Source organism: Pelecanus crispus, chromosome 3 (genome assembly GCF_030463565.1).
Source record: "Pelecanus crispus isolate bPelCri1 chromosome 3, bPelCri1.pri, whole genome shotgun sequence".
NCBI lineage: Eukaryota > Metazoa > Chordata > Aves > Pelecaniformes > Pelecanidae > Pelecanus > Pelecanus crispus.
The window spans coordinates 105,217,469-105,339,364 of record NC_134645.1 but is presented as its reverse complement, the minus strand read 5'-3'; the positions used below and the strand labels follow the sequence as shown (position 1 = coordinate 105,339,364).

General features: G+C 39.8%; 1 protein-coding gene across 1 annotated transcript; it reads left to right on the top strand.

Annotated features, from left to right (window-relative positions):
• Positions 1–357: 357 nt before the first annotated feature.
• Positions 358–49,656, top strand: TINAG (tubulointerstitial nephritis antigen). Its single transcript, XM_075708322.1, has 11 exons — positions 358–727; positions 5,048–5,111; positions 6,147–6,236; positions 7,853–7,967; positions 14,888–15,011; positions 17,210–17,360; positions 24,154–24,334; positions 24,796–24,841; positions 33,865–33,970; positions 48,403–48,448; positions 49,540–49,656. Exons 1-11 carry the CDS (start codon positions 358–360, stop codon positions 49,654–49,656), a joined length of 1,410 nt encoding a protein of 469 aa, XP_075564437.1.
• The last annotated feature ends 72,240 nt before the right edge of the window (positions 49,657–121,896 follow it).

The following is a 121,896-nucleotide window of genomic DNA, read 5'->3' as shown; positions in this document are numbered from 1 at the left end:
ATTTCAGAAGTTAAAACTACAGAACTGAAATATTGAACCATGTATATTCTGTATATTCTGAAACCTTTACTATGAACTTTCACACTTGCAAAAGAATGCACCCAATGTTTCATAATGATGAATACATAGTTGTGGCTCTGTTTCAAGTATCTCTGTATCTTGGGCAAATAAATCAGCTTACAGCATGTCTGACTAATAATTAACACATACAGAGCCTTCCTAGAAAACCATGGTCTGCAGCTTTCTGTTCAGATTTCTTTCTGAATATTAACTGAAGGTACTACATCTACAGTAAATGGACGTTTACCAATAAGTGAAGCACAAAGAGCCTTAAAAAAGGCTGCTAGAGGCAGAATAATGTGGCTCAAAAGTCAGATTTTGCTCCTATATTGCATTGTAAGTGAAGTTTGGATGACAAAGCAGCTTGACTCTAGAAGAAATTTCCCCCGAGGACTTTACTCTGTCGAAGACGGCGGTTCTGCGAAGTGGAACAGGCTAAAAAGGAGTCTGTATCAGGGAAAGTCCTGCAGGTTACGAGGCTGCTGCACAGGGAGAGATGATACCTGCAGCTTTAACATCGTCTCCAAAGCAGCCATATGTTACTGTGACCAGTTCTGTGCCTCAGGTTCTCCTGGCCCTGTAGACTGCTGTGCTGACTACTGGGAAGTCTGTGACAACCCTGTTGAGCCCACCAGGTCAGACAAGCGTTGGCCACCTCCAGCATCGGGTACGTATAGAGAAAATGCTCAGTTGGCATCACAATGAAAATATACTTGGAAGTAAAATTACTCATTAATCAGTATACACAGTGTATACATCCTAAAAATGTGATTAAGACATAGTGGATAAAGACACCAAGTATGAAACTGGAGTAAGAATTATGCTTGCTGTTATTTTTTTGTCTGTAGGGACAGACTTTTAGCATTGTTTAGATCATATTTGTGCTGGATGGAACCTCTGTTTTACCTGCAACTTCTCAGAGATAACCTCATTGGATCAAAATGAGTGTAATCTCATCAGTATTAATAGATCTTCACAGACTAACATAAGATGAACAGCAACCTCTAAATTTTTGTATCCATCAGGGCTAACAAATCACCAAGAAAATTGGGGGTTATCCTGAATGGTACTGCTGTGAGGTATTCTGCAATGGTTTTGATCCAGCATAGCTTTCTTGTGGGACACCATTTTTCCTGCAACAGCTCAGGTGCAGGGGTAGGTGAAGGGATGTGGTTAGAACAAGGATTTCTGGCATATTCTAGTTTCTTACTAGTTAGTTTTTTAGGACTAGAGATTGCAAAGAGAATTATCTGCAAACAGCTGGTCCTCCCTTGGTTCCTGCATGGGCCAAATCTCTGTTGGTGAGAGAAGTTCAGAATAGTGGATTTTAAGACTATGTAGCTTCTTGCTATTGGTAGACCACATCTGGCTGAAAACGTGGAGACTGTACCAAATTTTCAAAAGCCTAAAATCAACAAAAATACCACCATAACTTTTTAAAATTAACTATTTCTTTGCAATAACCCTGCTGCTTGCATTCCGACACTCAGACTGGGAGCTCTTTGGGAGACTGTGCTCTTAAGCCAGGCATGCAGCCAAATTCTGATAAATGGTAGTGACAGAAATGCTGTAAAACAAATTTGATTTTCCAAAGTGTTTCTAATCATCTAAAAGAATGTTCTATGATTTATGTAAATAAAGACATTTGTTTCATATTTATTTGGTGCAGTGGTGTATATTATTTCCAACAGATCAGGGGGTTGTTGTCGTCAGCTCTACATAAACATTTAGCAGCATTTCTGCTCCAGAGCTGACAGCCTGTGGGTCTAGTTTGGCAAACTGTATCATGGAAACGAATCACTACAAAACCTGCAGCAGTTTGCCATGTGAGCCTTGCCATAGGTCTACCTCTAAAAAGTAAAAGTGTAACTGAAGGTTTAGATAAGGGAATAGGTGAGGGGTAATATTTTTACTGCCTTTCTTAATCCAATTTTTTGCATGGGTGTTCACTGTTTTGTAACTCCTGGACTGACCATGCCTGCCAGAGGAAGCAATTATATTTACTTTATTCAAGCACCTTTATTTGTCCTATAGGTGAGCTTGTATATATTTTTTTTTTTTAATATCTCATCTCAAAACAAGATCCTGTTTTTCTGATCCTTGAAGTGCTTCATTGTAGGAAAGTCTGCATCATTTTTTTAATCTATTTATTGGAGATTTGTTATACAAGTAATTTAAAGGGTAAAAGGAGAATAACAAAGCAGTCAAAATACAGCAGGAAGAAAACTATAACTCTAAAGGAACTTTCTAGAACTGAAAGGTCTGAGGAACAGGGAAGAGAGAATGAAATCAGAAGGAAAAAATGGAGAAAAGGAAAAGACTGAATGTCTGAAGATTAGGCAAATTATGAAGCATTTTTAGAAATGACATAAGTATATTAGCTGACTTTTAGTAACTGAGACTACACTTCTGCCTTTGGCTGGGAATTATTTAAGCACTAGAAGACCACGTACGCCAAAGTACTTTTCACCTGGAAGATTCTGATCTTTTGGTTGCCTGTGGTTTTGCTCTCAGTGCTTCCTGAGTCATATTGCTTTAAATAAACCAATGAACTGAAGTGCTTTACATGGGCTGGAATGAACAACAATAAAACTGCTCAGCGCTTTATTTCTGGATCCCTGTCTCTTCAGTGACTTGGTGCACAGCAGCAGTAAGCTACGCTATGACTTCTTCCATGGGTGTGCACCATGCTGAAGGCCAGTCTTGATTTAACTATGTGGAACTGCTTTGACTTTGCCTTTATGAACCCAGCATTCAGTATGTTTTGATGGCTTTCCTGCGTAGTTTCAGAAGAGACTCCGCACATTCCTGCCTTAGATACCAAATAGAAATTCTGGAATTTTTTAAATTATTATTATAATTTTTGTTATTAGAAGAACTGTTGCAGTTTTATTTGTTGACTATATTTTTTTTTCTTTTTGTTTCAATTACTCTGACTGTACAAAAAACCCTGTCAGAGCCAACACACTGGATCTCACCCTGGTGGTGGTATAAAATTGACATCCAGAGAGTTTGCTAATTGCTTTTACACTACAGAGTCAGGATCTGGCCTACAAGTGAGTAAACCTGGAGACATTTCACTGACAGAGGTACTTTCCTCTGTACTGGGGGGCAAATGAAGTAAGACCTGTAAGGGCATAGGAACGCTGGACTGGGTGGGAAGTCCTCATTTGTCAAATACTCTTCCTTCCAATTATGATTTTCACATCATATAATCCCATTCATAAGGTCATCAGGCTGCATCTTCAAATTAATTAATTTCCCACTTAATATATTAATATTCCAACCTAATATATTCACGGCCAGACAACCTCACTGTGTTCTCATGCAAACGGCATCTTTTATCTTGGATATCTCCGCTCTCTGCCACTAATGCCTCCAGCAGCACTCGTGGCCCTCTAAGTCTTAGTTTGGCTAGACTAAAGAAATTGTATGGTTCAAATTTTCTATCCCCTAAGCATACATTATTAGAGAACTTCTTCTGCACTTGTCCAGGTTTGCATTTTTTCTCGGGCACGGGCTGTGAGGCCTGCCAGCAGAGCTCCAGAGAGGCTCTGTGCTGTCGCTCAGATGCTGCATCAACACTTCCTTCCCTCAATGTATTTGAAATATCTTGCTTGGTGCCTCCTTCCAGCTACTCTCTGACGCTGACTTTGTGGCAGACTGTGACAAACTGCGACATTTAAGTAATTTGCTTTGGGTATTCTCTGAAAAATGTCTCAGATCTTAGCAGAAGCTGAATTAGAGCAGACTCTTTGGGCCTCAGACTGCTTAGGTGGGATATATCTCACCTACGTCCGCGCTAGCTGACGTAGCCTGCTGTATGACTAACAGGGGAAGATAAGCACTTGTAATTAATTCATCAGCTCTAGTCTACTTCTGCACTTTGGTATGAAATTAGCTATGGATTAGAAGTGCGTATTTCCCTCCAGCCAATAAAGGAGGTCTAGGCAGCTGAGGCATACGTCTGTATGTCTGGGCAGACAAACTCCAGCCCTTGCCATGAGAGGGGGATAACCGTATGGTGGGAAAAAAGCGTGATGTAATGGAAATGCAAGTCAACACTATATTAATATGAAATATGGTGTCTATTGGAATGGTTTCCATTCTTGAAAATGGACGAGAAAGGACAACTTGGGGGTCTGGCTCCAAACCCTTTCAGTGGGGGAAGGAACATGATCTCTGCCTGTAGGCTCACCAGTGGAGGAACCGTGAGAACAGGCTGGAATACAAAGATCCTTGTGATGAATGTGCAATGTTTGTTATAGACTTGATCCGAAGTCCTGTGCAGGCATTCTGGATCTTTCTTTTACTGAAGGTTTGACAATCAAGAGCACTGAAGAAACAGTTTATGTGGAAGATCTTAAAACACATACAAAGTCTTTTCTCAGTGAAGTGTTATCAAAGAAAAACATTAGAAGACATGTATTTGTTTGGAAAAATCATCACTCAATTTAGGTTTTATCCTGGGTTCTGGAGAGTAAATGAAACATAAATTTGCCTTGAAACATAATAGATCTGTCTGGTTTTCAAAGAGGAATTAAACTGGTGGAGAAAAGGAATATATTACAGTAGGTTTGGAATAGTTATTAGTTTTTAAAATTCTATAACTGGAAAAACTTATTTCTATTTTAATTGCCAATTAGAAAATGATTTTTATTAGAAATTTATTCTTTTTGATTTTATTAGCAGAAAATTACTTTAGTTGAAGAAATATTTTTATTTGCATGTATGATAATAATTTTTCAGTGGGTGTTTTCAATCTGTTGCTGATTTTATTTGCTATGAATGATAATGTACCTGGTAAAAAATTAAAATACATGAAACTGCCTTCATTACTTGGAAGAAACTGGAAATAGAAATTGTCAACTTTCAACTAAATTTATGCATACTGCATACAACGAATTAATTCAATCGTAGCAAGAGTTTTGAGTTAATTCACTTCAAAAATGATTTTTTTTCACACATCTATATGTTATGTTGGCAGGTTGTTATAAAGATGGCCGATACTACGGAGAAGGAACAATAATTAAAGACAACTGCAATTCCTGGTAATGTTTCAGAAAACAGCAAATTTAATTTTATTTAGCATATGTCATGAAACAGGAATTAAGGTAGTGAGTATCCTTAAATTCGTATTAAACATGTAATCAAATCAAAGTGGCTGGAAGAATAGTGCTGTATTAAGGTATTGTAGAACTAGATTACAACCAATTTAAAAGACTGGCAAGAGGTCAATGGGTTTCTACTTGAGATATGAAAATAAGAGTATTAAAATCTCCTCTTTACTGGCCTAATTCTGTTCCAGCTCAGTCAACCTGCTGGCTCTGACCTGAGTCAAAATGGTTTCAGCCTAGACCTGGGCATTGACCTGAATGCAGACAAAACAAGTATCATTAAAGTTTAGGGGATTATTTTCGAACATCTTCCTCTGTTTCTTTGGCATTAGTGATTAGACCTTACATTATTTCATACGGGAAGAATATATATCTGCACATTTATGTAGGAAAGGGATGAACTGTTTGAGCATCCCTTTCTCTGCCTTGGGACAGGAACAGACAGCACAGGCAGGGGAGCTCTGCTGCCAGCCCTGGCAGTCGGCTGCCTGAGCCGCCTCCCTGCTTTGCCTCTCCGAAAACCAGCCCTACACCTCCAGCCCCAGGGCAGCCCGGGGGGCTCCAACAGCACCCGAACAGGGCTGGGGCCCCCACTGCCCTGACTTTAGCCCAGGGTCCTTGGAGCAAGGTGTCTATGGGCACATGGTCCCTTCCTGGGTTTCCAGAGTGAAACTTCCTCAAAACATCTCATTTACAGGACATTGCCTTTTTTCCCTGATTTGGTCTCACAAAGATGGAAGCAAAATTTTTCAAATACGACCTTTCCCACAAGCTGTAAACCTTCCTACCTTGTTCCAGTTAGGATTCATTAGGTAGTGAAATAGCGAGAAGTAGCATTGTGTCTTCATAAATACTATGTGACGTTAATATTGTTTTTGCTTTTTTCCCTCCATCTTCCTTCTGCTGTTAAAGTGCATATTTTTCCTTTGACAATTCATCTTCTGCTCAGTGATATTCTTGCCCTTTCAGCAAATGCTTCCAAAGTCTCTGGAAGTGTTCAAAAGAGGTATGCCTTGTTCGCCAAGACTTAATTCAGAACATCAATTCTGGAGATCATGGGTGAGAACACTTTTAAGGTTTTCTTGTAAACCACTGTATTGCTCATTGTATGTATGTACAAATTATAAGTTATGCAGTCCTCCCCACCCCTTCCTTCCCCAAACACATTACAGCAATTTGACAGTAAATGTACATCTGTGAAACTTTCCTAAATCTGTGGCAGTTATAGTGTTTTAAATGGAAAGATACTGAAAGTTGCATGCTGGTAAGAGTTGACATTGTAAACATCTTTCTAAAACATTTTCCAAATTTAGTACAATTTTTTCTTCTCACAGAACACTATTTAGATCATCTTCCCTTATTCTTCACTTTATTTATTACTTGGGTTAGATATTTGAAGTAATTTTTTCTCCTCCCTCAAGAGCATTGTGCCACATAACAGGACTATAGGTAGTGTTGGAAGAGGAGAGGATGGGCCAAATGGGGACCAAGATATCAGAACTTTGTGGGGCTCGGTGTTGTTCATGCTATCAGTTCTCCTTTCCACCAGGTAGTGCAGAGGGATTAGGGACACCCCAGTAAGGGAGCTGTGCCTTGGGAGCCTGCTGGCCATTTACAGACAGAGATACAGGGGTTGCTTCCCTAGGAGCTGAGGTCCTACATTCACCAATGAAGCCTGCCCAGGTTTTAAGCTGTGACTTAGTGCTGAAATATTTTGTACTTCATAGGAGACAATCAAACCAACTGAGTTAGGATAGACAATTAAGCTAGGCACCTGGAGCCCTTCACCTCTCTCCTGTCAGTGGTAAGCAGTAAAGTTTGCCACAGGGTGGTTAAGTCCACCTGAGATATGACTCAACTTCTGCAGGTGCTTGCACTCTTCACTGACTACAGGCAGACCAAGAGCAATGAGGCTTCTCATTTGGGCAGTATGAATCCTACCTCCTTGTTCCTCATACACAAGCAAGAAAGAAACAGGTAAAGAGAATGCTCTCCCCTGTGGCTCAGATCTTCTACAGTAATAATAAATTTCAGTGTGTTCCAAATGTGTATGGCTGCAAGGTATTTTTTTTTTCTGTTGTGCATACAGTTTGCAGGGTAGATGCTACAATCTGAGTCTAGTCCACTAGAGAGTAGGGAGGGCATAATTAAAGAGCCATGGGGAGCCCTTTCTCTCAGTCTGGCTATTGGTGTAAAACTCAGGCAGAAAATGTCAGGTGGGCTTTCTGCTGGATTCAACAGTGTCTCACTGCTGGTGCACCTAGAGCTTGAAGGCAATGTAACTCACTACATGAAGCTGTTAGTTCTCTGTGGGCATCTAGTCTGAAGCATAATTTAAGCATAACTTCAAGACAACAGTAATTGGTATGACTGAGCATCTTGTTTTCCAGTACTTCTCTGAAGCTTTGCATGCTCATCTCCTGCAGGCTGACATGATGCTGACCTCAAATCACCACTTTTAATCTACTGCTGTGTTTCTCCATCCTACACTCATTTGCAGTGGAAGTGCCTGTACTAAATATTTTCTCATGCATATTGAATACAAGGTTTTGAAATGCAATTTGAAAGATTTATTTCTGGAGGTTATTGTTAGTGGTGCCCTTACAAAGGAGCAAGATATTAAGGTGAGTGGTATCTCTAACCTGGATTTTATTTGTTTTCTGCCTGCGAGGAAGATGGAAAGCAGACAACTACAGTCAGTTCTGGGGAATGACAGTGGAAGAAGGTTTCAAAAAGCGCCTTGGCACCTTCCCTCCATCTCATTCCTTGCTGAATATGAGAGAAGTTCCAGTAAGTGTCATGTACAATTGTTAAATTTTTTAATAAGTTTATCACATGGAAAAATAAATGTGGATGTGGACAATTATAAAATTATGATTCAGGGATTTAACATTAAATGCTTCCATGTTGAGTAGAAAGCTCCCAGAGTAGTTCTCCAAGCCACAGAGTGTGGTCCTGTTGATGGAAATCAAACAAGGAGGAGTAAAAGCAAATGCTAAGCATTGGAAAGCTGTGCACCAATATTAACTTATCACTGTAGATCACTGGTGTTCAAAATTTTTGCTTCTTTAGGATGGTTCCATACTACCCTCTCCATTTGCTAATCATTGCACACATAGCTGTAACCATAAAAAAAAAAAAATCTGGGCATAGTTCATTAAGGCTATCAGCTGAGACTAAACACCAATCTTTGAAAGAAGCTCTGAAAGCCCATAGGATAAAGCAATGTAAAGATGCAGTAGGAAGCTGGGGTTTTGGCCAAATGGAAAGAAAAATGATGGGAAGCATGGGAGAATGAGATGATTCTCTACTACCAGCTTTCTAAGCCTCTTGGCCATGGCCATTTTCATGACAGCTAAATTAACTTTCCTATCATATATTTAAGCTCAAATTAGTTCTGCTGCAAAGCAAATATACTTTAAGCTATGTATGTAGGTTAAGAAATTAAAGAAGAAATGCATAGTTATTGAATCCAGAGTAGATTTTTCCAGTGCTTTGGATCAGTTACTTAGCTTCTTTCTTAGAAGACCCAAAATTATGGAAATCATAGACTGAAAAAACTACCTACCTCACTATAATGAAATCAGAAAAATTGCAAGAACAAGTAGATAGATCCAAGGTTTGCAAATGGCATTAAATATGACAGGTTTTTATCTTTGGCTTCTATATAGTTCAGGCAAGTGATGCCATTTTATTATCCAATTGAAGTCAATCATTGATGCTTGTTGTATATGTCTATGGCAGAAGGCTTCCACATCATGGAAGGCCTTGTGGGGACAACAGTGCAGAGCTACCATTTGACAGGGAATTTGGGAAAGAGGGGGAGGACCATGTGCCTCTGCAACATTTTTAACAATTCTAACCCTTTTTCTTGGTGCAGACTGGTTCTTTGTCCCACAAAAAGTCAGCTCGCTGCACCAGCATGGCGAGGCATTGGGTTTTGGTTGCCAGAGCAAGAAGTTGACAGAAGTTAAGCTTTGGAGTTTTGCCATGTATGATTTGCTAGACTACTCTTCTCAGCCAAAGAAGGATCCATTTCAGTTGAAAATGGCAAGTCAAAATAAGACAATGGCATAAAAGTGTTTAGTGTAATATTAGTAGGTATCTGCCACAAATTACCAGTGCACTGCATTGAGGGTCAAGAAAGTTGGGGTTGATTTGTTGCTGTTGTTGCCTTTTTCCTTGAGGAATACAGTGTGATGCTTATATAAGCAGAAGCAAAAAGTGGGTATCAGAGAATGATAGAATGCTTTGGGTTGGAAGGGACCGGTAGAGGTCATCTAGCCCAATGGATATCATGTACCTGGATCACAGATTGACATCTATATTACTAGGTATCTAGCTAGGTGAGACAAATCCCACCTCAGAAAACAAGAAAGGGAAGGTTACAAGAAATTCTTTATGATATTTCCTCTTTTCCATTCAGTTTGGGGTAGCTGGTCGCTCAGTGGTCCTGCATTATGTCTAGCCTATTGAATCATTGTTATTAAGCTTCCTGTAGCTTCTTTGACTGCTACACTACTTATGGCCTTTGTTCCACTGATACATTTCTCAGGCATATTTTCTCTATCTGCTATCTTTTTACAAAATCTGTGAGACACGACCCAATTACCTTTGGCTCTGCCAGACAGCCAAGGAGCTTCAACGCATTCATTTAGCCCTCAGGAAGTCCTACATGTTGCTGGAAGCACAAGCCTTGCACAGGATTTTAAGAAATCTTTCTCTCTACTTACAAAAGCTAAAAATATAAAATAATAATGTCTGTATGACTTTCTCAGCTTCCGGAGAATTCTTTGGGCTTGCAACAAATGGCTCGGAATTGTCCATGAGCCCATCTCCTACCTATGGCTTCTCTTCAGAATTATTAGAACTTTCTTGCTCTTACCCCAGTGTTTTCTGTCTTAGCTAGTCTTGATGTAAAAATATTTTTTCTCTGAGGCTTCCTGCAAAGCTCCAAATCTCCCTGATCCTGTCCTCTTCTACAGTTTTCTAGAAGAACATAATCTCTTTAGTGTCCTTGTTCTGCCTTGGGAAATTTCCTGTCTGCCACTTTTTAATACTTCACAAAAATGTTCAAAAAAAAAAAAAAAGGTTTTCTTCACTCACAGCTAGCTCCATATCTACCATCTCTGCATGATCCAGCAATTTCATAGCATGGATTGGGCTCACCAGGGGCACATCGACAGATTCTTCCAATTGGCAAAACAACAGCAGCCATGGAGTTAAATTCCAGGCACTTTTTAAGATAAGTATCTTACCAGATTTTCAGAGACATTTGCCCCTGCTTCACATTTCATGAGTAATTTCCTGTCACTGATATTTTGGGAAGCATACTAACACATTTACAAAATCCTAAGTGATAAAAAACAAGTGAGTTTTCATGACAGTGTTTCCATTAAGCTTCACCTGTAACTAGGTGACAGCTCAGAAGAGAGTAAAAAGATATGAATGATGAAACTCAGAAATAAGGACTTTTTAATATTTTTCAGAGACATTCTCCAAACCTTAATGGTTTGACCTTTAAGTGACTTTGTTGAGTATTAATTCATCTGCAGGCCAAGGTAGTAGTTACTTACTGTGGATAAATTGGCACTAATTAAATATTCATGCATTCTCTGGGATTATTACTGCTTTTCCCATTTTGCAAGCGAGAAAACTGCAAGTCACTTGCCCAAAGTCATAACTTTAGTTGATAAAAATGCTACAATTATTGTTCAGGAGTTTTTGGCTCTATCTTGTGCTGACCGGATTAAAACCTGGTAGCTTTGTTAATGTAGAAAGAAAACCATAGGTACCCATTCATTAAATACAACTTTTTTTTTTTTTTCCATTTAAATAAATCTCATTTCTTCAGCATGCTACTGGTCTACTATTTAGGGAAGAAATTACAGTTTCTGGTACCTAAGGGACAGCTGTTATGATTATTTTCTAATGCCTTTTGGGGATGCTCGAGAAAAACATTTTTGTGCAGAAGGTGCTCTTTATTCAATTGCATGGAAAAAGAAGAGTCAAGAGTGTAAAGCCCTTCTGTGTTAACCACTTTACATGTACAGCAGAGTCTTAGTTCTCAGCAGTATTGAAAAGTTTGGTTGTGGAGTAGAGGCTTTTGCGTTGTTTCTTTGACTGACATATCCAACTACAAATATAGCTTCATAACATTACCTCAGATTAAAAGGTGTGATAGAGCTACATTTCATCTATGAAGTTTCACTACCATCTATGTAGTTTCACCACTAAAACTGTTGTGACCCTGACAAAGCTGAAGCTCTCAATAGCGTCATGTATGTTTTCTGAGAAGGCGTTTTGAAAGAGTTTACTCACTGCAGGAGGTAGTGTAATCATTCTTGAATTTCTATGTAGCACAAAAATAATGGCCATGCCTTTAAAACACATAGTGATACACGTTTGATGTTATTCTGTTAGTACATGTTCTGGCAAGAGGTACATAGCAATGGTGGGGTCTCCACTTGCCAGCAACAAGGTGCTCACCTAAGTGCCATCTTACAAGAAAATGTCATACATAGTTTAGTAATAAGGCACCATTTTGGATTAAGTATCAAAGAACAGGCAAAGACAATTTGAAGGTGTAAAAAGTACACCAGCTGTTCCTCAGATATATGGCTTTTCATAGTAGAAAACTCAGCAGTTGTAGATCTGCCTCTTGCAAACTGAAGGTCATGCACACTCATTTTGTCTTCACAAAGCAAGTGATGTCCAGAACCTTTTTCTTACATTAAAAAAACCTATTGATTTCCCTCAGAAAAACTATTTCCACATTTGCAAATTCAGTAATCTTCAGCCTTTTTTCTCTGATTGGCCATCTAACTTTTCTGAAGAAGTCATAGCTGAAGTATGAGTGGTCTTTTATATCCACTTAACTTCTGCTTTGGCCAGACTGCTAGTTTCACTGCAGAGAATACATATGAAGGTTTAAAAACAGTTTGCCAGTTATTTTGCTGATTGCATTGTGCTGTCTGATGCTGGTCCATGGAGCATACATTGAGAAACAATTGTCTAGACTTACTATTTGTCACAGAACAGCAGTGCTTCTCAGTATCAGGGTAGCAACTTCTCAGACAAAAAGCTAACGTTTCTGGCTAAGGGTAAATCCTGCATTTTTAAATGACAAGGCTGAGGGTTAATGAGGGATTTGCTCTGGGATTTACAATATGAGGCTATTAAATACACTGGCAGTAGTTTAGGAATACATAAAGTTACACATTGTCTCACACGAAAAATCTATTTAGAATTTTGCTTTTCTCAACTGCCTCATTTGTAGCTTTGTTACGCAGTCATTGCCCACATAAGTGTGCTAAACAACCTTTGTGGAATTTTGCTTGTTTACTGGTTGATAGTGAGCAGTCTTATAATGTGAAAGAAACGCTATGTGTCTGGGACTTCACCTGTACTGATTAATTTTCAAATTAAATCTTGTGCTTGCTCATTAATAATGAACATAATGATAATTTAGCAAGATATTCTTTAAATTAGCTGTTGCTTTCTGTGTGTCATTTGAGGTTGCAAGTCCCATGTATCTAACAAGCTTTTGAAAAAGTAGACTTGTGAAAGTGATTAATAGAAATATTGAGATTAATATTTTAGCAAGATTTAAAAGATTACTGGTTTGTTATGGGTGGAGGTAAAACTTTCAAAAGCACTTAAGTGACTTAACAGCTTGCAGTATACTTGTCCTGGTTTCAGCTGGGATAGAGTTAATTTTCTTCCTGGTAGCAGGCATAGTGCTGTGTTTTGGATTTACTAGGAGAAGAATGCAGATAACACACTGATGGTTTAGTTGTTGCTAAGTACTGCTTATGCTAGTCAAGGACTTTTCAGCTTCCCATGCTCTGCCAGGTGCACAAGAAACTGGGAGGGGGCACAACCAGGACAGCTGACCCAAACTGGCCAAAGGGCTCTTCCATACCATATGACGTCATGCTCAGTATATAAACTGGGGGGGTTGGCTGGGGGCAGCGATCGCTGCTCGGGAACTGCCTGGGCATTGGTCGGTGGGTGGTGAGCAGTTGCATCACTTGTTTACCCCCCACCTCCCTGGGTTTTGTTTCTCTCTCTCTCACTGTGCTCCTTTTCATTACAATTGTTATTACTATTATTATTATTATTTTGTTTCAATTATTAAACTGTTCTTATCTCAACCCCTGAGTTTTCTTACTTTTGCCCTTCCAATTGTCTCCCCATCCCACCGGAGGGGAGGGTCAGTGAGCAGCTGTGATACTTGGTTGCTGACAGGGGCTAAACCACAAGAATACTTTAATAGTATTTAGGACTCACAGCCTGCATCTAATGTAGTGAACCTAGAAGCACTTGAGAATTGCTGGGTTTGGGCATATGCACAGATCAACCCGTCTGTTGGGGCTGTATCCCAATCTAATGTCAGATACAGACCTGAGGTACAAGCTTCTTTTTTCCTTACCCTTTTCTTCTAAACTGTGGGTTTTCTGTGGGACGTCCAGGTGTACAAGCTGGATGGTGGTGCGGCTGTTTCCCAGTGTATGCACCAAAGTGATCTGGATACAGCCAAAGTGGTAAAGTTCGGTTCACCAAAGAGTCCTGAAATAGTTTGGAAGAATTAGCCTCAAATGTTTAAATCATCTTAGGAAAAGGCATGTAGTCTTATAGGTTACAAAAGCAATTTAGAAAAATGGTGCAGTAAGGACACCTAGAATTAGAAGACTAAGTAAATCGAAGTAAAATAAAGGAATTTGAACAGGATAGAAGTCATTGTGCTTCAGGGTATGAGCCTGCTTATAAGAAAGAAGCATCAGGGAATGTTTTGCTTAGGAACAGATTATCATATTTTCTATATCATATTTTTCTCTGGAACAGATGTTATCAACAATTGTTCGAGACAAAATGATGGACTGAATGGACTAATATTGTAATTCTGTGTGGCCATTCGTATTTCCCTGTGCAGCATAAGCAATCATTCCATAAAGTTCAACAGTAAAAAAAAAAAAATGGGTCAATGGTTTTGGTATGTTGAACACAGAGCAGCTTATTAACAGTTGTACCAGATGGTTCTTTCATACACAGATATTTGTGTAAAGCTTGGAGGACATAAATTAAGGCTGAGAGATGAAGATGCCAAAAATGGCTGTCCAAATGGCTTTAGTGAGCAGACCATGAATTCTCACCAACCTAGCATCAGATTGCAAAGCAGAAGGAAAATCACTGATTTTCATTCTGGAATGAGAATAAGTGCTGGAGATTGAAAAACCTCTGTGTAAAAGACAAATCAATGATACACTGTACTGATGCCTCCCCCATGGTAACTAAAATTTCCTACCTACAGCCAAATGTCAAAGAGAATATGGTAACAGGTACCTAACTTAACTGTTACTTGTAGCAGAAAGGTTTTCTTTCCAAAAATGCCAGCTGGATCATAATTAACATGTTTAATAGGGAACTGGTGTGTGACATAAAAAATCAGAGAGAAACTGGACAGGTTATTCAGGTTGACAATTGTGGAGCTCAGCTTTCCAGCTCAGCTAGTGGCATGCCAGAACTCCCCTTCTCTCAGGGGTTCCAGCCACAGGGTAACCACCACGGTGATGCTTGGGAAGCCACAGGTACCAATGCTTTAGGTTTCCTCAATTTAAAAATTAAGAACTTTAAAACCAAAATTAGGGTAAAATTTAAGACAAAATTAAGAATAGAAACATATACAGATCTCCTACATTTTGTTTTAGGGAAACTCACTTCCAGAAGAAAAATTTCCTGCATTTTTTGCAGCCACTTATGCATGGCCTGAGTGGATTCATGATCCTCTGGATCAACGAAACTGTGGAGCATCCTGGGCTTTTTCAACCGCAAGTAATATTTTTTTTTTTCTCCTTTTAAAAATATCATTAATGTTAGATATGTGGTGAAAAATTGTAGTGATTAGTAATTAAGCAATTTCAGCTTGCTGTTCACTTTTTATCAGCAAATAGGAACATTTAAAAACACTGCAGCTTTCCCTCTAAGTTGTCCCAAAGTCTTAAAAAGTCAATCTAAGCTGTAGAGCTTTGTTTGTTTTTCATGAGTTTGTGTAACATAGGGAGATTTTTTTGGTGACAGAAAGTAGAAAATTAACTTACTAGTGCACTTTATTGAAACTAGTAGAGTAACTTTTAAAAAATCTGCAGCTCTTTCTTGCACAACTACATGCTTGACTTGAAAGCTTAAAACAGGTAGGCTTTATTTTGTTTATATGTATTTATATATTTGTGCATTTGCCATTGTCCATCCCTTCCTAATCAAATAAATTAAGTATAATCTTTTCAATAATTTTATAAGAAGTAACCCCTGAAACTGCTCAGATACTTGTGGAAGAAACTATTTTCAAATTCAGTAAGCAAAGGAATGTCAGTAATGAAATTCAACCTCATGTGCTATAGCCTCTGGTTTTATGAAAAATGGACACAACTGTTTGTGTCACTTTCTCCAAAGAAGCTACAGTGATCAGTACGTTCATTTTTCTTATGCTGCAATAAATCTCAGTACATATTGGGATATATAAAGATAGAGAAAAAAATTATGCAATCAATCTTTATGGCTTGATCCAGCCAGTGGGTCCTCGTGACTGCAGGTTTCTGCAACTGCTTCTTTAAATCACAGCAGTACGAGAAGGAAAGGAGCATTTAGGTCAGTTAATCCCAGCTCCCTGCCAAAGGCAGACTAAACACACTCTGTTACAAATGTGTCTTGTCCAGTGTAGTTTTAAAAGAGAAAACCAAGAGAGCTTCTAACAGCTCTCCTGACAGATTACTGCAAAGATGAACAGAGCTCACTGAGGGAAAGACTTTTCACATATTCAGTCTAAATTTTCCCTTTCATGATTGAATCTTTTGATTTTGATTCACATAATTATTTTCAGTGCTAAATATTATGAGATGCCTTCCCATGTTTTTTAGGTGCATCTAACATTTTAAATCTGAATTTTCAATCCTTCTTTGTAAGATTAATTGTTGCCCAATGAATAGACAAGCACTGCTGTATCATTTTTTTTCTTATCATGAGTAATTCCTATAAACTCTTCAGTAAAAAGCTTTTATACCTATGAAAATAAATTCATTATCATGTGACACCTCACAAAAGCACATAACGCAGTCGTCGTCAGCTGCCATCAGCAGATTCACTCTTCTGAAGTCTTGTCCAAAGTTCACTGAAGTTAGTGTAGATTTTGATGGGACTTTAGATTTCAAGGGATTTTTAAAATTTCTTTTCAGGTTCAAAAATGAAGGGCTAACAATAATGAAAATATAATTTAAGCACAGTTAATGACTGGAATTGGGATTTAATAATTGTTTCATTATCACTTGTTAAAGAAAGAAGTGGCTTAATTTCACCTACAACTTAGTTAACCTAGTCTACCTTTAAATCAGTGCATAAATATATTAGAACTTGGAATTATGACTGTCTGAGTTCAGACATCTAAGGTGTCTTGCAGAAGAATAGTTTTGTGTGATAAGGGAAGGAGGCCAATGAATCCCACATTTCACACATTAATATGAGCATTTCCAAATATTTTTTCCAGTAAAACCAGTATGTATACTTTTAGTCTTGAATTTTCTTCTTCATAGGACTGTTCATTTTTGCTTTTATTTTTGCTCAAATAAAGGAAGGAAAGGTAGAAAAGAAAGAAAAGAGATTTGGAGATTCAGCTGCAGAAGCGTGGGGAAGTATTTGCATCTTCTGCTGAAGTCAACCAGAGATGAATATGCATTTACAAACACAGTAGAGACTATCAGACTAAATTATGTAAATGCTTCATCTGATGTTTAGAATATGGGACTTTATGATAACCAGTAAATCTATGGATTTATAATACAACAAAGTTGCTCATGATGCTTTGCAGTTTCACAATCCTCTCTCTTGAAAGTCTATAGATTATATTTGTATTGTTTTGTAAAGATATCTACACAGACAGAAAATACTGAGGTTGTATCTCAGTCCCTCTTTCACAATAACCAGCGTGAAGTTGTGAGTAATTATTTGTTTTTGATAACACAAAATTTATTTCAAAACAGGTGTTGCAGCAGATAGAATAGCAATTCATTCTGAGGGTCAGATCACAGACAACCTTTCTGCTCAGAATTTGATCTCTTGTGATACCAAGAATCAACATGGATGTAATGGTGGAAGTATTGATGGTGCTTGGAGATATCTGAAAACACATGGGTAAATATTTTGTATAACTGTTTAGATTATTTTAACTTGAACCCGTTGCTTAAGTTACAAAGTTGCTTGTGTTACAATGATGACTTCTGACTTTTCAAAAAAGAGGCATTTAGCTCTGTCCTGGGTCAGATTAACTGTATTACTTCATCAAGACTATCACTCTCCCCCATTTACACCTTCTTTAAATCATCTTCATGAAGCCCAGGAACTACAAAGCATTTCCAAAGAAATAAGTGAAGTCTATTTTAAATGAGGGCTCTCAGTGAAAAAACTGCAACCACCTAGCTCCCATTTAAGCCTCATAACATCTAGATGTTGTCATTAACTGTAATAAAACTGGGCAAAATGGTAGCCTAACAGGAAGACAAACAAGAAAGGATATTTTTGTGTCAAAGACAATACCATAAGTGGACTCAAAACTTCTGTGGTTCCTGGGATACAGGCTCTTCATGTTAAACAACCTTCAGTAAGCAGCCGGTTGCATGAGACAATATTTTGAATATTCAAAAGGATCAAACATTGTCTTTTGATAAAGCAAATTGTAATCATCCCATCCCAAGCTTGTGCCAGAATGCAACACTGTAGCAAGGAGTATATCTAGATCCTTCTTCCTTCAGGTCAGACTAAGGAAACTTGACAGCTCTCAAACTCCACATAAACAGCTAGAAGGTTTTTAAGATGACACATAATAATTTATAGAATTGCAGAATGGTTTAGGTTGGAATGAACCTTTGGAGGTCACCTAGTCCAATGCTCTGCTCAAAGCATGACTAGCACTGAAATTAGATCAGGCCATGGCCCCGGCCATATTTTGTGTATCTCCAAGGATGGAAGTTCCACGACTTTTCTTGCAGCAGGTCACTTTTTTTGACCACTCTTGTCAAACATTTTTTTCTTATATTTAATCAACATTTCCCTTGGTACAACTTGTGACTGGTACCTTTCAGCTTTTCACTGTGCATCTCCAAAAAGAGTCTTGTTCTGTCTCCTCTGTGAGCTCTCCTTATGTAATTGAAGAGAGTAATTAGATCCCCTTTTAGCTTTCTCTTCTCTGGGCTGAACAATTTCAGCTGTCTCAGCCCCTCCTTGCATATCATGTGCTTCAGCCCCCTAAATGCCTTCCACTGGACTTGCTCAGTTTGTCAGTGTCTTTACTGGGGATCCCATAACTGAATACAGTACCCCAGATGTAACCTCGCAAGTGACAATTTGAAGGGAATAATAACTTTTCACAATGTCTTGGCTATGTTCTTGTTAACACAACCCAGTATTGATTGTCCATGTTTGCTGAGAGGGCCCATTTCTGACCCACATTCAACTTTCTGCTCCCCAGGACCCCAGGTCCTTCTCTGTGAAATAGCTTTCTACACAGGCAGTGCTCTGCCAGTACTGCTGCATGGGCGGTTCTGGCTCAGAGGCAGGATTTGGATTCTGCCTTTGTTGAACATCATGAGGTTTCTGTCAGCTCATTTCTCTAGCCTGTTAACCTTGCTCTGAATAGCAGCCCTGCATACTAACCACTCCCCACCAATTTGGCATCCTGCACAGATTTACTGAGGGTGCCTTATGTCCCACTGTCCAGATTGTTAATGGAGATGCAAAACAGTGTTGCTGTGATGTTGACTCCTGAGGAATGCCACTAGTAAACAGACACCAGTCACTTTGGTCTGTCAGCCTTTCAGCATGCCAGTTACTAACTGTGTAAGCAACTTATCTAGTCCAATAAACTAGAAGAATACCATGGGAGACCATGCAGAAAACATTGCTAAACTCAAGGTAAATTATATCCACTGCTTTTCTTCTCCATGGAGCGAGTCATTTCATCATGGTCAGATCATCTCATCATGGTGAGGCATAATTTGCCATGGTAAATCTTCGCTCCCTGTTCCCAGTCAAGTCCTTGAACTTCATGTGCCTGTAAATAGCTTCCAGGAGAATTTGCAGTAACCAGATTTTATATACTGTATAATTACATCCTGCTGTTTCTCACATTATCAGAAAATTTTTTGTACTTCCTGTTCCATACCAGAATCTATTTCCTCTCTCACTTTCATACAATCTCATCCCTTACTCTGCCTTTAATATACCTGGTACTGAGAGACAGAGAAATCTTAGGTGTGCTGTCTGTCAACTTTTAATTTTAGTTAAAAACCAAACAAACAAACCATGGAAAGAGCAAAAGAATGTCAGACATGATGCATCAGACGTCAGAGCTGACATAGCAGCCTGGGGATCCAGGTGAAGACCAAAGTGCTGTCATTCACATGGACACAGTATATGAAGTGATCATTCTGCTTTCTTCAAGTGTACCAACTATTTCTGATCTGACAAGGATTTTGTATTGTTATGGGGAGAGTTTGCGTAGAGTGTTCCTCTGTCTTTCTGTCTCAGGGTTTAAACACTAGTTTTGATCTAGGTTTTGAGTGGCAGACCCTTTAGGTGAGTGATTACAGTGAGCAGTAATGGTTCCACCCAGCAAAGGCCCCCTCAGCACCTCATGGGGGTAAAGGCAAAAGCTTCATTCATGAAGAAATGAAAATTATACCTTAACATTTAAAGCAACACTTTTCTGTAACTAGAAGAACCGGCTCCTTTTAATCAGTACCTCATGCTCTTAACAGAGTAATTACAACTTTTTCTCGCTGGACTATTTGCTTGTCTATCATGTTAAGGACAGGAGCACAAGAATTGCCGGTGTAGATAAGATAAGAGATCCATTTTAATGAGTATTATCTCCACAACAGTTGGAGCAAGCTATTTTTAGAGGAAAAGACCTAAAGAAAGTAGCAATAGGAAAACCTCCTAGTCTTCTGTTCCCTCTGACTGTTATCCCTGTATGGGCATAACCACCATGAGCCCATAATAATAAGATTCTTCCTATATCAGAAAGCTGTATTTTTTTTACCTGAAGCAGTCTGGTTAGTGACACAGCCTGTTCTGCAGAGGAAGTTTAAGTATCAAGAGTTAGCTTATTTCTATAAGGAAAGCAAGGCAGGCTGAAGCTGTACGAGGCACTTTCTTATCAACCTAGCTGTACCCACAGAGGACTTCTGCTGGTGTAAACACAGGAGTGAGAAGATTGCTCCCTGACTGGCCACAGAGTACCAGTGTGAAAGTGGTGTGCAGAGCAGGCTTTCTGACTGATGTAAGCCTGGAAGCATACCGACAGGGCACCTCACACCTGTGAACTGTCTTTTCACCTCCAAAGTCCCAAGTACTTGCATTATTGCTCAGTCACCTGAGATGCCTCATGGTATTCACCAGCCTCTTGCAGCTCAATGAGTAAAGCATCTGCAGGGCAGTTGTGAGAACCATCTGTCCTGGTTTCGGCTGGGATAGAGTTAATTTTCTTCCTAGTAGCAGGCATAGTGCTGTGGTTTGGATTTAGTAGGAGAAGAATGTTGATAACACACTGATGTTTTTAGTTGTTGCTGAGTACTGCTTATGCTAGTCAAGGACTTTTCAGCTTCCCATGCTCTGCCAGGTGCACAAGAAACTGGGAGGGGGCACAGCCATTATAGTTGATCCAAACTGACCAAAGGGCTATTCCATACCATGTGACGTCATGCTCAGTATATAAACTGGGGGGGGGGGTGGCCAGGGAGCAGCGATCGCTGCTTGGGAACTGCCTGGGTATCAGTCGGCAGGTGGTGAGCAATTGCATTGTGCATCACTTGCTTCGTATATTATTATTATTATTATTATCATTATTATACTGTTACTATTATCATTACTATTTTACTTTATTTCAATTATTAAACTGTTGTTATCTCAACCCAGGAGTGTTTCTCACTCTTACTCCTCTGATTCTCTCCCCCATCCCATCGGGGTAGGGGGAGTGAGCGAGCAGCTGCGTGGTGCTTAGTTGCTGGCTGGGGCTAAACCACGACACCATCACAAATTTTTGGAGACTATCTAGGTTTCCAATAAATCTCCACAGTCCAAGACTATTAGTCATTCATCCAGCTTTCTTGTCCCCATGGGGCTGGCTCCAACATGCACAACATCACTGTGCTCTTACAGACCTTTGCCTGCTACCCGTTCTTATCCCTGATCATTGATTCGCCATCAAAGTACCACACATGAAAATATTTCTACTTACCTATTTTTATAAACAACATTTGTAAATCATGATTTTCTTTCCTCAAGATCAAATGATATTTCAAATCCTCTTCCAGCAGTTCCAGACACAAATAAACACCTTAAGGAAAATATGCAAATATCTGTGAGGACACATACTGGAAGAACACAATGGCTACGCTGGGTCTGAGCAAGGGTCCATCTAGCCAAATATTTTGTCTCAGACAGTGGCCAAGAGCAAACAGTATAAAAAAAAAAAAAACCAACCATTTTTGGTTCACTGGACTGATAATTGATCATTTTTGTAGCTGAAACCCCATAATCCATAACCCTTCACCTTTGACAATGAAAAAATGGAAATTTATGGCATAAAAGTCTGAAGTGTCTTTTGAATGAGCCCTGATAAATAGTGCTTGCTTCCTCACACTTTCAGGTGACTTTTACTTTATGAGCCAGTATAGTGCAATCATTTTTTTCATTATCTCCATACCCTGCAATAGGGAGAAAGCACATTGATTTTCTGTGTGGGCTTGTAAATTTTCACAGCAGGTGTTCAATGCTCTTTTAAAGCTTCTGGTTTTCTGATTTCTGAAGTGTGTTTATCTCAAGTTTTTGATAGATTTTCAGGAAAATTGAGTGCTTGCCTAAACTATCCCCAGTGAAGTCAATGGAAGACTGCCATAAAGCTCAATGAGGTTAGGCCAGTGCTGAGACCTGACTTTTCAGAATCACTGAGCACCCAATTAACAGTGAAATCTGCTATAAATGGAGCTGAATTGCTGTTTAACTCTCCCCCTCCCCCCCCTCCCCCCAATTAATTAAAGAATAAATCTGTATTCTATTTCTAACTATTATTATTTTTAGGCATTTCAGTTACAAGCCACAATTTGGGAGGAATCAATATGGTTTGAAAACATCGATTTTATCTGCTAAGGGAAATTAAAAGCTTACAGTCTTTAAGAATAAGGAAGAAACATTTCATTCTCAGGTAGTAAAAAGGTTACACACTTGAATGCAAATACTGCTTCTAATCAGGGCTTGATCTGATTTGCACCTTGGGCTTTTGGCAGTTGCAGGGTATGATAAGGAAATTATTGTTATTAGTTTTGGCCAGCTTGCTGATAACATAATCTAATATTTTAGATTATATTCTCATCTCATAATTCAAACATATAAATTCAATAAAACCACAAAAATTTTCATTAGAGTGAACACATAAACATGACTTCAGATGAATTCTGCCAAGAATGTATGAATACACAGCAGACTTTAGCTGCTTCTTCCTGGCTGAGCTTGCTCCTAGTAGTATTTTTGTATATGCGTGTGTATTTGTGCACACAAACACATTCACTTTTATTTCTGTTTTACTTCTATGACTCTTCTAGCAAGGTCTTCTCCTTGAAATGTTTTTAATGTTTACTGTTGTGCTGGCGCTTCAGCATGTACAAACTCGTGTTTCAGCAGAGCTGTTTAATTATGTTAATCGTGACTGCAGAAATGATGGTTAGTGAAAAGATTCAAAAGTGACTGTTAGTTCAGAATGAGTCATCATATCTGGATTACCACACAGCTCCAGTGTGCCAGTGCGTCATTTGGCGCTTCAGTGAGACCCGTCCATGCAGAACCTGTGATAATGCCAGCGGGACAATCCAACTGAAAGGCGGGGAAAAATATCCCTGCCCCAGGAATGGGTTTCTGCTCTGTTGCCTCCCTCTGAGGTGTTTCTAAGCACACCTGAGGAACAGTTGTCATACCATTCCTTACACTGGGTTGCAATCGCCTACTCCTGAGCTGCTTATCCTAGAACATGCTCTGAGGGCTGTATTTGCTCACCTTACCTGCCTTGCAGGCCTGATTGCACTCAGCAGCAATCCCTTATTTCTTTTGGAAACCTGTGGTTGGTGGTGACTAGAAAGGTTATGTATATAGAGATAGATACATTTTATAAACACTATATATGTATACATATATAAACCAAAGGTTTCCTTCTACCCAGCAACAGAAACAAAGCATAATAAATTTTAGAATGAGTAATAACAACCCGTGTATATTTGGCCTAAATACTTTTACACCACATTTACTCATATGCCAACCAAACACCAATTATTTGTGCCCAAACCTGTAGAAAAGTAATATAGGACCTTTTATCTCAACAAATATTCACAAAAATGTGAGCAAATGTTCCCTTTATATTGTCAGAAAAATGGAAGGTCAGAGACCTGTCAGCTTTTCACCAGCATTCCTACAGAAAATGTAGGTAAAACTAGAAAACGGTTCATTTCCCTTAAAAAATTTCTGCTGTAAATATGGCCATGTCACAAGTCATTTTTGCTAAATGGATCCTGTTGACAACATTGGTAATTTATTGATCTTATCCAGTGTGAACTTTCATGCATCATTAACGAGATGGATGTACTAGGTGACAAGGGCTGAAACACGTTTTCTACTCTACCTCTCTTTGGAGAAGGGTGTGTAGAGGACTACTGCAACGGAAACTTAATCAGAAACATCATGCATATGAATTGAAGAAAATGTTTTCCAGTTGAAGATATGAGACATTCACACTTTTGAAGAATGAGGGACTCTGTAAATTTACTTGAAATACAACAGTTGTAAAATAGTTAAAATCTTGAAATAACACTGCAAAAAATGTTTAAGCAAGCTTCTTATCAAGTTGTTTGGTGTTTTTTTTCTTCCACTAATATCTGAACAGGGTTGTATCCTATGCTTGTTATCCATCATTTTGGAACAATCAACTGGAGCCAACAGGTGAAAATCACTGTTATGTGTCAAGTGAATATGGAAAAAACTATACAAACGGGCCATGTCCTAATGCTTTAGAAGAATCCAATCGGTTATACCGGTGTGCCTCTCACTACAGGGTCTCCTCAAATGTAAGTTCATGCTGTTCACCCATCATCTCACCCATTTTTCTCCTTTGGGGCTTGATAATTATCTAGCATATGGAAATAACGTTCACTTCACTTAAAGACTAGAGCTATGAGTCTTCCATTATATTGCCTTTGCATTTGCAGAAGAGTTTAAATTCTTCATAGTTTCTCAGTTTTACATCATCTCTTTAAGACTTCTGCTTTGTGGTCATATAGAAATTAGAGACAAAACCAGAAAGTATGCAGTCATAACTGTGCATTAGTGCTTCTTAAACATATTTCTGAGGATTTTGTTCATTTGGTGAACGAAATATTCTCTAGCAGAAATACAAGTACAATGGTACATATATGCCATATATAGGTATATATGTACACAACAATAAATTAGTATGAGTCTTAATTTTATTTAATAGAATGTATTATCTTCCCTTGCCCTCTCTGCTGTTGCTCTCACCTCCCCTCAGGAAACCGATATAATGAAAGAAATCATGGACAAAGGACCAGTGCAAGGTATGGTAAGTTTGGAAGATGATAATATTATTATTGAAATAATTCAAGTGTGCAATGTCCTTGTATCAAAATATTAGAAAACACAAATTGCATTCCACAGTGAATAAAAGTCATATCCACTGTAGTTCATCCATGGACGTTTGGTGAGCAAGTAGTGCCTCTAAAGGCAGTTGTACTGCATCAGAGTCCATAATGGGTAAAATGACTTTGAGATAGATTTGTTGAAAATTTGTGCAAAATCTGTGTGCTGGAAATGTGCTTTTTCCCCATGACAGTTCTTTGCTCATTGATGAAATAGCAATTTGGGGCTGTGCAGGAGGAGTTAAATGTTAGCAAACTCTGCTCTCTAGGGCTGGGATCAATTCCCACACTGGCTGAGGCCAACCCCCCAAGCTGGCTCTCCTCTGAAGGCAATGCTGCAGTATATGGGACCTCCAGCAAATCATTCAGTGCTGGAATACTCCCAGAATTTCCTTTTTCAGAGCCCAAATGCTCTTGTTAGTCATAGAGGGCTCTCAGTTTTGAATTTTTCTGCTGCACCCTGTGACAAAGATCCCTGACCTCTTAGAGGAATAGAGAGACTAGGGTGATTAAAAGAGACTTCAGGGCCTTGGGACGGTTAGTCAGGGAATCAGGGGCACAGGTTTTCTTTTCCTCCCTCCTTCCAGTTGTGGGAGGTGACATTGGTAGGAACAGGCAGATCCAATCTCTTAACACATGGCTCCGTGGCTGGTGCCACCATCACAGCTTTGGGTTCTTTGACAATGGGACGGCCTACATGGCACCAGGCTTGTTCGCGACAAATGGGAGCCACCTTTCTCAAAGAGGGAAGAGGGTCTTTGCACAGGAGCTTGTGGGGCTCATAGACAGGGCTTTAAACTAGATGTGAAGGGGGAGGAGGAATATATCAGGCTTGCCTGTGACAAGCTGTGGGACAGTATGCAATGGTTAGAGGGACGGGGTGCTGCTGTGAGCCCTCAACCTGTTGCCCAGAGGCATGATGGGGACGCTGCAGCACAGCTGAAGTCTTGCAGAGATGAGCCGGGGGCTCCTGAGATAGTTAGAGCTCACGAGGAAACCTTCGTGGAACACTCCAAGGGAAACAAAGGATGTTCCACTAAGAAGGGGACACGGCCAACAGCCCAGATGAAATGCCTCTACATGAATGCACACAGCATGGGGAACAAACAGGAGGAGTTGGAAGCTGCTGTGCTACTAGAAAGCTACAACCTGATTGCCATAACCGAAACCTGGTGGGACGAATCCCATGACTGTGATGTGGCTATCGATGGCTACAGGCTGTTCAGAAGGGACAGGCGAGGAAGGAGGGGCGGCGGCGTTGCCCTCTACGTAAAGAAATCAATACAGTGTGAAGAGCTGTCCCTGAAGAATAGCCACGAGCAGGTCGAAAGTAAGAATCAGAGACAGAGGCAACAAAGGGAACCTTGTGGTTGGTGTCTACAACAGGCCGCCTGATCAAGGGGAGCCTGCTGACGAAGCCTTCTTCCTCCAGCTACAGGAGGCTTCGCGCTTGCAGCCTCTTGTCCTGCTGGGGGACTTCAACCACCCCGATATTTGCTGGAAAAGCAACACGATGAGCTGTAGCCAATCCAGGAGATTCCTAGAATGCATAGACAACTTCCTAAGCCAGGTCCTACCCGAGGGGACATGATACTGGATCTCATGGTCACCATTGCAAGTGAGTTCATCGGTGACGTCAAGAGTGGAGGCAGCTTGGGCTGCAGTGATCACGCATTTGTGTAGTTCATGCTCCTGAGGGACATGGAAAAAGTGAGGAGTACAGTCAGGACCCTAAATTTTAGAAAAGCAAACTTCCAGCTATTCAAGGAGTTAGTCAGAAGGACCCCCTGGGAGACGGTCCTCAGGGACAGGGGAACAGAGTTGGCAGATCTTTAAGGACACCTTCCATGGAGCACAAGAGCTCTCAGTCCCCAAGTGTAAAAAATCACGCAAGGAATGGAAGAGACCAGCATGGCTGAGTCGAGACCTGCTGGACAAACTAAAGAGTAAGAGGGAACTGCACAGGCAGTGGAAGCAGGGACAGGTGTCCTGGGGGGAATACAGGGAAACGGCCCAGTTGTGTAAGGAGGAGGTCAGGAAGGCCAAGGCGAGGATGGAGCTGAATTTGGCAAGGGATGTAAAGAATAACAAGAAGGGCTTCTACAACCAGAAAAGGAAGGTTAAAGAAAGTGTACCCCCCCCCTGCCGATGAACAAGAAAGGTGAACTTGTATCAACAGACGAGGAGAAGGCTGAGGTACTCAACAACTTCTTTGCCTCAGTCTTCACCGGCAACTTCTCTCCTTATCCCTCCTGAATCAATGGACCACAAGATGGGGACCAGAGGGGTAAATCCCTTCCCACTGTAAGGGAAGATCAGGTTCGAGACCACCTGAAGAACCTCAATGTACACAAGTCTATGGGACCTGATGAGATGCATCCCAGAGTCCTGAGGGAATTGGCTGATGTAGTTGCCAAGCCACTCTCCATGATATTTGAAAAGTCATGGCAGTCAGGTGAAGTCCCTGCTGACTGGAAAAAGGGAAATGTTGTGCCCATTTTTAAAAAGGGAAGAAAGGAGGACCCTGGGAACTATCGACCTGTCAGCCTCATCTCTGTGCCTGGGAAGATCATGGAACAGATCCTCCTAGAAGCTATGCTAAAGCACATGGAGGACAGGGAGGTGATTCGAGACAGCCAGCACGGCTTCACCAAGGGCAAGTCCTGCCTGACCAGCCTAGTGGCTTTCTATGAAGGAGTGACTGCATCAGTGGATGTTGTGGTTTAGCCCCAGCCAGTGACTAAGCACCACGCAGCCGCTCGCTCACTCCCCTACCCCGATGGGATGGGGGAGAGAATCGGAGGAGTAAGAGTGAGAAACACTCCTGGGTGGAGATAAGAACAGTTTAATAATTGAAATAAAGTAAAATAGTAATGATAATAGTAACAATAAAATAATAATAATAATAATAATATACGAAGCAAGTGATGCACAATGCAATTGCTCACTACCTGCCGACCGATACCCAGGCAGTTCCCAATCAGCGATTGCTGCTCCCCGGCCAACCCCCCCAGTTTATATACTGAGCATGACGTCATATGGTATGGAAGAGCCCTTTGGCCAGTTTGGATCAACTCTTCTGGCTGTGCCCCCTCCCAGTTTCTTGTGTACCTGGCAGAGCATGGGAAGCTGAAAAGTCCTTGACTAGCATAAGCAGTATTCAGCAACAACTAAAAGATCAGTGTGTTATCAACATTCTTCTCCTACTAAATCCAAACCACAGCACTATGCCTGCTACTAGGAAGAAAATTAACTCTATCCCAGCTGAAACCAGAACAGTGGACAAGGGAAAAGCAATGGATGTCATCTACTTGGATTTCTGTAAAGCGTTCGACACAGTCCCCCACAACATCCTTCTCTCTAAATTGGAGAGATATGGGTTTGATGGGTGCACTGTTCGATGGATAAGGAATTGGCTGGATGGTCACATCCAGAGGGTCATGGTCAATGGCTCGATGTCCACATGGAGACCGGTGACAAGTGGAGTCCCTCAGGGGTCCGTACTGGGACTGGTGCTATTTAACATCTTCATCAATGACATAGACGGTGGGATCGACTGCACCCTCAGCAAGTTTGAAGACGACACCAAGCTGAGTGGTGTGGTTGACAGGCCAGGAGGACGAGATGTTATCCAGAGGGACCTGGACAAGCTGGAGAGGTGGGCCTGTGTGTGAACCTCATGAGGTTCAACAAGGCCAAGTGCAAGGTCCTGCACATGGGTCACGGCAACCCCCGATATCAATACAGGCTGGGGGATGAAGAGATTGAGAGCAGCCCTGCGGACAAGGACTTGGGGGTACTGGTGGATGAAAAGCTGGACATGAGCCAGCAATGTGTGCTTGCAGCCCAGAAAGCCAACCATATCCTGGGCTGCATCAAAAGAAGCGTGGCCAGCAGGTCGAGGGAGGTGATTCTGCCTCTCTACTCTGCTCTGGTGAGACCTCACCTGGAGTACTGCGTCCAGCTCTGGGGCCCTCAGCACAAGAAGGACATGGACCTGCTGGAGTGGGTCCAGAAGAGGGCCACCAAAATGATCCGAGGGCTGGAGCACCTCTCCTATGAGGCCAGGTTGGGAGAGTTGGGATTGCTCAGCCTAGAGAAGAGAAGGCTGCAAGGAGACCTTATTGTGACCTTCCAGTAGTTAAAGGGGGCCTACAGGAAGGATGGGGCAATCTTTTTATCAAGGCCTGTTGTGACAGAACAAAGAATAATGGATTTAAACTAAAGAAGAATAGATTTAGACTAGACATAAGAAAGAAATTTTTTACAGTGAGGGTGGTCAAGCACTGGAACGGGTTGCCCAGAGAGGTAGTGGAAGCCCCATCCCTGGCAACATTCAAGGTCAGGTTGGCTGGGGCTCTGAGCAACCTGATCTGGTTAAAGCTGTCCCTGCTCACTGCAGGGGGTTTGGGCTAGATGACTTCTAAAGGTCCCTTCCAACTCAAAGCATTCTATGATTCTATGAAAGAGATTTCCGCAGGGAGTGAGGGACTGCAGAAGAGTGGTTTAGCCTGAATACTGTCCATTTGCAGTCATGGATGGTGCTGGCAGCACCTGAAAATGCAGGTTCCTGCTCATACCCCAGGCCACTGTAACTGGAGAGGTTGAGATGTGTGGGATTTGGGGTGATAGGAAAAGGTCATAATGCAGGTTGTCCACTCCTCTTGGATGGATGGCTGGTGCAAAACCAAAGCATTTTACTTCAGGGGACTTCTGCATTTTTACTACCCTCAGTTATATAATGAATTATCATAACCTCAATTTTCTTATTGAAATGGTCTTGATTATTACATTTAATTCACTCTAGTGCATCATGGAGTTGAAATTACTTCTTAAAGGTCTTTATGTGGGCAGTTGCAACTAATCTGAAGCTCAGACTTAACAAGATCAATATTATCAATCTTTCTTGTTCTGCCCAATTTTGTTTGCTCAATGAAAATATTCTTTCCCATGCTGTATTTGATCTAGAAGTGAACACAGTAATTTCCACTGATTTTAAGAAAATGAAAAACTTAGGATCAAGATAAAATTTCAGACCTCTCTCTAATATTGCATTTGTAGTCCATGTATACACAGTTTGCTGGATTAATCTGTCAGTACTAAATCATCCACATAAAATAATCTATATCCAGCCATTTGTTAGGTTTTAACCACTCACTATTTCATACAGCTTTTTGAAATGTCAATGCTTTTTCAGAGAAAATGTCTGTATCGGGTTAAGGTAGTGCTGTATGTGGAAAAATCAAGATCTAAAGAAGAGTATATCACCGAGAGTGTATATCACTGATTTTAAATCACTTTCCATTTTTTCTTTTTGCTATGATGAGATTTTTAAATGAGTCCCAGTTATGAGCCAATAATTTGTCACAGATTCTCTCTTCTGTCTTCCTGTACTACAAATGCAATCAGGGCATAATTCTAATTTTAGAACCATATCATACTTTTTTTTTCAAAACGTCCTGCAAATCCTTCAGCTACTGAAAGAGATTTTTCCATTGTTCATTCACGTGTCATTCCTCAAGAACTTATGAAGTGCTTATGGCCAGTCTTATCTAGTGTTCTAGGTAATGTTTAATAGCTGGAAAACATTCAAGATCCTTTCAAGATCATGATGTAGAAAGTCATCCTATTTGATGATGGATGGAATTTTGGGCATATTCAAAGTTGAGAAAAAAATATTTTTTAACAGTTGTGAAACAGTAGGTGTAGGAATGTAACTGAAAACTTTCTGTTATACAGCTTTCAAGTCTGAATGACAATTTCTCTCTGACATACATACTTGCTTTATATGGTACAGGAACTGAGCAATTAGCACTTTCAGATGCAAATGATGAAACACAAGGTTTTAAAAACTCAATTTTCAAATAAACATAGTGAAGTTTCATTTACGTTTTGAAACATTCAAATGCACAATCTAATATTGCCCATTCATCTTTTTTTATTTTTATTGGAACTTTAGCAAATTCTCTGATAGTTATAGTGCTGTCATAGGAAAATAATCCTTTCTGTCACATTGGCCAGTCTCAATCAAAAGAAAAGCTAACATATTCTTGGCAATGCATCAAAGTTTTGACCCTACAAAACTTATAATTTCAGCTATCATGATCTTGGAAAAAAAGGAATATTTAATTTGCTGACACAAGAAAAAGATCTGGAGAAAGCACTAGGCTACATTAATGTACAGTGCTACACTTTAGTTCCTTTTGTAGCAACAACTTTTAGTTTTTTTCTGTCTTTGTATGTCTTAGAGACACAAATTCTTATTTAAGAATTTTTTGCAGGGGAATCCGTAGTGCAATGAATCTTATAATCTGCTGCATTTATATGCACAGATTAGCATGACTGAGGTAGCTTATGCATGAACTACGGTCAACCTTATGAAAATTGTTACCTCTTCTGATTCATTAATAATTAATCCATTCATTTTGGAAAACACAAGGTCTCTTCTACATGCGAGGTAACAGAGTTGGCTGGTGGACTGTGATCATCTCATCCTGTCCAAGTCACAGTCCATATCAGGACAAAGTCACTGAATAAATTAAAATATCTTAGTGCTTGATTTTGAATTATCATCTGTCTGTCCACCCTATACTTCATGTACCCAGCCCACTTAACTCCAAAGACTGTACCATTATTTAGCTCCTGATTGCAGGGTTTATACATATAGATATACATACACATAAGTATATATATTTACATATATATACAAATATATGCATACATATGTATACACACACTAAATGTAAATATAATATGTAATCATGGATAAAATTCTCTCATGTAGACTAAAGTTATTCCAGAAACACATTTCAAAACTTTCTTTTTCATTTCAGTGGAAATTTAGGTATGATGTTTCTGCACAGAGCCAAGAACATGTGTTTGATTTAGAGTTGCTGATAAAGAATTAATTGTTTTCTGAAACTGAACATATGGACCTTGATTTCCAAGAGCAATGTGATTTAGAAATGACACTACCTTCTCCTGTCTCAGCCTGACAATAGATGAGATCTTCCAACCGCAGACCTCCCGTGGGAAAAGTGAATTTTGCAGTCCTTGCACTCACCCCTGTTTCTTTGCCTCCCTTTGGCCAAGGTATCAAAACAAGATCCAGGGAAGCCTCTACAGTAATTTTTTGAATGATTCATCCCCTTCACTTCTCCTCTGACACCCTCACCTGGACTAAGGCCAGTGGGAGTCTTCTTCCCCCTTTCTGTTTTTTGTACTGCTTTAAAGCTCTCCCTCCACGGGCTCCTCTGCAGCTCAGAAACCTCAACAGCTGGTATTTTACATAGTGGTACAAGGACATCTGCAGGAGCTAAACTCCTAGCTCTATACACTGGTGAGCCTGGGGGCAGAGGGAGGGGAGAAACCTTTGCAGAGAGCTTTAATGGAGTCCTGAGCCTGCAGCTAGAAACCAAGAATAAAGTTTGTGCTATTTCCCACTTGGTCTGTTGCTGTAAATACGTGTGAGCTCTGGTTCTGCAGGAAGATTGGCAGAAGCTGTAACATTATTCATCATAACCGTTTAACATTTTTTCTGATTTAACTGATATAGCTCTTCCCCAGACTTGTCACCTAGGTAGCATTGTGACTGCTTATTCCCTATGTGTTGCTATCAGCATACATTTTTAATGTGAGTGACCTCATTAGCAAAGTATATTTTTAGCCAGGTTTCCTGGGCAAATGGGCTCATTTGACCATGTTTTGAGCTGTTCTCTTTCATCCCCTAAAATCTGTGAAGGTTTTCAAGCCAAGTATGATAGAGGCCAAGAGGTTGTAAAGATAGTTAATTTCCTTTAAGTTTATGAAAGTGTTCAGGTAGGAAAAAGAAATTTGAAAGTGTGCCAGACAGAAAAAACTGCAGCATGAGCTCACCTTACTGGATACCCCAGATCTATACTAGGCACATATGTTATAAATGCTCCAACCACATAAAAATGGTCAGTGAAACTAGTACTTTATGGGACTCCCAAGGTGCAAGACTTTAGGAAACTGGATTTCACTAATTCTCGTGTTCCAAGCTGTGTGGCACTCTAAGACTGTTAAAATCATAAGCTAAAAGTAAGTTGGAGTTAAGCTTGTATTTAATGCTTCTGATTCATTGGAATCTAAAGGTAATGTAGACCTGGAAAATATTTTCATTTCTCTGGATCTGGTAGCCGACCATATAGCTAAGCAAGTGGTACTAAGGTGGCAGAACAAATGTGGAAAAGGATCCCAAAACATTTTTCTTAAAAAATGAGTGACTGATATTCCTAGGAAATAATGAATAGACATACAATGCAAATTGTATTCTTCATTCCTTTGCACAAAATTTCCAGTTCATCAGCTCTTTGGCCTTACATTTTTATGGACACAAAGTTGGGGGGCAGGTTTCCCACACTTTTAGCTGAAAGTCAGGATGAACATACATACAGACAATCTAGTTTTCCATAAGGAGATTGCTGTGTACTTAACAAACTTTATCTGAGTTTCAGAAAAAGGCAAATATATCACTCCACCATATTTCACAGGATATACATTGTCTATTAAATATTTTTTCCTGAGTTTGCAGGTGCTTGTCAGAACCGAGGATTTTATACATGAATCTTGAGGAGATTTGTTTTACTGAATTGGATTTCGCTGGAATTGAGAAAACTTATGTAAGCCTACATGAGGCAGTATTTCTTCTTACTGTATTGGAAGAAGTCCATGATAGGGAGTTTCCATGACAGGGAAACCCAATTAACTTGACAAGAGACCTTTGAGAGAACTCTGTTGGAATATTTCCCTCAGTTCACCCACAGCAGGGAACTTCTGAGCAATTAGTGAGTTTAGTGGAATTACAAAGTACACTTATGCAGGCCAACACACAACAAATACCTCACTGGTAAAATGCAAGGAGCAAACAAGTATAGAAGCAATATTTGCTGACTGTGCTGATTTTTCCTATTGTTTTCTAGCTATAATGAAAGTGTATGAAGACTTTTTCCTTTACAAAGAGGGAATCTATAAACACTTCCAGAAAGCAGGATCTAAATGGAAAACTCATTCAGTCAAACTCCTTGGGTGAGTAAAGCATATTCTTTTACCCTTTTCCTCTGCCAGTCATGAATATAGTAAAATGTCAATGACGAGTTTGGAACCCAGAGGTTTCACTGTCAGCGGTGGAGCACTGTTAGCTCCCAACGTAAGACTGTTGTTTCATTTTCATATATCTGAGAATTTTAGAGAGTATTGGAAAGAGGTACAGACCCATCTTTTAATGTACTCTAACATTTGCTCTAAAATTTCATATATACTGGTTTATAGAATAAAATGTTTTGCTGAGTGTTCACAACTATTCCATGTACACATCAAGTTGTGAAAAAAACTGACACAAATTCCTCCAAACATGCCACCAAGTAGAATGCAAATGGAAACATAAAAATTGCCAGTGTCCTCCTAATTAACAAGCACAGCTTACTGACACAGAAGTCTGGGCTCTATATGCTCTATATGCTCCAGCATATCAGCTGCTGCTGGGATGCTGCTGATTTTATTTGGGATGCAGACAGAATACACACTCAGGACTGAAACTACTGCAGAATAGCATGTATAATACACCAGTGGATTTCCCCTCAAATGTAGACCAGTGCCACTATATTAAGATGACAAGTATCTAATAATGCATACACTCGAATTACAGAACACATCACGGGGCTTTATCCTTTGACATGGAGGGAGTATGCAAGGATGAATTTATTAAATCACTGAGTGAGTAGTTACACAGAGAAACTACTGGAGAGTCTCACACAAATATTTTATAGGTGATCTAGAACATCAAATAAATAATGATTCAGGCTTGTGCTAGGAAGATTACTGAGAGTATCTTCAACATGTAGTTCAAAAAAATAAAGTGGTGAAATAAAGTGCATTTTGTGTTTGTGATCTTAGTGAAGATATCCTTGTAAAGGACACAGAAATGCCTATGGTTGTGGAAACTGCTGGCTATGAATTACAAGAGTGTGGCATAAGATAGTGGCACAGCAGCAAAGAGAAGCAGCAGGCTTATGCAAGATCATCCTTGACCCTAAACGGTTGCAAAAAGTATTGACTCAGACTAGTAGTGGAAAAGCTCCTGAAGTATGCTTATAAAGAATGTTGTGAAGCAATGAAAGAGAGAAAATGCAATTTAGCATAGAAAAATGGAGGACTGAATTAGGAAAAGTTGTTTATGAAGGACAGCTCCTATGTATCCATTTATATGTATATATTTAAGGTATGTCTGAAGGGCCATGAGAAACCAATAAAATTAGACAGTAAATCTGCAATGCAATTTGAATACCTCAGTTCAGGGATGAGCTGCTGTGAGGCTGTGAGTGCAGGTGTTGGGAGGGCTATGAAGCATGCTTGGTGCAAGTGTAGGGTGATGACAGCTAGTGCCTCAGACATGCTGCCCCAAATATATGCTTGGATAACCTACTGAGGTGAGTGATTAAGTGAGAATGGCACAGCGGGACAAAGCGATGGCTGAGGAGGGAGAGAGGAGGAGGGCTATTAATGTGCTGAAGTGCATGCTGATTTAAATGGGAACTGATAGGCTGTGCAAGGAAAAGAGAGCAGCCCTTAGGCAAGGAGCCACTCATGCACAAAAAACTGAGCGCCTTGACTGAGCCTGGCAGCTCCCTGCAGAGGATTGTGTTGAATGGTCGGTGTAAAACACTGAGTAGGAGGAAAGCCAAGTGGTCTGGTATACTGAAGAAGGACATGAGAAGTGAAGGAAAAAGAAGAAAACTGAAGGCAATGATATTTAAGAAACCTCAGCCCGGTTCGGAGTTTAATATGTGGGAAATACATTTACTTACTAAATTTCATTGACCGTTGCTGAAGTATCCAGTGGATCCAACAATATAAAGGATTGCCATCCTTTCATTGTCTAATGCATAAGTGTTCTGACCTCTGAGATTATGCCATATAAAAATATTTGCAGAGGTGTCTAACTGTAAAAACTGTATTAAGGTTTGACAAGTTGGAGGCTGTTTGAGCCCAAGGCTAGGTGCACTTGAGTTTCTAGCAATGATAAACCCAGTCATAAAATGTGATTCTGCACCATGAAGTCTAAAACATTCTTTTGTATAGATTTTAATGTCTTCAGGATTAAGCTATCACTTTTTCATATCATTCATTAGTTTGAATTAATTTGAATGTAAAATACGTGGCCACAGCATAAGTTCTTTACCACTCACATATAGCTTGGGTGGGGTTTTTTTGAGCAAAGAGTAATGCAAACTCCTTGACCTAAATAAAAAATTAATGAGAATCTCTTTAAAGTTGGACTTCAAATAAAAATATTGATAATTATTTGCATTCTGCTTAGCTGAGATGGCTCCTGGAGAGAGAAAAAGGAGTGGGGACATGTTGACACGCAGGGTAAAAAATGCAGTTTTGTGTGGGCTGAAGTTTATTGTAGTCTGATTTTTTATTTATAAACCCTTCTGTAAAAGAGACTCAATATTTGTAAAAGGCAGCCATAATAATGAATGAGCATATTGAATTGATATTTGTAATCTCTCAGAAACATTTTTGAGAATGCCTTAAACCGCCCATGAATTGTATAACGTATAAGGTGATGAAGTCATAAAATGGAAATAAATTTTGGTGAAGCTTGCAAGAGCTATTTGTCGAAAACCAGAAATGCACATATAAACTGCCTAATTGATCACCGGATCATCAGGATTGTAAATGCATTGACTGGCTTCCCTTGCTCTGCAACTTGAAATTGCTAGTTATTTTCTACCATTTGAAGGCTTCTTATTTATAAAATCAGCTCTGATAGGAGTATAAGTCTGTCTCCAGTGAAGTACTGTGTGACCTCAGGCTCAGGGAGAGACTGGAAAAGAAAGAAAAACATGGAAGCAGGAGAGGAAAATGTGGAACAGGCAGGCAGAGGGCGTTGCGGGTAGCAGACCATTTGGGTTTGGTCACAGTCTCTGTGGACAGTGAAATAGGGGTTTCAGCAATCTGAAGGCAGGATGGACTGACCCCACTGACATTCAATGAGAGTAGGATCTCTCAAGCAGTTTCTGTGTCTGTATTCCAGAGACAGGGAGGTAAGCAGAAAAAGTGAGTAATGGAGACTAGGATTCGTAACAGCTAAGTTTTGATGTGTAAAAGTTAGATTCCTACGTCTCTGCTAGGCAGCCATTTTTCCCTTTATCTGCCATGGCTATTCATCTGCTCTATCCTAGGTACCTATCTTAAGGTGAGTTGAATTGCTTTGTTGGATCGTATTTCTCTTTGTTGACTATAAAAGAACCTGTGGGGTAACATCAGACTTACATCAGCTAACATTAAAATGTCGAGGTTAGACTAGAGGAAACCCACTTGTAATGGCATCATAAAGTAGCTTAAAAACAAAATGACTGACTGGTACATAGTATTTATAGTAAGCTAGTATCTTCAGAATGTCTTGCATATGTATGTTTGTGTATACGTACACGCACATACATGGATCTATGTGTATATACACATACAATTACAGCTCTTGACAACAGCAGAATGAAAGCAAGAAAGAGGCACAATGAAGCTGCAAATAGTAAGTGGGATTAAGGAAGAAAAATTGGTCAAAGCTTGGTCATTTTCACTTTTTCAGCTGCACTGTGTTATTTTAAGAGGACTAATGACTGAAAAATGACATGTGAAACTGTCATCTTTAAAGATCTCTTAAAAGTAGACTGAATTCACATCAAAGATGAACTTGGTAGCAGATTTATCTCTCAGATCTATACATTTCAGCTAGAGTTGCTGAACAAACCTGTCAAGTCTATTCTATAGCAGATTCTTTGTAAAATTGGTGCATCTTTTTTTTTTAATTGTCTTTTCCTTCCACTCCTCTGGCTTTCTTAGTTCCACCTAGGAAAAAAAATAAAAGAGAAATGTAGTGTCCATAGGGAAAGAAAACATGAGGCAGATTTGTTGATGGTGTAAAGATGCCAAAGTCTATTCAGCACAGAGGAAGTACATTGGCTTAAATAGCTATGGTTCTAGTTCAAACACATCTCTTTTCAAAATTAGGCATAGTGAAGTAAAGTATCCATTATTAACGTTTGCAGCCTGTTCAGACAAGTCTTCTCTGAGACTCATTCCTCTGCATCACTTCAGTTATCAGTGCCAAGCTACAATACCTGATCCATATCTTCACTCAAAAAGCTGTATCTGACTCCGAAAGATTCAGACAGGCCCCAAAAGCCCAGGTCTTTGACTACAATCAAATCTATGAACTGTCACCTTAAGGCTTGGAAGGGACAAGAATAATTTTATTAAAAGCCTTAGATACTGTTTCATGAACAAGATAGATTTTCAAATGTTTGGAAGGTGCTCAGAATGATGAAGGACTTTCATAAGAGGACATTGAGAACTGTACATTAACTGGAAACACATTTCCGCTCTATTTTTATCAATGATTCACTGGAAGCTTTAAATTTAATAGTGTAGCAGATTAAATGGCATTGAAACATCTATGCCCTGAAAAAACATTGGTTGAACATTTCTTAACACAAAAAGCCATACTAATGGAGATAAAATTGACATGTGAAGCAAAAGCTTGTGTTTTAGTGTTGAGGGGATAGCCAGACAGAGCAACAACACTCTAAGGTTTGAAACAGAATGAAATGACTCACCTGTGCAAAGTCCAAAGGCTTAAAAAAGATACCAGTGACAACTGTTAGTGACATCTCAGGTTTTGGCTTTGAAGACACTCTTTTCTCTTCATTTTCCCCTTCACTTGTCCTCACTCGAGCTTAGACTCAGAATAACAACAAACAAGCAACATCTTAAACCACCAAAAGTTATGACCCCAATTATTTTCTTCTTGACTCAAGAAACCTTGGGTTGAGTTCCCTTTTTCTTTCATTGGGGAAAACCATCACCTTTATTATTGTCAGACAATGAACATCAGAGATGATAGTTTAAAAATTAAACAGCAACACCCAAAAATATTTTACAGCAAAGTGAAATACATTAGAAGATCAGGGAGAAAAGATACACAGTGTCTGATGATTCATGCAGTTAAATCCATGAGACTGTCTCCCATATAATTCATTACTGTAGATTTGTGGGAATGATTTAACTATTGACTCACTGATAATTTGACTCACCTCTCATGCTGAAAAGTCCAGGCAAAACTAGTTTAAAATTCCAGCAATGATTTTCTAAGAAGTTTTGTCTCATGGAGAACACTAGTCAGTGACCCTAACCTTCTTCTTATTAATAAAAGATTAAGAACTAAACTTTTGTCTAAGTGAGTAGATGAAAATCCTAGTCTTTGAAAGTTACTAGGATTTTGTGTTACAGCACTAAGAATAGGACATAACCTGCAATAGTTATACCTTTTTTTATCTGGTAGCATTATGACAGTTATATGACCAAGTCCAGGGAAGAAAGTGAGATGAAAAATTTCAGACCACATGTATTTCTGTCCCACTCTCTTTTTGTCTGAAGAAGGAGGTACTGTGAGCCTTTTACAAAAGCAGAACTTTGGTATTAAAATAAACCAGGTCAAGATAAGAGGGACCAAGTAATCTTTGTAACCTGTTTCTGTGTATATATAGTCTATGGGAAGACAGTATTTTTGCCTGAGAGATTTCATCGTTTGTTTGGCTAGTGTGGTGACAGCAAATTTGCAATGCCTACACAGAAAACATTGTATTAGAGAGACAAATGAGTCCAATTTGTTAGCACTGATTGTGGTGAGCACTTAGGTGGGATGAATTATCTTCAGAAGGTATCTCTTTCTCTTGATAGCAGACAGTGGTTCTCTTCCTAATCCAAATGCCTCAGTTCCCTAAAGTTGAATTGGATGAATTTGGAAGACTTCACCAAGTCTTGTATAATCACCAGCATTTTTTTTTTTTTTTCCAAAGATGGAAAGGGTCAGAAATATCTCATTAAATATAACTGTGGAAATCCCATGGTTTATGTGCCCTGGCAGCCAAGTGCCTCCTTACTGAGAGGGTGGTCAGACACTGGAACAGGCTTCCTAAAGAGGTGGTCGATGCCCCAAGCCCGTCAGTGCTTAAGAGGCATTTGGACAATGCCCTCAACAACATGCTTTAGCTTTTGGTCAGCCCTGAAGTGGTCAGGCAGTTAGACTAGATGATCATTGTAGGTCCCTTCCAACTGAAATATTCTATTCTAGGTTTATGTTGTGGTTGTATTGGAGGTTATATAAGGTTTTCTAGTTGTCTTATTTGACCTGAAGATCCTTGTGAATGCAGGAGTTAACAGAAATGAAAATATTTGAAAAAACCCAAGAAAATTAGGGAAATACTGACAAAGCAAAAGATGAGTAAAGACCATAACCTGAAAAACAGAATACATACATTTCCTCTATACAACCTCTATGTATGCTGTTTTTTAACAAATTCATTGTTTCTTTCTGTGAAGATAGGATGTGACACAACCCTATCTTCAATGCAACCCCACTCTAGAAAGACAAGGAGGACCCATTGCAAACAAACAAACATACAAACCAGAGACAAATCTTAGCTTTATTCTTGTAAATCTGGGAGTTTTGCCAGTGACATCAGTGAATCCAACATTCAACCTACAAACTGTATAACTTGGAAACAGCAACTGTGAGTTGAAGTGGTTGAAAATAATTACAGGAGTGATTTAAAATTATATTTTGCTGTTTGTGTATTTTTGATTGGTAGATGGGGACTGTCAGTATGTGAGAAGAGTCTGTTCTAGATATAAATTTTTGAATGGCAGAAGTTAGAAAGGTGATGCAGAATGTTCATTCCTAGAGCACTGGTGTTCAGTAAAGAGTTTAACTCCTTGGTTAACGCAAAGCACTGACTTCCACTAACACTGACAGATCTGCAGGAGTTAATAGCTTGAGATCTGAGACCTGTCTTTCTTCTTTACTCTTAAGGCCCTATTTCTTTTTAGTTGACTTCTTCAGTCTTAGGGAGTCAGTTTGTATAATATTATTTAGCACACTCTTTAGATGTCTTTGCTGCATTTGTTAACAGCATTTTCCCTACAAAGCTGAATGCGAGCATGTTAGAATCTAGTTTCTGTTCTCCTACAAAACACCTCAGTTTTGAAGCCACTGCTGACAACCCTTTTTGTTACATAAGGCTGTATTTCTAGCTTTTCTACCATTTTATTTAATGATATTTAATTATCAACTGCTATGTTTTTTCCTGAAAATTTTCTTTATACTTCTCTTGTGAAGTCCACCTTCATTGTAGTGATACAGTTTCTTGAAACAGAAACTAGGAAATGTTCAAAACAAACCCAATTTCCATTCTGTGGAAGAATACTGAAACAGTCTCTGTATTCTAGTTTTTTAACTGTCAGGCAGTGCTGTGCGTTCAGGGCCTACTCCTACAGAGTTATTACTGAAAGGACAGCTAAGATGCCTCTACTATATAAAACTGGACACAAAATTATGAAAATCATTTTATGGAAGCACACAACTACTCATCCTTTTATCTGAAAAAGTGCCAGAATTCTCTTTACAGAGTCAGTTGGAGCTGGTTTCCCTTGACTAAATGGAAATACCTTGCTTATTTTTTCTCCTGAAGGGGACTGAATGCAGTTTGATTAAATTGCTTCTTTTCATTCAAGGTTATTTTTGATTGAAGATCATGACGGTTTCTTTTGGAAAAGCTAAGTGATGTATTTCTTACAGAATATTTTTGTCATACAGAAGAAAATTCCTTTTTAAAGTAATTTTTGATAATTGATAGGCAGACCTTCTCCTTAATGATTCCTTAAAATCTCTTTTTTTTTCTTCTTAATAAAAATGGAAATTTTGCAGGGGGGAAGGTTGAAAGCTTTTCCCAAAAATACCAAAGGTGGGGACATTAGTGGTCTAAAGCTTTGTAAAAATAATCCTAATATATTCCCTGTCTCTGTGAGTAATGAGGTCCAGCATCTGTTTGCTTTCGAAATGTCATTCATTTGGAGTAAATATCAAGCTGGAATGATCACAAAAGCAAGAGACAAAAAAGTGCTATTAGATTATTTTGGTCATTTATCAGAAAATGCAATATTGTTTTCTAATGGATGTTGTCCAAGAATGTGTCAACTCACTTTAAGTGTCTGTCATTTCCACTTGGGAACTCATTCCACTGGGAGTTAAATTACTTCATTGTTGGAATATTGTTTGTTGATATTTTCTTTCCTGGACTTCTTTCCCCTATTCTATCTGTAGACTAATATATGATATTTAATTTTCTCTTTCTGCTTGGCATTTGAGCCTGACACACATCTAGGTTGTTAGTGTCTGTATATTTTTACTTTTTCTTTTCTCAATTTGTCACACAAATGCTGTTGCTCTTTTTATTCCTAACAGTGACTTATCTTATTTAGTGTAGCGCTCCAGTCATAGACTATATAATTCTTTACTCAAGACATGCATGATCTTGCCTATTTTTAATCCCAGCTTCTTAGGTTTTCTTTCTAATGTTGTTAACATACCTAAAGCAGACTCCATGTCTAATTTGCTGCTCACTGTCACATCTATTAGCTCCCAAGGCCTTGGCTTCCCTGGAGACACTGGAAATCTCTGATTACCTTCAACAAAGTCAGGATGTCATTAGTTAGGAACACATAGTTTGAATAGGTCTACTTTAGGAAAAATTGGCAATGACTACATTGGCTACATGAACAACAGGATCTCAGGGACAAGAACTGTCAGAGAAAGAACAAACTGTAGGAGGAGATCCAATATTGACTGTATTAAACAAATTATTTCAGCTAACAACTCTGAAAATGTCATAGTTTTTATGAAGTAGTGACAATCATTTATTAATTCCTATTGATTTTATCTTATAGTCAAAATATTGATACCTCTCAGATTCATGAATAGATTTCCCTTGCTTTTCTTTAAAGATTACTTTCTGAAAGCAGATAATGGCAACAGGATTTCCTTTTCTACTAAATCATTTTCACTTATGATGCCCAGTACAAAGGTGTTCTGTTCCATGATTAAGACTCCAAGGCACAGGTTTTTTACAGGAAATGCTAACTGAAGTGTCATTTTCCCTTCCAAACTGTTGGTCCCTAAACCAGCTCTTGCTCCAAGCCACAAGGGAACATAAAATGCATCCCAGATTAGTTTAACAACCTTTTTAGTACAATACATTCCTGGTTTAATTTTTTCAACCAAACTGTAGCATCTATGATTTTGTGTCATATTGTGAAAAGCCTATACAGATCAGAACTGTAATTTCCATGTTTATTACGATAATTTTACCCTCTTCTTGAAATTCTTTGATTTTATCCCTGATGGTTTAAGATGGGCAGAATCCAAGTCCTTCAGTCTGTAATGTCTTAATTCTCATCATCATTTATCCTGAAATCATGTGTTACAGTTGTGTAGTTCTGGAAGCTGACACATTCTGTTATCTGCTGATTCCCATTCTAACACTTTATTCACGATATATTTCCTAATAATTTCCAGTCTTCTCCTTTGCTTATGTCACGTTTCAGTAGGCAATTAAGTATGTCAGGATTCAATTTGAGATCCAGGCAAGTGTGATGTGCTAGATATCCGAATTGTCATCACAAAGATGGTGATCTAGTCAACAAATTCAGTGGAGACTGGAGAGCAACTCAGGTGCAACTGCTTGTGGATCCATTAGTTACACCTACACACATATTTGGAGCTACCAGAAGTAGGAGGAGCTTCCCATTTGGCTGTGTCTCCAAAAGGACATGGATGTCTCATAGGTCCTCTGTCACTTCTGCTAGAAACTTGTGGATGACTCAGGCACCCTAATGCATCTCAAATAGCCCTGGACACCTGCATTTAGGCAAGTGAATGGATCCCAACATACTCTGTTTGCTACTGTGGGACACGTACATTTAGACATCTTAATCATGAACTAAATCCCACAGTGTTTTACTGTCAGAAAAAGGCAAATTCTAATTCTAGTTCTGACATTAACATCTACTTTGAGGATAATAATGCCTATCTACTGCTTAAATCACAGAAGAGACCAGTAAAACAATAGTACACTGTATTAACTACATTTTTTAAAATATTGTAAAGGAACTATTATGTATTCTATTTTTCCACAGTATACCCAAAGCAAAAATTTGCATTGATTAATAATATCCTTGTACTACTGGTGCCTTTCATAATCAGTACAGATCTTTCATTTTGTTGGGATGAAAAGTGGGTGGTATGGGTTTCACTTTTAAACCCCAATGGCTTATTTAGGTCCTTCAGGATTATACTTCTAGTTACTCAATTTTAAAAAAAAAATTGGTTCTGAAGGTTTTGAGGGACCAATCAACACTTTCTCTGAGCTGCTACTTTCCGGGGAAAATGATCTGGAATGCTATCACTTTCCACAGTTGCTATCAATAATATACCAGGTTACTTTTTACTCCCATAGTCTCTTCCATGAGTGCTTCTTTTTAATTTATTAATGATTAAACTTTTGCAACTAATGTCAAAGATTACCCAGATTCAGGAAAAGATATTTGCACAGAGTCCCATCTATGTAGGAAAACATACAGGACGCGAACTCCATTGAAAAATGACCATTTTCCGAATTGTTGAAATAAGATGCCATCCAGTTTCCATTCAGCCTAGTGGATGGCTAAGAGTTTTAGAAGGTTAACATTTCCTCTGAATATATTTTCAGATTACTAAGTATTATCTGATGATTTTAACAAATTCCTCTCAGTCAGTCTTTGTTCATATTTCAAGGAGTAGTACTTACAGCAGCAAGTAAAACAACAGTTAAAATTCAAGCTGAATTTAATAGTTGTCATTTATATCATGTATTTCTTTATAACTCAGAAAATTCACTCTGAGATGCCTGGCAACAGAAAGGATATCTAGAGATTTGTTTTCTCTGAGGAATCTAAACTTAAATTAAGCTTAAAGTGAAAGCTGTGCTCGGATGCCATAACGTGTTTGATAGGTGCAACTAAGGGATACAATGCAGAATGAATTTATTCCATCAGTAAGGCTGAAATCATGAAAACTACTCAAGTATAGCATTGGAGACAGGAAAAGGGAAAAAGAGAAGTTGCAAAGATCAAATGCAATACTTAGGCTGAGAAATCTGTTTTAGAAAATTGAGAAATCTATTTTAGAAAATATGTCCTCCTTTCCTACAGATACTACTGCAGAAACACTTTCCACTTAGCAGTTTTTTGAAAGAATTGCTTCCTCCTTAGAAGGTATATTAGTATGAATGAGACAAGAAAAAGCCAGAAATGCTCTTGATGGAGCTGGCATTCATTTCCCAGAGGCAAGATGTCAAATCAAACTGGCATGTGGCTACAAACACTGCATAGTTGAACAATATATAGAGAGTGTGGTTCACAAAACAGCTGTTTCCATCACAGCTGAGTGCCTTTTCAGACTGAAAGAAGCACGTTAGCCTGGGAGAAATGAGGATTGGTGAATCTCAGCCAGTCTTTGGAACGAACCTGAACAAACCGTGCCAAGTTCTAGGAAAAGTTTGGTAAGCAGGTCTAGAACTTTTTTTTTTGGTTACACAAAATCTATACATTGAATACAAAATTTAATAATTCATAGAACTGCAGACTAACTGAGGCTGGAAGTTGTTTGGTCCAACTCTCTGTGCCCTAAATTGGCAGGGCCATCTTAGATCAAGTTGCTTAGATCATTGAATACTTTAGAGTAGAAGGGATCTCTGAAGGTTATCTAGTTTAATCCCCCAGCTCAAAGCAGAGCCACCTTCAGAGTTAAGGTTCATGGGGCTTCTCAGGTTGGGTGAGTTTTGCATATTTCTGAGGACAAATATTCTACAACCTCTCACTGCAGTAGTGCCTAACCACTCCTGTGAAATGCTTGTTTTCTTTATGTCCAACTGCAATTTCCCTTGCTGAAAACTGTGACTGTCATCTTCTGACCATTGGCTGTGCCTGTATCTGGAGAGTCTGCTCTATTTTCTCTATGCCTACCCTTTATAAAGCAGAAAATAGATCTCCCCTGAGTCACCTGTCCTGAGGGCTGAAGAAAGCCAACTCCCTCAGCCTCTCCTTGTACATCATGTGCTCCAGATCCCAAACATCTCAGCAGATTCCTGCTGGTCTTCTTCCAGCCTGTTAATGTCTTTCCTGTATTGGGAAGCCCAAAACTGGGCACAGTGCTCCAAACGCAGAATGGCAGGTCCTGAATAAAGGGAATTAGACACTTTTCTTGACCCGTTAGCTGTGTTCTTGTGTACTTTAATTTAAGGTATTTTAATTTAGAGTATTTGGATGAATGCCCATGGGCATCGATTACTGAGTAAGCAGCTCTTCTTTCTAAACTGTAAGACAAAATGCATATGTCAAGTACCCCTGTTTGTTTCTGACTATGATGGAAAAAAACCTAGGAATTAAATTAATGAATATGTTACAGTCAAGGATAAAAAAAAAAGTTCCTTTTCCATTTTGGTTTCTAAGTTTTCTTCCATTTAGAAACATTTCTGAGAATCAATAAATTCCTGTCAGTGCATGAAACTAGAGGTTGACTTTCTTTTTATAAAATAACAAATGTTAAAAAAAAAAACCCCTTAACCTCAGAACTGTGAGTCTGCAGGAACTGGTCATCATCCTACTCAAACAAGTGGGAGAGATAACATGTAGTACTGAATGCAGGAACACATGAATATAAATTCAAGGCAATTTTCCTCTTTCTTTAAGACTGATGTAAATATTGGACTTTCACACTGCAGCTAATGTAATTTTTTTTAGTAAAATGGTTATGAGGAAAGAAGTAAATCTGAATCTGATAGCAAATCAGATAGCCTATTATATCTTTTTTTTTTTTAAATTATGATCATGACAGATTGTATCTGAAATATATTTGGCAAAGAAATGGCAAAGATTATTAATAATCCCTGAACTTTCATGTGGTAATTCAAAGAAAAAACATCATGAGTCTTTTTTAAAAAACAATTACATTCAATGGTCTCTATGACCAACTTTGGGTTTATGATTCCTTGTATTTAATGAGCAGTAGCTACAATTTGTGCTTGCAACTGTAATCCAGACTTCACCTCTCTGCTAGTCACCAATTTGTCTTGGTTTTCTCCCTTTGGCTGGAAGTGCAGGTATTCCACATACATTAGGATTCACTGTTAACCAAGGAGAGCTGATGCCACTGTGACTGTTCAAATTTTTTTACAAAGATGACACAACAATCCTAATTTCCCCATTCACAGTGTGGGATTTCTTATATTTTTGCTGCTTGCCTTTCAAAGTGAATGGAGCACTGCAAATACAGCTCAAACACGTGGCATTGGTGGGTTATACACCAATAAACACCCTGTCAATGGCATTCTGCATATTCTAGGATTAACTTTATACTGTGGAAAAACCTTTAAAAGTTCACGTCTTTGGTTTTCTGTTTATTTATGCCCTTTTACAGGCATCATGAAAGAAATTTTTTACAATGAGAGTGGTGAAACACTGGAACAGGTTGCCCAGAGAGGTAGTGGAGGCCCCATCCCTGGCAACATTCAAGGTCAGGCTGGATGGGGCTCTGAGCAACCTGATCCAGTTGAAGCTGTCCCTGCTCATTGCAGGGGGTTTGGACTAGATGACCTTTAAAGGTCTCTTCCAACCCAAAGCATTCTATGATTCTACAACCTGTGAATAGTAACTAGACAAGTGTTCATTATATAAATGCAAAACAAGACAGAGCTCTTCATGCAATCAGTAGACATACCATATATACCTAGCTACCTAAGGTGTATAGGACAGCTTTTGCTCATTGAACTGCATCCAGACAATGGCTTTGCAACTTCTTCTGTCCCATATATATACAAAGTGAGGCTTAACAACTCAGAGCACTGTGCAGTTCAGCTACAAATATCCAATTATGAAAGTCCTATCACCTGGCAGGTAGGGACAATCTCTTGTGTGGTTTCATGGATACTGCCACAACATTTAGCATGTCCTCAATGATGTCAAAGAAACATTAAGTTTACAGGTCATCCCCCACATTGTGCAATAAAACAGATTAGGTTGTCAGCAATTTAATTTGGGCTGAGAAAAGCTGGGAACATTTTCAGTCCCAACTTACTATCTATTTTTGTAAAGGTGCTGGATGAGATCTTTAACAAAAGTGTTCCTAGGGATCTTCAGTTGAACTGAAGAAATGTGCTCACATTAATTTCAATACTCGACATGGTTCAGTTCAGTTCAGTTTATCTGGAAAGCTCTCCAGAGAGATTCTGTCAACAAAAACAGGTTTTTGCAATCACAAACTAAACCTACACTTGTGTTAATTTTTTGTAGTCCCTAATGGCAATTTGGCTTGTGGCTGGCAGGATACTTGTCTTCATTTGCATCATCAGCAGAGTTTGTTACTTAAACATGGAGACATCTATCAGTCATGCTTTGTTCTGATACTGTTATTAGGACAACTAAGACAAGCTTTTCTTCTCTTGTTTTCTTTTTCTTTGCTTGTTTAAAACTGCAAAATGTGAACATATGCATCAAAGGTCTCATAGTACCATGTCTTGTAACAGGTGGGGAACACTAGCTGACAAAAATGGACAGAAACAGAAGTTCTGGGTAAGTGAACCCTTAGCACTGTGTTTTGAGGCAGAAGAAAAAAAAAAATTTCTACAACACAGATTATCTAAAACCAGCTTCTTTCTTTCATTCACTCCATCTGTGTCTATTTTTTTCCTTCACATTAAAGTCTCCTGCATAATTGTATTCCCTTTCTGGCAACTTTTATCAGGCTAACCCTTGAACTATAGCTTCATCTACCTCAATTTCAAAGCCTGTTTCATCTGATCTCCTACCTATATCTGTGTTTTTTCCTACATTGTCTCAAATCTTATCCAAATTCTTAAATGTTATTCAGATTTCCCATGAAAACTCAGTTCTTTTTGATGCCTGTAAATGAGACTCAATAAAAGTAATCAATATTATTTGTTAAAACATTTGGAAAAGACAAGCTATCTATTTAAACAGCATTGGCAAATGCTATGCAGCTATCAGAAAAAAAAAAAGTAAACATTGGCTTTCAGCCATTTACAGTAAGTCACATTTTATCGCTTTGATCATGATTAACAGCTCATCTCATTATTCCTGTGTTCAGCAGAAGGTAATTTAGAGTTTACATAGCTGATAGCAGGGCTTGTGGTAGGTAGTTTCACTGACATCTATGGCAAAACTTCTGCTGACTTCATTAGAAACAAAATTGCTCAATATGTCAATAGCTACCTGAATGAAACCTTATTTATTAAAAGTCAGCTTTTCATATCTTGGGTCTCTCTTTAACAGAGTAATTGTAATTGGAATTTTGACTATTGTTGTTTCAATGACCACTTTCTCCAGCCAATAGTTGGATTATCTAATGATTTCTGCTTCTATTTATCAAACTGCCTTGTAGAAATAGTATTTCATTTTTATTAACCCTCATTTTGGAACTGAAGTTTGGAACAAAAAGGAAAAAATGATTGGAAATCAGGAAAAGATGCATTCTGATTCTCAGTGCACCAAATCTGAGAAATTCGCTTTCTTAAAAAGGAAACTAACACAAAAGATTAATTTTGCATTTTACACCTTCATTTTGCATTTTACACCTTGTATTCTTAAATACTACTTTAAAATTATAATTTACACCCCCCCCCCCCCCCTTTATTTTTCTTTAGATTGCTGCAAATTCCTGGGGAAAATCTTGGGGAGAAAATGGTTATTTTAGGATTCTACGTGGACAAAATGAGTGTGATATTGAGAAGCTGATTTTAGCTACTTCAGGAGAGCCATAGTCTTCTACTGTAATTGTATTGTACCGTACTCTGCTTTATGTATCTGTGCTTTCCATTGTTGCATATTGAGTCTTTCTAGAGAAATAAAAATGTCTTCTCTGTAAATTACCTTTCTTTCTATTATAACTCATTAAGGCTTCCTGACTTGAACACACCGCATTCATCACAATACTCTCAGATCTCACCCGGTACAAACACTCCTTTATACTAATGGCAAGTTGTATCCAGGACTACTGAAAACCTTGGTGTCTCACAGAGAAGGAAGTTCCCTCCTCTGTTGTTTACATCTCACCACTGTTTTGTTACATTATTAATGGTTGATTCAACAGTTCCTGAAACAAATGGAGTTACATTGTTCCTATCAATCTCTTTACAATACATACTCTGGTCACAAATCACGTCAGAAATATTATGTGCTCTTCCACACAGAATTGGCTTAGACAACTCATGGTCAAACCGGATAAAAAATTCCAAACAAAGAGTTCTGATCCTGTTGCAGAATATTTTTTCATATCCTAGCTTAGATAAGTTGTATCTATGTATCATTATCTCTTCCAGGAAATTAATTTTTTACAGGAAGATCCCACAAAGTTGATACATTTAGAGTAATACAAAAATTACTTGCAGTGAAAAAGCACATTCCCACAATCACAATTAAAAATGTACAATTTTAATAATTTGTTTAATTAAAGGAAAATAAAGGAGAAAATGTAATTTCTCCTCAATTAAGTCTAGACAAGACTAATTCCTGAACTGCTTGCATTCCACTCACTGTTTAACCTGGGAACAGGCATGTGCCACTGTCCTGGTTTCGGCTGGGATAGAGTTAATTTTCTTCCTAACAGCAGGCATAGTGCTGTGTTTTGGATTTAGTAGGAGAAGAATGTTGATAACAGGCTGATGTTTGTGGTTGTTGCTGAGTACTGCTTATGCTAGTCAAGGACTTTTCCAGCTTCCCATGCTCTGCCAGGCGCACAAGAAACTGGGAGGGGGCACAGCCAGAATAGTTGATCCAAACTGACCAAAGGGCTATTCCATACCATATGACGTCATGCTCAGTATATAAACTGGGGGGGGTTGGCCGGGGAGCAGTGATCGCTGCTCGGGAACTGTCTGGGTATCGGTCGGCGGGTGGTGAGCAATTGCATTGTGCATCACTTGCTTCGTGTATCATTATTATTATTATCATTATTATACTGTTACTATTAGCATTACTATTTTACTTTATTTCAATTATTAAACTGTTCTTATCTCAGCCCAGGAGTGTTTCTCACTCTTACTCCTCCAATTCTCTCCCCCATCCCATCGGGGTAGGGGGAGTGAGCGAGCGGCTGCGTGGTGCTTAGTTGCTGGCTGGGGCTAAACCACGACAGTCCTTTTTGGCGCCCGAACAGGGACTTGAGATAACAACAGATTAATCAGAGTGTATTAAGGAGTCTGTTAACAGTTGCCGGTCACGATATTAGTTCTTCTGATCTGCACCATGTTCTTTTTTTTGCAGCACGCGTTAAAGCTTGCTGTCAGTTTGTGTAGTGTGCTATGCTCTGCAGTGATTCATGATCTTTTGCTTGGGAGGCTCCTTATCAAAACCCTGACCTTGAGCATTCTTTGGTATTTGGGTTTCATACAGAAGTCACTACTGTACTTCGGGTACTACCTCATAGAGAGAGTTAGCAATTATACTTCTTACTCTGAGAGGCTTGTTGTGGAGGAAATACAGAATGGCACCTTTGCTGCTTTCTTCTATGATGTTTCCTCCTTCATTACAACAACTTTCCTGTATCTTGAACACCCCTGGGCAGTTAAGATACTTCTATTGATAATTCTTGGGAATGTTGTTTCCATTTTGATAAAGGTCAGTAAGCAGTTTAAAAATACCATCCAGAGATCTACCCCAAGGCTGGATAGTTATGAGTGGCAGGGTGTGTGGGATCGTATGCGCAAGTACCTAGGGCAGTGGGGACCTCCAGTGTTTTGGAACTTCACCCCTGAACAAGTGCAGAATCCTGAAGAATTAGTAAAGTATTTGGAAGAAGTATGTTGTCACCCTGGTAGCTCCAGAGAGACACAAATCATTGCAACATGCTGGGGACTGGCCCATGCCTATCGAGCCGTGGTCAACGCTAATCAGTACCCTCAAAAGAAAGAGAAGGTCTCTGGATCTGATGACAAAACAACAAGCACTGTGGCTACTCAAACCCCCACTACAGGCCCTGCGGCTACTCCAACCCCCACTACAGGCCTTGCAGCTACTCAAACCCCTGCCCCAGGCACTGTGGCTACTCCAGCCACAGCCATGAGCACTGCGGCTACTCAAACCCCAGTGACAGACACTGTGGCTAAACCAGAGAACCAACCTGCGCCGGTATCAGTTGCCCCTATACAGAAGAAAAAATACACGAGGAAATCAGTTCGTTTAGTAAGGGATGAAGATGAACCAGGGCCATCACGAGAACCAGAGGAGGAAGAACCCATAAATGAGATGGTGACCACCCGATCCCTATCCCTGAGTGAGCTGCGAGATATGCGAACAGATTTTGGTCGTCATCCAGGCGAGCACATCATCACCTGGCTGCTCCGATGCTGGGATAACGGGGCCAGTAGCCTGGATTTAGAGGGTAGGGAAGCCAAGCAGCTGGGATCCCTTTCCAGGGAAGGGGGCATTGACAAAGCAATTGGAAAAGGGGCAAAACCGCTCAGCCTCTGGAGGCGACTTCTGTCAAGCGTGAAGGAAAGGTATCCCTTCAAGGAGGATGTTTTATACCGCCCAAGCAAATGGACCACCGTAGAGAAAGGTATCCAGTACCTGAGGGAATTAGGCGTGCTGGAGGTGATTTACAGTGACCTGAATGATGAGCGGTTAACCAAAGACCCAGATGAAGTCAGGTGCACACAATCCATGTGGCGGAAGGTGGTACGGAGCGCACCAGCATCGTATTCCAACTCGTTGGCAATACTAGCCTGGAAAGACGACGAGGCACCAACGGTGGATGAAGTGGCTAGACAACTCCGGGACTACGAAGAAAAGCTCTCTTCCTCCCTACGGGCCTGTGTCTCGGCTGTGGAAAAACTGTCTGAAAAAATATGCCAAGAGTTCCAACAACTCAGAGAGGATCTGTCCTACTCCCCACCTGCACGGACCAGTGTCTCAGCCATTAGGAGTCAACGTCCCTATGCTCAAGAGAGAGGATATAGAGGATACACACCACGGGGCACCCTGTGGTTTTACCTGCGTGATTATGGAGAGGACATGAGAAAGTGGGATGGAAAACCCACCTCAACCTTAGAGGCACGGGTGCGTGAATTGCAAGGAAAAACTATTAGAAAAGGCGGTTCTCCCAGGAAAATTGCAGCTCCAGTTTCCAGTGAGCAGTTCCCGAGACAGAGTAAGAGGGCTAATTTTACTTCCGACCTTGATCAGGGAACTTTTGATTCACATTTACAGGAAGTGAACAACGAATACTGTGACCAGTGTTAGAGGGGCCCTGCCTCCAGCCAGGTGGAGGAAAGGGACAACCGGGTTTACTGGACTGTGTGGATTCGATGGCCTGGAACGTCAGACCCACAGGAGTATAAGGCTCTAGTGGACACTGGTGCACAGCGCACGCTAATGCCATCAAACTATAGAGGGGCAGAACCCATTTGTATTTCTGGAGTGACAGGGGGATCCCAACAGCTAACTGTACTGGAAGCTGAAGTGAGCCTAACTGGGAATGAGTGGCAAAAGCACCCCATTGTGACTGGCCCAGATGCTCCGTGCATCCTTGGCATAGACTACCTCAGGAGAGGGTATTTCAAGGACCCAAAAGGGTACCGGTGGGCTTTTGGTATAGCTGCTTTGGAGACAGAGGAAATTAAACAGTTGTCCACCTTGCCCGGTCTCTCAGAGGACCCTTCAATTGTAGGGTTGCTGAAGGTTGAGGAACAACAGGTGCCGATTGCTACCACAACTGTGCACAGGCGGCAATATCGCACCAACCGAGACTCCCTGATTCCCATCCATAAACTGATTCGTCGACTGGAGAGCCAGGGAGTGATCAGCAAGACTCGCTCACCCTTTAACAGTCCCATATGGCCAGTGCGAAAGTCTAATGGGGAGTGGAGACTAACAGTGGACTATCGTGGCCTGAACGAAGTTACACCGCCGCTGAGTGCTGCCGTGCCAGACATGCTAGAACTTCAATATGAACTGGAGTCAAAGGCAGCTAAGTGGTATGCCACAATTGATATTGCTAATGCATTTTTCTCCATCCCTTTGGCAGCAGAGTGCAGACCCCAGTTTGCTTTTACCTGGAGGGGTGTTCAGTACACCTCGAACCGACTGCCCCAGGGGTGGAAGCACAGCCCCACCATTTGCCATGGACTGATCCAGACAGCACTGGAACAGGGTGAAGCTCCAGAACATCTGCAGTACATTGATGACATCATTGTGTGGGGCAACACAGCAGAAGACGTTTTTGAGAAGGGAAAGAAAATAGTCCAAATCCTTCTGAAGGCTGGTTTTGCCATAAAACAGAGTAAGGTCAAGGGACCTGCACAGGAGATCCAGTTTTTAGGAATAAAATGGCAAGATGGACGTCGTCAGATCCCAATGGATGTGATCAACAAAATAACAGCTATGTCCCCACCAACTAGCAAAAAGGAAACACAAGCTTTCTTAGGCGTTGTGGGGTTTTGGAGAATGCATATTCCAAATTACAGCCAGATCGTAAGCCCTCTCTATCAAGTGACCCGGAAGAAGAATGAATTCAAATGGGGCCCTGAGCAACAACAAGCCTTTGAACAAATTAAACGTGAGATAGTTCATGCAGTAGCCCTTGGGCCAGTCCGGGCAGGGCAGGATATTAAAAATGTGCTCTACACCGCAGCCGGGGAGAATGGCCCTACCTGGAGCCTCTGGCAGGAAGCATCAGGGGAGACTCGAGGTCGACCCCTAGGGTTTTGGAGTCGGGGATACAGAGGATCCGAAGCCCGCTATACTCCAACTGAGAAGGAGATACTGGCAGCATATGAAGGGGTTCGAGCTGCTTCAGAAGTGGTTGGTACTGAAGCACAGCTCCTGCTGGCACCCCGACTGCCGGTGTTGGGCTGGATGTTCAAAGGGAGGGTCCCCTCTACACATCATGCAACTGATGCTACATGGAGTAAGTGGGTTGCATTGATCACACAACGGGCTCGAATAGGAAACCCCAGTCGCCCAGGAATCTTGGAAGTGATCATGGACTGGCCAGAAGGAAAAAACCTTAGAATATCACCAGAGGAGGAGGTGACACGTGCTGAAGAGGCCCCACTGTATAATAAATTGCCAGAAAATGAAAAGCAATATGCCCTGTTCACTGATGGGTCCTGTCGTCTTGTGGGAAAGCATCGGAGGTGGAAAGCTGCTGTATGGAGTCCTATACGACAAGTCGCAGAAACTGCTGAAGGAGAAGGGGAGTCGAGTCAGTTTGCAGAGGTGAAAGCCATCCAGCTGGCTTTAGATATTGCTGAAAGAGAAAAGTGGCCAGTCCTTTATCTCTATACTGACTCATGGATGGTGGCAAATGCCCTGTGGGGGTGGCTGCAGCAATGGAAGCAGAGCAACTGGCAGCGCAGAGGCAAACCAATCTGGGCTGCCGCATTGTGGCAAGATATTGCTGCCCGGGTAGAGAACCTGGTTGTAAAAGTTCGTCATGTAGATGCTCATGTACCTAAGAGTCGGGCCACTGAAGAACATCAAAACAACCAGCAAGTAGATCAGGCTGCTAAGATTGAAGTGGCTCAGGTGGATTTGGACTGGCAACATAAGGGTGAATTATTTATAGCTCGGTGGGCCCATGACGCCTCAGGCCATCAAGGAAGGGATGCAACGTATAAATGGGCTCGTGATCGAGGGGTGGACTTAACTATGGACAGTATTGCACAGGTTATTCATGAGTGTGAAACATGCGCTGCAATCAAGCAAGCCAAGCAGTTCAAGCCCCTTGGGTATAGTGAACGATGGCTAAAATATAAATATGGGGAGGCCTGGCAGATTGATTACATCACGCTCCCACAGACCCGCCAGGGCAAGCGCTATGTGCTCACCATGGTGGAAGCAACCACTGGATGGCTGGAAACATATCCCGTGCCCCATGCCACCGCCCGGAACACCATCCTGGGCCTTGAAAAGCAAGTCCTGTGGCGACATGGCACCCCAGAAAGAATTGAGTCAGACAACGGGACTCATTTCCGAAACAACCTCATAGACACCTGGGCCAAAGAGCACGGCATTGAGTGGGTATATCACATCCCTTACCATGCACCAGCCTCCGGGAAAATTGAGCGATACAATGGATTGTTAAAGACTACCCTGAGAGCAATGGGTGGTGGGACGTTTAAACATTGGGATACGCATTTAGCAAAAGCCACCTGGTTAGTCAACACCAGGGGATCTGCCAATCGAGCTGGCCCTGCCCAATCAAAACTTTTACGTACTGTAGAAGGAGATAAAGTTCCTGTAGTGCACATGAAAAATATGCTGGGGAAGACAGTCTGGGTTACTTCCCCCTCTGGCAAAGGCAAACCCATTCGTGGGATTGCTTTTGCTCAAGGACCTGGGTGCACTTGGTGGGTGATGCGAAAGGATGGGGAAGCCCAATGTGTACCTCAAGGGAATTTGATTTTGGGTGAAAATAGCCAATGAACTGAATTGTATAATATTAATTGCTTTATAATACTGTATGTTATCTCTTAACTGCATGTTAATATAATAATATAGTAGGTTAATATTAAGTATATAATGCTATATATTATGATTGCTATATGCCGCATCAATGGTATTGCAGTAAGAATTGCCCAGCCTAAGGAAAATGAACTTTGATGAAACCATGTTGGAATGAGAACTGACTTCAGCATGCAACAGTCCAACACTGCACACCACCTGTCCTGCTCTGAAAGACTGTGATGACAGATGGAACCCAAAGTCATGGGCTAAATGAACTCAATGGACATTTTAGAGGGATGGGCCATAGACGAAGGGAATGATATCTGTGTGTATATCAAGATAGGGAAAGGGGTGGTGATTAATTGGAACACATTGGAAAGGGGAGGGCCTGTGCATGACGTAGATGGTATAGAATAAGGGGTGGATACTGTCCTGGTTTCGGCTGGGATAGAGTTAATTTTCTTCCTAACAGCAGGCATAGTGCTGTGTTTTGGATTTAGTAGGAGAAGAATGTTGATAACAGGCTGATGTTTGTGGTTGTTGCTGAGTACTGCTTATGCTAGTCAAGGACTTTTTCAGCTTCCCATGCTCTGCCAGGCGCACAAGAAACTGGGAGGGGGCACAGCCAGAATAGTTGATCCAAACTGACCAAAGGGCTATTCCATACCATATGACGTCATGCTCAGTATATAAACTGGGGGGGGTTGGCCGGGGAGCAGTGATCGCTGCTCGGGAACTGTCTAGGTATCGGTCGGCGGGTGGTGAGCAATTGCATTGTGCATCACTTGCTTCGTGTATCATTATTATTATTATCATTATTATACTGTTACTATTAGCATTACTATTTTACTTTATTTCAATTATTAAACTGTTCTTATCTCAGCCCAGGAGTGTTTCTCACTCTTACTCCTCCAATTCTCTCCCCCATCCCATCGGGGTAGGGGGAGTGAGCGAGCGGCTGCGTGGTGCTTAGTTGCTGGCTGGGGCTAAACCACGACAGCCACCATTCCCAAAAGCCTGTTTCCAATGGATAAAGATGGAAAAGACATTCTGTTGTTTGTCTTCACTGACATATCTGTAGTCCAGGCACAGTTCCTGGTGTTGGCCAGCAGGATCATTAGTGCAGACAAGACACCCAGAGCCAATTTCACTCATAACACTCCTGTAGCTGCTTCTGTCTGAAGAAAAACCATGGCATGCATCCCCTCCTATCAGCATTGCTACAAATCTTGACAGGATTGAAGACTGTTTTGCTTATTTGTTAATTAAAATACAGATATTGAAACTATTGATATAAGAAGAAATTAACCACTTTCTACCCCTTTTAGTTTCAATTAAGCCAAAGGTCAGATGCTGACAGGAATCATCAGTCATAAAATTATCTATGAAAGAAACAGCACTCACATGTTAAATAGGCAGGGGAAAAAAGCTGCCATGAAATTCCAGTGAACAAAGAATTTTCAGTCACACCTTCAATGTCTTTAATAGACTATGGTTTGTTCTTTCTAAAAAATTAAGAACTTTACTTCTAATGTCATCAACAAAAGAGTAACAGCTTTTCCTTCAAGAACTTTTCACAGCGGTGGTATACAACAGATGTTTTTGTCACTGAAATAATGTCTCTTAAACTAAACTTGGGTCACAATTTATGTTACATCACTACTGAAATAGCTATTATTAAAATGTTAATAACATACTGCTGCACAACAAGCTCTTCTGTGGCCTCTAGTGTCATACAATAAACTGAATTTAGACACAAAAACCTTTATCAGTTGAAATTTATAGCAAATTATAACACAAGCAATTTTAGAAGAGCTAAGTGCTGTGAGAGAAGGAGGAACCTTACTAGTTCAGTGAGGTAAACCAGTACTTGAGAGGAAAGTGTACCGAGCCATCTACACAGCTACTTCCTAACCTCTTGGTATCTATTGATTCCATAAATGGCAAGATTTCAAAAGAGTGGAATTTAGCTCTGAAGTGAATGATACTGTAAAAAAAAAAAAATCCAGTCAACTCTGGATTTTTTTGTTTCATTCGACTCCAAGTTGGTTTGCACTGCTGTAGCTCTTACTCTTGTCAGTGGTTGTCGCTACTCCTGATTTGCTTGCGAGATCTTTCTAGGACCTGGGCTGTCATGTTAAGTTTCTTCGGTGATGAGAAAGCTCAAAACTACTCTCCCTAGATCTTTACCTGATCAAATGGTCATCTTGGCTTGAACAAAACACCATATGCAAGTGAAACAAATCCAACCATGTCAAAGCAATTTAATGTTTTGCAAAGTGACACTGCTCTACCCACCTTCTGGGGTTAACCTTTGGTGCTCTGAGTGATGTATGTGCTCCACACCCTCTCCATACTCCCTCAGTATCATAAAGATGCTGTCTGTGGAAATGCCACAGTACCCAGAATTTAACAGGCAGGAAAATGTATCTGCAGCTGGAAACAATTTGCTCTTTGAAAACAACCTTGATGCTAAGGCAGCTATTCTGCTGCTATTCAGAGCACAAGTAAAGGGTCGCCTGCCAGTGCAGGTCTTCTCACTCACAGTGATCAAGAGGCAGTGGGGCCGGGGAGCTACCAGTAGCTCTGCCTCATGCAGACTACCTGGAGACAGATTTTAAATTTCAGAAGGGCTTTGAGCTCTTGTAGTCCACTATCTGGTGGGAGTATGAGGAAACTTGCTCTTCCTTAAGATGCCACCTCTCTCATTTTTCTCCTTTTTTTCCTGGCCTCTCCATCACTAATGCTCAGCTATACCTGCTAGCTTGGACTAAAAGTGTCACCTACCCTGGCGTTTTTTACTTTATGAACAATATGTGGATTAGGTTAATTCAGTAGAGAGCTCATCAGCTTTAAATTACTAGTATCACTAATGGTCTGTGGGAACTGCAGAAAGGGGTGGAACCAGGAAGGGAAGGCAATGCAGGAATAGCCTTTGTGCTTGTGACACAGTGTAAAATTCCTTTTCCATAAAAACAGGAAAGTAACATTTTTATGGCAAACAAACAAACAAAAAAATCCCCACATTACCATATTTCTTGTTAATAACATGCTATACAAAGTTTTGATTAGCTGTCAGTCTAACTGTGAAACTTTAAAACTGGGTATAGAAATAGAAGAAAATATGTCTTGGGACCTGGTACCTGACAGTATTCATAACTAATGGAAAACTCCCTGTCTAAATTCCTATATATGTAGAAACAGTTTCAGACAGAACTCTGAACAGAAATACCTATGAACTTTGGGACAGTTTGAATCTTCCCAATACTAACTGAGCAGAACAGGCTCCTGTTGTAATTTATATGAATCATCCTTCAGGGCTTTCCCACAATCAGACCCTAAATGTTACTGACAGTATCTATTAGATGAACACTGGTAATGCCCTTTGAGATGGCTTTAAGTGGAAATCCATTTCAAAATTAAAATGGCTAACAAGCCAATAAAGGAACCCAGTTATTTTCACACTATTGTTACCCTTTTTTCCATCCTATTGCTATAGAAACATAGCCCATCTGCTAAATGATAGCAAATCACTCCCTGAAGACTGGTTTCCTATTCCATGGAAAGCACTATCAAGCCTGGTAATATTCTATGAATGAAACATTTTGTTTTCATAGGGGTGCCAGGCAAGCACTGAATTCCTGAAGGCAGTTGCTCTGCTGAGGGGTCCGAGTCAGGCACAGTCACATGAGTCACAGGGAGCTGCCTCTGCACCTGGCTCCAGTCAGAGATTTTGGTGGGGCTGAGAGGCACAGAAAGCTCCTTTCCTACCTCACTAGCAATCACTGCACACAAGTTGGCAAGACCAGGTTTCCCTAGTTCTGGATTTTGCTCATCATCATTAAGAAGTCTGAAAAATTGATTATACTTGCCATAATAGGAATTTTCATTTCATGTTACTGTTTCAGAATCATGCATGATGAAAATGCTTTTACACAGCCATACAATAGCATTAAAGCACAGTATGCGCATAATCCAGCTAAAATTAATTGGGAAAAGAGAAGCATTTGAACATCTCACCTAATGAGCAGAATTGCTTGAGAACAAAAAGCTGAAGGCAGGCAGGCTGCAAAATGAGGTTGGAGCAGAGGGAAAGGTTTTGCCAGTGTGATATTTAAACACTTTAAATTATGGGAGAAGTAGGGCATATGGACATCCTCCTGAATGCCATCTTCAGAGAACTGAAAAGCCCTTGTACCAGCATTGTGTTGATGCTACCCTGCCTTTAGCTGTGGGATGTAATATGTGGCTTGGATTTTGCCCGTCTGCTCTTTACTGCCTGTACCTTTCCCTTAGGAGGCTATGGTTAGGCAAAAAAAGAAGGTTTTTTTTAGGGTGGTTGCTTTGTCCTGGATGCCCGGAGTGAGGTCCTTCTAGGAGAGCTTCCCCTGGGCATGCTGAGCTTAGGGAGGCCTATGGGCTTCAAGCTGGCAGCCAGCACTGGGACTCAAACCTGCACAGCTTTATGTGTAGCTTAGTACAATAAATGATGTGGGGGAACGCAACCGAAAGCAAGCAGAAAGGGAAATCCAAGGGACATAAGAAACTTGCATCTGGAGCAGGGACTAGACAAGCCCTGAGAGAAATGACAAGGGAGCTATTTTCCTGTAGTTCCAGGGATCAAGGAAAGTTGCTAGACTGAGAGCAAGCCTGAAGAAAATAAGCTACACTTCTTCTAGGAACCAGAGATAGAGGGACACTTCCTTGTAAATCTTTTCAGCTAAATGTTTTACTAGAGACATGACAGGAGCTTGCACCTGGGCACTTAATGCTGCACCTACCATCTGGTAACTGTTTCCTATATGAACAACTGGTTTACATCTTTGCACCCATTCCTCACTACAAGGATTAAGCCGTTAGCAGGATGGAGACTGTGTCTTTGCCTGAGTTAACAGCAAATTGTGAGTAACATTGTTTTATACTGAAGCACTCCTACATCCCTTCAGCCAAGATATAGCAGTACCCAGTTACCATGTTTATTTCCAGCCAGATTCAATGTGGGGACTCGCAGCTGCTGAAATTTTCTTGGTCTTTAACTGCTGGTCCCATGTGTTGTTCAGCAGTCACTCAGAGCCAAGGAGATTGGCAGAGGTCAGTGAGTGAGGGCTGTATAGTGGGAAACTCTGCTTTGTATAGCAGTAACTTGTTGTTAGGGCATATTAAAGGCAGAACGAATGCAATGAAAGTAATCGCTTTTCACTTTTCTTTATAACAGTGTAGTTGTCAAATATGCATACCGTATTACTTAAATCAATGAACGTTATTACTTCATCTATAACACTTTATTGCTGTGTTTGGAAATCTTGATCATGGAGCAGCACCATGCAAAGCTGTTCCTGGAGAAGGCAGCTGAGGGAGAAGCTGGAGGCAGGAGGTCAGACTCTGCTCACCACTGAAATCCTCAGTGCTTTAAAGTTTTTGGGGGCACTTGAAACCATGAACTGCCTCAGGCTGTGTGTAAAACTGTTTAGGGTTATCTGGAGGTTTCACTCGGTTATGCCAACAGTGACAGCCACATAAACACATAGATAGGAACTCATGAATTTAAACTACTGCCTTAATCTAAGCATAACCGCATTTCCATTGCAAAACTCTGAAGACTATCCTCTTTTCTTTTTCTCTGCAGCAAAACCAGCATAAAACCACCGATTTAGTGCATTACATCTGTCAAATCATGATACACAGCACAATGTTTTATCAAAGAAAAATTTCTAGAAAACTTATGTGTGAAAGACAGATATTTAGCCCTAGTGTCCTATACTGTCATAGTGTGAAGGACTTAGCTGATGGTCCAAATTTATTGGCAATATTGCTATTGAATGTAACAGTAATACTGTTCTCACTGAGATGCCATAAATTAACAATAAATTAGCTTCTGTTAATCCTGAAAATTGCAAGCAGGGAAACTGGACAATCAAGGTTTTAGAACCCACATATGTCTTCTTTTTTACTCTACATAAGCAGTTTTTAAAAAGTACTCTGTACTTGCTCATGAGTTGGCAGGACTCATTGAGAGAGCTTTAAACTAGGTTTGAAGGGGGAAGGGGATATAACCAGGCTCACTAGAGAGGAGCCCAGGGGTGGGATGGCAACATTGGAGGTGAAATCGATAGCCCACCGCAAGTGCATCTACACCAATACACATAGCATGGGCAACAAACAGGAGGAGCTGGAAGCCCTTGTGCAGCAGGATAGCTATGACATAGTCACCATCACAGAAACATGGTGGGATGACTCTCATGACTGGAGTGCTGCACTGGAGGGCTATAAGCTCTTCAGAAGGGATAGGCAGGGAAGGAGAGGTGGTGGGGTGGCTCTGTATGTTAGGGAGTGTTTTGACTGTACAGAGCTCGACAGTGGTGATGACAAGGTTGAGTGCTTATGGGTAAAGATGAGGAAGAAGGCCAACAAGGCAGATGTCCTGTTGGGAGTCTGCTATAGACCACCCAACCAGGATGTAGAGATAGATGAAGCATTCTATAAGTGGCTGGTGGAAGTCTCGCAATCGCTAGCCCTTGTTCTTGTGGGGGTCTTCAACTTGCCGGACATCTGCTGGAAATACAACACAGCAGAGAGGAAACAGTCTAGGAAGTTCCTAGAGTGTGTGGAAGATAACTTCCTAACGCAGCTGGTAAGTGAGCCTACCAGAGGAGGTGCTTCACTTGACCTGCTGTTTGCAAATAGAGAAGGACTTGTGGGAGATGTTGTGGTCAGAGGCCATCTTGGGCTTAGCAACCATGATATGACAGAGTTTTCCATTCTTGGTGACTTGAGGAGGAGGGGCAGCAAAACTGTTACCATGGACTTCCGGAGGGCAGACTTTGGCCTCTTCAGGACCCTGGTTGGGAAAGTCCCTTGGGAGGCAGTCCTGAAGGGCAAAGAGGTCCAGGAAGGCTGGGCTTTCTTCAAGAAGGAAGTCTTAAGGGAGCAGGAGTGGGTTGTCCCCATATGCCGTAAGACAAACCATCGGGGAAGATGACCGGCCTGGCTGAACAGGGAGCTTTTGCTGGCACTCAAGGGAAAAAGGAGAGTCTATCAACTTTGGAAGAAGGGGCAGGCAATTCAGGAAGAGTACAGGGATCTTGTTGGGTCATGCAGACAGGAAATTTGAAAAGAAAAAAGCCCAACTAGAACTCAATCTGGCCACCATTGTAAAAGATAATAAAAAATGTTTTTACAAGTACATCAACAACAAAAAGAGAGCCAAGGAGAATCTCCATCCTTTGCTGGATGTGGGGGGGGAACATTGTCACCAAGGATGAAGAAAAGGCTGAGGCCTTCTTTGCCTCTGTCTTTAATAGCCAGAACAGTTATCCCCAGGGTATTCAGCCCCCTGAGCTGGAAGACAGGGATGGAGAGGACAATAAACCCCCCATAATCCAGGAGGAAGCAGTTAATGACCTGCTATACCATCTGGACGCTCACAAGTCTATGGAGCTGCATGGAATCCACCCAAGAGTACTGAGGGAGCTGTCAGAGGAGCTTGCCAAGCCACTTTCCATCATCTATCAGCAGTCCTGGTTAACAGGGGAGGTCCCTGATGACTGGAGGCTTGCCAATGTGATGCCCATCTACAAGAAGGGCTGGAAGGAGGATCTGGGGAACTACAAGTCTATCAGCCTGACCTCGGTGCCGGGAAAGATTATGGAGCGGTTCGTCCTGCATATGCTCAACAGGCATGTGCAGGTCAACCAGGGAACCAGGCCCAGCCAGCATGGGTTCATGAAAGGCAGGTCCTGCTTGACCAACCTGATCTCCTTCTATGACCTGGTGACCCTCCTGGTGGATGAAGGAAAGGCTGTGGATGTCATCTACGTGGACTTCAGTAAAGCCTTTGACACCATCTCCCACAGCATTCTCCTAGAGAAGCTGGCGGATCATGGCCTAGGCAGGTGTACACTTCACTGGGTAAAAAACTGGCTGGGTGGCCAAGCCCAGAGAGTTGTCATGAATGGAGTCAAGTCCAGTTGGTGACCAGTCATGAGCAGTGTTCCCCAGGGCTTTGTTTTGGGGTCAGTCTTGTTTAATATCTTTATCAACGATCTGGATGAGGGGATGGAGTGCACCCTCAGTAAGTTTGCAGATGACACCAAACTGGGTGGGAGTGTCGATCTGCTCAAAGATAGGATGGCCCTGCAGAGGGATCTGGACAGGCTGGACTGATGGGCCGAGGCCAACTGTATGAGGTTCAACAAGGCCAAGTGCCAAGTCCTGCACTTGGGTCACAACAACCCCATGCAACGCTACAGGCTTGGGGAAGAGTGACTGGAAAGCTGCATGGCTGAAAAGGACCTGGGGGTGTTGGTAGACAGCCAGCTGAACATGAGCCAGCAGTGTGCCCAGGTGGCCAAGAAGGCCAACAGCATCCTGGCTTGTCTCAGGAATAGTGTGGCCAGCAGGAGCAGGGAGGTGATTGTCCTCCTGTACTTGGCACTGGTGAGGTAGCACCTGGAATACTGTGTCCAGTTTTGGGCCCCTCGGTACAAGAAGGACATTGAGGTGCTGGAGCGTGTTCAGAGAAGGGCAAGGAAGCTGGTGAAGAGTCTGGAGCACAGGCCTTATGAGGAGTGGCTGAGGGTACTGGGATTGTTTAGCTTAGAGAAGAGAAGGCTGAGGGGAGACCTTATCGCTCCTTACAACTACCTGAAAGGAGGTTGTAGTGAGGTGGGTGTTGGTCTCTTCTCTCATGTAGTTAGCGATAGGACGAGAGGAAATGGGCCAAGCTGTGCCAGGGGAGGTTTAGATTGGCTATTAGGAAAAATTTCTTCACAGAAAGGGTAGTCAAGCATTGGAAGAGGCTGCCCAGAGAGGCAGTGGAGTCACCATCCCTGGAAGTGTTCAAAAAATGGGCAGACGTGGCACTTGGGGACATGGTTTAGTAGGCATGGTGGTGTTGGGTTGATGGTTGGACTGATGATCTTAGAGATCCTTTCCAATCTTAATGGTTCCTAGTTTTTACTTTCATTAAAAATATTCCAGCCACCAAGCCAGGAAATGTGAATTTGCTACTCTGCCATTAATTGGTTTAGTGGTGGACTTGGTAGTGTTAGGTTAATGGTTGGACTGGATGACCTTAAACATCTTTTCCAACCTAAACTATTCTATGATTCTATGATTCTATGATCCCTAGCCGGCATGATCCACAGCCTGTGGAAAGCTGTATTAAAAGTGTACAACCTCAATAGAAGCCAACTTGCTGAAGTTTGTGAAAGTCTTGACATTAGGAGAAATTCAAAAAGGGTAGAAGGAGAGGGAAGGGGAGAAGTGGTTTATAATTCTTTCCATTTTCCACCTAGTCTGGAAGCAAAAACTATTTGTACTTTTCTCTTGGAAACTCAGCAAGTTTTGCTGGGTTTCAGCTCACTCTAAAACAAAAATTATGGCCACACTTACACATTTTTCAGCAAGTCTGGGCCAAGCTTTGAGAAAGCCCAAAGCAAGATTATGTTTCTACTGGAAGCTGTATCACACATTATCCTGTAATGTTTCTATTCCACCCACCCTGGCTTGGAACTCACCCCTATTACACTCTGATTTCCTTGACTGTCCAAAACCAAAATGAACAGTGACAGATTAACACAGCTGCACTGAAGGAGGGCATCAGGAATTTTTTTAAAAAAAGTGTGTTTGATGTCCAGTGAATAGATCCTGCCAAGTTTCATACAACACTGCTACAGCCAAAAATACTAAGGCACCATGGGGGAAGCTGCCCTAGTGGCATTTTCAAGGTAAATAATCGCATAATGATTCATCCAATAAAAAAGGCCAGATAGAGGGGAAAAAATTACAACTAATCACTCATTTTTCCAAACCCTGAAGAATTAATTATTCCATTAAACACGAAAACTTCCTCCATTTGATCAAGTTTGGATGAACAGATGGCATTTCACTAATTGGCTAGTTTTAACGTGGATTTTCATTCACTGTTCTGGTGCTTCTCTGCCTCCTCATGGTATGTTGCCTCTTAATGAATTTACATTTCTGTATTACCTTTGTCATTAGTGACATGCTCATGTTTGGGACAGTGAGGCTGATATTTAAATAAGGTTGCAGGCATGCCATCTGTGTATGCTTGAAATATTGTGCTCCCATAAGTTTCCACAGTGTTTCAGAAAGGCTACTGGAATTTACTTCAGAAGAGCAGAAGAACAAGAAATTTAATATAATTCCTGGATACTGAATTTTGTCAATGGACAGACCACCCAAGTGGCAATAGCAGAGAGGGAAAGAATATAAATGGGCATAACAGCAGTTTTGATATCACCTATCAATCTGATTCTGTTCCGCTCTTCTTTCAGCCTGAGTCTCTGCCAGCTTCCCTTCTACACATGGCAATGTATGCTCAGTCCTCGCTGGGGTACTCTGCTCACTCAATATATAGCTCCAGCGGCAGAGGCTTTTTTCTGGCAGGGACTCACCCTAAAAAAGAGGTAAACTATTAGTCACTAGAAGATAAAATCTTGAGAAACTAGGCACACTTAGGTAAAGATATTAATAAAAGCCTGCAGTTTAAGCCTGAAAGTCCATGCTGATGTTGGGAAAGCAAGATGCTTGAACAGTTCAGGTTGATGCCCCAGGACACTGTTGTGCATGTGTAGCTTTTAAGGCTACTTACAATTTCTTCTGCCTGAGATACCTTGAGTTTTCACATGCGGAAGTGCAGCTACAGGAAGAACTAAAGGCTATTTGGGATGTGTGTACTGCAGAGAAAAAACAGGGATCACACTAACTGGCATGACAATAGCTACAGTACATGTGTGCATCTGTGGATGCATGAACCTGTGTGTCTGGGTAAACACAGTGAGAATTTTTTCTCCACAGAGTGCTACGGAGACCCACTGTCTTGGGTCTAGAGCTGTTCTCAAGGGAAGCTAAATACCAGTGACAGGCAATTCAGGTAGTCAGGATGTTCAGAACTGGATAAATCTCAGAGAAGAGAATAAAATTTTCATTCTAAGGGCAGGTTGCTCAGTTAGTCTAAAGATCATGAAGGTATCTGTAGAGAACAGGTGAATTTGCTTTGCTGAAAACACTCACTAGACTGTAGGACTGTATAAACACTTCTTCCTGTAATATCTTTTTTTTAAAAAAAAGACTTATTATACATGAATTAAACTGTAGCCAGAGGTCAAGAACTCGACCTTTTCTTACCATGGGGACAGCTCTGCAAAAGTATCACACCCTTCAGAATCAGTGGTGATGCTCTCCTTCACACAGGAGGAGAATAAGAGGGAAAGGGGAAAGAAATCACATGAATACTCATTGTTCACATGTGTTCTTGAATACAAAGGTCTGAACTTTTGTGGTGTCATAATGAGAGAGATTTGCACTGGTTTCTTTTATTCACCAGCTTCCTTCCCCCTCTGCAAATGCATGCAGAAACCCAGAGGAGCAGTGTTGGTATACTGAGTGTGCACAAAGATTATTCTCTGCCTAGGTTTTAGTGAGGCTGGTGGCCTGACTGCAAACTCAGCTGAACTGGCAAAAAACATTGCTTTTTCATAGAATCATAGAATCATAGAATGCTTTGGGTTGAAAGGGACCTTTTAGAGGTCATCTAGCCCAAACCCCCTGCAGTGAGCAGGGACAGCTTTAACTGGATCAGGTTGCTCAGAGCCCCAGCCAACCTGACCTTGAATGTTGCCAGGGATGGGGCCTCTACCACCTCTCTGGGCAACCTGTTCCAGTGCTTCACCACTCTCATTGCAAAATATTTGGTTGGCTTTCTGGGCTGCAAGCACATATTGCCAGCTCATGTCCAGCTTTTCATCTACCAGAACCCCTGGTAGTCTTTCTCCACAGGGCTGCTCTCAATCCCTTCATCTCCCAGCCTGTATTGATATCAGGGGTTGCCCCGTCCCATGTGCAGGACACTGCACTTGGCCTTGTTGAACCTCATGATGTTCATGCAGGCCCACCTCTCCAGCTTGTCCAGGTCCCTTTGGATGACATCTCATCCTTCTGGTGTGTCAACCGTACCACTCAGCTTGGTGTCGTCTTCAAACTTGCTGAGGGTGCACTCGATCTCACTGTCTATGTCATTGATGAAGATGTTAAATAGCATAAAAAACAAAAAAATAAAATATATTAAAAAATATAAAATAAAAAATAAAATTAAAAATTTCTTTTTATTTATTTTGAAAGTCTCTCTCTTTCTTCAAGACCTTGAAACACTTTTGCTCAGTGCTGCTCAGTGCTCACGTTGTTCTGAAGGGATTCAGTTGTATTGCCCTTAGAAGCATTCAGGATGCTGTCAAGTTATGGCCTTAGTGCAGTGCAAGTCTGGGTGATAGTAGTTGTCTTTATTCCGATGGGTCAAACTCTGTATCAGGACCATGCGTTTCCATCTCTGTAGGCCTGTGTACATCTACACATGTGAAAGCTATCTCCAAGGGAATGCTGTAAAGATGTGTGTGTTTACACGATCAAGGAAGTTAATGCCTTTCTTTATGGCTCTTTTGGGGAAAAAGAATAATTTCTTTGCCTTTATATTTTATTTGCAATAGAACAGAATATAGCAAATTTCCATAAGCATGTAGTATTTTTCACTTATGATGCAACTCCTAAGAAAACACAGTACCACTATAACAGTATGGCACAGGTAATGTCAACTTGTAACTGCTGAGAAATAAAACTGTTCCTGACTCTTCATTGAACAAATGTCCTTTCATATCTGCTTAACCTTTCAGTTTTGCTGATCAGTGGTTATTTGTATGTAAGAAATCTCTGATTTTTGCATAAGGTCATTATTGAATGTGTTTCTTACTGGTAGCAGGTAAAAAATATTGTAAAGAGTACTACTTTTGCCCATGGCAAAACTCTGAAGACCCAGGTATATTCTCTGTTAAATTACTTTTAAAGAAGTCCTCCCTTCCTAAATAAATTCTGTCCCACCACAGTCCATGTGGTTTTTTCCCCTTCTTTAAGGGAAGTAGGCTTCTCTGGGTATTGGTCTGCCAACCTTGGGCTGACATGGCCACCTGCAATCCACTCCCCCCGCCCCAGGATTATAACTGGGCAGAATTGCCAGAGATGCAGTAAAACTCTGGACCATTCAAAGAGTGAAGCAAGCAAGGAGTCAGCAGTTTCTTTCTGTTAATATAATTTCCAGGGCTGACGTTCACCCAGAGTAGGATGAAGCATTGCCTTTGCTCAGGGCCCGAGCCAGGATGACCTGGTCCTGGCTGGAGTGCCCCTTTGAGGTGTAAATGCTGGCCCCCCATTTCACATGTTTTGCACCAATGTAGGCTCCAGGTCTGTGGTGTTAAAGCACCTTTTGGAGTTTGAGGGTTGGTGCGTCTGGAGGTGTAGACAGAGACAGACCCAGAGGCATCCCAAACCATGTATCACATTGGTCAGAAGTTCTTTCTTTATGCAAATATACTTTCAAATCATCTGCTTTCTACACACAGAGAAATGCTCTGTGAGTTATCGATTGTGTTTTTTTCACAATGTTTTTTCTATTGCTGCTGTATTCAGAAACAAATGGGCTGTTTATAGTATAACTTAGTCATTATTGATACACTCAATACCATACCTGCAGGTAAGGTTTTTTGAAAGTGCTTAAGAAAGCTGCAAGTCAAGTTCTATTGATGGACAGAGAAGCTGGGGGAAAAACTTCTGTGTGCTTATGAAAAGCCCACTTATGGGTATTAGAAAACTGATTTATGTTCACAAAACTCCACTCTTTATAGACACAATGTGACTTAAACCAGCATCTTAGTGGAGTCAAGCTAGAACCTAAACCCGTATTTCATTTCTCTTAAATAGATCCTTTGCTTTCTAAAAGGCATAAAAAATAATGCCTAGAATAAGGAAATAAGAGATTCTGCCTGACAAGGTCATGCAATCCTTCATTCACTAAAATTACCACATGAAACCACTCATTTTCTTTATTTTGCACTTTACATTGTGCTTTCTTTCAATATGAACAAATTGATACATGATTTCCAGCTCATAATTAAGCACCTGATTTAAACTTAGAGGTACACAATTTTGTGTATGAATTCACGTACATGTTCTTGTATTTATGGTGGAAACTTACATAGGGTTGCTCCAAGGTCAGCTAGGTGAGTTCACCTCTCAGATCTCGTGTGATCCACCAGAACAAGTGTCGTCTTCTGCAGAAGATGGTGGGTAACCATGTGTTTTGTATTCAGATGCAAACGTGTATGTAGGACTGGTTAAAATGAGGGATAGTACAAGAAATGGGACCAATGCTTTGAACAGAATTGTGCACTGAAATACATGGAGGCATTTATACAACCCCTTGTGGATTATGTATTGTCCCTGTTTACCAGCTGCATACAGAGCACCCACTTTCTCTTTATTCCTACTTTGACTTTGCTAGGCATAGTAAATCAGTATGTCTTAGATTCTTCCACCTCTTTAGTAGTTCTCTTTGCTTGCCAGATGTGTACTTCTTGAAATTATGATCATGCTTACTTTTACAAATTCTTGTCCTCAGAAGGACTCAGACTGATTTTGACACACATGTAGTGTATATTCATCTAAGCTGACTGAGGCTGGGAGAGAAGATGAACATGTGTGCAGAATCCATAGCAATTCATAACGTCCTGATGGAGATCTAAGAAATTGGAATTATTCATTATAGGAGCCTGAAGCAAAAATAAATTGTTTAAGATTATAACCATTCAGAAAACCTTTTTTTCATGCAGAGTTTCCTTTTTCAGGTGAAATTAAACTTCCACAAAATTAATTGTATGTCATAAGTTAAAAAAAAGAGTAATGTTTTCTGACCCTAGCGTAGCCCTTTGTTCCCTTTGCAGTTTCTTATGTTAAATCCCACACATGCAATTCCCACAATGGAAACAAGATACAGGCATTTAACTTCCCTTTTTCAACAGCTAAAGCTCCTTATCATAGAGATGTATGGACAGTCCTTCAAAAGGGCTAATATAGGCTTATTGAATATCAGCAAACATTGTAATGTAGTGATGTCTTTCCAAAAATTTCTTACAGCTCCATTTCCATTTTCTTTAGATTCCACAGAAGCACAGGCATTAGATTTCAAGCTGGGATTTCTATTTTTAGAAAGGCAGTAAGTTTCATTAACAGTTTCTCCAGGCTGGCTGTAATTCTGTCTGAGCTGAATGGAACTGAAGGAATGAAGTCATCTCATTCATTAGTTTCTTTAGATGTGCATCATTTAAAATGTCACTGGTTTGCTGGGCTTTATTTACCCTGACTGTAGCTTGCACTCAATCTAGTTGTAATGGGAAGACAATAATCAATGCCATGTTTCAAAGCAAAAGCAGCATTCACCCATTGCATTCTTTAGCAGAAGTGTCTTGCTAAATCCTACAGTTGAATAATTGTAAGTCAGACCTCAAAGAATCAAGAGATTGATGTAAATCATAAATAAATTTAAAAAGGGTTTTTTTTTGTCAGTTTCAAGGACTTTTGGTTTACATACAGACCACATACTTCAAACCCTTTCTCTGTAGCTATGTGAGCTTTGCAATCCCTTTAAAAATGGTAAAATTAATCCGAAACTCCCATGTTCACTTGACATCATGAACATAAAATACTTGCTCAGTCTCCAGGATGGGAAATTTAAAATCTTAAAAAATATATCACTCTGTATCTAATAAAGATGTGTGCATTTATTATACACATATTTATTCCTTAGATTCAGTACAGATAGTATTCTGAATGGTAGTGGATTTGGCATGTTTGTTAGGAAATATTGTAGTATGCTGTGGCAATATTAAGTTGACTGTTGTCAATAGTGATTGACATTTCCACTTGTTCTAGTATTAAAAGATTGAATAAACAGGAATTTATTTTTTATGTGCTTCCCTATTTTGAGTGGTGTCACATCACCCTTTCTCCAAGGTGACACACTGCTATTAGGAGTTCTTATAAGCTTGTACTTAGTAGAAGACTTCTTACTGGACAAGAAAAGGACTTTTTTAATCACCATGATCATATCTGGTTCACACTTTCCTATAAAAATATAATAATCACTTAGAGTTGGAAATTTCATTCCCATGTCATTGTAATAAAATTATCCTGTGACAGCTGGCATTAGATGGCAAGCTGAGTTATATTTCATTTTAGAAGCTAAATATATAGTCCAGTTATCAACCTGAAAATCTGGGACTTCGTCTCTGTCAGTGTTGTTTGTGTCACCCTGAGGAAGTTTCTGTATTTTTCTGCACTTTGTTTTCCCATGTATAGAAAGAAACTGTTATTCTTCTATGTAACAGTGCACAAATACATCCAAGTTGTAATCCTTGCTCATAAGAACAGTCCTGGCTTATCTGATATTGGTAATACAGATCTGAATGATTCTGCTGCCATCCAACTGAACATAATTTTTCTCACTAGTCTCACTTTGAACCAAGTAGAAAAAATATGGTAACTTGTATAACTCCAGCAGCTCTGACATCTAGTAAAGAGAGTTGTTTCTTGTTTAATATATATTTTTGTATAAAACACTTGAAACTTGACTTTTATCTTACGTTAAGCTCTTACAATTTATACTTTTGAAATATTCAACAGAATTAATGAAACAGGGGATTGCCAAAAGCCACTAAGTGGCTCATTAAGATGTATATCCTTTAACTTCCAGAATTCTCAGTTAGGAACATAAATTGAAAGTCCTGAAACATAAGAACATGTTTCATGAGAACAGCTGTACAGGGTCAGAAGGATTTTGTGTCTAATAATGGCAATATTATGTGCCTGGGAGGCATATATAGTGATACATATATTTTTTAGGTATATATATATGTTTTAGGAGAATGCTGTGGGAGATGGTGTCAAAGGCTTTACTGAAGTCCACGTAGATGACATCCACAGCCTTTCCTTCATCCACCAGGAGGGTCACCAGGTCATAGAAGGAGATCAGGTTGGTCAAGCAGGACCTGCCTTTCATGAACCCATGCTGGCTGGGCCTGGTTCCCTGGTTGACCTGCACATGCCTGTTGAGCATATGCAGGACGAACCGCTCCATAATCTTTCCCGGCACCGAGGTCAGGCTGATAGACTTGTAGTTCCCCAGATCCTCCTTCCAGCCCTTCTTGTAGATGGGCATCACATTGGCAAGCCTCCAGTCATCAGGGACCTCCCCTGTTAACCAGGACTGCTGATAGATGATGGAAAGTGGCTTGGCAAGCTCCTCTGACAGCTCCCTCAGTACTCTCGGGTGGATTCCATGCAGCTCCATAGACTTGTGAGCGTCCAGATGGTGTAGCAGGTCATTAACTGCTTCCTCCTGGATTATGGGGGGTTTATTGTCCTCTCCATCCCTGTCTTCCAGCTCAGGGGGCTGAATACCCTGGGGATAACTGTTCTGGCTATTAAAGACAGAGGCAAAGGCATTAATACCTCAGCCTTTTCTTCATCCTTGGTGACAATGTTCCCCCCCCACATCCAGCAAAGGATGGAGATTCTCCTTGGCTCTCTTTTTGTTGTTAATGTATTTGTAAAATCATCTCTTACCACAGTGGCCAGATTGAATTCTAGTCAGACCTTATCACGGATCTTTGAGCTTTACCATTATTAGTTGTGTTTTCTTAAATAGGTCTTACTTCAGTAAAATGCTGTTCTCTGGTTGCTGATTTTTACCCTGGTTTCACAAAAAGTGAGTTTGACTCTTTCCTTAATAACTTCTTGCCAGCTTCAGCCTAATTCAATGATAGAAAACTCACAGATATTTTCATGAAATACGTAGGAACTTAATCCAGAGATGAAGACGTAGGCAGACCTTATTTGTCTCCTTGCTAGGGTTGAAGCACCCCTTATTGCACAATGGATAAGCCACACTGGGGGGAAACTATTGAAAATGCCTCAAGGTCTTTCACTGAGCATTTGCTGGAACTCACACATACTTTAAGAGCAAGGAATTTAAGCCAAAAAAAAAAAAAAAAAGAATCCAAAGAAATTAAATGTCCTTGATTGAATTGTTCACACCCAGTCCACCTGCACAGATATTTTTGTGAGTTTCTGAAGAAAGAGCATGTGGTTAAGACACTGCTCACTGAGGTGCTACCTGGCATGCTAGCATTTGCATTTAAATAATAAATCACAGTGTAGTAATTCTGTGGACAGAAGCCTATTGCTGGGTTAAGCCTAATCAGCTGCTTTGTTCCTTTTCATTATACTGTTTCAATCACTTCTCATCCTACCAGCCAGGCATTTGCAGAAAAATCCCAGAGCTGTTTCAGTAACCTGAGCAAAGTTATGTTCAGTAGACTTCTCTCAGATGTCATTTGCTTTTTCAAACCATGCACAGCTTCAGTCATGGTGTCCCTTTTGAAAGCTCTGTTAATCCATTTCCATATAGTTACTCTTCTTGCTGGGTTTTTTCCCCAGCCTTCCTTAGTTCAAAATTCTCCATGTGGCTGCCGATTGCTCTCTGCTAAGAAAGTCCAATTGTGCAGTAAAAAAGTGCACCACTGAATTGAACTGCTGATTGCACTGTGAGCAGTAGTATTTATTAAAGTTCATTCCTGTGTTACAATTATTAATTGAGTCATTTTCTAGGTGAGTAACATCACGTACTGCTCATGCTGAGTTGTTTACCCACCTTTCTTCTAAGAGGAAGTGTTGATAAAGACCATTCAGGTGTGTAGGTGTGAGTTTTCCAAATTGTGTTTCTATGTGGTCACCAGTCAATGTGGCTGGTGCACTTACTAGCGTGCATCAGCAGTGCTGCTGCTTCTTCCTAAACAGTTGTCCCAGGCCTGTGAAGATTATTTGCATTTAGTTCTTTGCATTTTTTCTGGCATCTGAACAGCAGTTAGAGCTATACCACGTAAGTGCAAAAGTACAGGTGTCTCTCTTCCAGTCTATATCTGGAAGAGGCTTTGAGGGTGTTTCAAACATGTTTGTTTTTTCTCACAGACACGACCAAGTGACATTTCTAGTCACTGCATTTCCCTCTTTCTTGTTCACTGAAGTCTGACTTGTGCTGTTGCATCTGTTTGCAAACTCCCTAGGGAACCCAAATATTCAAGTCTCCATCCCTCTCTTGCTGTGTGCAAAGCAACTCTCCAAGCCAGTGACAGTGAGCAGAAGACTCTTCTTTTACATAGCACCCTGTTGCAAATAGCTCCTAAGCTAACCTGAGCATCCTGGCACACCTTGCCTACCCTGAAGAGTACTTCTGGGTAATATGAGAACCTTTCCCTTTTGATTATCTCAAAACCAGTGTCCTGCAAGCCAGTTTATGGCAAGTATAAAGGATGTAGTTGCAAAAATTAAATACAAGCAGCTGCTAGGAGTGCGTGGAAGATGGCAGCACTCCTTTCCTCCGCTCAGGTGGGGGCTCCTGTTCCTGGGGCAGGCAGAAGGTGGGCTGCTGTATGCTCGGAAGGCTTGCTGCCTATGCCCAGCCAGGCTGGGCAGCCCTGCTCTGCCCACCTCCAGAAAGGGCAAAGAGTTGTCCTCTGAGAGGTGCCCAGCCAGCCAGTAACACAATTAAATGCTGCCCTCTTAGGGATTTGACCAGAGGGCTAGGGGTTGAACACCCCTAACTGTATTAAAAGCACAACAAAAAGAAACTTTTGCTATCTCTTTTCTTACACTGGGGAATACGGCTTTGATGCAGATGATATTCCTCCCCTTTCCAGTAATGAGTAATATAAAAGATAAATGTTTTCCTGGGGGCATCTTTTCCGCTCCCCCTGCTGTATAGTAACAATTACATTATTTCTTTAGAAAGGATGTATTTGACAAGCGATTTTTAAAATAAGCATTTCTAAATATAACTATAACTCATAAAATTAATAAGAGAGGAAAATACACTAAGGGGGGATCATTCTGTATATACTCTGTTTCTTATGATTCTTCCTAGCGCACCTGTGCTAATTCTTGCCAGAGACAAGATGCTGTACTAGGCAATCTGCTGGGTCCATTAAGAACATTAAAAAAAAAATCATATGGGATAGTTAAGTGATCTTCCATTATGCATTTCCTGTGGCTAAGAGAAACACATGCATTCACCCTAAGCACAGTTTTCTTTTTATATGTATTAAAGCTCCATTATTCTTCTGAATAAAATGTAAGTGGGAAAACTTCATTGGCTCGGATTATGCTGTTTTCTGCAGAATGAAACACAAGTCAAATTATGTCAGTGAACAATAGTATAAAAGTTTTGAACAAATGTGGAACATTTTTCTTCCTAATTTAAAAAAAATGCATGAAGCTCTTTGTTTCTGTAATGAAATTGGCATCAGGACAAACACATTAGAGGTACAGAAACACAATTCACATTCAAAAAGCAGTAGCTGCCTGCATGCTATAAAGATAAGGAAACAATATGTTTCCCGCTGAGTGATCATACTTCCTTGTGGTCCATTAGGCAAGCAAAACTTACAGCTCATTCCGGCCTACATGTAATTCCAGTGGAAAAACCAAAACATGATGTCAAAACTGGGGAGTCACAGATGGCCTTAGCCCAGCAGAGGAACAAACTCAGATGGGACTGACAGTAGTAGAGAATATTGCTTTAGACCTTAAGGAAGTTTAATTCAAGAATCAGTCTGTTTGAGAACATTTGGGATGGCAGTATGATTCATTAGTTACACTGTACAAGGACTACGCTGTACTGCATGAGAAATGTTATCAAGCTTTCAGAACCACAAATTGGTCTGAGCTAAAAAGACAGAACTGAGCAGCTGGGAATATGTTCTGGAGAGCCCAGAAATAAATGCTGGATTTGAAACTATGCATAAGACACCTGTAAAGTGCACAAATCTTAGCGGAAAAGCAATGCAGGAAATGAGTATTTCCTATAATGACACTAGTTATCCAATGTAGCCTACTGGTATTAACCTGTGCACTCTTTTCTCTCTCTCTCTCTCTCTCTCTCTCTTTTTTAAAAAAATAGAATTTTGCTCAGAATCACAGAAAATAAGCTGGGAATCAGAAAGTTCATCTCATTTTTCCTCCACCCATTGAGGCCAGACTGGCTGTATCTAAACTATTCCTGACAGATCCCTGGTCAGTTCTTAAAACCTGCAGAGGAAGACGTCGCACATTATCCCTAAGCAATCTACTCCGGTACTTACCTGTCTTTCCCATTAGAGGCTTTTCCACCTGCCTGATGTACACCTCCATTGCTGCAATTCTAGTCCATAGTACTTGTCTCATTCACAGTAGACATGAAAAAAAGTTTATTCCTTTCCTTTTTTTTTCAGCAGCTTTTCATGCTTGTCATCATGTTTCCCCACAGTTTCCTTTTCTCTTGACAAACCAAATCACATTTTCATGTTTCCACATTTACTGTCTCTCTGATAATTCCTATGGGATCATCTTTTTGATATGCAACATTCACAATTGGAAACAGTAGTCCTGGGGAGGCCGTATTAGTGCTGAGTAGAGCAGAATGGTTACTTCCTGTGATTCACTTTAAACAATTCAGTTTTTATCTTTCAGTATTTCAGTGTTTCAGTAGCACTATTTAATTATGATTGGCTTGTAAACAATCATTACCCAAATTCTTATTTGCTCTGATACTATGTGCCATTGATTGCTATGTGTAACTCATTTTTGATTGTCACTATTTCCTGTCTAGGACTGGTATTTCTTCTTTTTTTGTTTTTCTGACAGTTTCTCCCATTTATCAAGATGTTTCATTCTCATCTTCCTCTTACAGTAAGCTTACAGCCCTCCAACTGCTTCTTGCAGATTTAATGCAGTCTTTTGTTCAGGTCCATAAGGAAAATATTTAAGATTATGGAACCCACAAAATCCTCCCATAATACTTAATTCAACCTTTAACTTCTGACCTCTTCAAAAATTTTTCTCCAATTGCCTATCCATTTTGTAGAAACCAGGACAGCTAATCATTAGTGTACTTTTGGAGGAAGTCAAGTGAGTATCCTGTTGGACAGCATCAAAAGTTCTATTCAATTCAAAATATCTGCTTTCACTTAACTACCAGGTTTGTTGTCATGTCGTAGAAATAGAACTGGTTCAACAGGATTTCTTTTTGACAAACCCATACTGACTATTGCTTATCATTTTGGTATCTTCTAGATGATAAGTAGACTTTTTCAGGTTTTTTTCTCTAATATTTCTTTGAGAATTGAAGTTACATTGATTTCAGTAGCTTTTAGGCCTATTCTATTGTTTGGTCTGTTTTTTCTCTAGGAATGAAACACTGCGTGATGTTATCATGACTGTCTCACATACTCCCAGTTTTTGAAAGTTCAGAACTGAAGAAGCAGCTATTCTTCAGGTGCTGTCTTAACTTCCTGGACCTGAAGATGTTTAGCCATGTCCCGCATGCCTGTTGTACAGTCTTGTTCTCTTTCTTCAGTGGATCAGGAGTTAGAAACCTGCCATGAACATCAAAGCCTACCTGTCAGATGATTGTGCTAATGCTTTTTTCTTTTTGTTCTTTTCTAAAGGCTTCTTCCACTTGATCTTACTATTTTAGAGGCCAGCAATAGACCATACCTGACAGCAATGCTACCGGGTTTTTTCCTTCTGTCAGTGTGCAGAGGTCTAATGAGTCTAATTATCATTATAGTTTGGACTCAGGGAAAGTGCATATGCCCTGGATATATGAAGTTCTATCTCTTGTTTCTATTCCTTAATAGGTGGAATTATACTTCATGAGCATTCATGTTATAGAAATGATGAACTGAGTGATAGCTTTGGTGCAGCAATAATGTTGATTACATATATGCATTTTTGTTTCTTCTTGTTTGTTTGCCATAGTTCTTTTTGCAGTGTAGGTACATCTAAAACGTTCAATAGATTGATTGACCTGTTTGATCCCCTTACCGTACTTCATCAGTTTTTCAGGGTTTTATCCAGGCTACCTACCTCTGAATTTGACATGAGCTGACATCAGTCCTCATTCTAGCTCTCCTCATCTGGTGAGAAAATCCAGGCCTGAGATCTTTTCTTCTCCCTTCTGTGTGAGAAAGACTTAATTCCTACTGAACCGTTTCCTTCTTGGGACACTGGCATATGGTGAAAGAAAAAAAATAAACCTTCCCAAGCAGCCACTACCTCTGCAGCCATGTTTTTATGCCTCTGTCCCTATATGCCTGTTGTGCTGGGCTAGAGGGCTGGAAGATCTTTGTCACACCCAGATCCTTGATTCTCTTTCCTGCAGACTCAGAGCCTGTTGTCACCTCTGCTCAGGTGTCATCCATGCCACAACATGGCAGTTGGAATGAGCCTTGCTGAGCCTTGGTAATTCTTCATACTGTCACGGGTATGAGCTCCTGGCAGGGAGCACCTTGACGCATCCATCCATTTAAAGGGAGACTAGCCAACCATTATCATTATTTTACTTCCACTTTGCACAGTAGTCATAAATCTCTTCAGGGGCAAAAGACTTTTTTCTCCTTGTCCATCATTGTAAGTAACTCTTGTTTGGTGGTGCGCTGTGGATGCTGGATGGGAAGCAAGTGACCTGTTGGATAGCAGGTTGATTTTCCAGATACTGCTGCATCTCTTCCTACCTAACCATTTCCCCCTCCACAAGAGTTTTGTATGTTCATTATTTTGATAAGCTCCTGGTCTTCCTTGACGCTCATTAACCTAATTCAATCATACAAACTCTCCCACTTGATTAGTCTGACAGGAGACACCTCACACACCAGGTGATCTTCCTGACAGTTTTTCTTGGCAGGAAAGTGGAAGACACATTGTGGGGAAACCTGGACCAGGATACAGTCTGAGGATTTTCGCTCTGTCAGACAGAAGGTATTTTGACAATATAGTAGTACCTAGCCAATTTGCTTCTTCCTCCTCGAGTCTTTGCAAACTTGAAGGTTTGCTTTAAATGTTATTGTTGCAGGATCAGTACATGGAAAAAATTAAATGCATGTTCTCGCAACTACTGAAAAGGAATTGAGGACAGCCTGGATTAGCATTCAGACAGAAATGTGTAACATCATGAGCCACACTGTAATGTGTTATGGTCAAAGACTGTATAGCACATGGGGCTGGGAGGGAGAGAATCTTTTTTTCCTCAGGAAACTATGAATCCAGATCCATTGATGTGGTTAAATTATATTTTTAGACCAAATAGTGTGGGAAACACTGATATAGAAAACAGTTCAAATCCAAAAGCATAAGAATTAATTTCTGGAAATATGTAATATTCAAATGATGAGAATAACCAACAAACAGTTAATAACTGCAAGAGACAGCCGTTAGCCATGATTTACTATCAGACAGAAAACTAATCTTCCTTATCAGTTATAACTTCACAGCATAAGAAAGAACATCTCTTTACAGAAAATATCATTACTTGGTTTTGTTTTCCACCTATAAAAAGCCTTACTGAGTTAATTTGTATTAAAACTCCCCCAAAGAGAATATCTATAAAGAAATACAATTTATTTTAATTTTGTTTTCTGAAGGGTGTTTTAGTCTCTAAACTTATGGTAAATACCTTTAGGACTTCTCTGTAATTTTAAATAATACAAACAATACATTTCATATTGGAGGGCTGATAAATGTTTCATTATTACAACAGTACAGATTACTGCATTAAAGTAAGCAAAGTAAATTTTGGTTTTGAGAACAAAACAATGAAAACAAAAGGTAACAGAACCTGTGGTCTGGGCATATTCAACTCCTCATTGTAAAATAAGAGCACAATATACATGGCAGGTCTGGTTGCCATTTTTTCTGTAGTAACTGATTGAAGAGAATACAGCCAAGGAAAATGCATAGTAGAATTAACAAGAGCTAGTTGTAACTGACGAAGAACACAATGTAAAAAATACATTGATATTATAGCATGCAGAAAATATGCTTCATTATGGGAAATAGAAGTCACTGCAGTAATAATTTCAAACAAGCTAACATATGCCTGAAAACCTCTGGGATCTGTCATGCTTTCATTGATGCCAAGGTCAAAGATAAGTGCTATGCACAGCAGGCATACATCAAAACTACAAATTACTGCAGCCACTTACTGCAGTTGTTTCCGAATAACTCCTGCCATCACTGGGATATAGGTCAAAACAATTATCATTTTGAGCCCCTCAGATAGTTGTTGTGTTACTAACTATGTCTTAGATATCTAAGAGCCAGAATCAAAAGTGTACTTAGGACTTAGAGGACAAAACAAGCAAGGAATATGAATCAGTGAATTAGTAGTTAGAGCTCTTAGATGGTAAGGTTGAGTCTTGCACACAGGTCAAGCTCCCATAGTTATTACTGGTTCTTGGTTCTCATCCACTGCTAATGTGAAATGTACCCCAGGGAGAGGATAAGGGCTCCTTTCTCCCTGCTCCCTCTCCCTGGTATCATTGTCACCTACTTTTAACTGAAAGCTCTCCAGGACTGGATCTGCAGTTGGGAGCAGAGATGAAAGGGCTGAATTGTTATTAAAAATCACTGAAGGATAAGCAATTGAATTTGTTTTCCTGAAATCAGTAAAAAGTCCTCTAATTAACTGTAGGGATTTAACACAAGCCCTTACAATGATTACAAGCTGTGGCAAATACTTGGTGTCTTCCCAAAATGCAGAGGCACCACAGCGAGGACTTTTCTCACTTGTCACGGAGAAGAATAAAGGAAGCAAGCAGTAACATACACAAGAGACCAAGGACAATACAGGATTTCAGTTGAATTTGGAGTTAGGCTCCAAAACCAATCCTGAAAATGTCTTTTTCAGCTGCTACTGGACACTGAAGGTACCTAGATAAGACAGGTGCCTTGACTTCAACAGTCAAACCAAACTGCCTAATTCTCTAACCAACCACTGGAAGGTCTGGTTTTGGTCACTTGTGGTATCAGCCTTTGCTGACAGGACTGAGGGGTCAGGTGCCCAGATCCCGTGCCTCATCCTGCTCTGGAGCTGTAGAGAAGGGGTTCTCTGCCATGGCCCACCAGGTCACCAGTCTCTGAGCTGCTGCCAGAGCCTACCCTGTTGCACACATGCATAGGACTGGCATTCACATGCAATTGAGTGGTATCTCCACCTGGGGAGGAAAAGCTGGCCTGGTATGACTTTGTGTCTTAACAGTTTGGACAGTCATTCAAGAAACAAGCAGCCGCAAAACCCAGTCCCCATTCCCACAACTTTACATATCTTATCTGGTGACCATGTCCATCACTGGCCAGTGGGATAGTTTCAAGAGGAGCAGAGGAGTATAGCACCCATCTTCTGCTAATGCCTGATGACAAAAGAAATGGCAAATAGTGGCTAGTTTCCTTTTTAGTATGTAGATTATAAGTTTCCTGCATCCTTCATAAGTTCTAAGCATATACAGTCTAAGTGTGTTAGAGCTGATACCTCCTTTTTCCCCTCTTTTTTAGTTTTTTGAGAGAGACATTTATCTTAGCATGAGAATTCTGCACTTGAGTGAAGGAAAATGTCTTCCTTATCAGACTTAACTGTTTTCAGTATTTCTTTTTAGCTTTTACTTTCTTTTTTTTCATTCAGTTTATCTTCTGTCTGGAGGTATCTTTCATTTCCCATTCACTGAATAGAGAGCTTATGTCCTAGTTTAGCATTCTATACTGAACACCTAAAGAGTAATTCAAAAACATTTGTCATTTTTAGGACCAGGCAGAAAATACTTCTAAATTGCTAAGAGGAGTTGATTATCTGATTGATATTTTTGTTGTCCAAAAAACCCAAACTCTCAGCCCTTTCTGATAAACAGTTTTCTATTTTTTATTGCATCCTTAATGGCAATTTATTGTCTAAGAAGTCTGGGGAGATTATATTGCACTGAAAAATAATTGCTCAATTTTATGTCCCAAGATGTGTCTCTCATGTTGGCATCTAAGCAGTAAATGATAGCACAAAAAAAACCATTATCTGATGACCTATTGCCAGAATTACAGAAGTCTAGAGACCTGGATGGTATTCAATAGGCAGCTGTGTGACCTTCAAAAGATGTTCGAAATCTTACATGTATAACTTTTCCTCTGTAAAGCAGGAACAATTCTGTTTTGACACGATTGCAGAAAGCTGGAGGACAGGCATTTTCAAGGGTTGTTCTTTCCATGTTGTTCTCTGTTGAAGGCAGAGCAAAAAGTCCTGCTGAACCTTTGCTGGCACCAGGTCTGAGAGAGGAGGAGCAGCCTTGTTGCCTCTTCAGGATTTCCTGTGTTCTGCAAGGCACAATGAGAGGATGTTTTGTGAAGCACATTGCCAGCCAAGGGAGCCTGGCAAAATCTGTCTGATACCTGTGAACTTCCATTACTTTCTATAATATAAGGAAAACCTTCATATTTCAGAGGCATAGTAGGTAGCTAAGTTAAATAAAGCTGGTGAGGTGTTTATATACATACGTCTGTGGTTCAAGAGGCTATAACTGTCAAAAGTAATGTGAGTGGAATGGAATAGAGTGGGGTGAAAGCATGGGATGAGAGACAGAGCCACAGAGAAATGTAATTTAACAAAATAGATGGAGAAATACAGACCAGCCTGCTCAGCACAGGGAGCAGCTGGCAGCTTGCTTACCTCATGCTGAATGCTGGTCATTGCTTAATCAGTCAAGATATAACTCCCCAGACTGTGTTTGGGGAATTGAGGGAAGAAATATTGAAAAATATTTCTCTAGATTAATTCCAAGGCTCAGTTTTGACACCTTTTTACTACTGTCATATGCGGCTTTTATGTATCAGCTCAACAATAGAGCAGTGTTATTCAGGCTCAATATACTCCTTGACAGGCTTACAAACCGGAAAGTGAAATTGCAAAAGAGAGTGGAAATAGGGAATCAGTCATAGGACTGGCCAAGCAGCAATTTCTGTCAGCAAACAGGCAATGCAGCAGTAATGGTCCCCCTTGTTAGCACGTTCCAGCAGGGCATTTTAGAGTGTGATCCCAGTGACGACATCAATTTTAGGAATATGGTTGCACTGGCCAAGTCTCATGTGCTGAGCATGCAGCCAACACTGCTGTCTCCCATTAGGCTTGCACTTCCTACATTTGAAGTATAAAGCTGTACATTTTTTTCTATCTCTGAAATGCTATATACATTTCACTGCCTCTGCAGTGGAGTCCAGTGCACAAAGGATCCTGGAAAGGATATTAGAAAGCTCTCTAACAGCAACCCAGCATGAAAGGGACTCCCACTCCTTGTGTTCACACTCACTGGGAGGGAATAAAGTGATCCATCAGTCATGGGACATAAAGGAAAGAATGGGGAATGGCAATTACATTCATTTCAAGCCAAAATTTAACTGCTGGATAATTTTTTTTGAACGCTGATTCATTTAAAACTTTGATTAACTGGGCCTGGCTTTTCTTTAATAGAGACCAGAATTACATTTTCTTTCTAACTTATTTATGCTTATTTTTGGCAAGCCAAATGAGTCGATGTGGTCTCTTAAGTCCAGGTCTTTACACATACTAACAAAAGAAATGCTTATGCAGATTTCAGCCAACCTATTCCCATGCTGGCAAATTCTGATTACTTCACCTTCATAACCTCTCTGATCTTACTGACTGTTATATCTCTCAAATGGTAGAGAGACATCTAATGAAAACGTAAATACCATCACCCTGCATGTTGGTGCTCTTCCTCCCCCTCCAAAAAGAAAAGACGAAAGGCTCTTTCATTCAAAGGCTACAAAGATTTTAGGTGAAATCCCAGCATTATTGAAGGCGATGTCAAAACTCCCACCGAGTTCAATCAGGTCAGGATTTCGCTGCCTGGTTTTGTAAAGCTGATGAATAAGAGGACATGGGATATGGGTATATAAAGCAATCACAAATCAAAGAATATGAATCATGCACTGTATGAGCTGGGCTTTTGTAATATGAGAAACAGAGTCGTCCTGGGAAACTGAGAGTTGCAAATCTAAAGCTGATAAAAGGGAACTGTTTCTATCCCCTGCATAGTTACTTCTGGAACACTGTGGAAAAATCTTCACATCTGATTGAAGGGCTTAGACACCCTGTTAAAAGCCAGAGCAAGCTGGACAAAAAAAAAAAAAGGGGGGGGGGGGGGGAATGAAATCTTTTTCATTGAACATTACACATTTTTTAAAAACTTGAAAATGCCATCATTTTTCAAGCACTCTAATTCAGAAAAGATTGCTGAGGCCACACGGTAATGTGTCAGTCACCTTAATCAGTGATCGCAGCTACTGAATAACAACTTACAAACAATTTCCTCTTTCCATTCTTGCTGGATTTGTTTCATTCTGTCAGAGAAAGAAAAAAAGGTGATGACTTTTTATCTTTGTTTTACTTGCATTTAGCAACTGAGATGATTGGCCACATTGGATGCTCTAATGTTTGTTCCTGCCATGTATCATTCTACAAAGAAAGCACCAGCACTGGGATTTTACCTAAGGACCTTGAACCAGATCCTGGAGCCCACTGAGTCTGTAATAGCAGGTCTATTATATAACTGATTCAGCTTTCATCTAGTTCAGAGTGTCTGGCTTTTAATTGTACAGAAATCCATAAGCCAGGAGGGAAGGGAAAAGAATCATTGTGGCTCACCTGAAGACTTAGTTAACAGAGTCCTTTTTGGGATCTTTTCCATGTGAAATTAACCTTGCAAATGTGAATTGATATAATCCACTTGCTAAAGGAGGTCCCCCTCTTTCAACCCTGGGATCACCTTATCAAATTATAGATAACACCTCCACTGCAGGTAAAACCAGTAATCAAAGCTACCAACCATGGTTACTTTACTGTTTAAGAAAGGAAATGTTAACGAAGATGCAAACCAAAAGAGCAGATAATAAATATGGGTCATTTGGCTACAGTCTCATTTTGGTACTTCTGCTTTAAGAACTTTGATGCAGAATATTCCTTTAGGATGGCTCCCTTCTGAAATAGGATTAAAATAACTTATTTCATAAATTAATGGTGAGTGTTACGTCACTGTATTATAGGCAGGGAAATTTGGGCTGTATAATTTCATGTAAGGTTTGCGAAATTCTGCTTAGAATATTTATGGATGATTTAAGAGAATTTGTAAAGGGGAGAAGTATACTGATCTCACCTGAACCTATGACATCAAAATAAGTATTAAAAAGCCATTATTTACAAAACTCCATTATTGAGATTGTTCAGGAATAGGCAAGCCATTCATATCAAGAAATTAAAATCTGATAAATTCCTAACTTTTACAGTACTGGAAATCAGTTCGTGCATCCTTTTCTAAAATAAGTTGTTCAAAGAAAGTGTGATTTAGCACCTTAAGCCATAATTGATAAGGCTATTTTTATTCCAGAATATTCTGGAGCTGTAAAATAATGTCAGATGAGCCATGGTTTTTATAAATCTTACTTGTTATCACTTAAGACATGACCAAAATGCATCATTTTGGCATCTTCTACCCTCACAAAAAACCAAACCAAACCAAAACAACCCAAAAACCCTGAATAAGTCATTAACATCACTATAAGAAAAAAAAAAAAAGAAACCAAATTCATCATTTGGCAGAGCTTTATAACTTTATCTCATCACCATCTCTTGAGCTAGATATCTCACATATGTCCAGTGTGGGATTGCCTTGGTGTCTTGGGAGATGTCCTTGCTGTTTGTTTGACAACTGATAAAATAGTCCCTAACTGTACAAGCAACCATTTGCAATGCACTGCAATTTGGAGTGACATTGTCCTGGTTTTAGCTGGGATAGAGTTAATTTTCTTCCTAGTAGCAGGCATAGTGCTGTGATTTGGATTTAGTATGAGAATAATGTCAATAACACACTGATGTTTTTAGTTGTTGCTAAGTACTGCTTATGCTAGTCAAGGACTTTTCAGCTTCCCATGCTCTGCCAGGTGCACAAGAAGCTGGGAGGGGGCACAGCCAGAATAGTTGATCCATGCTGACCAAAGGGCTATTCCATACCATATGACGTCATGTTCAGTATATAAACTGGGGGGGTTGGCCGGGGAGCAGCGATCGCTGCTCGGGAACTGTCTGGGTATCGGTCGGCGGGTGGTGAGCAATTGCATTGTGCATCACTTGCTTTGTATATTATTATTGTTATTATCATTATTATGTTGTTATTATTATTCCTTTATTTTATTTCAATTGTTAAACTGTTCTTATCTCAACCCAGGAGTGTTTCTCACTCTTACTCCTCCGATTCTCTCCCCCATCCCATCGGGGTAGGGGGAGTGAGTGAGCGGCTGAGTGGTGCTTAGTTGCTGGCTGGGGCTAAACCACGACACATACTCATCTGAATAATACGCTAAATGCTCTAAAACAGAAGAGAAAAGTTAGGGCAAAGTGAGAACTACAAAACCTGCTTTCCTGAGTCTTTAAAAATGCATTTGTGATTACTTATGGCCAAGAATGTTAACTCCTTTGAAACTTAAAATGGGAGTAAGAGATATCATAAGCCAGACAATATAATTGACCCAGGTAATGTCATAAAATAAATAAATAAAATCCCAGTAATATCAGCACCAGCTGTTCTCTCCCAGAATACTACTTAGCATCATAGGTACAAACAGCAATAAATGCCGTCTGAAGTTTGGTAAAGGAGCAGGCTAATTATAATAACCTAATGTTATAAGAACAAATATTAACATTTTATAAAAATAGCCATTTATAATTACTTTGCTGGTAGCAACTGTCTAATTCAGGTGCTAATTTAATGTGGAATCGCTCTTCTGATAAACAAGAGGTGGAAACGGTCTTTTGGGAATTAAAGGTCTGGCACTCATACCCCTAATGCCTGATGTAGCAAGGACAGAGCTCCCTTTCCTCACCTCATGCACTCTCAGACAAGGCCTGAACCAGCTGAAACAAAACTCTCTGTGCTATCTCCCACCTTTTTTAATTATTTTTCTACTGTGCTTGAAATGTATCAAGCTCAGTGTATGCAAGTTTTAAGCAAATACTTAAAAAGCAAAAAGAGAGCCAAGATCATAGAATCATAGAATAGTTTGGGTTGGAAGGGACCTTTAAACATCATCTAGTCCAACTCCCTGCAATGAGCAGGGAAATCTTCGACTAGATCAGGTTGCTCAGAGCCCCAGTCAACCTGACCTTGAATGTTTTTAGGGGTGGGGCATCTACACCTCTATGGGCAACCCGTTCCAGTGCTTCACCACCTTCATTGTAAAAAATTTCTTCCTTATATCCAGTCTAAATCTACCCTCCTTTAGTTTAAAACCATTACTCCTTGTCCTGTCACAACAGGCCTTGCTAAAAAGATTCTCCTCATCTTTCCTATAGGCCCCCTTTAAGTACTGAAAGGTGGCAATAAGGTCTCCCCGCAGCCTTCCCTTCTCCAGGCTGAACAACCTCAACTCTCTCAGACTTTCTTCACAGGAGAGGTGTTCCAGCCCTCTGATCATTTTGGTGGCCCTCCTCTGCACCTGCTCCAACAGGTTGATGAAAGAAGTATTCTAGGGGAAAAGACTGTTAGTAACTGCCTCAGTTCATTAGTCCATGACTATATCATTGCACACAATAGGTTTCTGCAATATCAATTGCAAAGTGAAATCAGTTACAAGATTTAATTTTAAATTTATTTCAACAGAGATATCAAAGTCGTAAATTCACTGAATGAAAGAGAGAAAAAAAAAAACCCTACAAGTAGTTAAGACAAATAGAGCAAAACTAAACATTCTCTTCACCATTTTTCCTAGGTCTTCATCTGGAATCACATGCAAAGTTCATTTTTGCATTCAGAAGTTACATATGTGTTCAACAGGCACACAAATGCCAATTGTCTCTCCTATTTGTGTCTAAGGTACAGAAGGCATATTTCTTTTTGGAGAGAAAGGATACCTTGAAATTATTTCCTTAATTTGAGGTCTTCTAGATCATTTATCATGGTGTTATCTAAAGATATTAATAACATTACCAACAAGACAGTCAGCAGTTTTTAACTGAGATATTAAAAGGTCTTTGACATTCATGCAGCAGTAGGTTTGCAAAACCAAGAAACTGATCTTTTCAAAGTTGTATAACCAATTTGTAGGGAACCTGTGCAGCGCCTGTCCGTGTTCCAAGCCTCCTTGGCCTTCACCCCTGTTGTGACCAGACATCATTTGACATGGAAAGAAGCTGAGCATGCATGAGGACTTAATTTCTCTCTACTTGAATGCTTTGTCGCATATGATATAAAATGAGAAAACAGACACACATCCTTCAGTGTTTCTATTAACCTTTCTTTCCTTCCACTGTAACCACCTGTTTTCTACTCATGCTTTCTAATAGGAAATGGAAGGGCCCCCAATATAGCAATAAATAAGAATCTAAGTCAGATGGTGGCTGTACTCTGTTTTATTCAGTATCCAGTTTTTAAAGTTTAATGAATTTTCAGCTACATACACCAGAATTATCTTATAGGATTACTCACACAGAGCTATCTTTTTTAATTGTCTTTCTCTACTGGTGCTTTCAAACTTTTGATAATAATTATTGCATCACTTCTTAAGGCACAGTCAGGTCATGTGTATTCCTCTCAAATGTATTATGCTCTGCTTTCTTTTTTATGATTTTAATTATTTGCTTTTAATCCTTTTTCTATGTATTAGTTTCACTGAAACCTCATCACTTCTGTCTTGCTTTGATGACTTTTTATAGCTCTTCATTCATTTCCTTTTAATTTTGCAGCACTAAACAAGGTGAGATACTGTCATCAGCTAGAACTATGACCATTGAACACATTTCTGATATAATTGCATTCATTTGGTATATACTTTTAAAAAAAGTTATTATATTATTTATCTAATATGTAAGTATAAAGATCAAATTTCTATAAGATTAGAATGTATCATCACAGGGCCTAAAATGAATGGAAAACTTTGTAGGCTTCATGGCCTCTGAATGAAACCATTAATCTTAATTTTATCGTATCACTTAATCCTTTTTTTTCTAATGACCTATTCTTTTATCCTCTTCGGCAAAGAATGGTACTTTGCCCTCCAAGTGGCTGTACCCTCTGAACTGATACAAAACTTTTTTGATGTTGTTCTGGGGTTTTTGTTTGTTTGTTTGCTATTTTAGCCATTTTCACAGGAAAAAGTGACCCACAATTTGGGCAAATATTAGGGGCTTGTTTTGTTTTCACATAAATGTAATATCTAAATGTGGAGACAATGGTCACTCACTGAGGGGGCTCAAATATCCTTGAAGCTTGGGCAGAGCGCTGGTTACCTTTTGTTTTTTCTAGGTTAAAATGGTAGCACAGTACTTTTTTAATGTTTATGACATGCTGGTATTCATACTGTAACTGATGCCATTAAACATATAACACTCTCAGCTTCATTTTTTTCTCTGATATAATCATTGGATGAATTTTTCATGGGAGTTGCTGTTTTCACATTTGAGGTGAAAAGTTACTAATATCAAAGCCTTCGTACGCTGGCTGAATGTGTCTAAAGTTATAAATACCGTCTTCAACTTTTATACATGTTGAACAGTAGAACTGAATCAAATATTGCTTCAGGCTCTGGAAACAGCTGGAAGCTTAATTTTCAGACTCCTGTTTTCCTGTATCTTTCTGCCAGCTAGGATCTCGAGGTAGAATATATTGGATCTTAGGGATTTCATCTTTTAACCCTTAGGAACCAGTTCATACAAGAATTGAAGCTTGCTCTCTAAATAAGCTACATCAGATATCTATAAACTATATATTGCATGTGAAATCTGAGCATGATGTTCTGCGGATTTCACAGGCTCATACAAAGTGTCCAAGGTTTGAATAAATATCCAAAATGTAAATATTTGCCTCATCAGAAACATGAATTTTTGGGGTTGGCTACTACTGATCCAACTTCTCTGTTTTCTTTTTCTCTTCTATATTCCTTCTTTTCAAGACTCTGTTTTATTGCATCTCTTCTATTTAGTTATATGTGGAAATCAAGCCCAGTTCTATAAAAATCCCTTTCTTAACTGGACTTCCAAGGCTCCCCATCCTTCTCAGTAAGTACATTCAAGTGTAATCTGGTAGAGATTTAAGCAATGCAATGAGCATAGGTAAATTACTGATTCCCAGCGATCTGCCAGTCATTGCTGCCTTAACAAAATGAATCTGCTCTCTCTTTGCCTTACAGTTGCCCTTTTTCTCATGTACATTGCATTTCAGATGTTTATACATTTTAAAGCCAAATTGTGCCTCAGTACACAGCTGGTACAGCCCTGGTCGTGAGATTATACAGTATGACACATTTACAGCTGTTTACCTGACTCACTAAAGAATGATGACAAAAAGCCTCTATTTTAAGGCAAAACCTTGCATTTAAAACAAAATCATTACAATGTGTAGACAATTTGCCACTGGCATTTGTTTCACCCATCAGGGAGCATTCAGCTGAAAGGCAGCAGTGCCGACTGACACCATGTCTCTGCCACAGAGCAGAGAACTGCAGGAAGGAGAGGCAACCTATCCTGAAAGAAGATTATACTGCAGCATAAAAATCCACCTTTCCAGCTGCAGAAGCAGAAAAAAGGTCAAAGTAATCTATGTTTTTAACTTCTGTTGTTTGTTTTCAGTGGTCTGAAGGCTGCAAGATGAGATATTTTCCAAAATTCCCATGGCAGATGGGGAAGCTTAATGAAAAATCAAAACACCAAACAGGGGATTGAGCAGAAAAAAAAGGATTGTGAGTGCTGGCTATCCATTTGGAACAAAGCTGGGCATGGTCGGAGAGCTGGTGGGAATTATTCACACCTGCCAGACCCATCCAATCGGTGTGCACAGCACATGAAGGAGAGATGGGAGGGTGCATGCGGGAGTGTGAAAATGCTCCTGAATAGCACACTCGGCAGTGATTGCAGGTTGCATTGCCTGTACTTTGCAAACAGGATGCATTTTCAACTCAGTGAGAACTTTAAGGATTGAAATGTCTTTGTGTTCTTATGCCTAACAGCAAGGGCTATCAAAATAATATACGTTTGGGAAATCTGTATGGTTTTCTCTGAAATAACTTACTTGTTTTTTGAAAACCTTTCTTACAATTTCTAGACAAAATGAAGCAGCCACCATGTGCCTAAAGTCATTCTTACATGCATTTTGCTCCTTAGCCAAGTGTGGTGTCTCATTAAGAGTTAGTATTTGAACATTTTAGTGTTAATGCACAAACAAGGGTGCAATGACCACTTTTTAAACTTTCTTCACTGTTCTCAATGATATGCCCTTTCTATATATTTACTTCAATTTTTTACAAATCCAAGATTTTCTATATGACTAAAATTGATTAAAATTAAAGCTAATTAGTCTACATTTTAGTACTGTATGTCTATACGACACGTTTTAAGCATTGTATTATAATGACAAACTTCCAGATTTCCACCAAACATGTATCTGCCATCAAGTATCTTGATATTAGAACCAGTAGCTTTGTACCCTCTTTGGTAACCCTGGAGAAGAGGTATGTCTCAAAAGGGTAAGCTAATAACGAATACATGAGAAACAAAGATATTTCAGTTTTTCAGGGAAACAAATGCTACCTTGTAAGTCTGATTTCATAGCTGTAAGCTTTTCCTAAAAAGAAGAATAATATTATGTGGCTTTATAAGATGTGCTTGGTAAGTACTTGTACAGAATCAAAGAACATGATTTATGGTCTAAGTCACAGAATCATAGAATGCTTTGGGTTGGAAGGGACCTATAGAGGTCATCTAGCCCAGCCCCGTGCTATGATTTACTAATTGTGTGCAAATGCTTGGGATTTCTATTTTCCTTTATATATCAGCAAAAGACAGGAAGGGAAAAGGACAAAAGTAGAAGCAGAGAAGAAAAGAAAAGCCAAGAAGAATAAAAGACGCTGTAGTTTCTGGAGCAATCAAAAAATATTAAGTGTTATAAGAGAAGTGAGATTTGTTTCACATCTCATACTTTTTAAAAATCAGGAAACAGCCTGGATGTGAAAAAAAAAAAAAAGAAGATTAGATCAAGGTAACCAAGAAGGGTTATAGAATGGTCTCATACAATAAGCACATTCTGTTGGAGATAGGTAACAAAAAAATGAATGAGATTACAAGCAGAAAAAACAGTTATATCAGATTCTTAAATAGCCCAGGACCTATTGATTATTCTTTGATGACTGGTAACCTGGAAATCCTACAGCTTATTTTATCTGCATTGGTTCAGTCGCACGGTACTGGAAAGCCAATATCTGTGTCCTAATGCAGCTTCTGTATATTGCTCCCCTTCATACTCCTGGGTCTGCAATAAGCCACAGTATTTTACAGCAATATATAAAAGAAAACCCAGATCCTTAAGTGTATCAGGTCACTCCATAGAAAGCCATATGTCAAACTAAAGCAGGCATGTGAGTTGATTATTTTTCCAGTTAGTTTATTTATAAAACCCGACAAGCATGGAAAGATAAAGAGTAATTTTTTTAGAGGGTGAAATGATATGCAAAACCAAATTTGCACAGAATTAACATTCTGATAATCAAGAAAAGAAAATAAAAATAAATTGAATACAAGCATAAAAAGCATATCATACTTCTAATGTTATTATATTAGAAAAAAACCTGTAGGTCATTGCAAAGACTTGGATTTCACATTCTTAAAAATAACCAGATAATTTATTTGAGATGTCAACCTGACTGATGATCTGTACAAAACCGTGTAGTACAATTTTCATTAAACCTTTTATCATCAATTCAATCATTCTTCAAAAAGTTATATTGATTTCATTCTTCTTTTATAAATTAAATTGTTCTTAGAGGAATGCTTTGACAGAAAGATGTTTATTGTTTTATTTTAAAGAATGCCATTTTTAAGTCGGATTATCCTTTCAAAATAACTTTATTTTTTTCTGTTCTGTTATTTTATTTTTCTGTTTTCTCATGACAGTATGGAATACTGCAGCAATCAGTAGAAATTTACAATAATATAAAAATATTGCTGGACATTATTACATGTCTCAAGCTTTAAAAGGCAGCTGTTACTACTGAACGAAACTACTGATTTTCTAGAAGTGAATGTCTCCTGTGTTTACTGTAATAAAACACTTTGGCCCTTCAAACACAAAAGAACACAAAAGCCAAAATATACTAATTATGTGCACAGTAACTTTCAGTACATTTGTTGGGAGGATATTTTATTTTTACAGTGAAAACTGTTCAGCATTTATCTCACTTCCTTCAGGATAACTGGAGTACTTATGCCATGTGGCATTAAAACTCTGACTGAGTATATAGTTTATGGACAGAGAAGCATAACTTCAGAGAGTCAGTAAGAGCAGACGCTTGAAACTCTCTAAAATGCTCCTAGCTCACTACTCACTGAAAAGAGATCTTAGGACAAACAGACTGCCAATTTAGGGACCTAAACTGAAATGCTTAATGTAGGCAGTGTAAATAGTCACTATCTTTAGGCAGCATTTAAAAATACCTAGCCAAAATAATTAAAAAAAAATATATTATGAATAATTATACTATTCCATAGTATAGTATAGCATATACAATGATATATTGAGTTACATTGCTGCTGGTACAATGTGTCACAACGTGATGAAGTTTAATGTGACACAAGATGTCACATTATACGGCAATAATGCTTACATGCCACAAAATATTGCAATAATAATTAATATAAAGGTGAGAAATACATTTGAAAAATTGTATATTCTTCTGTTGCAGAATTTCTGGTTTTCCCCTGAAATGAAGTATCTTCTGAAACTCTTCTTTGTGAAAAATTTTTTTGGTGGGTTAGCCTTGGCTAATAGCCAAACGCCCACCCAGCTGCTCTCTCACTCCCCCTCCTCGACAGGACAGGGGATGAAATAGGATGAGAAAGCTCGTGGGCTGAGATAGAATCATAGAATCATAGAATCATAGAATCGTTTAGGTTGGAAAAGACCTTTAAGATCATCCAGTCCAACCATTAACCTACACTACCAAGTCCACACTAAACCAGTCAAGGGTAGACTAGACTAAAAGACAGGGAGATTGCTTGCCAGTTATTGTCACACCTAAAAGAGACTCTGCTTGGTGAAAATTAATTTAATGTATTACCAGTTTAAGTAGATTCAGGCAGTGAGAAACAAGAAGACAAACATTAAAACACCTTTCCCCTCAGCCGTGCCCTGCGCTGGGCCGGTTGGAGCCTCCTGGAACTGGCTGGAACCGGCTGGAACTGGCTGGAACCGTCTGTGTCCGGCACAGGGCAGCCCCGGCCTCCCCTCACAGCGGCCGCCCCGCAGCCCCCTGCCAGCGCCTGGGCACCCGCACTGAATACACAATAAAAACAGATTTTGTGAGCTTAATAGTGTCAGAAGATTGAAAAATTTGAGCAAGATTTCAGAATTTTCCATATATAGCAATGATATTAAAAAGGACATGATGTCCAGTCATGTGTCCAGTTTTGGGCCCCTCAGTACAAGAAAGACATTGAGGTGCTGGAGCGTGTTCAGAGAAGGGCAAGGAAGCTGGTGAAGGGTCTGGAGCACAGGCCTTATGAGGAGCGGCTGAGGGAACTGGGGTTGTTTAGTCTGGAGAAGAGGAGGCTGAGGGGAGACCTTATCGCTCTCTACAACTACCTGAAAGGAGGTTGTAGTGAGGTGCGTGTTGGTCTCTTCTCCCATGTAGTTAGCAATAGGATGAGAGGAAATGGGCTCAAGCTGCGCCAGGGGAGGTTTAGGTTGGAAATTTGGAAAAATTTCTTCACAGAAAGGGTGGTCAAGCATTGGAACAGGCTGCCCAGAGAGGTGGTGGAGTCACCATCCCTGGAAGTGTTCAAAAAACGGGTAGATGTGGCACTTTGGGACGTGGTTTAGTCCAGTCTACCCTTGATTGGCTTAGAGTAGACTTGGTAGTGTAGGTTAATGGTTGGACTGGATGATCTTAAAGGTCTTTTCCAACCTAAACGATTCTATGATTCTATGATAGCTCAAGCAGGACTCAGACTAAAATATTCCTCTTTGGCATAACATCAGTTAAATGCTAGGAGACATTTTATAAGGACAGTGCAGTGGGGTCCTGGAGTAGACTAATTTTTTGTTGCTGTTTAAGAGCAACATAGTTAAACACCTGATACTGCTGGTCAGAAAATATATTCTCCAGACTCAGATTGGCTGTCACAGTTATTTAAAATCCCTTCGGCACCATAAATCCCTGATCTTAAGGTGTTTTATGGCTTTTGATGCTTCACTGGCACAATACACATTCAGCTGCACTGCTAGACATAGGAGATCGTTGACAATGCTTTGCCAGGCAAAGGCCACTCATCCTCTTTAAGAGTACAAATAGTCACTAAGTTACCTGTTTCAATAAGCATTAATTTAATTTTTAATTTTTTTATATACTTTTGAGTGTGTGGTTCTGCTCATCCAGATCTTGTTTTAGGCTACTGATTCGATGTGCCAATACAAACATTAGCGTGAGTTGTCAGAGAGAGGATGGCAAACCAGCTCACACCTTGGTTATGAACACTCCTTTAAAGCACAGAGCAAATAATGCCCCATCCCTGGTGGGAAGAGGAAAGAAGCAGCTGACAACAGTCCAGGAGTTTCCTGGTGAAGGTGACTTCTTAGAAATCTAGCTGTTCCAACAGTAGTTCATTTTAATATCATTCAGGTTAGGTGTCCACAATTTTGACTGGAAATTACTCCCATCAAAAACTCTCAGGGTTAAAGGATGCGATATAAATATACTGATATCTAACTGAAATAGCTTTGCTATACCTAAAGACACAATCTGGTCCTAAATACTTTTGTAATATTAGATTGTTTTCTTGTTCTGAAAGGCATGTGCACTGCAGAAATTAAATTGAACAGCATGGTGGGACAAGTGATCGTGCAGCAACAGCTACTATAATTATGGGAACTTAAAAAAAAAAAATCTTTTGAGATTTCCATCTTCCAGGATACGCAACACTTTTCTTCAGAAAGTCAGCTAGAGTAATAACTTTTCTCATTTTCAAATCTTGCTTGATACTGGCTCTCTAGTTCAGTGGAAGCTGCACTTCACCTCCATTTTTATGGTTTACCTTACAGGGCAGTGATTTGCTCTGCTGTAGCTGATCATATGGAAAGCTTACTAGCTAAAGCCTCATATATAATATTCAATAATTGATATGCATTTCAAAAGTACTAGAGATAGTCTTCAAATATAAGAATCAATTATGTACTTAGAACACAGTAATATTCATTGTACCTTTGAAAGGCTGCCCCAAGACAGGGCATTTTGGATACACCAGACTGTTCCTGGGCAGCCACAAGACAGGAAGGAGATGGGTGAAATTTCCTGATCTGGAAACTATATTAGAACTGTATCTTCAAGCTATCAGCTATGTAAAGAAACACTGAAAAACTAAACCCAGAACAACCACATGTTATTTTGAATACCAAAGGCTACTGCGAAAAGCCAGTCTTCAAAGAAAATGAGTGGTGTGGATGCAAACTTAGTAATTCAGCATCTATCATCATGTTTTAAAAGATACTTGTTATTACTGTTTGCACCACATCTTCTTCCCCACAGCTCTGTCCCACTATCTTTCCTTATCTCAGCTGCCTGCCAGATCACCTCTTAGACACTTTGCACATTTTTGGGGGGAGGGAAAGGAAATATTTCTTACAGCCAGACCACATGACACATAGCTCAACAGAACTTAAGTGTGACGGGAGTCTCTAAGCACTAGTAAAATGTTAGTAATTGGGTATACTCTCTACTTTTCAGTGCCTCTCATTCAAAAATCATTGATCCTATTTTTATCTTCCAAGTGTCTCTTCATTTTCCTGTGTTCAGGATTACATTTTTCCACAGAATTTACTAAAGCTCAAGCAGTTGTAGTTGTCTTCTTAGCTATCAAGCGTCCTCCTTTTCTTCATGTCTGCAGATGCTCCATTTGCAAAAGCTGCACAAAGCAGAGGTGCATTGTGACTCATCTCAGTTTTTCTTGTGTTTTTTCCCCTTCACTGCTGGCCATTTTTGCTTGCCGGTGCATATCTCATATTTTAGATGACCCCTTAACACCTGAGAGGGGGCAGCTTCCCTTGCCAGGACTCTGTGCAAACCCTCTTGCAGGACTGAAGCCTGCAATGCAAAACCCTCAGGAAAACAGCTCCTCTCAGACTGTGAGGCAGACAGGGTGCAGCAAAGACTTTGAAGGTGATAAGAGGCACCAGTGGTAATATAAGTTTCTGGCAGGACATACAAGCATGTGCATTAAAGGAGGATTTTGAGGAGTTCATAGAGGAAGCTAAGAAGACAGCAGTTAGGCTTTTTCCTCTACACAGAAGTGTGTGACTAACAGCTATCATATGCAGCAGAGCGAAATATAATGTAATTTTAATAGCTCCATTTTTCTTCCATGCTCAGTATTGTTAGCCATGTTGAAAAAATCATACTGAACACTAGTATTGCTTTTGCAGTATGGCATATTGCAAAAAAGAAATCCACAGAATATTATATTACCATATAAACCATGTTTAAAATTTCAGATCTTAAAGATAAAACTTAAGGCAATTGTAGAAATACTGCTTTTCAAAAGATGCCTGATTTAAACAGATGTTTTACAATTTTAGCTTTAACCAGAGTCCTTTCTACAAAGCTCAGACTAGACTCCTATATGTCTATGGATAACCTGTAATGCCCAAATATTTTCTGTTTAATTTCTATTAGCACAATTCAAAGCTTCCTTCATTTATAATGTTAAGAAGTGTTAATGAATGGAACAATCACAGCTAATCTTACATTACACAACAATTTAATTTCAATAGCGTAATCAAGCAATCTCTTCTTGAGACAAAGGAATCAGCAAGTGATCAGAGGAACACATATCCCTTTATGATCCTTCTAAATCACTGCCTTCTGCAAAGTCCATGTTTTCAGAGATCATAAAGGTTCTAAAAATGAGGAAAACAGGGAATTTTTTTTTTATTCCCCATGGGTCTTAACAGTTTTTTGGCATTGCAACATCTTCTGGAGGAATGACTATGTTTACACAGACTGCATTTTATCTGCAGAACCTTACACGTTGAAGAATTCTAAATGCATCAAGAGTTAAATGTGTTATATAAGTGTATAAACATCAATGATATCCCCAAACTGGGATTAAATAACTAAGAACACGGGTACTCAAGCTGCCATTTCTGCTCTAGACATTACATGAACTCCAATGACCAGTATTGGTGTTGGCTACCATATCTGTTCTTAAACTGTTTCCTACTTGTGCACCGTGAGACCTTTTTCCATTTGTCTTCTGTGTGCGTCTTTCTACTCACCTCCCTGTCATACATATTAAAATAACATGAAGGGGAAGAGAAAACTACAGAAGAGGCAGGAACAATTTCAGGAATGCAGATAAAGATGGACTTTGTTCACTAAAGCATGACAGAGTGTTTCTGAGTGTGAATAGTTAGGTTTTCCCATTTGCAAGTATTAAATAATCACATTGTTATAACAGAGAATTGTCAGGAGGAGGAAGGAAGGAGGCAGAGCTCTGCCGGAAAGCTGTAGAAGTTGGGGTGTACTGAGCATAATTAAGATCAACAGGACAGAGGCAGTAGAGAAAAGTAAAAGATGGGGGCTTTGGCACGTATTTGCCTTCCTTTTTGAAGTGTCTGTGGTCAGGAGTGTCTAGAGCCTGCAGTGAGAGGGACTGGGGAAGCCGTAGCAGAGACATAAAACAGTCCTCAGCCAGGCTGACGCCAAGTCTGCTCAGCAATTTCTGCAGACCTGATCATCCAGCCAAGACAGTGAGGTTTATAAGGGAATAGATTATGGGTTTACACCTCATGGAAAAGGACAGCACATCATATTTCACACGTTGCCTGCTGTGTCATCTAGCTGGAAAATGGCAGCTGCTTACATGGTAAAATGCCCATTTGAAAAGAGACCAGACTGGTATGAATCACAGTAGGCAATTTCCTTCATTCTTCAAGTAGACAATGTGCATACAAACACTATAGAGACAGTTCAAATCTAACTGAAGGCTTACCCAATTTAGTTTCATATGCTACCCATGCAATCATTTTTTAATGTCCTTCCAAAGCTAAAAATCTCTCTACAGGATAAAAGACCAGTTGAATATTGCTTTGTATTTCTGCGAGATAGAGTTTGCTGTCCTATTTTTAACAAAAACACAAAGCAACAGCTAGTTTGTCTTTGCCTGGTATTTCATTTTTGTACAATTACTTGACAGCTATATATCAAGATGCATGCATAATCTTGTCTCATCTACAACATCCCAGTCATCTAGAAAACTGAAAAGCTAGACTTAAAGATAAATAGTAGATTGTGTTTTGGGGCAGCATAAGGCATTTAAATGACAGTGTCCCACTGAACCAAATTCTTGAGGTATACCAATCTCTTCTGTAGTTCTAATATTTCTTTATATTCACTTAAATGAAAAAAGATATATGTTTATAATGTCTTTTTTTAACAATAAACTTAATATATTAAAAGTCAGTAATTAAAAAATCTTTGAATATAAAAGGTAATAAATGTCCAAATTTCACCTTTTTGGGGGGAGTACAACTGATCAGATCATTTTGATCTGAAGATACAAAAAAATACATATGCGAGACTGCTTTCAAAATCTGAAATTAATCAGGACACAGTCTGCCTCTTGTCTTCAAAACAATCAATTAACCACCAGACTTCACTATGAATAATAGATACATATTAAATATGGTGGTCAGAATACAGATCAGAATCTTTTAGCAAAACTTATTTGTAGTGTTACATTGAAAGCAGGTCCTTTCATGTGATAAAGTGTTTCAGTCAATATTTGAATATACAATAAGCATAGAAGTCTTGAATACTGATGATCAGAACATTGATTAAAATTTTTTTTCAAGGTTTATTTCCTACTGAGATAATGTTACCTTAATACGTCACAAGTCCTTTCTGGAAACTTTAGAGACTTTAATAATTTTATTGGAAAAATCTTTTAGGCAAGTATGTCTAGCCATTTAGACGTTTCTATGGCCGCATCAGAGCTGATCATCTCATCATGGCTATGTGCCTATCCCTACCACATTCCTTTGGGATAGAGAAACCACGTGCCTTTTTACCAACAAAGCTGAGTACTTTAAAGAAACAAAGGGCCAAAACCAAAGAAAGACTTTCAGTGATTAAAAGAGAACTTACAAATATTGTAGGAATCCATGTTTGAAATTGTGCTTCAGAATAATAACTCATGAGCTGCTTAACTTAGAACTTGGTCTTTTACACCAAAGTGAATGAAATTTTCAGGCATTCATAGTTGTATACATGCCCAGATCAAGTCTGGCTTAAGAATTCAGTCTCATTAGACTCTATAAACTTAATGGCACTGGACGTAAATTCCCAAGGGACCAAATTAATCCAGCACACTCAGAATCACCACTCTTCCCTCTCAGTACAGCCAGTCCTGCTCTCAGCACAGCATAATGGTGCACCTTTGGCAAGAGAGGGGTAAGGCTCCCAGCCAGGGACTGTCTGCCTCTTGCACCTGTGGGGCATTTGCTGAAGAAGGTGGGATCTGACCAAAGCAGAACAAGCTGAAGGACCTGTGCTTCCCCTTCCTTCCAGATAATTACATAGACTAATCTGAAAATGGAGCACCTCTGACTAGTTCTTTCAAAGAATTGTTGCTGATATTTATAGTTTTGACTGTCTTAGGGATTCTAGAGCTCAAATTCATGTGGATTTTATGCAGAGAACACTTCAGTCCTTGACTGAGCTCCAGAACTGGGTGACAGCTCAGGTACACCACTGATGAGCATTTCCTAGGACTAGCTACAGTAATGTCAGTATGAGAGGAAGGGACTTGGACAAGTGATCTCACACCTGGGTATGTTTGAACAAGGGTAAAGCTTTTCTAGTTAAAATGCTAGAGCAGTACTTTTAAAAAACCAAATAATTTCCTAGAACTTAACTAGAAGTGGAAAAAATGAGTGCAAACCAGTGGGCTTCCAAACAGAATATTTCAAACCACAGTAGTGGTACAGCATCTTCTTTCCCTCCATTGTGTCAGGAAAATGAGGTCTTGTGGCCATACAGAAAAGTTGGGGTGAATTTCATATTTATCATATTTTGCATGAACTTATGGCCATATCATTTAAAGAGCTATCAATAGGTGTTGACTTGAAATTTAGATAAGTAGGCTACATACTATATTGTGATATATGTACTGGAGCCACTATATACTGGGCAGTCCTGCTGAAGCTAATGCTGAAGCTCCACATCCGTCTCACTGATGACAAAAATTGTAATGCATTGGGTTTTGTTGTCCCTGTAGCTGATGTAACTTTTAGTTTTAACTTAACAATTTAACATGACAGAGTGGTTTTAAACTCAGCTGGCAGGGACAGACCCACTTAGTAAGAATAGAATAACCTCATGTGTTACAGATCCTGTCTCTCAGGTTGAGAAATAGCTGGTTCACTGCCAAGTCCCCACCATTAAATCGCAACTGCAATGGGTCAGATTAAACAAACAAGCAAACAAAGAGCAAAACCAAGCAAACCCCCATTTTCTACCAGAATTTATTGTGCTACTAGGTCATTGAAAGCCCACATTGAAGATTTAATTATTTAGATACAAAATAAGGAGCTTAAGCTGGGTCAATTAGCATGAAATGTCATGTATTTTCTTGATTTTGTATTGTGGAAAAAACCCTTTCTGTAGATTTTTCACCTCTCTCATTCCTTTCAGCATTGCTCAGTGAACATACCACCTTGCACAAAATTATCTTAAAGGTGACTTTACAGAAACATTAAATCAAAAGCTAAAATCCATGTGACATAATTTGGAAGATTTTTTTTCAAGATAAAGAATAGCGTTTTCTTGTTTCTCTCTCCAAAACAAGGTAGAAGCTGACCTTGACAATTACAGCCTACAGAAAACACTTCTGAAATTGAGAGCAGCTGGAAGCAATGCAGTACTAAGATACAAAATGTAGAAAGATGTCTTTCTCCACACACACAGTGTTATTTGCATCATGCCTTCAGTTTCTTCAAATCACTCATGACCTGCAATATAGCAAGTATATAGAACCACTGACACCCTGTCTCTTCACCTCGTAGCAATGTCTGTGAAAAGAAATCCAGTCTAAGAAGAAAAGGAAATTGGAAAGTGGATGCAGATGCGGGTTTGTGAAGTCCTTTCAGCTGAAAACTGAGCAGTCATAGCTGATTAATTAACCTTTTTAAAAGTGATTTGGGGAATTAAAAGAAAGGCCTTCATAAAAGATGAGGGAAAGTATTCTATTCCATTTCTGTATTCAGATTTTTTTTATTGTTCTGTCCTTTTAAGTTGACAGGCATTTATACTTTTAAAGGCAGCAATAAGTTTTCAAATTTATATCTCTACCAAAATGTATGCAGAGCAATGATTGTGTTCATGCTCATCTATAGTTGTGAGCTGAAAAGTGGTGATATTTGTACTACAAGACATGAGCTTTCTGAGAAATGCACTAAGCACTAGGAGCTTTTACTGACTCACTACTTCTCACTGCATTACCATAGGAAATTACTGGAATAAAGTTTTCCTGGAGGTTATGATTCAAAAAGAATGCAGCCAGATTTTCTCGGGTACAGAATGACTTCAGAAACTTTTCAGAGGGTTTTTTTATTATTTTTTTCCTGCTTTTACCTGCTGATGATAGATAATCCTTGGAGTGAAGCAGGCGAGTGGGTGGGTGGAACAGAATATGCATTCAAAGAGAAACAACAGAAGTGGTCCTGTCACATCTGCCTCATTATCATCTTTACCTCTGAAGCATCTGATGTCTGATTTATGTTCTAGGTGGAGCATCATAGTGCTAAATGAAATGGGATTTTAGTAAACATCATAACAGAATCAATGTCTGTATCAATTCTCATAATCATAGCGAACATCTCATAAGCAACTTCCAACAGTTTGTGTTAGCTGGGAGCCTGTCATGGTCTTGCATTCAAATGAAAGCAATTAGCTGTGTTTAGGCATTTAGGCATTTAGTTTTCAAGTTGTCATATAATGATACATACCATTTATGTTAATGAAACCTGCCTTGTAAAAACAATTTTGATGGCAGACCCTCAGACGTCATCCCACCATTCCCATAAAGCTCATGCAATTTGTGTCATGCCCTGAATGTGATGAACTCAGGTATCATGAAGTTAACTGGGTTATGCAAAAAAACCCCTAGACTGTAAGCAGAGATGTTTCAGCCTTAGGTTGCACTTCCATATTCCTTAATCAGGTGAGATTATCATGAACTCAACTGCAGGGCTCAGACACTGTGTGAGGTCTCAATGCTGCTTTTGCTCTATTAGCAACCATGTGAAATATCTGAATCCCCATCCAATTGTTTCTGTTTCATTGACTTCTATCACTTTAATAATAAAACTGGAGGTAGATATTTCTTATTGTGTGTTTTACAGTATTACTTTTGTGGTCAATTAAGTCCAGAGCTGAAAGGAATAAGAGGGAGTGTAAACATACTCATCCATTTTAGTACCAAAACCACAGTTCAGAGTGTCTTCCCTGAGTGGCTGCTTAAGCTTGTGGATGCTTCATCTTTTGCTGATATCCCACAGTTTTTTCACTCTGCGCTGCCAGTGGACAAACACAGACTGGCTACTTCTTTAAAACATGAAAATAAACTTCCAGTGTATTGAATACAAGTGGTCTTGATAGTCCATAAGTAATCTTAGATTTTAGTGATTGAATCAACCCATCATACCAAAAAGAAGAAAATTCATGCTTACTCTTCTGTAGTATATAAATAAAGGCCATTGTTAAATTTCATTCCTCTTTAGTAAGATACAGCATACTTCCTCATAGAACATGCATTAATCAAAAAAGATATTTAAAGCCAAATGAACAGTTTAAAAAGTCCAAAAATCTCAGTGCATATTCTACCTCAAACTTCAGCAACTTTATGCTTTTTGATGCAAAAAGAAAAAAAAAAAAAAACAACCCCCAAACCCATCAACTTCTAGGAGTAACTTTAATTCTTACGTTAGCCTTTGCAGTAGGGGAATAGAAGGAAACTTCCGTTTCCCGATAACATTCTGATTTGTAATAGTACAAGGCAAAATGTTAAAAGTAGTGGCAGATAATCATTATGCTTCAAGGGAAAGTCTGGGGAATAGAAAGGGCTGGTTCACTAAAAACCAGTTTTACTTAGCAGACTAAGATTTTCACTGAGAAGGAGAGGAGGGAAGACAGGCATGAGAGCTTCAGAAAGATACGTGTTTTTTCAGGTCAAAACAAATGCAAAACCTGTACATATACAGCAGGAGAGGAAGGCAAGCAAACAACACAAACTATCTATGTTTGTGTTGTACTATGGCGACCAAGTATCAACAGACGAGGAGAAGGCTGATGTACTCAGCAACTTCTTTGCCTCAGTCTTCACCGGCAACTTCTCTCCTCATCCCTCCCGAGTCGATGGACCACAAGATGGGGAACAGGGGGATAAAGCCCCTCCCACTGTAAGGGAAGATCAGGTTTGTGACCACCTGAGGAACCTGAATGTACACAAGTCTATGGGACCTGACCAGATGCATCCCAGAGTCCTGATGGAATTGGCTGATGTAGTTGCAAAGTCACTCTCCATAATATTTGAAAAGTCATGGCAGTCAGGTGAAGTCCCTGCTGACTGGAAAAAGGGGAATATTGTGCCCATTTTTAAAAAGGGAAGAAAGGAGGACACTGAGAACTACCAACCTGTCAGCCTCACCTCTGTGCCTGGGAAGATCATGGAGCAGATAAGTCCTCCTAGAAGCTATGCTAAGACACATAGAGGACAGGGAGGTGATTCGAGACAGCCAGCACAGATTAACCAAGGGCAAGTCCTGCCTGACTAACCTAGTGGCTTTCTATGAAGGAGTGACTGCATCAGTGGACAAGGGAAAAGCAATGAATGTCATCTATCTGGACTTCTGTAAAGCCTTCGACATGGTCCCCCACAACATGCTTCTCTCTAAATTGGGGAGATATGGATTTGATGGGTGGACTGTTCACTGGATAAGGAATTGGCTGGATGGTCACATCCAGAGGGTTCTGGTCAATGGCTCGATGTCCAAATGGAGACCAGTGACAAGTGGAGTCCCTCAGGGGTCTGTTCTGGGACCAGTGCTGTTTAATATCTTCATCAATGACAGGCTGGCTGGGGCTCTGAGCAACCTGATCTAGTTGAAGTTGTCCCTGCTCACTGTAGGGGGTTTGGGCTAGATGACCTCTAAAGGTCCCTTCCAACTCAAAGCATTCTATGATTCTATGATCATTCAGGCTGCTGTTTGAATGAAAATGATTTAGTCTTAAAAATCAGTAGTTGGAAACTAGTGTAACAAAATGAGAAAGTCCTGCATGAGAAAAAGTTAAATAGTCATGAGGGAACAAGGAGGGAAGGACAGTAAGTAGCAATAAAGGGATGATGAAGAAAGTGGCTCAGACACTAGCCGCCTCATTTGAATCTCTTCTACCAGAAAAAGTTGTGATTTGACAGGATAGCATGGTTTTCCTGGCTGTATGTGACAGAGTGGCTGATGTCTACAGTCAGGAAGTTGAGGTCATTGGGAATGAGCAGTAGAAGTGTCAGAGTCACCACAGTGTTTTCTACACCTTGCTACGTAATGTAACAGTGTGGAAAGTACTTGTGGAAAATACTTTTGGTAAATCACTAGAAAGTCTAAAGATGACCACCATCCTGAGAAAAGACGAGCACATACCACACAAACATGTGGCCCTGATGGCTAACCTCCTAGAAGAGTAAGTCAACTGGATGATTAATTTTGTGACAGTCATATCCAAAAATTCAAAATTCCCACGAGGAGCAGAAGCATAAACCTACACAAAAGCATAGTCATTGTCTTCAAATATAAAGAAAGCAAGAGGTTAAAATTTATCAGAAGAAAGCAAACAATCTGCAAGTCTATGACAAAATTGCTTTTTTATTTGGGAGAACAGCTCTATTGCATCTATTCCTGCCTGCATGACCCTCACATGGGGTGGTAGTCATTATTGTGACAAACAGTATGTTTTCCAAAGAATGCAATTTTAGTCATTCTGAAATTGCTATGTGAAATCATAGGAGCATTCAGTTAATTTTGTTTATGTGTGAACTTAAAATACTATTGATCTAAGTTTGTTTTCCTTGTATAAGCATGGGTTACACAGATTCACAGTTTTGTGTGAAGTATAGCACTGTCTTGAATATTTTTTCCCATCATTTTGCCAGCACCATTTTGTTTTACTACATTTTCTTGTCCGTATGTTTTCTTTTTCAGGGACCATTATTCTTTACTACAGCGGCCCAGAAACTTAGCTGATAGGCATTTTAGAACTGTGAATTAATTATAATCCAGGTCTGCAAAACCTCTTCTTTTTTTTCTCTTTCTTTTCATTCAACTCATTTTCTGTGTTTTTTGGTTTTTTTATTGCTTTCAGAAGAATCTTAAAATTACAACTAAAGTATCAGTTTCTTGCTTTCAAAGGTATTAAAAATTTATTTTTAAATACAAAAGTGAGCTAAAACCAAAGTTAAATTTTATGTAAAGATGTATTTGTTCACTTTACAAAGAATTGCAGATACAGGGGTAATGAATACTGTGCATGCTTCATTAGGCTTTGTTCAGATGTAAGCAAGAACTCTTGCTTAAAAAACTTCAGATGTGTGTACCAGTATCACCAATCTCAACAGGTTCAATTTTTTTTTTAAACTCAGTCTATGAGTCTATGAGTCTATGAGAATAGCATAGTCTCACAGAACTACTGCTTATTCCTTAACATAGTTGTGATACTTAATAACAAATATGTTTTTCTTTGTTCCATGTTATAGAAATCTTAAACTCTGAAAATAGTTGTACATGGACTTTGAAGCTGCATTCTTGACCTCTGTGTGAAGCAACTTTGTTAGTTCTGCTGGAATACAGACGAAAACTACTTTTTCACCAACAGAATGCATTGAATGACTCAGACTAATTGTGCATCTACAATTATTATATGAACAAGCATAGTGATGCAGATGATGGCTTTAACAGGTGCTGAACAGAAGCTTAGCTCTGCTGATTAGAAATATGGAAAGCACTGATTGTTTTTTCTTTTTACGTGCCTGATGGCACTACATAGTTTTATTTTAGCTATTGGTTATTGGACAGGGACATAGGACAAGACACTCTATAGAAAGCTTATGTTGGAACTAGGGATTATAAGATTAACTGAACATGTATAGATTTAGTATCTTGCTAATAAGTATTATGAGTATATTACTCATGCCAAGTATGCCTGTGAGATAAGTGAATAGTTCAGATTGGGTGGGGAGAACTGGCAGGTAGGGTTATTCAGAAGCATATGGAAAAGTCCTTAAACATCTGAAATTCCCCATTCCAGGAAGAACCATTTCATGGTGTTTGTAGAATTCATATATCTGCTTGCTAGTCAGTTTTGAGAAACCACACTTAAGCATCTGTATAACCTGCTTCCAGTCAAGAAAGCTTCTATTGGTGTCCAAAATCTAATGTTAAAGGAAAACACATTAGGAGTAAGCAGAAATGGGGAGCTGCTGGGGAAGCAGAATGTCTCTAGGAACCCTGCATATCCAGTAGATGCTTTGAGATATCGAAGGATATCTAAGACAGAGGTACCAAAGCAGCCAGAGAAGATTCCTGTGAGCTCCTTACATTTCTTAATTTTAATATTTTCCTTGCACATGTTGCTGCTAAAAGAGTTACCTCAAGTAAACAATTCTCTGTTTAACTATTAAGCTTGTTAAATGCCAAGAGAGACAAGAAATAACTGTCAAAAAACATCCAGGTGTGAAAGCTGGTGCTTTCAGATCCCAGCTTTCTTAGGGGTACAACTAACAAACATCTGCAGAAGCTAAGGGGTCCAGTGGGGATAATAATAGACAGCAATTAAGAGATTAGAAACTTTTTAATATTTAGTTTAATCTTATTCATGGATAATTTATATTTATCTATTCTTCTTCCAGCATTGTCCTTTGGCTTAAATTATTCTCATTACAGTTACTCTCCATTGCTCTTTCTGCCTTCCTAGCCTTCTACGTGCTAAATAAATGGGCTCTGTTATCTTATATGTAATGATGTAAACTATTAGAAAAAGAGAAGAGTACTTAAAAACAATGACCTAATGTTTTAAACTTGTTAAGTGGCCATTAAACTTGTTCATCTGGTCAAACAGCAAATAAGTGTCAATAGAAGGACAAGAAAATAATAATAAAAAAGAATTACTGAGTCCTCAAAAATGTATGAAGGAGAACTGATCCATACTACACAGTTAAAGACTTGTGAAGAATCCATGTAAATTAGCTTAATGATGAATAAGAAAACTCCAGGGCATAATTACTTATAACCAAATTGCCTTGGAAATCTCATGTAATTTTTGAGAAAAACACTAGTATTACCACTCAGATACTTAATTTCCATTATGTGAACGTATAAAGGAGAGAGAGAAAAAAAGTGTGAGATCATTCAAGAGCAGTAGGTTAGAAGCTAACTTAAATGTGGCAAACTGAACAAACCTCATTAGAAAATATGCATTTTAAAAGCTTTTAATCACTATGGACCACATCTAATATCAGCTACTAGCAGCAACCTAAGTAAAGTATGACAATATTGTACAAAGTCATCAGGTAGGCATGTAATGGAAAACTGTCTCTGTGATTAATTCCACGTTATCAAATACTACCAACTGACTGAGATCCTGAGAACAGATTTGTTGGTATTACTGTTCACAAAACAGGATCTAAGGGGAGGCATTTTAAAAGCTTGTGCAGATACAAATAACTGTTCAAGCATTCATGTCAGGGTTCAAAGAGAAGTTGGTGAGAGACTTCTGAGCTTCAGCAGTGCCTGGTGTGGACTATATTTTATACCATGAAAAAAGACTGTATATATATATTTAAAATAATTTGGCTATAATATTAGTTCTGCCTTTGCTTGGTACAGATGGAAGGCAGGTAATGCCTAGGAAAATAGTAATAGATTTCACTTGTGTTTGACTGAAGTCTATTATCAATACTGTAGATCAGATAAGTGAATCAGTTGGCAGGAGAATATGTGAACTGAATTCAGGTAACTATTTGTACTCTATGAGATGTGGCCACAAGATAACCTGAGCAACTTTGTTTTAAGCTTTTGGAGAGAGTGTTGAAACCGTCTTAGGCACTGATAGTGGCTTACGCCACTGCAAAATAAGTACCTTGACAAAATTCTGTCCTAGCTACCGTTGGAAAAAAAAAAACCAAACCCAAAACAGGCTACGAGGATTTGAACTAAATTATGTATTAATAAAGCTTCTCCTTGTTTATTTTCAGTTCATTAGACAGGGTATTGTTGGATTTTTTCCCACATACCTCACCATTTTGCATTCCTCTAACTTGATGGATAACAGTCCTTTCAACATATATTATAGAGTGAATGGAAGAATTGATATTGGCAGCAGCTTAAGCTTTAATAGTAGTATGAAGATTAGTACTACATTTATCTCATTAATACAGTGAAGAGAAAACTCCTTAATGCAGTTTGTGGAACCTAACTCATCTAGACATTTTTTCTCTCCCTTTTTATAGAAGTAGAAGGGAATAAGCAAGCAAACATACTTGAAATGATAATGAAGTCTTGATTAGAACTGCTGGTTAGAGCACAACTCCCTTTTGGGGGGCTTGATAGCAATATGATTACTGATCAGTAGCAACCCTGTCAGGGAAAAGGCTTCAGATCCATGCCCTATCTCCAAAGTCTTTGGGTATAGCTGCTGTATTGTGAGGGGAGATGAAAGCTGAGGGAACCTGCATGGATCTTGCCCATGTTTCATGCATCAAATCTTGGGTGAACAAGCTCTGCAGAGGTTTTGGAAAGGCAAGTTCCTTGTCAAACACAGATCTCAGCTCTGCATGGCAGATGGAAAGGACCTGAAGAAAAGGATAAAGTGGCATGGGACTGTGTGTGTATGGTTAGGGTTTCAGTGCATCTCATTCACATGAGAACAGGCACACAGCCCAGTGGTGCCCCTTAGGTAGATTTTGGGCCTGCCTCTCTTTGCTGGTGTTACTCTTTCCCATCATGTCATTGAGTAGCTTAGGCTCTGCCAGGGTGCTGTGGCCAGACCCATCATGTCTGCAGAATGTCATCCCCCTACACTCCTCTCTGGAAACTACGGAACTTTCATCTTTGCCTATACTGGCCCCATGTTCAGCCTTGTGCTGCACTGCTCCTGCAGCTGGGTGACAAACTGCTGCCTTCCTGCCCTGGTATGCCCTCTGCCACAGGCATGGTGTGCCTCCTGGTGCTCTCCCCTGGTCCCCAGGGCCTTCCTGGCTCCTGTGCTGGCTCCAGCCACCCCAAGCACTCCTGACACTGGGGCTGGGAGCTCCACGCCTGAAGCCACCACACCTTCCTCATTCAACATCCTTTCCCTGCCTTCTGCGCATGCCCTGGGACTATCTGTATAGAGGTCTTTCCTTCAGAATGGAATAGAATAGAATAGAATAGAATAGAATAGAATAGAATAGAATAGTGTGTGTATACATATACACACACATACACACATAGAATCATAAAATCATTTATGTTGGAAAAGACCTTTAAGATCAACAAGTCCAATGGTTAACCTAGCACTGCCAAGTCCACCACCAAACCATGTCCCTAAGCACCACATCTACATGTCTTTTAAATACCTCCAGGGATGGGGACTCAACCACTTCCCTGGGCAGCCTGTTCCAGTGCTTGACAACCCTTTCCGTGAACAAATTTTTCTTAATATCCAATCTAAACCTCCCCTGGCACAACTTGAAGCCATTTCCTCTTGTCCTATCACTTGTTACTTGGCAGAAGAGACCAACACCTACCTCACTACAACCTCCTTTCAGGTAGTTGTAGAGAGGGATAAGGTCTCCCCTCAGCCTCCTCTTCTCTAGACTAAACAACCCCAGTTCCCTCAGCCACTCCTCATAAGGCCTGTGCTCCAGACCCTTCACCAGCTTCATTACCCTTCTCTGGACACGCTCCAGGAACTCCATGTCCTTCTTGTAGTGAGGGGCCCAAAACTGGACACAGTATTCCAGGTGCGGCCTCACCAGTGCCAAGTACAGGAGGACAATCACCTCCCTAGTCCTGCTGGCCACTCTATTTCTGATACAAGCCAGGATGCTGTTGGCCTTCTTGGCCACCTGGGCACACTGCTGGCTCATATTCAGCCAGCTGTCTACCAACACCCCCAGGTTCTTTTTTGCCAAGGAGCTTTCCAGCCACCCTTCCCCAAGCCTGTAGCGTTGCATGGAGTTGTTGTGACCGAAGTGCAGGACCCGGCACTTGGCCTTGTTGAATCTCATACAGTTGGCCTCGGCCCATCAGTCCAGCCTGTCCAGATCCCTCTGTAGAGCCTTCCTGCCCTTGAGTTGATTGTGACAGGTACACTCCGCTCCCCCATGAAGATTGGGGCTCGTCAACATGGCAATCACTAGCTTTTTGCACCTCATTTTCACATCTTTTGTGCTCCACCGTGCCCTCAGGCATGTACACCCCTCAGTAGGGGGAGCAGGACAGGTGGCGCCCCTCCATCAGCAGATAGAGTCCATAGCCAATGAGGTGCCTTGGCTCAGAGAAGCTTCTAGATCATGACCAATTATGACCACAGCTCAGACCCAACCCAGGATCTCTGCCACCAGAGATCCCCTTTGAGTGGTCTTCTCAGAGCAGTGGGTCTGTGTTTGAAACCTCTCCCTGTGGGTTGGGATGTCACCTGAGGAAACTTCCTGGGTTTGAGTGCCCTCACCTCCTTTGGTGAGTGATTTCTTCTGGATATATCTTTGAGTGAGCCCTCCCAACCAGGTAAGCGATTACATCTTCTAGGTACCCATGAAAGAGAGTTTCCCCCTTGTGAGTGAGCGTGTGCGTGCACGTTGGATCATCATTCTTGTGTGTATTGGCGTCTAGTAACAATACCCCAACTGACACCTTGAACCTATTATGTGTTAAATGTTATCAGAGTGTTGGTTGATTTTGATTTACCCCTGTTTCTCATTGGTTTCTGTTGTGTGGTTTTGGCTGTTCTGTGAAATAAAGTTGTTCGAATTTGTCCTTCATTTGAGTTAGTCTTAGTGTACCTCCGTGACACAGATAAATGTTCCTGCCCAACTTGGTGTCGTCTGCAAACTTACTGAGCGTGCATTTGATCCCCTCATACAGGTTATTGATAAAGATATTAAACAGAACTGGACCCAATAACTGAGCCCTGGGGAACAACACTTGTGACTGGCTGCCAACTGGATTTAACTCCATTCACCACCACTCTTTGGGCCTGGCCATCCAGCCAGTTTTTTACCCAGCGAAGAGTACACCTGTCCACACCATGAGCAGCCAGTTTCTCCAGGAAAACGCTGTGGGAAACGGTGTCAAAGGCTTTACTAAAGTCTAGGTAGACAACATCCACAGCCTTTCCCTCATCCACTAAGTGGGTCACCTTGTCATAGAAGGAGGTCAGGTTAGTCAAGCAGGAGCTGCCTTTCATAAATGCATGCTGACTGGGCCTGATCACTTGGTTGTCCTGTATGTGTCACGTGATGGCACTCAAGCTGATCTGCTCCATAACGTTTCCCTGGCACTGAGGTCAGACTGACAGGCCTGTAGCTCCCCAGATCCTCCTTCCAGCCCTTCTTGTAGATTGGTGTCACATTTGTTAACCTCCATATATACATATATATACATACACACAATACACATATATACACACATATATGCATATATATACACACACTCGCATATATACATATAGTGTATTAATGGTTAAAGGGCTTTAAGGCAGGGGCAGTGGGAGCAGCAGTTTGTTCGCAAAAGAATATAAAACTATGACTGGTCCCCTGCTATGCCTACTGGTCCATGCTATGGTTTCCCATAAGAGTCAAATTGGGATATGAAGCCGCCTATTCGTACACAAAATACAAGTGAGGAAACCAGAGGAGAGACAGTGCTTAACTCTCTAGCTTTGTTTTCATGAGGATAGGAACCAGCACAAAGCAAAGTTACCTTCCTGTTTCCAAGTTGTTTTCATGTGGGAAGCCATGGGGAATAAACACATCTGTGCTTAATCTTCTGCAAGGAAACCCACAGAGTACTTTCTGGTTTGCCAAAAGCAAGTGTGGCGGTTCCTTTACTGAACTCCCAGTTTTCATATTTCACTTCCCAAACTCCCCTCACACATGTGACTGAAACAGAAAGGAGGTTATGTGCACACATGTGCAGCTGGTTTCCAACATCAGTCTTTCTTGGGTGACATTTAAAAAGGTTTTGAAATTGAGTTATACTGCCTTGACTCATTTCTCCTTGATGCCTGCTTTGTTCCAGCAGCACAGGTGTGTGTATAAATAACAGTTTGTATCCCTTGACAACTTCCTGAATTAGAACAGCACTTGCGGTCAATCACAGCAGAAAGAGCAGCAGGGAAATACTTTGGCCCAGCAGGCACAATCATGCCATTTGTGGACTAGTAAAGTGGGTGCTTGTGTCACAAGTGATGGTTTTCAGCGATTTCCCTTTGCTTGCTGTAATCACTATCAGCTTTTCTGCTGTGCTTTAGGGAGATGGTCCATCTGCTGCATTATCTGTTGACAGCTCTAATCTCTCAAAGGGAGAAAATGCAGGTAAGAAAAGCAGAGTTAGGTGACTTAACTGCTTCTGAGCTGGGATTTGGGTAAGCCTTTAAAACATGGGTTCTCCTTTTCCTTATTTTCTGTCACTAAGCTTGACTTCTTGTGCCTTCAAGAAGATGACAGATCTGTAGCTCTTGCTGCTTTTCTATCTCTAAGTGGCCAGTTCTCCACCAACAGTACCTGGAAACTTGTCTGTTTATTCCTACAGGAATCAATAAAGAGATCCTTCTGCAATACTGCAGCCATTGAGCCTGAAATTCCTTTTCTCTTGTAGGTATATAGAATTGATAAAACTTATATATGATATTCAGCTAGAAAGAATTCAGAGTTTCCATATTTTGCATCTATCTGTCTCTTCTGCTGTAGCACTCATCATATTTGTTGAATAAATAATACGCTGTGGATTTGGTCTCAAGACCAATGTTAAAATGTTCTATAGACCCAGAAAAAGCAAATTAGTCGGAAAGTATAGGTTTCATGAATAAATCTAATTATGGATAACTATAGTAAATTATCAACTAATAGGTTGACTGGCAGATTTGGAAATGAATATAATTGTCATTGCTATATTTTATTGTTTTCTCCAGCAAGTGCACAGAGAAACTTAGAGGTCCTCACTTTTCCCAAGAAGTTTTTCTGTTTGAAGGCAATGGTATAGGTAAAGGGGAGGGTGAGGGGAGGTGGACTTCTATGAGATGTACAAAATTCAGGAAGTCCCAAAATGATGCTGGGTTTTAAAAATGAGAGAAACTTTCAACATTTCATCAGTTTAACTCCCTCATATGTAGTTAGAAAGGTTGTCATTTGCATATTATTAGCTTTGCTGACTAGCACTATGATAAAATTCCTTGCTTCCTGTGGTTCTGTTTTATTTAACTAAATTACTCCCCGTTTTTCTTACCTGTGTGTTGACTTTAACGCAGCAAGACAGCTCAATCAGGGATGTGTTGTGTTTTAACGTTTGTCAATAAGGGAGTGAGGAAGTATCTAAATTTGCTTCCCTTCATTGCTTTGACCCAGTAATGTAGAGACTTACTGGAAGATTATATCTGTATTCACAATTCTGTTGTCCCATAAAATTAAGAAAATTGAACCAAAGATAGGCTACTTTGTATAAATTCCCAAATCAATGTGAGAAGATTTCAAGGAGCATCTGATTTTATATTCTATTACGAAATAAAAATACAATGGGACAAGCTGAGCCTACATAATTATACAACACAAAAATTGCTTGCAGAATTGTCTCCTCCTGCTGATCTGTTGTAGCAATTTGTCACAAACCCAGATCTTTCAAAGACAATGACTGCTCTAGAGTGTCCTTGTGCACTCCTTGTCCATCTTAGTGATGGTCCCTTTCAGGATACCAACATTGTACCCTGAAGCATGCTTTGGATCTTACTATAAGATAAACAAGTAGCTAAATATTAGTTTACCTGGGCCTGCATTCTAGTTTATAATCGTTGTTACCTTAGAGTAATAAATAAATGGGTAACATATGATCATGGGTTATATATATAAAGATACATTAATATAAAGTCCATTAAGAAATTGTATATTTATTTGTAAATTGCCTTTCAGGAAACTGATGTTTATTTCGTTTATCCTCATTTACAGAAGCCTTGCCACAATAAAATGCTGTATTCTATATAGTAAATACATTTCAAGCCTGCACAGGAAGAACCTTAATTAAAGTGAAAATACCATTTTCCTTTAAGTTTTATTTTATACAGCATTTTTTTTTTTCATTCTATAGATAAATACTGAGCCCAGTAGACTAAATTAATTCACCCTGGGTGAGTTGTTTGTTCAAACAGTATAAGCATGATAAAACACAATTTAGTGTCCTCCATACACACACAGTTCAGACTCCTTTGTTCCTTAAATCTGTTAGACTTATCATTTAATAAATAGAAATAGATTAACCCCTCTGCTGTTTGTTTTTTGGGTGGTTTTGGGGTTTTTTTGTTTGTTTGTTTGTTTTTTCTGATAATGTCAGGATCTGTTTTCACAGAAAATAGAATACCTTTAAGTATATCAGCAGTATCTGCTTTCAAGGCAATTGAGAAACTGAGATTCAAAGAACCTCATTCCTAACACTTGATACAGTCAGTAATGAGAAACCAGTTAGGTTTTGTTTTGAAGAAAATGTCACTTAGATTTACGTATGTTTTAACAAATCTTATTAAAGAAGATAATGCTACAAAAGCTGAAAAGATTTATCATAACTGAGAAGGAAAAACAAAACTATAAAACCCGTAGTCAAACACAGTGCCATTTTAATTGAATTAATACATTGAATCATGACTCATTCTGAAATGAACTGATGCCTTTTATTTACTACCCTCAGATGGGCAAGGATGTCTCTGCTGTTGCCAAATGGTGAGAATCTGGATGGTACAGTTCATCTTCTATTCAGTAAAGATTTGGTAGGGGTCTGGAAAGGAGCATGAAGAAATTAATTGGGGAAACAGAATAGGAAGAGAAAACGGGGAGGTGGGGGGAAACACGGTCTGCAGAACAGATGAAGATAGAGAATTCCCTCATGCTTGGCTTGCTCTTTGTTTTTCTATATCAAATACAGAGTACATTCCTGTTGCAAGAATGGCCTTCTCAAGTCACTCTAGAAAAAAACCACTAGCTGGGCTAAAAGGTAAGTATTGACGTAACTTCTGTTTAGTGAATAAAAAGTATGGGTTATGGCAATAACAAAAAAAAAAAAACCCGACAATCTTAATCAAAAACATGAAGTTGCTGTCTGTGCTCCAGGTTTTGCGCATTTTAAATGGCACAAAAATATATAAATAATACCCTTGTGATGCTTAAGTTCTCCAGTATTGCTGTGCTTCCATTGAACATTGGTTCTGATACCATAACTGCTCCTTCCTAGTCTTGTTTTTGGGGGAGAGATGTTAAGCGTATTCACACATAGCTGTATAGGAAAGGAAAATAGTGCATTTTTGTTCAGATAGCATATTTTCTATTTAATAAACAGGTGTCTAATTTTTATACCTCACAGTATCTGCTTTCTGATCCAAATGTTTTGTCACAATTTCTTTGTGCTCTTGAGTCTTAGTCATTTGCAACTTTTTGCTTTTTTGAAAGCCGCAAACATTCAAACTGACAATTAAAGTTAGGTTGTTTGTTTTAGTTCAATATTATTTGAATAGGAATTACAGTAAGCAGACAGAAACAAGCAGCAAGAGAAGTGCAAAATTATCTCCATTGTGTTTCAAACTTGAAAGAGACCCTTCCGTAGTTGCAAGGATGATGGCTGTAAAAAATGAACAGCACAAAACATAATTTTAAATTCTCATAGAAATGAAGTCTGCAAAGAATTTAGGGGTCATCTATATGCAAGGCACTATGTAATAATGCTCATATTAGTCACTTAACACTTCCCATTTGTAAAAGTCCAAGCAATCTTACAAATGTGCAACTATCGCCTCTGTCTATATAGATTTGCTCATATTCACTGTGACTTATATGACACAGCAAGGATCAGACTTGTTTGGTGTCAGATTTGGTTGTACTGTGCTGCTAGAAAGTTTCCAGCTGAGTGTTAAAAAAGGTGCTGAGCTATTTACCAGGATGGCAGCAGTAAATATCCTGCGTGAAATTCTCCTGCTGTCAGTGTTGATGATAAGACTCCCATTGACTTAAATAAGGCTCCATTTCACTTTTCCTACACTTCATTTTCAATTAGAGTCTGTACAGAGAGCTTTTAATGTGACTAGCAATTAAGACCGTAAGGGGGCTATGCAGACATTCAAAGCAGCTTTTTCTGTTGTCCTCTTTAAAGTTTTATAAGGCTATACTTCTTCATCATTATAAACTCTTCTGAATCTTTCCTGGGAAGAGGGGAAGAAAGGCAGAGAGGTGGGGGGAGAGACAGCAAGACACTAGGCTTGGGTTTGTTTATTTGCTTTTTTCTGTAAACTTCTTCTCTTAAACTACTTAGGTGGTGGTGAGTCACACTTCTGTGTATAGCTTTTTTGAGAAAGCTGTTTTTTAAAAGATGAACTTCCTGCAAATTTTGGGTCTCGTGTAGGAAAATTTGATTTCCTTTGGTATCCTTGGAGCACGTACAACATCAGCAATCATATAACCCTTCTGAACCATTTGAGACTGTCATTTTTATTTTCTAAAAATAGTGGCATCTTCTTCAATTGACCATTTTTTCTTGAATTACTGTTTAGATGCTTAGTGTTATTCCCTGGTTTTCTCTGAACAGCAGGACAATCTGCAGTCTAGTGCCAATCAATGTGGCCTGTCCTCAGGAAGCAGCAGCAGAAGAGGAGACTGAAGTTTTGCACTTGTTCATTGGTCTTCCATGCATCTGCAAATTCCTCCTCCTCCCTTTCCTTTTTTTTCTTCTCTCTCTGGGGCTCTCAGAAGGAACCTGTACACAAGCTTCCCCCCAGCACAGAAAGAAGCTGATTAGTGGGAGGGAAGATTGTCTTCTCTGAAAGTGAAGCCTTTTGCTAGGTAAGCTCAGGAGAACTATAGTAAATGAGGAAGAAAAAGCTCAATTGTAGGTGACCTGAAACCTGCACAGTAAAGAGAGGTTGGATTTCTTGCCTCAGTAGATAAATAACTTATAATAACTTCAGTGGGCATTAGGTTAGTCCTTGGTCTGTATTTAGCTCATTTAATAGAACCAGAAAGGTCTCATAAACCCAATCACAACTAAATTTTAGGAAGATCTCTGCAGCAACTGTAAATGCTCATTTCAAACAGTGTGCAACCAGCAAATTTGTCATTGTACATTTAATTTTATGAAATCTCTCTTCCATAATGCCAAGTAAATAAAATGCTGACCTCCCAAACCAGGACATCCTTCAAATATTTCCCATCTGGCATTTTTTGTTAAATACTGTAAAAATGTCATAGTATAAGATGAAAAGCTTTTTCTTCATCTAAATATCTATCTAATCTATACAATTAGTTTATGATGGGCAGGAGTTTTGTGGGTTTTTGGTTTTTTTTTTTCCCCTGGAGAAAGAATTGATAGGTTGCATTGTTGCTAGTCTCAAACTGGCTTTGCTGATAAATCATAGAATAGAATCATAGAATCGTTCAGGTTGGAAAAGACCTTTAAGATCATCCAGTCCAACCATTAACCTAACATTACCAAGTCCACACTAAACCAATTAAGGGTAGACTAGACTAAGCCATGTCCCAAAGTGCTACGTCTACCCGTTTTTTAATATTAAACTATTCCTCCTCTCCTGCTTTTTGCAAACCTTTCAGAGAATAAAAAGATATACAGGAGATGGCAGAAGCAGCACATAAAATTTGGATGGTGTGCTTGGCAACTTTTAAAACACTTGGTGGAGCAGATGAGAGTTTAAAGTGAGCACCCTAATTAGCATTAGTCAGGGACGGATGCAGAAGAACTTTGAAAACTGGAAATAGAGGAGATCATTAGGAAACTTGGGTTAAGAAATGGAATTCTAACTCTCAGCTGGGCAAAATTCTCCACAGAAGCCAAAGTCTGCATTGCAGCATGCACCGAGTTTTAATGTTAACATGTAAAAAACCCTGTATGTCATATCTCTCTCCAAACTTAATTACAACAACATTTTTTAAAAATGAGGCTTTGAACACAACAGCAATAGAAACACAAATATTTTGCTTCTTTTGAAGAAATCAAGCTGGCATTGCAGCTGCGTCTTTGAGACCACCTTAGTTTGATATTTTATTCCCATGATGCATATTCCTGAAATTGAGACTCTTGCTTTCACTTGAAAACTGCACAGAAAACCTCTGGGAATGCAGTGGTCAATGGGAAATTTGCCAATATTAAGCATTATGGGCATTGTTTCAAATAGCGGTAGGGGTGTTATTTTAAAAACAGTGACAGAATACCTCATGGCAGAGGAGATGGTTTAGGACAAAGAAATACATGTTTTTTGACAGATAATGAACCAAAATCCATATATAAGCAAAGAAATCATCTCAGGATATATAGAAGAAGGTAAGAAGCTCATACAAAGAGGGAAGGGGGAAGTTCAGGGAATGTCCATGGTGATGTTCTAAGTAGATAAGGAATGGCAGTTATGGATAATAATGACACAATCGAACATAATGTATTATGCAAAAAGGGTCCAGTGGAAGAAATTCATAGTACGTTTATGGTCATAGCCAAAAAATGGGCTATTAAGCAAACTTTTAAAGTCACTTATGTATCTGCAGTTTTATTGCAAGTTAAAACATGAGTGTTTGTGTAAAAAGGCTACATATTACCAACACTTTTACCCAGCTAATTTGGATGTCCTCCAAGGCTTTTGGGCAGTGGAGTTCAAAAGTGCATGTGGAAAACTCTTATTTCTTGAATACCAGAGCCAATGCAATTTTATTCAGAAACAACATTTGCTTCCTTTCTTTCATTGTAAAGAAAGTAGGAAACTTCTCTGATTTTTCTATTATTTCTCTGGTATTTATGTTCCTGTTTCATAAAGAAACCAGATTGTCTGTTGATGGGTTTGGTGTGTGCATCACTTCTTTGTCATCAGCCAGTGAGTCAGTAACCAGTAAATACATTTTGACTGAAAAGTCCTAGTTTCTTTCAAGAAGAATTCCACTAATAGCTCCTGCAAAACTAGCCAGGTGACTGTATTATTATTTCACAGGACAGTGGGTCATCATTGAAATCAGCCTTTGAAGCTTCTGTTGAATTCTGTTGACTCAAATTGGTTTCAAATGCCATACTATTGTGCAAAACTTATTCCCCCCCTTCAAGTTTTCTTTTTCCCTGAAGACCTTCCAGAGAAGCACCCTCACTTCTGATCTGAAACCTATGCTACCCTCTGACTTTCTCTATTATTTTCTCTTCTCTTTTGTGCTGTTAGTTGCTTTGGAAGTAGAAAAACCCTGATCTCTTGATAGATGTAACTGTGAAGTTTAGTAGATAGTTAATGGAAAGAAATTACTTGTTTTTGACACAAGATATCTATCTTGTAAAAGGTAATTATGGTATTCTTACAAAATACTTATGAGACTGGGATGCCTTGATGACAAGTATTTTGACAGGATACTTTGTGATGCCTAGGTAATTTTTATAAGGAACACAGAAATCCTGCTGTCGTTTCAAATATAGAATGGATTTAAAGGCAATGAA

Excerpts from the sequence above, each read along its gene's own strand:
- TINAG (XM_075708322.1), top strand. The coding sequence starts at position 358 with ATGTGGCTCAAAAGTCAGATTTTGCTCCTATATTGCATTGTAAGTGAA. Across the intron at positions 7,968-14,887 it reads TGAATATGAGAGAAGTTCCA|GGAAACTCACTTCCAGAAGA; the intron begins GTAAGTGTCATG and ends ATTTTGTTTTAG. Across the intron at positions 33,971-48,402 it reads CATTCAGTCAAACTCCTTGG|GTGGGGAACACTAGCTGACA; the intron begins GTGAGTAAAGCA and ends GTCTTGTAACAG.